The 144,179-nt window shown below is 37.8% G+C and overlaps 8 protein-coding genes across 10 annotated transcripts in view; 4 read left to right on the top strand and 4 right to left on the bottom strand.

Moving 5' to 3' along the window:
- The window catches only part of hpca (hippocalcin), a 42,532-nt gene extending 22,087 nt beyond the window's left edge, over nucleotides 1–20,445 (bottom strand). Inside the window, exon 1 of the mRNA XM_036566294.1 lies at nucleotides 20,334–20,445. The gene's annotated coding sequence lies outside the window, so the exon portion shown is untranslated. The remainder of the gene's footprint in view (nucleotides 1–20,333) is intronic.
- A 49,266-nt stretch (nucleotides 20,446–69,711) lies between these two features.
- On the bottom strand, nucleotides 69,712–93,415 carry nt5c1aa (5'-nucleotidase, cytosolic IAa). The gene is made up of 7 exons (XM_036566293.1): nucleotides 92,933–93,415; nucleotides 87,870–87,914; nucleotides 80,283–80,450; nucleotides 78,283–78,412; nucleotides 74,501–74,623; nucleotides 72,080–72,264; nucleotides 69,712–70,843 (listed from the first exon to the last, which is right to left on the bottom strand). Exons 1-7 carry the CDS (start codon nucleotides 93,074–93,076, stop codon nucleotides 70,487–70,489), a joined length of 1,152 nt encoding a protein of 383 aa, XP_036422186.1. The 5' UTR covers nucleotides 93,077–93,415; the 3' UTR covers nucleotides 69,712–70,486.
- Nucleotides 93,416–95,183: 1,768 nt separating this feature from the next.
- On the top strand, nucleotides 95,184–102,337 carry stk3 (serine/threonine kinase 3 (STE20 homolog, yeast)). Its single transcript, XM_036566291.1, has 11 exons — nucleotides 95,184–95,396; nucleotides 95,750–95,830; nucleotides 96,171–96,299; nucleotides 96,431–96,545; nucleotides 96,636–96,800; nucleotides 96,894–97,061; nucleotides 97,151–97,288; nucleotides 97,570–97,695; nucleotides 97,905–98,106; nucleotides 98,210–98,382; nucleotides 100,394–102,337. The coding sequence occupies exons 1-11, from the start codon at nucleotides 95,374–95,376 to the stop codon at nucleotides 100,550–100,552; spliced, it is 1,479 nt and encodes a 492-aa protein (XP_036422184.1). The 5' UTR covers nucleotides 95,184–95,373; the 3' UTR covers nucleotides 100,553–102,337.
- Nucleotides 102,338–104,486: 2,149 nt separating this feature from the next.
- rida (reactive intermediate imine deaminase A homolog) lies at nucleotides 104,487–109,452 on the top strand. Of its 2 annotated transcripts, none has more exons than XM_036566288.1 (6): nucleotides 104,487–104,629; nucleotides 105,733–105,838; nucleotides 105,992–106,046; nucleotides 106,138–106,206; nucleotides 108,510–108,565; nucleotides 108,977–109,452. In XM_036566288.1, the coding sequence occupies exons 1-6, from the start codon at nucleotides 104,565–104,567 to the stop codon at nucleotides 109,034–109,036; spliced, it is 411 nt and encodes a 136-aa protein (XP_036422181.1). In that variant the 5' UTR covers nucleotides 104,487–104,564; the 3' UTR covers nucleotides 109,037–109,452. The 2 variants fall into 2 exon arrangements, with proteins under 2 accessions (XP_036422181.1, XP_036422180.1); XM_036566287.1 differs by lacking the exon at nucleotides 104,487–104,629 and adding an exon at nucleotides 104,717–104,932.
- Nucleotides 109,453–109,523: 71 nt separating this feature from the next.
- On the bottom strand, nucleotides 109,524–115,228 carry si:dkey-284p5.3 (uncharacterized protein LOC557830 homolog). 2 transcript variants are annotated; one of them, XM_036566289.1, is made up of 4 exons: nucleotides 114,929–115,228; nucleotides 112,787–112,978; nucleotides 110,190–110,249; nucleotides 109,524–110,104 (listed from the first exon to the last, which is right to left on the bottom strand). In XM_036566289.1, the coding sequence occupies exons 1-4, from the start codon at nucleotides 115,017–115,019 to the stop codon at nucleotides 110,085–110,087; spliced, it is 363 nt and encodes a 120-aa protein (XP_036422182.1). In that variant the 5' UTR covers nucleotides 115,020–115,228; the 3' UTR covers nucleotides 109,524–110,084. The 2 variants fall into 2 exon arrangements, with proteins under 2 accessions (XP_036422182.1, XP_036422183.1); XM_036566290.1 differs by having other exon boundaries at nucleotides 112,787–112,972.
- Nucleotides 115,229–119,043: 3,815 nt separating this feature from the next.
- LOC118805047 (sterile alpha motif domain-containing protein 9-like) lies at nucleotides 119,044–123,333 on the top strand. The gene is given in 5 exon segments (XM_036565651.1): nucleotides 119,044–119,171; nucleotides 119,364–119,619; nucleotides 119,779–120,348; nucleotides 120,351–120,758; nucleotides 120,761–123,333. Coding segments are annotated over 5 exon segments (3,909 nt in total). The 5' UTR covers nucleotides 119,044–119,069.
- Nucleotides 123,334–125,379: 2,046 nt separating this feature from the next.
- On the top strand, nucleotides 125,380–128,195 carry rpl30 (ribosomal protein L30). Its single transcript, XM_036566286.1, has 5 exons — nucleotides 125,380–125,462; nucleotides 125,579–125,627; nucleotides 126,667–126,812; nucleotides 127,559–127,689; nucleotides 128,094–128,195. Exons 2-5 carry the CDS (start codon nucleotides 125,607–125,609, stop codon nucleotides 128,144–128,146), a joined length of 351 nt encoding a protein of 116 aa, XP_036422179.1. The 5' UTR covers nucleotides 125,380–125,462; nucleotides 125,579–125,606; the 3' UTR covers nucleotides 128,147–128,195.
- Nucleotides 128,196–131,240: 3,045 nt separating this feature from the next.
- On the bottom strand, nucleotides 131,241–143,670 carry laptm4b (lysosomal protein transmembrane 4 beta). Its single transcript, XM_036566285.1, has 7 exons — nucleotides 143,385–143,670; nucleotides 141,211–141,328; nucleotides 138,341–138,414; nucleotides 137,671–137,793; nucleotides 137,455–137,553; nucleotides 136,979–137,074; nucleotides 131,241–134,035 (listed from the first exon to the last, which is right to left on the bottom strand). Exons 1-7 carry the CDS (start codon nucleotides 143,475–143,477, stop codon nucleotides 133,961–133,963), a joined length of 678 nt encoding a protein of 225 aa, XP_036422178.1. The 5' UTR covers nucleotides 143,478–143,670; the 3' UTR covers nucleotides 131,241–133,960.
- Between the last annotated feature and the right edge of the window lie 509 nt (nucleotides 143,671–144,179).

The following is a 144,179-nucleotide window of genomic DNA, read 5'->3' as shown; positions in this document are numbered from 1 at the left end:
TAACACCACTGACTAAATTACTAAAATATGAGTTTTTATAAAAGTAAATGTACTGTGACTTTACTTGAAAGGTCACATTGTATTTACAAATTTACAAATAATACATTCCTGATGTATTTTATTTTAAATTTAAAAGAACTGAATGTTTAATGAGTGGCACCACTGACACTTTTTATCTTTTAATAGAAATATATAAAACATTTCCCTAACCGTGTACTTCTCAGAATTAGTCTTGAGATGTCCATCCATACAAAGTCAATTCAAAAATACCTTCCTTTTTTTCTTTTTCCTTTTTTTAAGGAAAAAACACCACTGACAAAAAATCTTGGGACAAGATTTATTATCAACATAAAATGGTTTTTATATATTTAAATAGTTTTAACATAGGACAAACAATCGTTTTAACACATCAAAATTGTTTCACATAAAAATAGCACTTCAGCACCTGTGAAGTCACTGCTGTGACATCTTGTTTTTCATGCACAACATGGATAAAAATCAAAGAAGAACTGTTATAGTTTTTGTGTTGGTTAATTTAGGAATAGAACAAAGAGTACTAAGACATGCTTTTATTCTTATTCTGAACTCAATTTCATGGCTTCAAAGTTGTGGGACACCACTAGCCATCACAATGGTAGAATGACCTGTCTAATATTTATCATTGTTGTTGCAAGAACATATAAGATTATTCAGCTCATTTCTAGGTGTCTACTTATTTTATTGGCACTGGCACATCATTGCGCTTGTTTCAAAACATAATGCAGATAATTTTGCTTGCTCCAAGAAATAATGCCTGAAACAAGCGAAATCATCTGCCAACAGAATAAGACAACTTCACAGCTGAGGTGGAGCATTTGAGGAAGGCAGTACAATGAGGTCAACCGTGAGCATGCTTCCTTTGAGGAACTCACGCTTTTTAAAGGTACTTTCTATTTCTAAATGGGTCACACAAAGAGGGAATGGTGACCTCCATTTACACTGGCATTGCACCAAACCAGAGACAAAGACAAGCACCGGTGTGCCAAACTGAAACAAGCCAGCTTTCATCTTCAGAACAGACCACTGGCTACTGATTATTTGCCATTATGTGGAAATGTAAATGAGATCTGTTGTCATGTAAGAACCTCACTTTATACAGCATTCCATCCAAAAGAAGTAAGTGAAGAAGAATCTACTGATAGAATAGAAAAGCTGCCTGCAATAAACTGTATTTATTATGTATGGAGTCAAAATAACAATGGCAGGTGTTGATTGTTACGTAACAGAGCAAGTCATTTAAAACTGAGTTTTATATCACTCACCATTCAATATTACATGAAAGTCTTTGTGAGTGAAGTAATTCCCAGATCCAATATATTTCCTTTCTGTATATCTGCTATTGCAGAGGTAAACAAAAAAGATAGGAGAATTGAGTTTTCAATGGAATATATAATGCATCGAATTTCAAAGAATTCAGGGACACAAAGGAGATCCGCTAAATCGCAGCCATGAAAAATTCATTCTTCGGGACAAAGTAGCCTCCTTAGAGTTGGCAGTAAGACTTCAGACAATGACAACAGTGCTCCTTTGGAACTCAGTTTGAAAGGCAATCTATTGTTTTCCTGCTTGTCTAAGTTTACTTTTTATCTACTTTTGAACACTTTTCTCATTGCTGTGTTAATATTCTTGAACATTCTCCTGCTTCTCACTTGCACCAGGCCTTAACACATCTGACAAAGTCAAGCACAAAGCACCGATTCCCTGTGGACCTCATTAAGAACAGTAGTAGTTCGTAGTAGATGATTATCATATCCGAGCTTATACAAAATAGATGAATGAACGTGTGATCTTTAAAGCCACAATGAGACATTTTAAAAGCCTTTTGTTTACATCAGCTTTAAGAAACACATTCTCAGAAACAGCTCCGATGAGCCTAAAGAGCTCAAACAGCAACTTTATTACCCCATCAGGAATCAGTACACGGGGGAATCAATTCTGTTCAATCTGTTTCGAAACAAAGCAATTACTGCTTAAAAGGTACTTCAGCTTACTGTTCAATCATGGAGAGCTCTGATTTGAACAAATCAAATGTCAGAGTCACCACTTTGAGTATTTGACACACAGTGACCAGTTAAGCCCAAAGCGACAGCCAGAGATGCTAATGTGCAGCATCTAGCTCAGTGATACAGTCATGTTAATGGGCACAAATGATATCTGAGCCTGCAAAAATATCTGGAATAAAGGCAGTATATCTAATATTTCATGTTATAGGGCTTCTGCAAGGTTATTTAAACTTGCTTCAACCTACTTCTAGATATTTTACTTATTTTACGATATCTTACCAAGTGTGATTTTCTTTGCACTGGCAACCATTACTTCTTGAAAGAAGAAAATTTGTGTATTAAGATGATTTTACTTCATATGATTACTTAAAAAATAAGAAAATGTCAAGAAATTAGTTGAATAATGATATAATAAGATCATTAATATTATCCCCAATCTTAATATGAGTACTATCAGATTTCCGCTCTTCAAGATATCAAGAATGATATGCAAATAAAATCATTTTTAGCCATTTTACAGTGTTTAATGACCTGATTGATTCCATTCACTGTTAAAATTTGCATTTTGGACAACATAAAAAATTAATAATGCAATAGCTACCAAAACCTTTGTCGCAGTTTATGTTAAGTTATTACCATTTAGAGCTTAAAAATGCTGCGCATACTACACAAACATGAATGTAATGTTTCTGCATGTCATTTATTAATGACAATACCATAGCGGTGATTATATATTATGAGTATTACTGTCTTCCTTTCTGAGACTTTGCATAATGGCGCAATAGTCTTCATTCATTTATCGAATCCTGGTCTTAATGGCCATCATGTCATTAGTGAACCTACAACATGTTTGCCAAAAACACAGTGATTTAAAGTGTCTACGATAAAACTACTGCGTCTGTTGAATATTGCGATATGCCTTATTATTAAATACTGGCACATGTGTTTTGGACAAACTTTTTTTTTATATGTCTGCTGAGAAAAAAGGTCATTATTCCCTGGTGGGAGTCCGCCTCCAGGGTGAACACACCAATGCACAGGCACATCAATAAGGTCTTACAGACTCTACAGGGGTCCACATGTGGAGGCCTGACGGTCCTCAGCCATGAATACAGACCTAATGCCACCCAGGATTCCATCACACAATGGAGAGCAAGCAAATAAGTGCTATGGAAAGAGGATAAGTAGCAAAATAATATCATCTCGTTATTCAATTGCCATAAGCTCCCTTAGGCAGAAGCTCAAGTACTGAGTACAGCACATGCATTTGATTTACATCCATTGTCTCCCTCCCCAAAGGATGTGGAAAGAGCTCGTCTCTACCAGAGTGCTGGAGAGAGAGAGACATATGATAAAGGCAGTGTCGTCAGCGAAACCACCAAAACTACATCACAGATTCATAACAGAACTGACCTTTACACCATGGAGACAGTAAAGAGTAATAGCATGCTAAGAAGAGACTGTGGGTGTGGAAGGAAGAAAACGAGGGCAGGAAAGGGAAAAAAGCATGTACGCAGTGTGTACTACAGTGGATGACACCAGCTTAGGTTTCACTTGAGCTTTGCAGTCCAGTTTCAAAACAAAAATATAAAAGTATTATTAACATATGAATGTCAGTTTTCTGTAACTCTAATTTCCATATGTTATCTGAGCTTGTCTGAGTGTGACGAGTTTATTTAATTTAAACCATACAGCCAAAAAAGTGATTATTTATCCCTTAATTTATTGCATTAAGGGGCATGTTTATGCCCCTTTGTGCCAGTGCTGGTGGCCAGTTTAGCAAGTTATCTACTTCCATGTAAATGAACATATGCATAAACAATATAAACCCCTGGTTAGCTTACATGCTTTTGTATTTCTGATTCTGGTTCAAATAGTGACTTTTAAAGACAAAATTAGGGCTGCAAAATCAAATAATTACATTGTCAAATATTCTGTCAAATATTATCTTGAGTATTCAAATATTCTATAAGAATCTAAAAGACTCGAGATGTGTTTATTTTAATGATTAAATAAAAACCTTGATATTTATTTATTTATTGATTTATTGTTATTCTTTCTGATCCGGATAGACGGCTCACTAGCCTGCATGCTGTCAATTATTCTTTTAAATAAATGCAGTAGAAAACAGCTGCCTAGCAATCCACAGCAGTAGAATAAGTGTTTGAACTGAGGCGGACAGATAAAATTGGGATTATCGGCTCACATTAGAGCTCTAATACAGACAAACAGGAGTCAAGATATCACTGTGGCATTGACATGTATCAAGTCTCAAAAAAGAGAAAAGGAAAAAATGTAAAATATGAAGGAATGTTTTGGTTTTAATTTTTTTATGTAACTGATTAAAACCCCAAATCATTGACATCCAATCATCAGCAATAACAAATTAGCCATTTCTAAAAAATATGTATATATAAATGTTTATATTAGCTTCTAATTTTATAGTACATCAGCTTGCAACCTAACTGGTTTGGTAACGTTATGTAAACAAAATTAGGATACCTAATTCCTAAAATTAGGATAGGAATGTTTATTTGAGATTAGATTGGTTGGATTCAGATTAAACTATCTGGATTACATCTGGCCTGGTGCTTATACACACAATAATTCAGTGAATGTTTTGCATATTAAACAAACTGGACTCAAAATAAATAAACATGCCATAGCAATATTTAATCAAATACACAGCTAAGCCATGGATAGGACGCTTGTGATCCAACACACTCGAGTCAACAAAAACTAATGTGCCACATTAGCCAATTACCTAGATTAGCGCATTTCAGCAATATCACAGAAGATTATTTTTAATTGATTGAGGAAACCAAAAGATGCAATAACAATTACAGTACAATTAGTTGTTTAGCCCTAACAGGAGCGCACCAAACAGTTTACTAAAACTGATCATTCTAAATCATAGCCTGAGGACTGAGGACTGTCCAAAATTATCCTCCGCATTTATTTTAAACCGTTTACAAGCTGCAGGTCTGTGAGAGTGCTGAGGCAGATGGAGAGCCCCCCAAAAAATCCTGCTTAAGGCCCCTGAAGTACTAGAGCTGTCCTTGATTTTGCGTTTTGAGAGGGAAACTCTTATTAATACATATGCAATGAGGCAAAAGAGGGGCAACTGCCCCTTTGATCCACTTATGGGCACTAAATGGCCGTTGATTATGAATAATAGTATGGAAATTTCATGCGATAAAAAATTCAAATGGATAATGTTAAACGTCCATCCAAGATATAACTGCACAAAATTCCACAACTGCAGACCATCACAAGGAGTTCTGTGGCTTTTTACCTTATCATACTAAATTGAATTGTTTGGCATGAATAGGTCAATTTAAAGTAATGTATCCATGAACATAAACAGTTGTATATACAGAGATGTTCAGCAGGTCTGTGCTTTTGCCAGAATAATTTAAAAAACAGCATCGTGATTCATTTCAAGTTCTTGGTAAACTATAAAACAGGATGAAAGAACATCGAGAAATGTACAATGCAGACAGAAGTAAAGGTTAAGCCTCACAGGTACAAAGCAAGTTCAGATTCTCTGTAATACATCTCACTGCAAGACCTCTTCACGCACCTGACCCTGCACAGCCACATGCACCTAGTGAGACGAGAGTCTCTAAAACAGGGGTTCAGCAGCCAAGAAGACTTCATAAGAAATCATGAATAACTATGAACACTTTTTGTTATTACTCATATGGTAATTCCATAGCCAAGGTCAGCTGTTTAAAAGAGGGCTTTTGTGCTTTAACTTGCGGTCATCCAGATTATGCTGATGTAATGGCCTTTATTGCTTTTTCTGAAATGTAAAATGCGCAGCACACAACCTCAGTAACCTCAAGATTTCTTTCATAATATCATAATATGCACAGTGAGGTATGGCACCCGGATTATCTACCAGTTGTACAAGCTGAGATTAAATTTAGAGAAGACTATTTTTCACTATACACATGATAACATTCTCTCTATCACTCACTTGAACACAGATATGCACACAGAGCCTTTAATCTATTATGTCACAGCACAGAATTGAGAGTGGCGTCACCTTTTCATTTAGCAGCCAACAAATGCAACTAGTAACTTGTGTAAAATCAAAGTCAACTCACTTCCTCTGTCCTTCTGCTCTGAAAACAATGGATGTATTGAATTTAAATGTGTATGTAATTTCCACACAAATAAAATATATGACATAAACACAATTTTGTCTTTCATTTTACTTACTTTAGGCAATAAATGGGTTTATGTACTTTATTTACAACAATTAGGTCTACAAACTGGTTTGAAGAATCATTTGGTATTTTGCTAAAAACAAAAATACTACCATAAACATAATCATCCTTAACAGTTGAAGAACAGTTACCAGTTAATAACAGTATTGTCTTCGTCTGTGTAGCTTATTACATCTTACCTCCAAACTACCAGATGGTTTAGATCGGTATCATGTGATTTCATTTAATGTATCATTTTATAATATTTCTATGGTGTGGATATAGTAATTTTCTGGTTAGGCTAACAATTCATTTGGTAATTATGACCTACGCACTTAAAATAGATGGTTCTTTAAGGGTTCTTTAGTAAAGGCAATGGTTCTTTTTGAACCATGAGTTCTATTTCATGGTCAAATGGTTCTTTGCATGGTGAAATCATTCTTCAGATCGATGGAGACTGTGTTGTACACTGTTCTATATAGAACTTTTTTGAAAATGGTTCTATATAGCACCAAAAAGCGTTTTATTGTTACGAGCTTGACAATTTTTGTTAAGAAATTTTACCATGCAAAGAACCATTTAAACATGAAATGGTTCTATATAGAACTTATGGTTCTAAACAGAACCAATGCCTTCACTAAAGAACCCTTCAAGTGTATATAAATAGAAAAGCCACCTGTTCCAATACCATTTTTAACAAGCTCTTGTCAACATTGCCTCACTATTTCCCCTCGGGGGATTCCCCCCCACGCCATCTTAAGGGCTGATAGCTCAAGTGACATGTGGATGAGCCCTTGGAGGGGCATGAGATCGCAGGAACACAAGGGTCGATTTTGACAGCAGAAGTTGCCCAGAAACCACTGCAGTCTGATGTATTTCTGTTCTCAAACCCATGGCAGAAAAAGCTGTTTATAAGCCAAAGTAATAAAATACTTTAAAATTCTTAATATTTATTTGATTCATTATGTTCAGAATGGGATATGGGTAGTAAACTGCTCCATTTGCTATACATGACTGCTAAAACAAATTCATTCAAAGGCTACACAGCTAGCAATAACAAAAAAAGATAGGAAATAGCCTTTAACCAGATAAAGCAATTATTCAGAAAATGTATGTACATTATGTTCAGACATCTCAAAAAACATTCTGCCTTACAAAGTTTGAATGGCTAGCCGATTGAAGCTAACCTAGCCGAGGGCAAGTGTGTTCTGCTTTTTCCCAGCTATACATTACGGTTGTTTATTGATCCACAAACCAAAAATTCCAAAGCCTGTTTGTGAACGTGTCATCAATACAAACACAACTTCCGGTTCTAACAGCTTTTTAAACATATTGATTTACTATATTAGGCCTACATACAGCTTATGTAAACAGAACAGAATTAAACCGGTTTAGGAACCTTATGTTGGGATTGGAAAGGAATAACGGTAACGTTAAAATATTGGTCCTGCTCAGAATGAAGTGATTTTTTACTCCGTTTCCAAGGTCTGGAATTAAACTAAACTCGAGGGCAAAATTTTGTTACTGTAATACATTTTATTCATGTGGAAATGATGCATACGTTTGAATAAAAAAAGATCCAATGCAAATTCAATACTTCAATGCATTGCTCTTTTCAGTGTGACCCCTTTGTCAGTATTTCAACAGTGACTGACCACGAGCAAGCCTCATGCTAATGCCGTTATCAAACCCCCTCCTGCTTCACAGCTCACAGGGTATCAGTTTCTGAGCTCCATTTGCCAACCAGAGTGCCAGCCTCTTTCCAGCCACGCTGCCACTGCCCCGCTGCTCCACCAGCGGAAGACATAAACACATCCATCATCACCTCACGACCTTGTGGAGCTTCCTGCTGTTTCCTACAGCTGAGACAGACTGCATATCTTCGTGAGTCATGAGTGGGTAGGAAAGTAACGTAGTTACTCAGAAGGACAATAACAGAGTTTTGTATGCAAACATTGAACTGTTGCCAAAGACCTGGGTCAGTACATCTACTGCATGCCGGATATAGGAAAGTTGGTGGAAGACAAAATAGTATTGGTAGAGATGTACCTAGGATCTTACGGGCCCAAGTACAACAAATAAATCATGAAATAATGGGCACCCCCCTACATAAACAAATGACCTCTAAATAAAATATATCAGTGTGATTTGTGTATTTCTAGCTATTGCTATGTTTTAAACAAGTTAGTCCTGTAATGTGTGCTAATGCTCATGAAGTATATTTTTATAAGTATAATAAATAGGGATGTATATTCTGACTAACTTTGATAATCAAGTGTCTGTAAGAATTCATGAATGGATATCTGGTTAACCACAGGAAAGAAAAAACAAAAAACAAAACAAAAACAAAAAAATAAATAAAAAAAAGAATCCAGTGCTGTAAGCTAACTTTTTAAGGTGACAGCACTGGTACTGCACAAAAATATAGTAGCATGCATACAAAGGAAGACAAAAACAGGGACATTTGTCTTCTGAGTTTTTATATGTAATGTTAATGGCAGCGAAATAAGGGTAAATCACAAAAACGATTTTGTCTTACAACACCCTAATTACTAATCTTACTATTCATAACTAAATAATAAGCCTGCAGTTTAAGAAGCTAATCCAGGTTGTACTTCACAGAATGTAATGCATAGTGCCACACCCATTCATGCTGTGAATCTTTTTGCAGGTGTAAATCCCAATGACTAGGATTTGGGAGGCAGCTCTAAGTGTACCAGCTTGAAGAACACAAATAGCATTCTCCAGCGATGCTGATCTTATTAGTGAAGTAGCTGACCAAGGTTTTGAGCAGTCAGCATGCAAAGCCATCAGCCAGTCTACGAGAGAAAGTGATATCTTTTTCTTTGGTGATTACATGAGCTACGTGTACAATCGTGTTGTAAGCACAAAAACAAATTCTTAGTTGCAAAATGTTACAGGGAGTTGCAAACTTCCCCCATTTAGCCTGATTGGCACAAAGTAATCATGCAAGATCATCGCTTTGTCTGCTAAAGTACCTTAATTTACTCTTTCACAGGGAATAGATGATGCAACACATCTCTGACAGCAATGTGACATGTTGTCAATGAGCTTTTTTCTGTTCGCTAATTTGGTCTGACCAGAATTTTACAGGTAAGCTCTCAGGGGACAGGACGGATTGTCCATGACTCACTAGTTCTATCAGCAGAAATCATCAATAAAAAGCAGCCCAATTGATTTTTCAAGGTTCAATGCTCTGTGACTCAGCTTGGGATGACGTGTCTAAACCCAGACGTTAAGTTCTATCAACTAATTGCCACGTCACTGGGCCGTTTTTAGGATTATACAGCTTATTGCACATTTTACGGTAATTCCATCCAGTTCTCACCATTCAACATAGCAATTCCAGAGCAAATGTGCCTTATCTTGGAAAGAAACATTAAAGGTGCTCCTAATGATAGTAAACGGGAGTTTAAATTCCATTTTTATTTACTCAGTGTGAGGTTCGGAGACTGTGGAATCCAATCCACAATCACCCAATCTAATCTCAGCCGCAGCATCTAGCTCAGCTTATTCCTTTCCGTTTTTAATTTTCCACACAAGATTGTGGCAGACTCAGAGGACACACCCACAGTCCACACAGAAATTACTCTCTCAGTACCTTGTTTGCTGAGGGCTATGCAGTATTGAGGTCAAGGAGAAGAGATCTCTCACTTTCCTGAGCCGTGATGGAGAGAAGCAGACTCTCGCTGAGACTGGAGCTGGTGCCAAGGCTCCAAAGCGCTGACTCGCATGGCTGTCCCGCCATCGGGCTGACATGCCAACTTCCGCTTGGCCCATGACAGCATGGCACGCCGACAGCTACTTTCCTCTCACACCTGCGATAGCACATCTGACTGAGTACACCCATGACAGAGAGCGGGAAAGAGAGTTGTCGGCAGATTTGTTTTGAGGAGTACATGTAGATTCAAAGCTGCCCAGCTTGGCTGCGGTCAGTATCAAGCCATTTGTCTCTGTGCCAATTATGAGGGAAACCTGGCTGGGATTCACATAACAGCATTAATAGAAATGAATGCATATATCCAGAGATTAGTATTGAGTTTGGAGCATGCAAAGTTGAACAGCTTTTGTTTACCCTTGTTCTGTTTGTTAACCCTACATTTGTCTGGACAGTGACCTATGACCTCGCACTAGTTTAACATCATTTGTCTTTTCAGATGCTATGACAAACAAAATATTAAATTATAAAAAAATATACTGCACTTATCATCAATAAACATAAATGTTTTGATAGTTTAAATTACTTTGGTAGCCTGTAGATCAACTTGTGCTAGGTCATTAGTGACAAGGTGTGTATGAATGGTTTGGTAACCCATCCATGCATTTAAAGGGGCATTCCAGCCAAAATGAAGAATGTAACCATTGCTACGTGTTATAAACATGACTACTCACCTTCTACAGTGGTGCTACAATGGTCTCAAAAGTGGGATTTTCTGGTTTAAAGACTAGGAAAACACCCTTTAGATGATGTATTTTGAAGATAGGAATACCTCTTAAAAACGTCAAATGCTTTCAGGCAGATACTTGAGGCAGGCTGGATGTTTTTTTGTTTGTTTTTTTCTGCTAGCTGGCTAATGCAGAAGGAAGTCAGATAGTTATTGATACTGCTAGAAAGGCGAATGTCATATCTGTATATATTAACCTTGAGTCTCTGGCGTGCAAGTCCGAGTTGAGTCTTCAGTAGAGAATTTTAGAGAAGGTTAATCTCAGTATTACCTACAGCCAGTGTATTTTACCAGTGTAAACCCTACAAAATCCTGTCAGGTTCAACATGGCTTCAAAGAATAAGCCTTTCATTATAGGAAAAGTCTGAAGGACTGAACCGAAACGCTACATGCAGCAAAACATCTTGACATTTTTGGTTAGTCTGTTGTTTATATATCACAGTAACTCATCTGGCTGACACTTTAGTATGTTTTGAAGGAGTGTGATCTGTAGCTAACTTGCTAAAACTTCAGTTAGAATAGTTAGTGCACAAGTTAGCATACTTGCCTCTTTCATTTACACACTGTATTTCCTGCATGTAGCACTTTGTTCTGTCCGCAGACAGAATTTTTAAAAAAAGAATTTTATTTTCTAAAATAAAAAGTTCGTTATTTGAAGCCGTATTGAACCTGACACCTCTTCGAGCTGCAGGAGAACGGCATTAACATAATGGCTGCTCATGGCTGTAGCACAACTGACAGTTGTCATGAATAGATATCTGTGTCAGAGTCACACACGCAAGCTTGGAATGAAAATTTTATTCGCTTACCGCATTAATTGGGTCCTAATTTAATCAGTTTAGTTTGTGCTTTTTCTCTGGTCTCAGTTTTCAAAAGTTGTAGGTCTCAAATTTCACAAGTTGTAGGTCTCAAGTTTAAGTCAAGTCGAGTCAGCCAATATGCGACTTGAAAGCAAAATGGGTCCAAGTCACCGTCTTGAGTCCCCATCTGTGGTTGTTTGATGTATTTATGCAATAGATGCTGGGTATTGTAGTGAAAGAACACTAATAGGTGCATATGAAAATTATAAATCCTGTCACGCTGATGAGGCTGAGGGATGCACAACAGAAAGCAGCATAACAAATTCTATAATAACTGCTAGTTTTAGGCCAGAACGTCCCTTTAAGGAAGACAAATATTTGAATAAGAGCCTTTATTGAGTAAGTATTTTACTGGAGCGTAAATGTGAAGTCTATAAAAATCATTACAGACCATGTAACCCACTGCAGCACAAATGTTCTGAAGCAATAGACATTTTTCACCCACCAGTATGCATAAGTTTTAGCCACTCTGCAACACTATATTTGTAAATAGGCGTTCTTCAACTACAGGACATTTCAGCATTTCAGCCATTCTGGGAAACTGATATTTTTATCAGGTTTCCAAAAAATACACACACACACACACACACACACACATTTTCTAAGCCGCTTATCCATCTGGGTCACAGGGTGTGCTGGAGCCTATCCCGGTGGTCATAGGGTGGAAGGCAGGACACACCCTGGACAAGTCACCAGTCTATCGCAGGGCAAGTTTCCAAAAATAGCAAACTTAATATTTAAACGCTAAAATCTGTATAGTCTTTGTGGCATTCAGTTTGGAATTCTTCTGCAAGGCGAGACGGCCAAGAAAAGGAGGCAGCTGAGTGATTCCGAACCACAACTGAACTGGTCCCATCTGGGCAATACGTCCCAAACTATTTTTTACATTAGAAGGCGGAAAATAAAATCCTTGTAGAATCCATATTGACCACATTAGCCACAGATATGGCAACTTACTAATAAAGTTGCAAAAGGATGTGATTATCTTGGTCTTTGTGTTCTTTGACAGAGAATTGTATCTATTACCATGCCGTTATATGAGGCATGACCAAGCATTTCTGCATATTTTGATTGAGAGCGCTGATTATTCTGGATGGAGATTACGAGGTTTGCTGAACTGAAACATTCACAAAAACACCACAAGAGAAAACATACACTCTGTTCATACCGAGTGTACAGCACTCCCAAATAAGTGTGAACTATCCGAGCTATTTCTCAGCACAAGGGCTTGGGAAACAGCACAAAACACGGGGGAAAGGAAAATATTTTAGAAACTATGTTACTTGATACATTATGGACTCCAGTAGCCCATTTCCTGTCATGATGAGAACCATGCTAAAAATACACATCCTCCTTCATCAGAATACAAATTGCCCTCTCAGCAAAATTTTCCCCTTTCACCAGCTATCATGTGGCACAGTAGACGGCCTCTGTGCAGGAAGCCTCCCCCACAATCCCCAGGCCATGCGATCAAATGCACTCACCGCAAGTTCACTTTGATCCACTTGTAGTGCATACAGTGCTGTGACCTTTCATCCTCTATCCATGTGTTCCTTGTGTGTAGTAGCCGTCTATCTGTCCCCCTTTCCCTTCTGTTAACCCAGTACATCAATACCTGACTGACAACATTGCCAACCTTCTTGCCGATAAAGTATGGATGTAAACGTAAAACTGCAATCACATTTCAACTTACCATCACTAACTCAGCATCTATCCACATTAGAGACACTAGTCCCATTCCACTCTCACTAAGACTGCCTCAAATACTTGCAGTTGTAATAAGGCCTTCCATCTCCGAAAGGCAAGCTTTATGGGAGAAGGAAAAGCCATTCTGAACATCATTGTGCAGTAATGCAACAAGATCTTATTCCAAGTCATTTGGCCCAGTTCTATTGGTCCATTAATCATGAAATGTTCACACAATGTAAAGAGCAGCAGATGTTTTCGAATGGTGTAAACAAAGGCTTTCATATAATACTGGGCAAAAGTCAGAGACCACCCTTCTTTTATTTAATTTCCAATAAATCAGGCATTAAGTACAAGCTCATTTTTCATTGTCATGAAAAAAGCCGAAAGCATATATTTAACAGGAAATTACACAGACTAAATGACTATACGACTAAATATATTAGCTGATTTTTCTATATTTAATGTGTTCATCTTTTGTCTTTATTGCAGCTTCTGTTCTTTTCCGAGGACTTGCTTTCAGTTTTTCAAAGAAATCAGTCTTAGAAGTTGATTGCATTTGATGATTCTCGTGATCCAAGTAATCACAAACACCTCAGTAATGTTGACATCTGGACTCTGGGGTGATCAGTCGATTGCTCTGAGTACACCAGCATCTTTTTAAATTGTTTTACCATTTATTAGAATTGGTTTCTGAAATATTTTTCCAGTGAGAGCTTCTTGACAGACATCCTTTCAGACCCATGTCGTTGAGTTGTCTTCTCACAGTGGAAGGATGAACAGAAACACCTGTGGATTTTTTCAGATCTGAATCAAGAGTGGAGCTTGATATTTTCCTCTCTCTCAAAGATGAAAGCTTTAAGTGCTGTTTTTCTGATGATGATAGTTTTGGTGGTCTACCAGGTCTTGCATGACTGTTAGGAGTCCCATTTTCTCTGAATCTTTTATTCATTCATTCACACCAGTTTTCATTATTTTCCTTTGACTTTCTCCCTCTTTATTTTGATTATTTTAAATCTCTTCAGAAATATCTCCTGAGAATTGTATGCCAGTATGTACATTATATTGCCAATAACAATTAGGCCTCCTTCAAAGGTTTTAAAGCCATTTCAGTTTCTTTGGCTTTTTCTAATGCACTGCAAATAAGCATGGTCAGACCTGGGAAATCAATATTTGTTTTTTCCCATTTGACTCTATCAGTCTGGAAGAGCTACAGTAGATATAGGAGCCTTGGGGACAAATTGTGTTGCTAATTGATGCCATTTCCACTTGGAAAATGGCTCAGCATACCAGTAAATTGATTTTGCTTCTGTAAATTTGAACAAAGTACTTTTGCGGGATCTCACTTTGTATCTTCGGAACATTGTAGATGGCTAACATAAATCCAGAGAGGATGAGAAAACTTTAACAAAGAGCTCTATCATAAAATTTCCATGAGTTTGTTCTTCTGCTCATCTCTCCCCTGCTTTGTTATTCCTTCCAGCTGTCAAATCATCCCTGAAATCCCCAGTATCCTTCCTCTGGTCAAGCACAAGAGGCCCTATTAATTCCCCAGTGCCAGCAAAAGGTCACGCGAGGAGGCCAGCCGACTCAACAGAGCAAGCTTACACATAACTAATGCCTGAACATCACCGTGTGAATGATCTGCACCTAATGCACCCAGTACAGTGGAAACTAGAGATGCCGCGTTACCATGTTTTCTTTTCCGAGAATCAGCTGATGCCAATACCAAGCCAATTTCTCCCCTTAAAAAACTGATAAGCTCGAAAATGAGCTGTTTATAGTTGAAGCACTACCCTTAACCCCTTAAATGGCCAGGGCCCACTGGCCATTTTATTAAACACTTCTATAACCTAAGAATAGCTCAGGCAGTTTGCATTGAAATCCATGTAGTTACTGAATAATAAGCCTTAGTGTGTAAGCCTGGAATTTTAAGGACTTAAAGTCGAATTCCACACATTTTTTCAGAGCGGTTTAATGTGAAATACGACTTTCCAGAGAAACTTACAGCGAATTATTGGTGACAGAAACCAGACATCTGCTTTAATTAGAGACATCTTCAATTACACAAATAGTTATAAAAACACTGCCTGAAGCCTGAGACATTGTTTTAGGATAGAGAATATTTCGGCCTATACTGGTCCTGCTGGATAGCTATAACTGTACTGTAGACACCGTGACCCCTGGTTTCAATCACCACTGCTGTGAGGAAGTAAGTTTCTTTACAATAAACTATTTAACATCAAACCCCCTAAATGACTTTGTTTACAACTCAACGATTTTATTATGCAGAATTTTTGAAAAAAGCATTTGATTTCCTTCTGAAGATAGCCCTGAATTATGTCCATTTACTGCTAAAATAAATAATAGGCATCAGGAACAAAAAATACATAGCTAAGGAACCATTTGTAAGTGCACTGAAGTTATTTGCATGGCTAAAAGGTTCTATATATGACTAAAAAGGCTTCCTCTATTGTCAAGTAAGTCATAGAACTTTTTTTGGTACTATTTTGCTAAGTGTTGTGTAACACTAATACATGACAAAATACAAAAAAATAAAAAAATCAGTCCTAGATTTGTTACATAATTGGATCGGGTTCATTTGTTTTGAACTCTGATATACAATCCAGCATTTTCTGCCGGTATCGGACCGGTGTCATCTCTAGTGGAAGTAAGGAAGGAGTATGAGAGCCAGTGAAGACAGGCTGAACTGCCAGAGCGCTGTGGCTCAGCCTGACCCCACAGAAACAGAGAAGAAGCAGAAGAGCTGGAGGCATTTTTCTGCATTTCTTCTCTCCTCCTGTGGAACATCTCCTTGGGTGCCGCAGCCCGTCGAGCTGAGGAGGGGGAGGAGGACGGAATATTTCTTGTAAAGCAGGGCACTCGCATGTTCTCAGCTTGAAAAAGCAGCCATTATTACTGCAAACAATCATGGCACAGCAGTGCAGCGTAGTACATCAGTGCTGATTGGGTGCATGCAACATCAGACTGAATACTCTTAAGTGTCTTTGCAGACTGGACACATAAATAACGGCCCTGCTTTTAGTTCCACTTGAACATAAACATGCAAAATCTCTCTCTTTCTCTCCCTCTCTCTCTCTCTCTCTCTCTCTCTCTCACACACACACACATACACACACACACATAACCACATACAAACAATCTGAAACACACACAAAACACTTATACAGTAGAAAAACACATTTGCTCTGAGAGAGATCATTAGAATCAGCCACAGTGCGGGCGCTGGGCGTAATTGCTGCCCTGTCAGCATTCTCTAATGGAGGGCTGAGACCACTGCTACGGCGCCTTTGGAGAGGGGAAGTGAGAGGCTCTCTGTGGGTGGTACAGCCCACATCCACCTCAGAGACAGAGCCCAAATACAGTACACAATCACATCCCATAATACATCTGCAATCATGGCTGAGGGGGCACGACAGTCAGGCAAGAGGCAAACAAGAGGCTGATTGCTCAGAGGGGTTTAAATGCACAGAAAGGTATCAAGGCCAGAGGTCTGCATCATTGTATAGCAAATAAGAGTATGCGCTGATGTTTATTAGGCCTCTGCAATATACTGTTTGTAAACTGTTAGCGTAATATTGGGCTTGCAATTCTGATGTAACAGAGGGCTGCAATATGCAAGTGATTCTCTAATCAATCACAGTGTTTATGAGCGCTGAGAGCATCAAGACCAATCACAGTTCCGGATCAGTGTTTCCTGGGGTGTTTTGATTAATCAAGACATTAGATAATCCAACGATCTTGAATCACATCACATTATAGATTCCTTAATGCTTTTTTAATATGTCGCAAGGCAGCAATCGCAATACATCAGCTACGGATGCACTGAGATGGGAATTCTAAGCCGCTGCCAAAATCTGATGTAACTACAAAGAAAATGGCACTCCTACTAACCGCGCAAGACTTGGTAAACCACTAAAACTGTCACCATCAGATAAACAGTACTTAAAGCTTTCATCTTTGAGAGGGAGGAGATGATCAAGCTCTAGTTATGCTTCAGATGTGTAGCTGTCAGGAAGTCATTACTGAGAGAAGAAAATTGACCAAAAAAAAAGTGAAAATCAAACAAAGAAGCTGCTGGTCTTCTCAGAACAATGGACTGACCACCCCAGAGTCCAGACCTCAACATCATTGAATGTGTTGGAGATTAACTGCATTGTGAGAAGCAAAAAACTCAACTTCTTTCTTTGAAAAACTGAAACAAGTGTGCTCAAAAGAGTGGAAGCTGTAATAAAGAAAAATGATGGACAGATTAACTACTGAAATATCTAATATTGTATGTAGCTGGGGAGACTTTCTGTTAAATGTTTTTTTTTTAGCTGAAAAATGAATAGCTGTTTTGTCTGTATTTATTTTTACTGTATTTAAGGTTACAAATGAGTTAAACTGGAGACATTTTAGTACAGAAGCCCAGCGTCGCCTAAACATTCTGCTCTTCTGGAGTAAAATAAATATGTCATCAAAAATCAGGATCAAATCAAATAATTTGTCCAAAAATATAGTTTTAAGAATTATCTGCTAATACTGAAAAATACTGATTTTATGGTGCATCCCCAACAATCATACTGTTGGTACTAGGTCCATATCATGCAGCGTTTACATACATCCCATGGGTTGCACTCCTCTAAAAATGAATAGATCTAGAGCCACACTTGGCCAAACAAAACATAACCAATCAGGTGTACAGTATTTCATATCACAACATCAGGCTGCTGGAGAAGTGTGATAATGCGTGGTAGTCCAACTTCATCTCACCAGTCTTAAACGAACTTTCAGCATGAACCTTTATAACGTGCATCTTTCACCAGCACTTAAAGCCATCACATGCTTTGACCCAACAGCACAGTGAGAATTAATGAGACAGACAATGAGCCCGAGAGACTCCTAAAGGAAGTCTAAGAAAGAACCCCACAGGGAGAATCATGCCACATGAAGGAAACGCCTCATGCGTCTACTGCATGAATCCAATAATGTAAAATGGTGCTGTTAATGGAACGCACTTCCATACAGCGCCCTTGAGTTACTGTCATCTTCAATTTGCTTTTCCTTCACTCAAATGGAGACTGACTTTCAAAGGAATATAAGCCATCACAGTACCTATATGAGCCGCATCACATTCACTGCAATTCAGGAGGCCATCCTTAATGTTCGGGCTAAGATATATAACACATGCACCCATACACATACAAAAGCATCCCATATACAACACTCTATATCCTGTATATGTTCAATACAGGAAAATGCAAAATCTCGCCATCACTCTTTACCTGTTGTCCCACCAAACACCCTCTTCTGCTCTTCTATGTGTCCTGTAATTAAATGTGGCCTGAAGGGATTCAGAGTAACCCACAACAAGCTTAAACAGACTGGCACTGATGGGTCCTCCACTCTTCCCTTCTCTTTATCTTCTTACATAACAGCCACGCTTTATCAACGTACACAGCACTTCAGGGAGACACAGCTGACAGAAGCACAGAGGCATTGCTCAGCGTATGGCTCTACACCCATCTGCCATTCACATGACACCATATGATCCATAATACCAGTTTATACTAAACAAATTATTGGACACGAACACTGATTTTGTCACCATGTTAACGTGTGTCATCATGTTAATGGTACTGTCAGATGGTTAGCATGATGAAAGTGTGAACTTGACATGATTACGGGCAGGAATATTATGCATTTTTCCTGAGGTGCCTACTCAGCTAAACACAATGAATGAATAGTCTACCAGATACTAAACGTTCATTGTCTCTGTCCTGGTGATATTTGTGTCTGTGCACATACATCCCAAACATAACGTACTTACAATCACATAGTGTTAAATGTACGATTAAAACATTAACTTGTTAACCATTATATATGGCCATATAATTGTGTCTGAACAAGCATCTTCATCATCATAGCCAAGTCACAATTAAGATGCTTCTTCAGGGGTTATTTAGTAAAAGCAATAGTTATACACAACGGAAAACCTCTTGTATATAGTTCTTAAGAGAACCGCCTTCTAATACATGCTTTCTGTTACTGCATCTCCTGTATAGGCGACTCCATATGTTCTGTAGTGAAGACCACCTAATGTCCCACGAATCAATAGTAATTCAGTAAGTTCATGTGCGTCATAAAATGACTGTGGTTTACTGGACTTTCTTGAAATGTACAAAAACAACAGCCCACGTGTCAAATGCAATAAACCTCCATGGACTACACAATGCTACTGGGTTTGGTTTGTAAACTTAAACGAACTGATACTGGCTGCCCATCATCTCTCCCTTCCATAGCTTATTCTATTTCAACAGTGGGTTGTTTTCGTGTGATATTGTACTAAGTTAACATACAGAGGCAGTGCAACGTGAAAATGAACGCATGTGAAGGGCATATTATATAATTTAACACCTCTATAGGTACGAAGCACTAAAACACTGCACTTGCTCCACAGCTACCAACCTAAGGGGTATTTCAGTTTTTCCCGCCCGTATTCCGACACGCTCCGCCTCCCTCGCTTGGATTGGCTAGTCTTATCTCGCGTCCTGACCCACGATTGGCTAGCACCTCACACTCTCAACCAGCGTAAAAGGCAAGAGTCTGTCAGCCAATCGTAGCTCAGGACTAGGATATTGCCAGCCAATCCGATCGTAGGGGGCGGGGTTTTCCGGAATATGGGTGGGGGGAAAAACAACGCCTGTCCCACGAAACGTTCTGAGCAGGTTATTCTTCACGAAACGATGAATTCCGTTAGAGGGGTTTCATTCACAAAAGTACTGCCCAGGTCGTCTAAACGCAAAATAAGCTGCAGGCGATGCAGCAGCTGAACTTGTTCTAACTCACACTGTCTAAAGCTCAGTAACGGTGCATTTATTTGATTGTGTCCACATATGAAATGCACGCAGCCCTCGTGGTGTGCACTGCACGGGGCTAATGTTACTCGCAGCCCCAGCAGCACCCAGCAAAAGCACGTCGATGGCGTTCCAGTCCTTATTAAGAATTTAAAGACTGTTATCAATATTTCAGATGAGGAAAAAAGCGTCGCGTCGCCCTTACCGTGTCCGAAATGCCTCGATTCTCCCTCGGCTGTGCTGATAAGCGTGGTGGAGAGAAGACGCTATCCGTGCTGCTCCTCACTGCATCAGAGCATGCTAACTGCCCGGACGGACGGACTGATGGAGGGAGGGAGGGAGGGATGGAGGGAGGGAACGAGCGGTTGGTGCTCTCGGGTCCTTCGAGCTGCGCCGGGGCGAGAGGATTTTAAAGCAGGGGAGGGGTGCAGGGGAGGATTACGTGGTGCTGCTTTAATAAGATGTCACAATGCCGATTGGTGTCAGGACCTCCCCTCACCCAACCATCACAACCGCGACCACCTCCAGCCCCAAGTTCACCTGAGTGTAATGAAACTGTGCGCTCTTTTTTGAATGGAGCTGCGCGCTTTTGGAATGTAAAAGACAGTCCTGACCACTCCTGCACTTCCACTGATGGATCAGCTGAGCAGTGAGGGGGATCCTGGAAAAGTCACCCAGAATGGTCTGATGTGAAATTCTCCATTCTAAAGTCAGAACTGCTCACAATGGTGGTGGCAGGAACCAGACGCCTGGACAGTTTTAAGACCCCCCCCCAAAACTCCCTCACAGGAAGATATATACATAAAAAAGATGGTTCTATATACATAGCACCAGAAAGGTTCTTCTATTGTGACGCTTTTAACTATAGAAGAACCATTTTTGTACTATACAGAACCCTATATAGAACCAAATACAACACATTCTCCATCAAGCTGAAGAACCCTTTCATGATGCAAAAAAAAACAAACACCTTGCAAAGGGTTTTTTGAGTGTTCATGGTTCTTTATAGAATCATTTTCTTTAACTAAAAACCCTTGAAGAACCATCTTTTTAAGTGTGTATTTATAGCACCAAAAAGGTTCTTTTATTGTTACGAGCTTGACATTGTAACAATAGCAGAATCCTTTTGGTGCTATATAGAACCCTTTTCAAAAAGGTTCTATATATAACCATGTACAATACATTCTCCATCAGTCTAAAGAACCATTTCACCATGCAAAGAGCCACTGAAGCATGAAATGGTTCTAGATAGAACTCATGGTTCTAAATAGAACGATTGCCTTTACTAAAGAACCTTTGAAGAACCACCTTTTTTAAGTGTGTAAAATTCTTACAAATACGCTGCCTGACTCAGACATTTATAGTTTTAATTAAATATTTATATATTACAAATTTATATTCAAAGCCTATTAATGACAAAGAGAGTCATAAAGGATATTGTAAAGCAAAATAGCTTCAGAAGAAACAGAAAGATTTGCCCCAGTTTACCATTAACATTAAATATAAACACTCAGACACGTGTGGGTTCACTGGTCATTCTGGATAGTAAAAAAATGGCTATATTTGTGTTGTGGATATTGTGACACCTGGTTCCTATCACCACCACTGTAAAGAAATCAGAGTCTTTAAGTTTCTCTACAATGAACCACTTCACATCAAACCACTTTGAATGACTTTACACTCAGAGATTGATTTTTGCAGAAATGTTGAAAAATCTGTGGAATTCCTCTTGCAAAGAACAGCTGATGCATGAATAGCTGAAAGCAAGTGTAGTTATGCACTTGAGGCAGTTCCAGCTATACTGGAATTCAGCTAGCATTGATAGATTAGATTAGATTCAACTTTATTGTCATTGCGCAGAGTACAAGTACAGAGGCAATGAAATACAGTAGATGAGCTATGACTTGAAGAAGGTATGAATAAGTTCATGGTTGATCCATCAGTGCTCATTAAATGCAAGTCTAAGAGCACCTGGGGCAGTTCAATGATTATGGATGGATGAATTCTTTCATTCATAGCTGATCCATCAGTGCCACCTGAATGCCATTATAGGGGCAATTGGGTCAATCTCAACATCTCTACCCAATGAGCTTAACCATATTCAGAAATTAACAAGATTCAGCCAAAATTTGAGTTAGACGTAAAGCTATTAACTTTAAAGGTCATGTAGTGAGTCACATCACTGAGAAGCAGAGAGGAATGCTAATAATAGCCTTTGTTAAATTAAATGAGAATAAAGTGAGCTGTTCCCTAATCAGAAACGTGGAATCAGCAGAGCATTATATCGGGACATGTAGGTTGCTCAATGGGCCTCAGAAGCAGTACTCTGATGAGCCTTAAATGTCATAGCCAAGAATTCGAATAATGTGTCTTAGGTCTTCTGTGAATGGACTGATCTCTTCAACGCTAGTTCTTAATCACATTGTTTCAGTATGTGTCCTCTGGGAATTCAGCGTTCTGAATGTAATCAGTTACATAGTAGCAGCACACCTTACAATAAACGTAACAACCTAATTTCAGTCATGATGAAAGCTACACAAAAGAGCAACAAAGTTCACATGCTTTGATAACAAGCTGAGAGTGAGGAATGATGCCGAAGAACTGTTATACAGTCAACATTTACTGATTAAAAACATGTGGCAGGCTGAGCTTATTGTAATGCAATGTGAACTGAAAATTGAGAGGAATGAAAATATGGTCCACTATTTAGACCAAAGTATTTTTTAACCAGTAATAACAATAAATTATTTTTATTTAAACATTATTCAACAATGAGTAGGTGTGGTAGGGATGGGTAATATGATGACATTTTATCACTATTGTGATAAATTATGTGACAATATGCATTTCTGAGCATATCATGGAAATCGTTAGCTCTTAAAGAACATTGAACAAATACATGTTTCATTACAAAGAGAGCATAATTATCCCTATTTTAGATTTCCTGGAGCACAGTATGTCAAATGATGAATTAAAATTGTATTCACAGGCACATTTAGACCCTGGTGCAGATAATAGACTGACACACAGTCAGAAGGAAAGTTCTTTTATTCTTTCTGCCATCTTGATTTTAAACTCCAAACACAAGCTTCTGTAAGACTGAGGCAACTCGTGAAGCAGTGGGGATTTTGCAGGGCCAGGTGCAAAAGCTGCTAGAATAGGCTTGCAGCCAAATTTGGCCCTTATTGTCTTTTTATATTACTTTCCAGACAATATCTACCTACTCTGACAGTGGCCTCTTTCAGCAGAGTTTGTCCACTATCCAAAAGCTCCTTTTAAACAATATCTGACTTCCAGCATTGTGCAAAGATGCACTGGCAAGATCACTAGTAACTTAAAATTTCAGATACATAGGCTTGATTTTATTTGATAGTTCATACAATGTTTTGGTAATTTCTTTAATCAAACATACACTATATGGCCAAAAGTATATTGACACCCCTCTTAATTATTGAGTTCAGGTGTTTCAGCAACGCACATTGCTAATAGTTATATAAAATCAAGTACATAGCCATGCAATCTCCATACACAAACATCGGCAGTAGAATGAGCCATACCGAAGAGCTCAGTGGCTTTAAACATGAGGTAGGATGCCACCTTTGCTACAGGTCAGTTTGTGAAATTTCTGCCCTGCTAGCCAACTGTAAGTGCTATTATTGTGAAATGGAAGTATCTAGAGACAGCAACAGTTCAGCCACAAAGTGGTAGACCACGCTTCGGTAGACCCCCAGTGTGGTACGTCTAAGTGCTGAAGTGTGTAGTGTATATAAATCACTTATGCTCTGTTGCTTCACTCACTACAGTTCCAAACTGCCTCTGGAAGCAACATCAGCATAATAACTGTGCATCAGGAGCTTCATGAAATGGGTTTCCATGGCTGAGCAGTTGCACACAAGCCAAAGGTCACTATGTGCAATACTAGGTGTCAGCTGGAGTGTTGTAAAGCACGCTGCCACTGGACTCTGATGCAGTGGAAATGTATTGCCTGGATTCATGAATTACACTTCACTATCTGGCAGTCTGAAAGATGAATCTGGGTTTGGTGAATGCCAGGAGAATGTGACATCCCAGAATGCATAGTGCCAACCGTAAGGTTTGGTAGAGGAGGGATAATGGTCTGGGGTTGTTTTCAGGCTTTGGGCTTCTTAGTTCCAGTGAAGGCTAATGTTAATGCCACAGCATACAAAGACATGTTAGACAGTTATATGCTTCCAACTGTGTGGCAGCAGTTTGGGGAAGGCCTTTTCCTGCTTCTGTACCCCTGTATTCAAAACAGGGTCCATAAAGATATGGATTGATGAATTTGGAAGCCTGGTGTGGAGGAACTCCAGTGGCCTGCATGGAATCCTGACTTCAACCCTACTGAACACCTTTGGGCTCAATTGGAACATCAGTGGTGAGCCAGGCCTTTTCATGTAACATCAGTGCCGGACTGCACAAATGCTGTTTTGAGCAAATGGGCACAAGTTCCCGCAGACACACTCCAAAATCTTGTGGAAAGCCTTCCCAGAAGAGTGGAGGCTGTTACAGCCACAAAGGAGGGGGGTGACTCTACATTAATGCCCATGGTTTTGGAACGGGATGTCCAACAAACTCATATAGGTATAATAAAGCACATACTTTTGGCCATATAGTGTATTGTCATTCAAATGCAAGCATACAGAGCAGCTCCAATATGCATCATTGAAGCTCCCTCTTGGGCGAGACATTGAGCCAAGCATCTTCATTACCAACAACACACACAGGCGTAACATATAACAGATATGTTTAAGATGCTTTATGATAGTGAATTCAGCACTTGTCCTGTGAAGGCCATCTTACTGTTTTATGAATAAAAAAAACCTGATATAGGCCTTCAAAAGGCTAGGAATCACCCAAATCACTCTGGGCTGACAATGCTCACTATTCTATGGGTAAGCTATCTCAGACTTTTATAACTTTACAAAAACTTTTTTAAAGCTGTTTTTTTTATAAGTTTTATAAGAATATATTGCTAATCTGTTATTGTTTGCTATCTGGTGTCAACCAGAGGAGGAGAACTTTGACTTGACTTTGACTTGAATATGGAAAACTTTAGGTACAATACAGAAAAATACCATTCATCCTCTAAAATAACAGGGTTAAAATATAAATGGAAAGAAAACCTCCCATCTGCTGGTAATAAGCAGTATTCAAGAGAAATTTTGTTTGCTATTCTGTATTACTCACAAAGCCTATATGAGACAATCATGTGTAGAATGGAAACTTTATTTATTACCACAGTGTCACAATATTTAAAAATCAAATTGGATAAATTGATAATTTATTGTTAGATTTTACAGATGACAACTAATACATTCACACAAATCTGTTTTTGGATAAGCGATGCTAACAGTGCTAATATTGCTTGCATGCTGCTCGTTCAAATGTTCCTGAGGTTTCATTGGCTAAATCACATGGCAGCACAGTTACCAGTAAACTAATATCACATACAGTCATTAACAATCAACAGATACTTACTGATAATTTGCCATAATATACAGTGAAATAACAGAAATAACAGTCAATATCACTAAAACAACTGCTCCCAATGAGATCATCCATGGTCCAAGTGGTATAAAGGTTAACAATTGGGAGATTGTGGCCATGAGTAAACCGGGGGAAAATTTGGATAAAAATAAAATAAAAAAAAATCTATTTTTTTTTAATGTAATTACATTTTAAAATTATAGTTTTCCACTGGTAACTTTGCTGCCAGATTTGTTTTTTTTTACAGATTATTGCAGAATTTCTAAACACTGCATAACCAAAAGCAATGAACACTGGGTGAACATATAGCTCTATAACTCTATGTAAATGGTTTAATTATAGAAACTTCAATGGAAAATTCTGACCAAACTGAGCATAAATGATCACAGTTGTCATCTGCCGCCCAAGTGCATTTGTTACAAGATAGAGCAGAAGTGATAGCCACTAGAAGATGGATATTGAATTTGTGCAGATGATGTGCAGTGCAATGCAAGGCCAGACTGATTCAGCTGCTACTGATTCCATTAGTCATGCTGGAACTCAGTCTGTCTCTCCCTCTGCCTCTGTCCTGTACTCCATGACTAGCTCTCTCTTGCTCTACAGTAGCCTATGAACGAGAGGCTGATGTGATTCAATTACTTCTTTTGCTCTTCCTCGGCTGATTCCATTCCTCCACCCTTCCGCAACGGCAGGCTTCTTTCTGTCTCCCAGCAATGTTCAAAGCTGGAGCTGCACTTTCTTGCTCCTTACGTAACATGAGTATCTCCGTTTCCTTCTCATTTCTCTTGGTATTTTTGTCACTTTGATTTCACAGCAAACTGTACTGAAGGACCTAAGATCTGCCCGCTGTTGTCGTACTCACATGAAAACACTCTCTCATCACAGAGTCTTTTTGGGGAGCTTTTGAGGCGTGCTGTAAGAGACCGCTGACTTTTATAAGTCTAACAGTATCAAGGGTTGATATGCTGTATATATACTCACCAGCTTCTTTAATAGAATCTTCTACCTTGTAACTCCACCTTACTGATGTACAGGTAGAGACTGTAATCTACCTTTTGCCATGCACAACTTGTGTTAGCCATTCTCTATTCCAGGGATCTCCAATTCTGGACCTTGAACTTAGATTCCAGTCCTGGATCTTACAATCACTGGCAGTTAATTGAACTGCTGATGTTACTGAGTGGCCATCTAGTGTGATACCTACTAAGGAAATCCACAAAATCCAGGACCAGAAACTGGATTCCAGGCCTAGATTTGAAGATCTCTGCTCCCTGCTCCTTAATCAGAAATCAATTCTTTGTCACAGAGCTGCTCTCGGTTGGATGTTTTTGGGTTGGGCACCACTGTCAACCTAAAAGTGACACGTAAACATGTAAAACAATGCTTTACCTAATATATATAGACTAAAAGTTTTGCATCAGGAAAAAAACAGACAACATATATTTGACAGAACTCTGTAAGCTCAGAATTTTTAGGTGATGCTGGGCCTCTGAGCTAAAATATCTTTAATTTATTCTAAAAATCTACATATCTTAACATCGACATGAACAGATGTGTACAATACTGTGCAAATCTCAGAGACCACCTTTCTTTTATTTGAATACAGTACAGTACAAGTTGCTCATTTTCACTATCAGTAAAAAAAAAAAAAGCAAGGAACATATCGTCGCTGTCCAAAGAAACACATGTATCTCCATTTTTGTCGATTTTTAGTTTTCTGCATCATTTGAACACAGTCACTGTCCTTTACATTATGTAAAAATTTCACAATGAATGGACCAAAATAAACGCTCCAAAATTGCTTATAATTTTACTCATCATACTTTATAATTTTATAATAACAAAATATCTTCACATTGACTTACATTTAAAGAAAAGAACATTTTTGCCCTCTCCTGTAAAGTTACCATTTTGGAGATACTTGTTTTTTTTTGGACAGCGACAATATATTTAACAGAAAATTACAAAGAAGCCTCAACAACTAAATATATATTTTCTTCAGTATTTAGTGTGTCCTTCTTTTAGCTTTATTACAGCTTCCATTTTTTTTCAGGAAACTAGCTTTCAGTTCACAATAAACTCTGCAGGGATTCTCACAATCCATGTAATCCCAAACACATTCAGTGATGTTGAGGTCTGGGGTGGTCAGTCCATTGTTCTTATTCTTATTATTCTCCAGCATCTTCTTTGTTTGATATAAAAATTATCCTCTTTTCTGTCTGTTTCCTTTTCGCAGTAACTTCTTGACAGCTACATATGCTTTCAGACTCATAGTGTTGAGTTGTCTTCTCACAGTGGAAGGATGGACAGAAATGCCTGTGAATTTTTTCAAATCTGAATCAAGAATGGAGGTTGATTTTCTCTTCACTCTCAAAGATGAAAGCTTTAATTGCTGTTTATCTGATGGGGTCAGTTTTAATGGTCTGTCAGGTCTTGCATGGTTGTTAGGAGTTCCATCATCAATGTCAGACCAAACTCTTGCATCTCTTTTTTTTCCATTTTTAATTTATTTGCACCATTTGAAAATATCACCTGCCTTTTTATTTATTTAATAATTTATCTGATGGTCCTGAACATAATCTTTAGCAAAAAACCGAACAAATAAAAAAGAACAGCTTTTCCTCCCTGCAGTCTTCCGGATTAAGTGAACCGTGGCTGGGGTTGGCAGTATATTGTTTCTGGCCCGCGTTGCGGGACCTGTGAACTAAGTGACACTTTCACCTGGTCACAGCCTCCCACAGCGCCAGCTAATCCTTACACAGCTGATTTGACCTGTGCTAGGAGATTAGCAAGGTGAGCTATTTCTGGGGAAACAGGACAGGCTGCCCTGTAATCCCACTAGGAGGCTGACCAATACTAACATGGCGGCTACTGAGGACAAACACACAGGTCTCAGCTTATTGCCTCTTTGAGCTAACGGGGAGATTGGTTTAATGTGCTTTTCACGGCTGAAATACTTAGACTTGGCACTAGAAGACCCTTGAATAATCGCTTTTAAACTTAAAGAGCAGGGCGGGTACATTCTTAATCCCACAAGCACAACAGATGATGAATGAGTGAGAGAAAGGCTGAATGAATGAGCACACTTGAATGGGAACCAGGGTGGTTTTCCACATTCCACAATGCTGTAAATGTACATTATCAGATCATTTCAAATTTAGGCAGTGTTGTGGATCTTTAGGGCTTTAGCAGGAATTATTAAGGAATGTTTTTTTGAATTTCATTTGTATGTATCAGCTTAATATCTGTCTTAAATATATACTGACATTTGAAGTTATACAACAGTTGGTTCCGGTGGAACAATCTGATTGGATGAAAAGCATTGCGGCCAATAAAGCACTTTTTTTTTCCCACAATAAGGTTATAATTTTGCTGAGAACTGGTTGCTAAGCAACAACTCACATTTTTACAGCTAACTGTTACTAAGTTTCTGCATTAGCACATACAAAAACAGAAAAGGGATGTAACAGATAATTACTATAAGATAATATTTGACCTGCAGCTCGCTTGGTTAGCTTCTGAAGAAGAGGTTACGACAGGCCCACATCAACCTGTCATTGCTCCTAAGCGAGGTTTTTGGTCAGCAGCTGTGAAAAACTAAACAAACTGGATTTAGCCAGAAACACAGCATGATTCAGCAAACCTGAAACACATTATAGACTGACTGAATCAAAAGCAAAATTACCTTCAGGTTAACACTTACTGAAAAAGCTGAACCTGATATTGTAACAGTTTTCTGGCTCTATATGTAAAGATAAAGAGTATTACTTTTAGCAGAAGAAATTATTCATGTAAAAGCACATTTGATACAATATTTTGGGCTTTTTTTTGCTGATACAACATTCAAGGTTGTCTGTTTTCATGAATAACTTCACAGCTGTGATTAAAACAGCACTCATCCCATGATGTTATTTGCAATAACACAATCTTAAACTGACTGCTTAAACTGACAATAAAAGTGGTCAAGAAGACTAGATGTTTACTTAACCTTTTAAACTCACTCATTCAACTCATTAAAACAATCATTGATGGACTCATTTTTAGGTTTACTATAGTTACTGAGTGATCTATAATAGTTGCTGGATAATAAGCCTTAAGATTAATACCCGAATAACGGGTTAAGATTTACACTGGGGTTAAACTGTTTATTTGCCATTACAAATAATGGTTGAATTATATCCTAAAAAAGCCTATTTTGTGTGTGGCACTCTAGTTCTATACATCTCTTGCAAATGTTCTCAATTTCCTTTTGAAAAGACTTCATTCCATAAATGCTGTTGATTTATTCTAATTCAAAATTTGAAATCAGTCCTAAATTGTGATTGTTTAACCCCAAGGGCCTGTTTGTGGGCCCACACTTTCATTTCTCACTCTCACAACTGCATAACTAACATATTACTTTCATATTTGTTAGTAAACAAGTCTTGTGATTAAAGGGCCCATATCATGAAGATTCATTTTTCTTCATTTTTTTTAATGGGTCTAATGTTTTATGTAAACATGATTCAAAATGTATCATTCACTCCCAAGTCAATACAGTCCATGAATAGAAATTAAGCTGCAAAAACAGTCCAGCTGGAATTCAAATTTTTTTGTGATGTTACAAAAACTAACACTTTACAGACATCCTATTCAACCAGCAGCAGTTTAGCTCTGACCGTTCACATCGAAATGGTGTTTCTGTTCAGACGTCTTTTTGAATAAGGCACAATGCAGGGCAGCCAATAAAAATACAGCACATTTGCATTTTACTTAGTAACTTATTTGCATATTTCAGTCTTAAAGGCACAGTAACAAAAACAGCCTATTCAGTTCCAAGGGATAAAGACAGGTTAGAAATGGTCAAGGAAAAAAGAGTTATGATTGTTTTTAAAACATATAACAGAATATAGGCCCCACAATAACTGGACAATAAGCCTAAGATTCAAGAGATTAACACAATCCTGCTTTTTGATGGTAAAGAAAACACAAACCCTGATCTAACAGATGTCACAGGGAGTCTATTTCTCCTTGGGTTCACAAGGGACTCTAGAGCTTAAAGACTTAAAAACACCTGCCCTGGATTTAAAGTGAATAAAATACAACACAGCTTTAATGTTGCTTCTTCTCTATCTATCTGAAAAAGTAAATAAATAAAAAAATTTAAAAATCTTTGAAATACTTCAAACTACCACAGATTAGCTGTACCCAGCTATTTCTGGATACTGAAGTGGTGGCATGGTGTTGTTTGTCCCAGGCACCCATTTGATGATCAAATTAAAACATCCAACATGATTAGGTACAAGCTGGGTCCTTTGAGAAATTAGAATGTTATAACTGACCTCAATGAATTCCGACTGTAGACTGTGGTTCCGGAGAAGAAGCAAGAGAAGTGGCTTTTGCTGTTTCCACTCTTTCCATATTTAGCTTACAAGATCTCGCTGTGGCTGCAGCTATCTGCATCCTGACGTTCGGAAATGATATTTGTTCATTGGCCACATGGGTCACCACTGACCTTAAAATGATACATAATGTGATTAGTTTGCCACTTTGTGAAGCCATGCAGCATGAAAATGTTGTTGCCCCATCCTTCATCCTCTCACTTACAAATTCATTCTGTTTTCTTCCACCACAGTCCAGAAATGTGAAGGACACTATCAGCCAACACCTGCATAAGTCCAAGAGCCCAGCACAAAGAAGAGATGCTGCTTCTCACTAATCAACAAGGCTTTAGTTGCACTCTTGAAAATAAAGCCTCCTAAAAAATGTTATTTAAACTTGTACTGTTCATTTACAGCACTGTGCAAAATTCAGAGAACATGTATTTATTCATTTCATGTATTTAATTTCCAGTCAAAATGGCCATTGAGTTATTTATTTCTCAGGAGGTATTTATGTAGATAGAAGATTATCCACTTGCACAAGGAAGGGGAAGGTCAGCAGAAAACAAAACAAAAAAAAAAAGATTTAAAAAAAAAGATTCACATATGTAAAGGAAATAGACAAAAAAGAAAATGTACAAATCAAGGAAAGAAGCTCTTGGTGTTCTCAAAACAATGGACTGACCACCCCAGAGTCCAGACCTAAATATTATTGAATGTGTTGGGGATTATTTGGATCTTGAGAAGCAGAAAATGCAACCAACTTCTAAGACTGAACTTTGGAGATGTGGAAAAAAAAATCCCTGCAGACTTCTTTCAAAAACTGAAAGCAAGTCTCCTGAAAAGAATGCTAACTGTAATAAAGACAAAGCATGGACAAACTAATCACTGAAAAAGAAATATTATATTTAATTGTTGAAGCCCCTGTGTAATTTTCTATTAAATATATGGTTTCTGCTTTTTTTTCTGACACTGAAACATTAATAAATTATACCTAATGACCATTTTCACTGGAAATGAAATAAATTAAATAAATTAAATAAGTGAAGCAAATGACTACCACCAATTCACAGCCTGAATAAGCCAGATGCAAACTCTCTCTGGTAGTGCTCATCTGTAGTGTTGATCAGTAGAACCTCTGTTGGTCATACATTATATCCACTTGACTCCCATCAAAATGTGTATATTATATATCTATATACATATATATATATATATATATAGCACTATGTGGTTAAAATGTTTATTTGTAATGTTTAATGACATTAATCTATATAAAAATACAATTGGCCACATATGTTAAAAAAGCAAGATCTCAAAAAATAAAAAACACTCCTGTCAGGATGTCTCCTCCTCTAGGGAGACTACACATGGACTCTCCCTTTTGAGATTGGCCCACACCAGCTCTGGCTCCACTCTAGCTCCACCTACTCATAATCAAACTAACCTGGCACTAGTTTAGGGCTCAGGCATATATACTTCATTGTTTGGCTTTGTCCATTGCAAAGTCTTGCTGTTGCTTGTGTGCATTACTGAGCTTTCTCCTTGTTTTTGTTATTCATTCCATCTGGAGTCTGGCCCCCTGACCTGTCTTTTCTGGTTTCCGGTCAAGAATTAACCTTGTGTGTTGACCCCTGTCTGTTATGATGGCTGAGTTTTGGAAGCCCTCAAATAAAGCTATTCAGTGTGTATTTCCTTCTAACCCCTAAATGTGTGAATCCGTATTCAGCATCTAGGAAAGTTGCAAAAGTTTGACCACCTTCGGTCAAATTACACACTTTGTTGACTTCTAAATGAAAATATGTTAATCTGTTATCAAACTTAAATATGTCATTTCTGCCATATCTAGCACATATTTTTTTATTTTTTGGCTCAGTTTTAAAAATAAAACATGACATAGCTTTTGCACATTTTGTATTTAATTATTTAATTTTTTTTAGAGAATGTATGAACATATTTTTATCAACAAAACGTCATTTGACCAGGGGTGCCCAAACGTTTGCAAGACAGTACAGTTCCTCAGTTCACAGGTGAGATACTTAGCGATGCATAATGGATGATTTCTTTATATTCAGGAAAATGAAAAGTCAACAACATATCCAATGTAAACCTAACTGCCACCACAGGTTGCACTAATAGGATAGTACACAAATATTTGGACCATAATTCTTGACGTCTTTACCATTGACCACAACGAGAAGTCATGTCAAAGTGCTGGGATGTTTGAACGCATGGTCCTGACTCTGGACTCTGAACTGGAGTGAGGCTGGTGTTTGAAACAAGAGCAGCTGAACAGCAAGAGATGGAAAAATGAAAAAAAGAAAACAAAGCTAAATTAGTAATGACAGCGGAGCCCACCAGCAGGAGGAGAGCGGCACTGCAATATTGATGAGAGCTGTACAAGAGCAGTCAGAATTCTAGGTTTGTCCATGCAGTGGCTCAGAGGCATAGTGAACACCTCATTATCTGGCATAATATGTTTCATTTCCTGCTTCCTAAACTCAGATTAAGGCTTTGGTTTTCTGTCAGACACAGGATTCCCATGTCTTAACCTATCTTACCAAAAAGCAGAGTTCATTTAAACGGTAAAGGGCATCTTACAATAGGTAGAAGCAGTGTTTCTTTTTCTGTCTGTGTGTTTCTAAATATCATTAGGTGAAGTGATAAAAATCCATCATGAGTAACAACATTTGTACACAAGAACATGATTTCATTGTGTCGTGTCTGAGAAGCTCCGAGCATCTGAAATCAATAACAGTATCCACGCAGTCCTTGCACTGACAGATTCGCATGCAGTACAAATTCACTTTCTTATAGAAATGTGCAGCAACCTGTAGAGCATAACCTGCTATACATTCATAATGTTTAAAATATCGATCCTCATAAGGATGGCATTAAAAATAGATTTTGAGTCATCTTTGTGAAACAACACATTGCAGGCTGGACCAATGGGACGATTAATATTGTTATGCAATTGTTATGCAAACTCTATAGAACTCAGTGAGACATCATAGAGACTTCCGGTCCATGAAGTCCTTTTCAAACACTTCTGTGTCAGACACTTGGGATGCTCATTTCCAGATCCCCCTGTTCTATACAGATTCATGATTTTTCTCCTTCAAATTTATGGAGTAAATTTAAAATTTCATTTACAAATACTTGAAGAATAAAGTGTATAGTTAATCATGAAACTGTGCAGTGAAGTGATTAGAAAAATTAGGGGAAAATTATTCAGGTGCTTCTCAGATTTCATTGTAAAGGGTTATATGTTTCTGTGAGCTGTGTTAGGTAGCAAATTAACTTCAGTTATAGGTATACTGTAAATGTTCTATTAAATAAAAAACTCACAGTCTGTAAAGACAGCATGTATTTCACATTTTTAGATACTTGATATTTTTACAGGTAATTGCTCAGAAGCTTCAACAACTAAATATAAATATAAATTTATCATTTTTTTCACTATTTTCTTCAGTACAGCTCTATTCTTTTCAGGTTTTAAGAAATCTGCAGGGATATTTTTCACACCTCCAAAGTTCAGTCTTAGAAGCTGGTTGCATTTTCTGCTTCACAATCCCAGTAATCCCAAACACAATCGGTAATGTTGAGGTCCATTGTTCTGAGAACACTGGCAGCTTCTTTGTTTGATTTACAAATTTTCTTTGGTTTTCTCCTTTTTTCAGTAAGGTCTCATTCTTATTCAGTAAGTTTTCAGTATGTGACACATCCTTTCAGACCCATAGCATAGAATTGACAGTGGAAAGATGGTCAGAAGCTCCCGTTAATTTTTTCAGATCTGTAGCAAGAGTGGAGCTTGATTTTCTCCTATGTTTTAAAGATGAAAGTTTTAAGTGCTGTTTAGCTGTTGGGGATAGATTTGGTGGTCTCCCATTTTCTCTCAGTCTTTTAATTATTTTTGGAAGTGCAGTTTTGGAAATTTTACTTTGCAAACTGATTGTTTAATATCTAATAACTCAACTCGAAATGCAGTTTCAACCAAAACAAACAAATCTGAGAGAAAATCTTCACATCCCTCTAAAAACACCTCCTAAACCTCTAAATAGTATTTAATAATTTAATTTTATTTAAGGTATTAAAGCAGGAAATTTCACTGATTTCCTATTAGTCTAAGTTAGTGAACAGGCTCAGTCTTGATAGGAACCTATGAGTATTTTTGTTATTAAATGTGTACCTAAGCAAGCAGCACACACTGGATATAGCCTAGAAATTCACAATTTACCATCTGGCTTTTATTAGATTTGGATGTGTGTCCTCTTGTACTCACGCCTTTGTTTTCTTCATGCTGCTCTGGGTTTCAGCAGTACAATCCACCTTTATCATTAAGGTAGCCAAGGCACTGCTGATAGCATCAGCCTCACTAGTTATGAGTGGGTCTGTCCACTTATTACCCCAAGCTGGACCACTGTGGGCTGGTTCATCCTTCATTTGTTTCAATTTACAAAGCAGGCTTTTAGACAGTGAAATTCCCCACATTGATGCAACAGACAAAATAGCTCACAGAAAACTCACCCATAACACTCGCATTGCTCAAGTTTTCTGCTTTTTAATACCTGCATTGTGTAATTGGAAAGAGATGAATGAGATGAAACCGCAGGGTGCTGTTTTTATAAATCGATCAGGCTTCTTTTTGATGTCACTTTCATGTTCATTAGACCTGCTTCTAATGTTGTTTATGCTAGCAGTCATAGCTTCTCAGCTTGGTGGCCTAATTAGAATCAGTCAATGGAGGAACAATGTCACCATTATCAGGAAAAAACATAACAAGCCAGGCCTGAAGAAGGATTAGGTTAATTAGGAGCGTTAAGAGTTAATTAATTAAATCAACCAAAACTAAAAATCAAAAGATGAATGTGGGTTCAATAGACATTTGAGTTCTTTGAGTCCCTGCCATGTCACCTTGTCTTTTTGTAGTTGTGTTTAATGTGGCTTTCTTGTCCACACACACTGTCTGTTGGATCTTTACAGCAAGACAAAAGGCACAGAGCGGTGCAACAGCCAGAGGTTCAAGCTCCACTGAGAATTTCTCAGGACTAGCTCATTAACGCGGACATGATGCCTTGCTCTATTGCCTCAGCCATAAGCAGCACCGCAGAGTCTACAGCACTACGAAGTGGAGCAAAATTCAATACAATGCCCTGCAGTTCACTGTCCAAGTCTTCTGTATCTACAAAGGTCACTTGATAAGCAAGTAGTTTTCCAGAATGCACAGACTCCCTGAGTGGTAAAGCATCTTCAGACGTTCCAGGAACAACAATCAATGCTGCAAAGTCCAATAAAACATCCAACAGTTCACTACTCTGGTGTTCAGTTTCTGCAGAACGACTTGATATCCAAGCAGTATTTCAAAACTCGAGGTACACGGGGTCTTTAGAGATTCCAGAAGAAAGAATCAATAGGTAGAGTCTGCCTACTCAGGTGTCCAGATGGTGTATCTCCTCAGCTTCTTGGGGTACAGGCTAATGCTCAGCCTCGGGCTCGTACCAGCCTTGACTTCAAGTGCAATGATTTAGAATCCAGAGGTTGAAGTTGAACCAGTAAGTTTGATGTTGACATGTGCAGTTTAGCAGTAGGTGCTATGTAATACACTGCACAATTGCACAAATGCACACCTGTTTAGACTGCGCAATGTATTGCATTGTACATGATAGGACTGTATATTTTCTGTACTGCGTATGTATGTTTGACAATATATGTCTGTTTTTTATTATTATAATATATCCTTATTTTTAAGGACACTTGAGTCTCCCTTTTGCTGCTATTGAATAGTATTTTAGTTTGCACACTTTCTGCACATATATACAATGGCACATATATGTGTGTGTGTGTGTGTGTGTGTGTGTGTGTGTGTGTGTGTGTATATATATATATATATATATATATATATACACAATTGCATATATATACATATAGAAGAAGAGCAGTTAAATTGTATATAAATTCAGTAAAAAACTATATATATATATATATATATATATATATATATATATATATATATATACATACATCAATTTGACATCAGAGCTGGCAAATGCAACTTCATGACAAAGGGCTTATATAGGTGCAATGTAGCCTTATGAACACTGCCCTACTGTAAATGTTAACAAAAAATACTAACACTTAAACTATGTGAACCACATTTGCAGTATTTTTAACTTCAGTGACTGTGGCAAAAATAAGTGTATGTTGCAAGACAGAGAGCTGCAGTAAGGAGTCATGATTTAAAGGACAGAAGGTGGGTAAGGCCCACTACCACTACCAGCGTAACAGATAGTATTTTTGCTTGACCAAATGCTAGAGATATCTGTCCATTGCCAAAATATATGCAGCACAACGGCAGTGTTTCTGTGAAAGTGGCTGTATAGTTCATCCGTGTCTTTCCCTGGGAAACAGTGCAGGGTGGCAGTGTAGGCCCCGTGAATAAACTTTAAATGAAATGGCTGGTGGACTTGATTCCTTAATGAATAGGCTCCATCCCTTGCAGGCTTGTTATTCAGCGGCTGCTCTCTCTCCCACACCACAGATGCTGGGATCTTCTCCAGCAGTTGAGAAATACTGTAAGTCTCTTATACAGACATGACACCACACCCTATGCATCAATAAATATTTAATCAAAGGATAGTTAACTAAGAAAGCATCCAAAGGGAGCTTGCATGGAATACAGAGTGAATCTTTAAATAAAAAGAAGTCTTGTGTGAGTAAGAAAAGCTGATTTTATGTTTAGGAAGGAGAATAAAGCAATTTTGTTTCAAAAAATCCCAAATATATTCATATCCTTAGACTATTCAGCCTGCAGCACCATGAGAGAGTGAATGATAATAAAGTGAAATTCAACAGAAAGAGTGCAGCATTTCTTAGTAGATAAAGGGAGGTCTCGCAAACATTAACCTAAAAAGCTTCAGTGGTCCTCCAGGGTATCAGAGAGTCCTCCCAAAGCCATCTCTGAATGGCCTAATCAATAATAAAGATTACCATTTGGAAATACCAGGGTACCAAGCTCTTGGATAGCATAGAATATTCTATCTAGTCTATCTATACACTAATGGTGGCCCAAAAAGATTCAAAGAACACACATAGTAGTGTCCAAAAGTCAGACCACCCTTCATTTAATTAATTTACTTAAAGTCTAAGTTATTGTTTTTCAGGAGCTAGTTCTTAGGAGATTTAAGATGCATAAAGAAAATAAGAAAATAAGCTTTTTAAAAAAATTGTGTATATATATATATATATATATATATATATATATATATATATATATATATATATATATATATATAGATTAATATATATTAAACAAAAAAGATACAAATATTATTATTATATTAATCTCATAATAATCAAAGAAGCTGCTGGTGTTCTCAGAACCATGGACTGACCACCTCAGAGTCCAGACCTTAACATTACTGAATGTGTTTGGGATTCCTTGGATCGTGAGAAGCAAAACATGCAACCAACTTCTAAGACTGAACTTTGGAGATTTAGAAAAATGCCACTGTAGATTTCTTTAAAAAACTGAAAGCAACTCTCCTGAAAAAATGGAAGCGGTAATAAAGTTAAAGAGAGGACAGACCAAATAATGAAAATAGAAAGTAATTTTATTTTGTTGTTGAAACTTCCATGTAATTTCATGTTTAACAAGAACGTGTGTTCTGGCTTTTAAACAGTACTGTATGTGTTGAAGAGTAATCGTTTTTATAATGGATAATCTACTCCGGAAAGAGGTGCAAAAGCTTCTCTCTCTCCCTAAATCATCCCTAATTGTTTTGAGATAAACAATTATGAAAAATTGCTCTTTCATTTTTTGGAGTTACTCTCTGATTTTAATCTCAGGATATGCAAATCAATCATTGGTGATGGCTAAAGGAAATTAATAAAGCGAATGGGGTGTGTGGAGGGCACTATCCTGGAGGAGAAATAAAATTGATTTATTTCAATTAACCTTGCAGCCAGAGAACTGACTTTTATAGGAAAATAGTATCATGACAGTAAGTTTGCTATATCAGAAAGAAAAAAGAGAATGTCAATCACAAACAAAGCAATGGAATGAGGTCCTGTTCATGTTTGCTGATTTTATATTCTGAGACTGGTTTTATATTCTGAGCAGCTGAGGTCAGGATCTCTACAGCTAAAATAAATAGCAGAGGGCTCAAAGGGCAGCTTTGGCCAGAGCCACATCACAGGGGGAATGTGAGTGTTATAAGGAGCAGAAACTAAATTAATAAGTGATGCCCCAAAACCAGTTATGCAAGAGACCAACCATATAGACTCCCATTCTAGCTGGTTGAATACCTTTTTTTGTCTGCAACTATCAAGACAGCACTTTTTGTCAGCTATTTGAGTGATATTAAAAATCTATCTATCTATCTATTAATAAGCTCTCTAGTATTTTCTGCTGCAATCCGACCGTTCAAAAAACAGTGTAACATATGAGTGAGCCAAAATATGATGTTCTGTGCAAAAGGTGAATTGCTAGCTCTCAGCCCAAAATTAGCAGGCCTAGATTGCTAGTTAGTTACTTGTGTCACCCATCTCAACACTTTTTCATTGTTTCTGTTTTGTGTCATAGTTTTCTGATATAAAAAAGAGTGTGTAATGATTCTCAAAATCTATAGTTCGGTTCAGACCTCAATTTTTGAGGTTTTTTTTTTTCTTTATTCTGCATTTTTTGGGGGGTTGGAGGTTAGGGGTAAACAAGAAAAAAATGGGAAAAATACTAGGTTTTTATTAAATCACCAATTTGACAATTTGGAGCACTAAAGAACATGGTTGATTAATCAAAATTGTCAGTCAAAAAAAAATATCAATAAAAGTTAACATAATGAGAAGTCACAAAGTGGCACCTTGTAGGGGTGGGACAGGGTGGGAGGGGAGTATTGTGGTTCCATCTTTTTGTTTCATGGTTTGTTTCATGCACATTTGTACTGCGGTTTTGGCCTTGGCTTCAGAATCGTAACGCCCCTAATGTTAAAAGTAACACAAAACGAACATACTAGGCTATTAGGCTACTGCTTGTATTGACAGTTATAGATGTATCTCTGCGTTCCATAAGGCCTACAGAAGGCTTAGAGGCCTTCTTCTCTTCCATTGGTCCAATTCATTGTAAGAATAAAACATGACTGGTTGACTCCCTTGTCCTTCATTAATCATGACGATAGTTAATTAGATGCATTAGGCTGTCTGACCAGCTCCTGAAGTCCTAACCAATTGAAGACTGGCTTTAAGATTTGAATTAAAATTACTTTATTACTTTCAGAACTTAAATCCACAAAAGATGATTGTTTTATTAAACAAACATGAACTGAAAATTATGAACCTGTATTCTATAAGCCTCTATAGAAGCATATGTAGTCTTGAGGGTTTCTTAAAAACTACCAGCGTGGCTTGACTGTATCATTAAAAAGGTTTGTAAAACTATTTGTCAGTCTCTAGACCCGTACAATGGTAAATTGTATAACAGAAAGCTTAGCTATGTCTGAACTGCTGGAGAATAAAGTGTACTGAAACAGTGTAACAGGCCCCACTGCCTAATGACTGTCTGATTCTCATGAAATTTAATACAGATAATAATTTGCAAAATTGTGTGGGAGACAATTCCTAAGCATGGCTCAGAACTCGCATATCCTACATATTTATTCCAGTTTAATCAAATCTGTGCAAGTAATACAATAGGTTCTCTGTTAAATTGAACATATTGCTTTCAGCACCACTATCAACAATGTATGTATGGATTCTGTCCAATTTCACTGAGAAACTGAGTAGGTCTGATCGGTTGCATGCACTGCATGCTAAGGAGGAAAACAGTCAATCCTGCCTTACCGCATCTGCATGATTGTTGTCTAGGCTGTGATAGCGGTTATGGCTGGCTTGTGTTAGAAACCTGCCCTGCATTGCACAGATTCAGCACAGTGTCACTGTTAGATGTTTTTGCACAGGTCCCAAAATCTCAGCACATGTTTTTGTACATAATAAATGCTGTTTAAATTCAGTGGTGAACTGTGACTATTAGAGTTAGGCCTTCAGTTTGGGATATAAATTGCAAAACTGTCAAAAACACTGAAAATAACATCTCTGTCATTGCTAATTCTGCTAGCATCCCTATGGCATCCTACTAGTATGTTACTGTTAAGCTAATGGCAAATGCATGTAGCAGTTTTACAATGACTCTTTCAGTAAAAAGCTCTGGCATAGATCTGCTATTGTTTTACATTTCTAACAACTGACTGAAACCTGGTTAGACTACAACTTATATTCAGAGTCAGTATTTTATCTAGAATTTCCAGAAAGCCTTTATTGACATTTTTCCTGCAAAATTGGTGCCACCTATTGAAAATCAGAACATGATTGGTTGCTTTTTAATGTGGTGGTAGTTCATCTGATGCATTAGGCCATCAGTCAATCTTCTGAAGTCTTAATCAATGGGAGAATTTAGCTGCATCTATCTAGATACCGTTTCAAGGTTTTAACCTCTTTGTTTCCAATCAAAACTTCAATATTCACAGAATAGTCAGTATTCCTGTAATCAGTTTAATGTGAAAAATGATTTTGCTGTTTATTTTGTTGATACTTTTATTTTGGTGATAAAGGAATGCTTCACTGATGCTTCAAATGAACACAATATTCCTTTTATCTCATAAGTAGTTGATCAGCAAAGACATGTGTGGTGTCTGAACTTTGCTTCTTTAGTTTGCACTGGAATAACAAGGATTATACGATATATTTGGGGTAATAAAGACTTCCGATACATTTTAGCTACAGTAGCCTTCTAGTGCCTGTACAAAATTAAAAAAGCATACTGTTAACAACTGCTAAAAAACTACTTTATTTATTCTCCTTTATGTGGTGGTTTGTGGTTGTGTATGGCTGCATTCGGCATTATACTGCTACCATATTATTGAATTTAATCAAAGAATCAAATTGGAATTCTTCTCAAAATCCACAATTTTACATAAAATCAGGGAAATTGTGGAATATACTGATGATAACTGAAGAAGTAGCCTTGCCAAGTACAAATGGGTAGTGCTTCATGCCTTGTTTATAAGTTTTTGAAGTTCAGTGTTAATTATGAAGATTTAATGGTCTTCATTTTTTACTATTCACATAATTTTCTCAAAGTTACTTTGAGCATGTTTACCTGAAGTTTATTTGATTCAGTAGTCCAGTTATACAGTGTCTAAGCGGTCACCCTCCTCAGTTGGTAGCATTGTGTAGTAGAGAAAGTCATAGGTAGCAGGAGAGAATTGGCAGCAGCTAAAAAGGGAGAAAATCAAATGCTATCCAATGTTTCACTTCTGCAAATGGTGCACTATTGTGAACTAGATCTCCCAGCTTCTTCCAATTTTAAATCCAACTCTTTAGGCTTTAAACGCTTTTCTGTAACTTTTTAAAATGAGAAACAGTGTCTAGAAATTGGCTTGACTATAACATTAAACAAACACCAGTGTTAAGGCAGAGAATGAGTGGCTTTTAAACAATTATGTGTATTTGATGTTGCAGTCAAGCACTCCCCAACGTGTTCTCAGGAAACATTTAAACCTTTAAAAAGTAATTAAAACCTAAACTTTTGCATTTATCCTGTTCTGTTCTGGTTATAAGAAAGGCTGTTCTCCTGGGTGATTTGTATGGTTCATTTTACCTTCATTAGCATGCATGTGTGCGGAAACAATTTAGTCCAAGTTTGTGAAGTGTTTGTCAAAGGACCAAAACAATGCAACAGTTTAAAGTTGACATTTATGACAATAGCACTTGATGAGAATGATTAAAGTGGTTCTGCTGCGGTGATTTGTTTATACTCCTTTCATTTCTCTCACACAGACACACACACATCCATCAATTCCATTTATCCTCCACACTATTTACTCCCACACACACACACCCTCCACAAACAATCAAATTAGTACAGTCAGAGAAAGTGAGGATAAAGTAATTACGCTCAGTGGACTGGCACCAGAACATATGCTCTTTGGCATGGAGGAGTACAGTTAAGCAAGTCAAAGCAGTGATCATCCACCATACTGACTCAGGGGTGATGAATTCACCATCATGACTTATGCAATTTTTTTGGAAACTTGGATTCTTTCATGCTGTTATAGTATCTAATAATTAAGACATACACAGTCATATGCAAAAGTTTGAACACCCCTGTTTATTTTGATTTTGTAAGTGAAAGTTAACACATCCTCTACAGAGAACACACTTAAATATGACATTTGCATGCGAGTTTGAAATATTGGAAAATATTTCCAATATGTTAAATTCAGCAAATAAACAGTAACTGTGCATTAAAAATGTAGAAGTGCATTCTCTGTAGAGGATGTGTTAAATCAACAAAACATGATAATCAGAAACATTTAATTTGACCAGGGGTGCCCAAACTTTTGCATATAACTGTATACTGATGTGTAGACATCAGTGCTGTGTTGCAGAGTAAACAACATACTGGACCACCTGCACAGAGAACCACCCAGAAAAATCAATATCACCCTTTCCTTCACAAACTGAGTTTAAGCGTTGGCAAATATCTCCTGAAGTACCATGTGACCAGTTTCTATTTTTTCTTCCAAAAATACAGCAGAAATGTTTGAGTGTTGAAACAAAACAAGAGGCTTCACAAGCATCCAAGATACTGGACTGTGACACATTAAATGCAATACATTTTTTGACAAACAATCAAGAATACTCTTCAAAAGTGTAACTGTAAACATTAGTTGAAGATACTTAAATGAGCGTCCCAACTTTTTTGGAAACAGGGTTATAATCGGCTGCTCTGTCTTGTGCTGTTTCAAAAAGCATTTAGTGTGAATGGGCAAGGCTAAAATATTATAGGTGGAATAAACACCGATCAGGTATAACATTATGACCACCTCCTTGTTTTTATGCTCATTGTCCATTTTATTAGCTCCACTTACTATATAGGTGCACTTTGTAGATCTACAATTACAGACTGTAGTCCATCTGTTTCTCTGAATACTTTGTTAGCCCCCTTTTACCTTGTTCTTCAGTGGTCAGGACCCCCACTGGACCCACACAGAGCAGGTACTTTTTGTGTGGTGGATCATTCTCAGCACTGCAGTAACACTGACGTGGTGGTGGTGTGTTAGTGTGTGTCGCGCTGGTCTGAGTGGATCAGACACATCAGTGCTGCTGGAGTTTTTAAACACTTCAGTGTCACTGCTGGACTGAGAATAGTCCACCAACCAAAAATATCCAGCCGACAGCGTCCTGTGGGCAGCGTTCTGTGACCACTGATGAAGGACCAGAGGATGACCAATACAAACTGTGCAGCAGCAGATGAGCTATCGTCTCTGACTTTACAACTACAAGGTGGACTGACAAGGTAGGAGTGGAGTGGAGAGTGGAGAGTGGAGAGTGGAGAGTGGAAAGTGGAGAGTGGAGAGTGAGTGGACACAGTGTTTAAAAACTCCAGCAGCACTGCTGTGTCTGATCCACTCAGACCAGTGAGGTGTATTTAGAAGAATAGTTTTATAAAATAAGGTGAAAACACTCTTAACTTCTATAAGTGTAAGTTGAGGTCTGAAGTCCTCTGTATTATCTGTCCTGCAGGATTTGGAATGATTACGTTAAGGGGCCCCCTGGTCCAAAGGTCTCTCTAGAGAGAACTTCCACATAGATGAGATCAATTTAAAAAGGGCCATATGTTCAGTTTGCTTTTTCAACAACAAGTACCCTATATAAGCAGCTGGTTTATTCTGTTCTGGAGGGGACACAATTGGCACAGATCCTCTCTCAGGTACTTTATAGTGCTTGATATGATACCATTTTACCATGTAATAAACATCTTATGCAAGTAATGCATGTCAGCGGAGACTTCTTCAGCATCTTCACATCATCGCTACTTAATAAACAACACCAGCACAACACACACTAACACACCACCACCACATCAGTGTTACTGCAGTGCTAAGAATGATCCACCACCAAAATAGTACCTGCTCTGTGAGGGTCCATGGGGGTCCTGACCACTGAAGAACAGGGTAAAAGGGGGCTAACAAAGTATGCAGAGAACCAGATGGACTACAGTCTGTAATTGTAGATCTACAAAGTGCACCTATATAGTAAGTGGAGCTGATAAAATGGACAATGAGCATAGAAACAAGGAGGTGGTCATAATGCTATACCTGATCGGTGTACATACACACAGTGTTTTTTTGTGACATCACAAAATTCAAACTCATTCATGTTTTTAGCTTAATTTTCATGTATTGACTGTACACTCTGAGAAATAAATGGTACATTTTGAGACTTTAACAGTGTTTACATATTACATCAAACTTTTTTATTGAAAACATTTTATTTTTCCATTATATGAGCCTTTATAAGTAGTATTGACTTGTACTTTACTAGAATATTAATGAAATTGAATAATTGTACTTTTACTCAAGTACATTTCCAAGAGAAAAAAACTACTTTTTTCTCCTTACACTTTCATTTAGAACTTCAAAGTACAATTTTCAAAGGCTATGACATTCTTCTGTTTCCCACTTGTAAATCAGTTGAGCTCCTGTGCATCTGAATTCATTGTTTTTATTAAAACATTCCATCAGATTCATATAATTATAAAATAACACTGCCCACAACTATGCTAATTTGCTTTTGTTCAAGGATCAGCACCACCAATTAGTCACCACACCACACACACACCAAACAAAGAGCACTTCAAATCTGTTAAAACATTCACTTTTACCCCTTAAATCTCAGGCTCATTACATACTAAGGCTTATTATTTAGTAACTGCAGGTACATCAATGCAAACTAGCTGAGCTGTCTTAGGCTTAGCCCTGGCCATTTGAAGGGTCATAATACCAGAGTATGTTTAAATGTTGATACTTTTTAAATTCACTCAAGTATATTTTCAGCTTCTTCTACCTCCGGCTGTAAATTATTAATACACGTTGAGTTCAGTTTATTGCTACATTTATAACAAAACCTTACATATCTAAAATGGTAACTTTAGAGGAAAAGAGAAACAATGTTCTTCATACTAATGTCCATTAGTGTAACATGATTTTATTCCATTTCTGTTTCTCCATTCATCATGAAATGCTCAACAGTGACATGACAAAAGTTTTGACATGACAGTGATAATATGCTGATATCATTTAGGTATACAGAGGTCTTTCTCTGTGATGATGGGTCTTTGTAGAGGCTCAAAATTGTGCACGTATCACTTTACACACTCCTCTCAGCCAGTCACTGAGCAGAACATGACCCGTCAATTATTCATGAAAAGTAATGCACACTTTGCCCATGCTGCACAGAGTGGCACAATTAAAAATTAAACCACTTTCGGAGATTCTCTTAAACATGAATTAATTACTTCATGTTTCCAGAGTGCTAAGGTTCAGTCTGGGCTGGACATTTATTTTTCTGTGATTTTAGGTATAAGAAAAAGCTTCAGAATGTCTGAAGCCATTCAACAGCATCACTGTCAGTGCTTATGTAGGACCACAGCTCATTAAGGGAAGCCCCTGCTGCCTTCATCAGCACGATGGCTCTCTCACTTTCACAGAAAAGCAACTGCTCAAATGATTGGGCATTAACTTTGAACAAGTAGTCTTGACTGTGACAGCTACTTTTCAAAACTCTTTCTTCCTCTTTCCAGAGGGGAATCCTCAGGGCCTTCTAGGCCTTCAGAGTAGGCCTAATGATTTCTGGGAACTAAGAAGAAATATCTGTAATTTTATATTCACATTTATCTAATAGAATCAGGCTTGTTTTTAAAATATGCTAGTAGTGCAATACTATTTCATTATTAAGCTTTGGTTTAAAACAAAAGAGTTAAATTCTTGAAACAGCAATGGAAAATTATCCAGTCTGGACTTTTTTCTTGCTGGTATCTAGGTAGATACAACCAAGTAGGATGTCCCATTGGTTAGGCCTTCAGAAGCTGGATTGAAAACCTAAGTCATCAGATTAACTACTAATATAATCACATTTTGATTTCCAGTGGGTGGGATCTTACTAGGTTTCAGTCAGTTGTTAGAAATGGAAAACAGCAGCTCTATGCCAGAGTTCTTTACTGAAAGAGTCACTGTAAAACAGCTACATTCAAAGTAAATATGTCACTACTGTCGGAAGAAAACTTTGCATTCCATTTTTGTCAATTTCCAGTTTTTGACATAACTTGAAAATGCCTCTTTATATTGTATGGAAATTTCATGATGAATAGACCAAAAGAAATGGCCCAAAATTACTTGGAAAAAAGTCTAGTTCCATTGACTTACATTAAAAGTAAAGTAGGTTTTTTCCTTTTCCTGTAAAGGTGTCATTTTGGAGATACAAGGTTTTCTTCCACCACAGCGATGTGTTAATACCCATTACAAGCTTCAAATGTCATCACTTAATCCAAAATGGCCAAAAAATGTTCATGTGCATCACCATTAGCTTTGCGCTAACACACAACTAGAATCCCATAAGGGTGCTAGCAGAACTTAGCATTATAGTAGAGGGGTTTTTAGCATGGCCTGAACTGACGGCCTAGTTCTAATAGTCATGGTTCTCTGCTGCCCATTCCATACATAAATGTCACCTATTTTGGAGTTTTTGTTTTTTGCAGATTTTCTATGTTCATGACGGCATCTTCAACAAGAAGGCACTTGCCATATCTTAATGTTGCCCTGATCATCATGCTTCCCTGCCGCTAGACAACTGTAAACAACCAGTTATCACTGAACTACGAGAAATCCTTGGAAGAGGTCTACACCCTGTAGTGTAATTAAAAAGCAAAATAAGACATTTAGCCCAAGGATCAATACAAGTGGAGGACCATATTGGATCTCTCTATGCAAACACGAATCACATTTGCCGCAATCTTTCGATTAAAGTGCAATTTGAGACCAGCTTCACATGGGAGTGATTTAATTAATCTGGATTGCTCCAATTAGCCTCTTTGTTACTGTCTTAATTACCAGGACAAAAACCGGGACACCCCAGTCTGAATTAGCGTCATGCTAGAGGATTCTGGGCCTTATTTTTATGCAGAGAGGTCAAATGTTTCCGTTCTGCTCTCGCTGCATTAATGAGAAAGAATTTGCATGTGCATTGAATTAGATCTGACAGATTATTGTTCCTTGGCTAATCTCTGATGCCAGTCTCTGAAGCTTTTTTTTTTAATACAATAGAGACTACCCATTAGCATACTATCACATAGTGTGACCATTTTGGAGAAAGTTTCTTTTATTATGAAAGAAATGTGTTTTTAACATGAGCATGATAGCATGACATTGTGCTAACTAAAGCATATGAACTGCATCAGTTCATAGGACTGTGGTAAATGTATTTACACTGCATTCCTTTGAACTTAACTGAATTTTACTTCTTCTTTGAGCTAGGAACAGTGTTCGAACACTTTGAACCCAATGAACCAAATACTCTCTGTTATCTGTGGCTTTGCAGAGCCACAGAAGCCACCAAGGCAAACAGCATAAGAGCAAGAGATACTGCAGTCTGACTTAAAACAAGTATGACTCGACAGAGGTGGTGCACACAAAGTCTTTCGCTGAACAGCCTTTGGTAGCTCAAGCACTTTAATTAAAAGAAATTGAAGAATAAGAGTCTCCATGGCAACAAAGTTGGGATGGCCTATTTTGTGATGTGGGGTCTTAGGCTTTTTTCTGTTGTTGTTTTTTTCATGTCAGCTTCTTGGGAAGTTTTCTTAAAGGCCTTTTATGAATAATGACGTCATTGCTTTCAGTGGCAGGTTCTGCCACCCATAGCTACTCACTGGTTATTGCCATGGTCTATATATATATAACTATTGACATTGTGACAAATGTGAACAGGAAGTCTGAGAGTGATGTTGTGAAATAGATGTGTCCTTTAGTATTCAGTTCCATCTTGAGGTGATAAAATAGCATTCAGAACTCACAATATCAAATGAAAGGAAAATAAAAAAATACAATACAAAGGAAATGCAATCACTTATTTTATTTCTGAAAATTGCCAATAGCTAACATAGTAGAGAAACAATGTGTTCAAATTAAGTTGGCTAACTACGTTTTCTTAAGTCTGGTTGTTTTCATGTTCTTCATTGCCTATTATTATTATTATTATTATTATTATTATATAATTGTTAAATTGATAGGCTAGTCTTCACAGGCTTTTAAGACTCATTAGCTAATCTATTCAAATACAACCTGAAATCAAACTGTTTTCTTTTTTCACTTGGTGAGTTCATGTCTGTGGTCACATTAAGCAGGATTCATCACATCATATCATTTTAAAAGATTCTTGTTTTTTGTAAATCTTATCAAAATATAATGATTTTTGCCTGCATTGAATACGTCTTCTGATTTTTGACTATATCACTGTGCACTACTAGGGGTCAAAAATCAATATTAACTAATAATATCATGTTTCACCTCCCTCCTTCTACCAACCCCCCTATCATCAAGTAAGAACACTGAGCTGGCTCAAAGATCCTCCATGATGCAGTGTTTCACTCGAGCATTCATCACAGTACTGAAGGAAAGTGTGTTATAATTTCCATTTCACGTTGACTTTAACTTGGCAATTTGGAACTAAATCACTAGAATTACTACAAATATAGACTTGGTTGTGATATTTACAGTTTTGTTCTTTTTGTTGTTCAATTTTTGTTCTTGTGTACATGTGTGGGCTTATATATTGCCACTGTCCAAAGAAAAACATCTCCATTTTCATTGTTTTTTTATTTTTCTACATTATTTTAACATTTTCTTTACATTGTGTGAAAATTTCATGATGACTGAGCCAATAGAAATGATCCAAAATCACTCGGAATTAAACCTCTTTACATTCTCTTCACTCTTTACATGTAAAGCTACACTTTTGGAGATACTTGTTTTTCTTTGGACAGTGACAATGTTGTTATTTCACAAAAACCAGCCCAAAACTTTACCAGCCCAGCAGGAATTCTTTACAGGCTCACTGCCAGGTACCTAGTCTGGCATTGGTTTTACTGCGTTGCAGTGTATGCGGTCATAATCTTTACCAGTCAGTTTATGTTCATGTTTGCATATAGCAATTTCAGTAAGTGAAAGTAGCATGTGTATATAACTGAATTATAATGAGCCACAGTGAAAAGTGGCTGTGTTGCTCTTAGGGGATGCCTAAGGCATTTATGCCCAATAGCCTTGTATTATGAGCATGCAAAATAAATAAATGACAAAGACGTTCAACCTTTATTATTCCCTCGCATGATATGCTGTAGCCCTTGGTCTCTCTCTATTTGGGCTGGCCATAAAAATCATGACAAATATAATACTGTTTGTGTTTTTCATCAAAAACACTACAAACTTGTGGTAATGGTACCTAATGCACATGCATGTCTGCCAAACAGTATCAGCTCCTGCAGAACATCTTGGCACATGGAATAACCATTATGCAATTCTTCACATTTCCACACTGAAATTTCTCACAGCGTGTATAAAGCATTGTCAGCTGGCATTTTCCAGAAGGGTCTTCAGCACTGTTTCTGTGAATGAAACCCACACTGCATGAGCTGGAAACTGCCCAAGACCAAGCAGGTTTCCATGGTGAGTGGTAAAAAGGGTTCACTCCCATGGTGACTGACTCAGAGGAATTAGAAGGGGGATGAAATCTGTTAACATCTGAGTGGTTTCGAGTCCGAGGGTTATTATTTTTGTTGTTTTTTTACAGGAAAAGACCTATAACAGCATGATGTCCAGACACAAGTGCTATTGACAGCAATAGCTTGGAAAAAGGAAACATGCTTGCGCACTTTCCAATTTCACCATTCATTGGAGAGCCCAGAGCAGATGATTCTGCCATGCAGTTCGCTACTTTTCCAGCCATAAGAATAAAGGAGTGGAAACCACTGTGGGACAAAAGTAATATTTATCATTTTTCCAAAGAGAAAATTTTTCCACTGTCTGTTCTTTAATACCATATCCTTATCAGAGATACCATACTGTGTCCTTAACTGTGGCCAAAGTGCTATAATCTAGTGGTACTGATGCATTACTGTGTAAGAGAGCTATAACTTTTAAGTGTTTATACTTAAGGAGGTTGCTAATCCTGAAATTAGGGTACTTTTTATGAAGTCTTGTAAGTGCCTTATTTATCTAGTATCAGATCAATGGCATTACACGAACAAAACAGCCCCACTGCCCATGGACGGAGGATGCAGTTTAAAAATAGAGAAGGCTGTGACTCTGAGACTCTAAGATAAAATTTCCTTGACCCCAGAAAGAGGACATGACGTGTTCCTATGACGGTGGATGTGGACGGCTGCTGTGTCTGTAAACTCACTGTCTAAAAGCACTCCATGCGGGACTGCATGGTGCCAAATTAGTCTGGCAGTGCCAGCCACAGGGGGATCAGTGATGAATCAACATTGTTCGTGGCAGATGACTGTAGCTTGGGCTAAATTGACAGGGGCATCAAAAGTGTCTCATTACAGGAGTAAACACTTATCTAAAATGTATGCAAGCTGAATTTCACCAGGAAGACCCGGCAATCAGTGTGGAAATAAACATATGGTAGCAGTCTTTCTTACTGAATAAGCCCTTCGAGACCTATTGGCTTTGACTTGTTTAGCTTTAAGCAGAGTTTGGTGACTCATCAGATAAAAAAGGGATTCTTTATTTATTTACGCATTGATCTCTCACCTTTGCATTATAGTCATATTGCATCATGTCCAGATGCCAGCTCAAAATAACTTGTCATTATCATGTTTCACATCAAATTATGTATGTACATGCAGTGTTCTTAGCATACAATGATTTGTTCTGCCCTATTATTGTTATTAGTAGTAGTAGTAGTAGGTATAATAATAATAATCATCATCATCATCATCATCATCATCATCATTTATTTTTAATGATGAAGTAGAGTTCCACAACTCATCTCTACTAATGAAAATACACTCAAAAGCTGACCAAGAATTTTGCTTCATAAACAAGAGATGGAATTACAAGGCATCATAAACTAGATTTTGATGAGATATGCTGATATACATTCACTAGTCACTTTATTAGGTACATCTTCATCTTGTATCTTCAGTCACTGTTCACTTCATCAGGTCCACTTAACACTTCACACAGACGCCCTTTGTAGTTCTACAATCGCAAATTGTAAGTCTATCAGTTTCACGGCATGATTTGTTAGCCCCCATTCTTCAGTTGTCAGGACCACCATAGGGCAGGTATTATTTGGTTGGTGAATCATTCTCAGCACTGCAGTGACACTGACGTGGTGGTATTGGTGTGTTAGTGTGTGTTGCACTGGTACAAGTGGATCAGCTGGAGTTTTTACACACCTCAGTGTCACTGCTGGACTGAGAATAGTCCACCAACCAAAATAATCAGCCGACAGTGTCCTGCAGACAGAAACTAACCACTGATGAAGGAATAAAGGATGACTAACACAAACTGTGCAGCAACAGATGAATCATTGTCTCCAACTAACTTTGCATCTACAAGATGGACCAACAAGGTAGGTGTATCCAATACAGTGAATAAGGACCATTAGAAACCATTAGGATTAAAATTTAATGATTTGGCTTTCTAATGGGAATTGGCTTAATGGTTTCCAAAAGAGATCACTAGTTTCCTGTGGAACACCTTTAGATCCCTTTATGAAACCATCAAGTGCATTTAGAATCAGCCATTGGTCACCTATTAAACCATTAGGATTTTTTATATTGTGATACCAACCCATTAAAAAAAGCCAAAACACATTACGAAACCATCAAGAACCAACAGAAACACTTACTGTTTACTATTGTTTTTTCCAGCAGGGATGCCTGAACAAAAAGCTGCCGACATGGTATGGTGTGTAGGTTAGGACATCCTCAGATCTCAGCATCAGGTCTCAGACATTACACAAAACAGCTTCAGGTCTCTGGATGTCACAGTTAAATCTGATGTCAATAAAAACTTGCACTTGCATCCAGCCTCATCGCCTCCATCATTACACTTGAATAACGTGTGTAGAGAATTCTCTCATTACCATGTGCCATTTTACTCAGGCACCAGTAGGTGGCACCCTCAGGCATGTACTGGGCAGCTCTGGGGTCCTTAGCACCCAGTGTGTTGCTGTAGCAGATAGCCAGCTGTTATTTTCCACACGGTTCCCCAAATAAGAGATGTTACTGGTACAGGCCTAATAAGCCATGTTTAAAAAGTCCAGTAACACTGCTGTGTCTGATCCAACACTCACTAACATACTACTACCATGTCGGAATCCCTGCAGAGCTGTGAGTGATCCACCACCCAATGAAACCTGCTCAGTGGTGGTTCTATGGTTGGTCCTATCACTGGTGAATAAGGTAAAGAACAAATGAATCTGTAATTCTAAAAAGTTGCAAAATGCCAAATTAAATGTTTTGTTGTTTTGTTTTTTAAGCAAAAATAAGTTAACTGTCGCTGTCCCAAGAAAAATGAATATCTCCAAAATAGTAACTTTACAGGAGAAGGCAAAAACACTGTTACCTTTCACTGCAAGTTGATGTAAAGAGATTTCATTTCAAGTGATTTTAGAGTCTTTCTGTTGGTCCATTCATCATGTAAATTTTCACATAATGTAAAGGACAGCTTTTGTACTGAAATGATGTAGGAAAATAAAAATTGACAAAAATGCAATGGTTACATGGTTTTCTTTGGACAGCAATGTAACACATCCTCTACAGAGAACAAATGTAAATATGGCATTTACCTGCAAATTTTAGTGCACAATTTCTATTTATTAACATACTGAAAAAAAAATAAAACAAAATCTAAAATGTGCCATCTCTTTATAGACAGGCCATATTTATGTTTTATTTTTCTTATGTTAAATTCAACAAATAAACTTTAAAATCGAATTAAAATGTGCAGAAGTGTGTTCACTGTAAAGAATGTGGACTTATTTTCAGTTAGAAAATCAGCAAAACAAGTAATTTGACAATGGGTGTCCAAATTTTGCCTAAGACTGTATATGTGGACCTGAAAAAAATAGACGTTGAGTGTAGATACATGGTAAAAGGTACTTAATAAAGTGTCCAGTGAGTGTGTATATCAATGTCATCCAGTCAGCACAAAGAAAAGATTATGCTGGCAACAGTGGTTGTATGTGACTGTTAGACATATAGAATTGTGAAGTGCTGCATTGTCCAAATACTGTAGTTTATTGTCATGGCTGTGAGATTACATGAAGAGATCCTCCTCATGAAAGTGCTACTAATATGAAGGGAAGTAAATGGAGCAGGCCTCTAGTGCAGCGCTGAGGCTCTGTTTCACCTCTTTTCTTTGGAAGAGTCCAGAGCTGATGCACCTTGAGGACTTAAAACAACTAGCCAGCACTGCCCTGTACAAAGTCATAAATGGTTTGCACTGAAGACGCTACATGGGTTCTGGTTACTATGGAGACAGTGATAAGGTGTTCCTAATCTAAAACATACTGTAAAGATTAAGCATAGATTACCCACCCGACTCCCTACCTCCAGGGACAACTTCAGCTGGTTGCCATGGATACTTTCCACAGACCCCTCACATCTTCACCAAAAGAAAGAAAACGCTAAAGCTATGGCTGTCTGGAAGGGTTTAAGATCACATGCTGTTAACTGAGTGTCTCTAAGCTGCATTGTCTTTGTGAAAGATCCATTACATCCTTTTTAGACACAGGTCAGTGAGTGGTTCTCACTGTTGCATACAGCCAAACTGAAAATCAATGAAGCCTATGCACCAGTTGACCAGGTCTGCATGCTTACTTAAGCAGACATTTAAATCGCACCACCACTGAGGAAGAAGGTCTCTGCACACTGGTAAGAAGCCGATACTGTGTTCTTTCCGCCTCATTGTGTCCGACTGAGGTGACCCTTTCAACCAGAACTGATGCCTCGGTGCATTACAATGACGCTTGATGGATCTATCAAAAGCCATTCCATTTCCAATGAAGACTGCCTCAATTTTTGAACTAATAGGCTGCTGATAAGTAGCTTTAAGATATCACTGGAGGACAGCAGACAATATGATGAAGACTACGGCCGTGTTGAAGAAAACTTCTTTCCGTCAGAATTCCTTACCATTGTTTTCAAAGAGAACAATCCAAAGGACAACTGGCATCATCAAATGTATGACAATAACACTCCAGTGTCTTTTGAAAAATGTTCACCAGAGTTGAGCTTTTGCCAGAACTTATTCTTAGTACTGTATAGCAGTGGCATTTTCTGCTTTGTTTTCTTTGCCACAGTCAACTTTATAACTTTATTACTTACCGAGGAACTAGCACAGCTCAGCTCCCACAGTTCTAACAGTCTACAGTACACACGTCTGGCTCCAGTCCTCATGGACCAAAACACTGCAGACTTCAGCACACTGCCTCATTAAACACACCTGATTCACCTCATCAGCTAATTAGCAAGGCCTTCATGAACTGAATTCAGAGCGTTAGATGAGGGTAAACACTAATCTCCGCAGCACTTCGGCTCAGAAGTTCCCAAGTTTGACATTCATCGTCTACAGAAACATTTGCTGCTGTAAAAAGACACCTTTTTAGCATTTATAGAGCTTTTTTTTGGTGGGGGGGGGGTGGTCTTTGGGGGGGTCCTTGAGGTCTTTTCATGACTAACCTCAAAAATGTTGGAGTCAAGAAACAGTGAATGGTATTAATGCAGCTTAAGAAAAAGCTGCATTACATCATTACTAACTCCACCCATATGTTCCAGGTCAACATGATTGGTACCAAAGTGCCAAGGGTAACCAAATTCAGCACAGGCACTTGAGTACAGTATGGTTCCCTTGTCAGTGAAAATGATGACAAATGATTGATCACAGATTAGTAAATGCACTGTACTGTACGACACTGTCCAGTGGAAAGCTGCCATAAAGGTACTGTAGATATCACTCAGGTGGTACCCTCAAAGGTATAAGTGTTTGTACCCTGGGATGTACAAATGAATACCTTTGTTTAAGATTGTGATGTGGCATCTGGGGGATTTCTGAATTTCAGCAAGATAGAGAAGAAACTAATCACTGTTTCACATTCAGAGCTGTACACCCCAATTCTAAACATCTAAACATCCATAAGTATAGCTAGCAGAAAGTGTTTGCTTCCATCTGTAACAAGGAACGGTAACCGATTGTAGTTTACAAGCATTCATGATTGTACTGAGTTTCTTGCTCAGTACAATCTCCACACACAAACATGCTTGCAATCCAGCAAGATGTAGCAATGCATATTTTTGGCTTTGTGAACGCAGCCTAAATGGCCACACATTGTCACTTTGAAACTTGAGGCTTCACGCTTAATGCTGTACTCTTGCCTTTTACTGGTCTATGATGATTCACTCCCCAGGGGCATACATGCACTGTCCACTCTCCACATTATTTCTTAATGAACGCCCATAGCCGTTGATATAGAATAATTGACATTATTAGTTGAAAGCCTTGCAATTACATCACTATTACCTCATTTCCAGCCACAACAGCCAATTCAGTGCCCATCACGGAGGGGCACAAGGCTATCAATTCCAGACAGGATATTAAACATTAGGGGTGCAGAGCTTAGAACATCACATTTGGAAGAGGGAATATATCTGCAAAACCACCGATCTGAATACATATCGGCTCATTTGAGGGGTGGACTACTTATTAAATGCCCCAGTGTCCTGCTGAGGGTGGCAGTGACCTTTGCTGATGCAGGATGATAGTGTGAATTCTCAGTGCTTCTCACCATCTGTCTGTACTGGGCTGGACTGAAGCTGAAGCTTTCTGTCTCATCAGCTATAATCCTCTATGCAGTTTTCTCTCTCCATCTCTCCAACTCCCATTTCTCCATCACATTGGATTTGGTAGAGCTTCACAGCCAGACACCTGTGCACAGGACTTCACACTGCTCAATTGCAGCTGCACAGAGTTCTGCTAGGACTATAATCGGGTATAATTTGGGTCTGACATAATTTTACGGAGCAAAGTGAAAAGTTACACATGGCATCTACCAACTTCTGGAACAAGCAGGGTACAGTAGTTTAAACTCAAACTCAAGAAAAAGCATTGTTACTTTGGTCAAAAAGCACGTCAAAACCTACGAACATACTGAGGAACTTACAGCAAATGACATTGTGCGGCTATTGGTGTTAATGTAAATGGCTCCACCCACTCTCCCCCATGGACCCTCACAGAGCAGGTACTATTTGGGTGGTGGATCATTCTCAGCACTGCAATAACACTGATGTGATGGTGGTGTGTTAGTGTGTGTTGCGCTGGTCTGAGTGGATCAGACACAGCAGTGCTGCTGGAGTTTTTAAACACCTCGGTGTCACTGCTGGACTGAGAATAGTCAGCGTCCTGTGGGCAGCATCCTGTGTCCACTGATGAAGGACTAGAGGATGACCAACACAAACTGTGCAGCAGCAGATGAGCTATCGTCTCTGACTTTACATCTACAAGATGGACTGACAAGGTAGGAGTGTCTAATAGAGCGGACAGTGAGTGGACACAGTGTTTAAAAAACTCCAGCAGCACTGCTGTGTCTGATCCACTCAGACTGTCACACTAACACACCATCACCACATCAGTGTTACTGCAGTGCTGAGAATGATCCACCACCCAAATAGTACACCTGCTCTGTGTGGGTCCATGGAGGTCCTGACCACTGAAGAACAGAGTGAAAGGGGGCTAACAAAGTATGCAGAGAAACAGATGGACTACACTAGAACTACAAAGTGCACCTATACAGCAAGTGGAGCTGATTAAATGAACAATGAGCATAGAAACAAGGAGGTGATCATAATATTATATTATATATATATATATATATATATATATATATATATATATATATATATATATATATATAAACACACACACACAAAACCCCAATTGCGACGCTATGCAGAATGTGTAGAAAAATAGGATGCAATGATATGCAAATCATTATGTAAACCATATTTTTAATGGGAAATACTACAAAGACAACATATCAAATGTTGAAACTGAGAAATTGTATTGTTTTTGGAAAAATATATGCCCATTTTGAATTTGATGCCAACAACACACTCCAAAAAAGTTGAGGGACAGGGTCATGTTTACCACTGTTCACCTCCTTTTTAAAAAAACACTGCAAGCATTTGGGAATTAAGGAGACCAACTGCTGTAGTTTTGAAAGTGAAATGTTTTCCCATTCTTGTTTGATACAGGATTTCAGCTGCTCAACAGTTCGGGGTCTCCTTTGTCGTATTTTTCATTTCATAATGTGACAAATGTTATGAGTGGGTGACAGGTTTGGACTGCAGGCAGGCCAGTCTAGCACCCGGACTCTTTTAATACAGAGCAATGCTGTTGTAATACATGCAGAATGTGGTTTGGCATTGTCTTGCTGAAATAATCAAAAAGACGTCTTCTGAATGGCAGCATATGTTGACAAAACCTGTATACATCGTTCAGCATTAATGGTGCCTTCACAGATGCGCACCCCTATACCATCATGAATACTGGCTTTTGAACTGTGTGCTGATAACAAGCCTGATGGTCTTTAGTCCGGAGGACACAGTCTCCATGATTTCCAAAAAGAATTTCTAATGTTGATTCATCAGACCACAGGACACTTTTCCACTTTTTTAGAGTTTAACTTGCATTTGTGGATGCAGCAACAAACTGTTTTCATAGACAGTGTTTTTCTGAAGTTTTTCTGAGCCCATGCAGTGATTTCCTATACAGAATCATGTCTGTTTTTAATGCAGTGCAGCCTGAGGGCCCAAAGATCACGGCCAGCAAATACTGGTTTTTGGCCTTGTCACTGGCATACAGAGATTTCTCCAGATTATTATGTACTGTAGATGATGAAAAGCATGTTTATGTTAAGAAACATTATTCTTGAATTGTTGCACTATTTGCTCATGCAGTCTTTCACAGAGTGGTGAACCCCTCCCCATCTTTACTTCTGAAAGGCTCAGCCTCTCTGAGATGCTTTTTTTACACCCAATCATGTTACTGACCTGTTCTCACTCATAGACATCACTTAACAAATACATGTAACTGAGTGATAGTTGTTGTTTCAACAAAATGACTTGTCAGGTTTTTTTTATGTGTTCAACCTTGTTGAGTCTCATCTTTCAAATAAATAAATTTAAATATTGTGTTATTCACCCTCTGTGCATTGTCCACATATATATATATATATATATATATATATATATATATATATATATATATATATATATATATACACACACCACACACAATAGGAATGAAGAAATATATATATATATATATATATATATATTTCTTCGTTCCTAGATATTCCTTAATCAACTGTGAGTGGTATTATTGAAAAGTGGAAGCATTTAGGAACCACAGCAACTCGGCCATGAAGTGGCAGACCACTTAAAGTTACAGAGCGGGGTCACCGAGTGCTGATGCGCATAGTGTTTGTGTCAAACATGCTGCCACTGGACTCAGTAGAAACGTATTCTGTGGAGTGACGAATCATGCCTCTCTATCTGGCAGTCTGATGGACGAGTCTGGGTTTGGCAAATGTCAGGAGAATGTTACCTGCCTGACTGTATTTTATCAACTGTAAAGTTTGGTGGAGGAGGGATAATGCTATGATATTGTTTTTCAGGGGCTGGCAGAGGCCCCTTAGTTCCATTGAAGAGAAATATTAATGCATTAGCAGACTAAGACATTTTGGAGAATTGTATTTTGGAGTCCAACTTTGTGGGAACAATTTGGGGAAGGCCCTTTTCTATTCTGGCACGACTGAGCCCGAGTGCACAAAGCAAGGTCCATAAAGGCATGGCTGGGTGAGTTTGGTGTGGAAGAACTTGACTGGCCCACACAGAGCCCTGAACTCAACCCATCGAACACCTTTGTGATGAGCTAGAACAGAGATTGAGAGCCAGACCCTCTCGTCCAACATCAGTGTCTGACCTCACAAATGCTTCTTTGGATGAAGGGGCAAAAATTTTCACAGACACACTCCAAAATCTTGTAGAAAGCTTCCCAGAAGAGTGGAAGCTGTTATAGCTGCAAAGGGGGGACCAACTTCATATCAATGTCTATGAATTTGGAATGGGAATGTCATAAAAACTCCAGCTTGCAGACATGTGAAACAACAAATAAGTCAACAGATGCACCACATACAAACTGGAATAAACTGAAACTGGTACAAAGCATGTAGAAGATGGTTCTATATATGTAGATAAAAATCCACAGGTGGACAACAAATTAAAAAAAAAGCAATAAAAAGAGTACCAGTAAGATGTTGGGCCACCACGAGACAGCTTCATTGCACCTTTGCTGGAACTGTCCTGAAGGTATGAAAGGATGGACCACAATTCTCTCAAAAGATATTCCCTCAGTTGGCGTTTTGCTGATGGTGGTGGAGAGCGCTGTCTACTACAGGTCCAATTTTCAGTGTTCAATATAGTAGAGATCTGGTGACTGTGAGGACCACTGCATATGATTTACATTATTTTCAGACCCCCTCACTATAGGGGGTAGGTAGGTCAGCCATTCAGGCCTGGACTGTGGTCTTGGTGTACACTGCACATGAACTCTTCCACTTAGAGAAAACATGGCGAAGGACAACTCCTCTCACCATATCACTTTGTTCCACATCTCTGTAGGCCAATTCCTGTGCTTTCTGCACCACTGAACACTCAAATGTGCATCCATCTGTGTAATGAGGTGTTTATGCACTGAAACCCTACTGTAACATCCTTCTCTCCTGTCTCAGTAGTTGTGGATGGACTGTTCTTGCTGACAGTCTGATCACATCCTGCATTGACATTAACAGTCACCTGAGGAACAATTACTCTTATGTTTTCCTTACATATCGCACTAATGCGCAAGCATTTAATGTGCACAGTTGACCACAATTTTCAACTCTGTTTATTGACATCTTTCCCACAGATCTAAATACAGATGTCATTTAAGTCACTGTTTCTATTGAAACAGTAGCCAATTGAGCAGTCTTTGTGACTGAAGCTCCTGCCATCAATGCCCCAATAATTAACCTTTATTCAAATTCACTTAGATCTTTTCCTCTACGCCATCCTCATTCAAAATCAAGGTCAACTGGGCCTGCTCAGCATTTTTATACATGAGCACGGTAGGATGTTAATTTGCTTAATTGTATAATGCAGTAAACCTGTCTACAAGCATGTTATGTTTCTCTGCTCATTTATTCAGGTTTTCCTTACCTATCTGTGTACTTGATAGGTCTCTTTGTCTGAGGCATGTGGCTTCAAAATACTGAGAGGTAAAGTCCAGTCCTTATTATATGTCATAGGATACTACTAAGATGAGCAGTGGTTTTAATGGGTTTGTTTAATGTGGTCTTTTTGCACTATAGTGATAAGGCTGAGCCAGCTGGCGGTGGTCCCCCATCAGCCCTTCATCTTCAACATCTCAGCAGTTATAAAATGGAAACGAGTTCTGATCAATCACCGAGTGTAGTGGTGGCTTCATTACAGTTTGGCGCCAGCCAGGCCCAGTTGGTTTAGTTTATCACCAAAACTGTCTGCCTAGCAGGCCCGCATTCATTGTACTGTTGGCACTGACAGCAGGTATCAGCAGAAAGGACATTACCGATGCTTCTTTTCACCACACAAACACAGTGACCCCTCAGCAGAGATGCAGCCAGCAGTGATTACTAGCATAGCAGCACAAAAACACTGCTCTGTAATGAGGGCTAGAGGTCACCTGAATGTAGTTCATACTGCACATTCTCGTCTGGGCACAAGAACGGGTTTTGTCCTGATGCATTCACAGTGTGACTGAAAATGTTTTGATATCTTTACTTAGATACTGATTCCTGGACAATATTATTTCTGACACCTTTTAAATTAAAACCAGAAGTAGTAGTGGCTTAAACCGGAAGTCTGAGGTGCTGGAAGTTGGTATATACAGTACTATGTGGCCAAAAATATGTGAACCTTCCTCCTAATACTTGAGTTCAGGTGTTTCAGCCACACTCTTTGCTAACATCTGTATAAATTCAAGCACATTGTTATTCAGTATCCATACATAAACATCTGCAGTACAGTGGGTCATACTGAAGAGCTCAGTGACTTTAAACATGGCACAGTCAAAGGATACCACCCTGGCCACAAATCAGTTCATGAAATTTCTGACTTGCTAAATCTGCCCCAGTCAACTGTAAGTGCTATTATTGCGAGATGGTTGCATATAGGAGCAACAACAGCTCATCCATGAAGCAGTAAACCATGCAAACTCACAGAGAGAAGCCACTAGTGCTGAAGCGCATAGCATGTAAAAGTCACCCATCACTCACTACAGAGTTCCAAACCACCTCTAAAAGCAAAATTGCCAACAAGTTTGGTGCAGGAGGGATAATGGGGCCCCCTCAGTTTCAGTGAAGGGTAATGTTAATGCCACAGCATACAAAGACATTTTAGATAATTACATGCTTCTAATTTTGTAGCAACAGTCTGGGGGAGGCCCTTTCCTGTTCCAGCGTGACTGTGCCCCACTGTACTAAGTGATTTCCATAAACATATAGTTTGACAAATTTGGTGCGGAGGAATTCCAGTGGTATGCACGGAGTCCTGACCTCAACCCCTTTGAACACCTTTGGAGATAATTAGACCATCGATTGCAAGCCAGGCCTTCTAGTCCAGCATCGGTGCATTATCCCACAAATGCTTATTGACTGAATGAGGGCAAATTCTCACAGAAACACTCCAAAACCTTATGGAAAGCCTTACCTTAAGAGTGAAGGCTGTTATAGCCACAAAGGGGAGGGGGTGCAACTCTATATTACTATATTAATGCCAATAGGTTTGGAATGGGATATCCAATAGGCTCATATATAGGTGTGCAGGGCAGGTGTCCATATACTTTTGCCTATATAGTGTATTTATGGACTTCATGAATAGCAGACTCAAAAAGAAGACCTGGCTTTAATAGAATCACAGAATGTGATTTAGACAACTAATCAGCAGTTAGATTTTCAAATGGGCATGATTATTGGCTCACAATAGCTGATAACACTGACTGACTGATTACTTTGGAATTGAACATGGAATATTTCAATACTGTTGATGAAGTGATTCAGCTAGTATTTTGTTTTGATACCCAACTGAAAGTATGACAGTCTGATTTTAAAGGGCCCCTATTGTGGAAAACTGAACTTTTCTCACTTTATCTGTATAAGACAATATAATGTAAACATTGCTAAAACTTAAAAATGTATCATCTATTCTTCAGTCCATACAGTCTATGTATAGTAACCAAGCTTTAAAAACAGCTCATTTTGAATGGGTAATTTCTGTGATGTCACAAAAACCACAGCAGTTTATCTTCACCTATTCACACTAAAGTTATAAGGAGTGTTTAATCCTGGACTGCTTTTTGAATAAAGCACAACGCAAGAGAACCAATCAGAACAGAGATCATTTACATAAGTCTTAAAGGCTTATTAACAAAAACAGCCCATTGAATGGATAAAGAGAGGTTGAAAAATGGTCATGTAAAAATGAATTAGGGTTGTTTTGGGGATTTCATCACACAAATATCATAAGTGGGCCTCAGAGGGAAAAAAGTACAAGAAAATTGTAGGATATGGGACCTTTAAGTAATTCTAAAACAACAGGTATAAAACAGATAGTTCCAAAGTCTGATTAGCTGAAACAGTTTAAAGCCATTGTAAAATGTTAGATGAACACACACATAGTGGATGACCACACATTAATGGATTAATCAGAAAAAATAGAACACCGCCTAAATCCTTGAACCCTAAGAGAACCATATGTGAGCCTACGCTTCTATTCCCAAATCTAATAGCTGCATGACTAATATATTAGTACAAAACACAGCTGGAAAGTAATATATTATGCAATTTTTTAGACTGCCATGAAGTGTGGTGTGGTTTTTTAGTAAATGCATCCAATAAACTCATCTGTATAAATGTCACTGCTGCCACCTAATGCGATACTCAGGAGGTGCAGAAGGAGATCAGCACTGCAGGAAACATCTTAAAAAGAAAACTCTTCAAGAGAGAGCACTGCATCATCCTTTCCTCACTCTTTGCAGGCTCTTCGTGCCCTGAACTGAAAACAGCTGAAGGGCACTCATACATCAAGTTCTGCTCTGTGCAGCTTTTGTAGAAGAATTTATGCTGATGCTGGAACTGATCATGCTTTTTTGTGCCAAGCTGCAACTATACACATAAGGTCTGAAGCCTGCATGAATTTGCACATTCCTTGAAATTCTATCCTCTCTTCGAACTGAACCTACACGTTAGGATGCAGCTGAAGTGGTAAAGACGGAGCAAATGAATCTTCCCACAGATAATCTCTCCTAATCCCGAATGGAGACAGACAAACCTCTGCAGCTTCACATAACCAAAAGACCTGAGTGCCTGCATTCATACACTATGCGTTCAAACATATCCAGACTTCTGATTAGTAAATTTAGTTAAAAAGCATTGCTAATAGAATAGGACACTCTGAAATAGAGTCTGGCAACAGCAAAATAGTGGTAGCAGTATATAATTTAACTCAAGGCCTTGTAAGAGCATAACAGCACAAGAAATTTTCTCAGGTAACCAAGCTGTTGTTGATGCTGACGCTGCTTCATTATGTGCACTGGGTCAATGTCTGGCCTCTCACTGCTACTGTATTAATCTACCGTCCACTTCTCACGACGTGCAGGTGCTAAGGACTGAAATATCCTCTCATGCTGGCTGTTGGCCTAATTTTATTTACTAAATTGTGAAGTGTTGCTTTCTGTGTTTAAATAAAGCTACTTTTTAAGCTCATTTGCTTTTAAACAGAATAAATTCTATTCTTGAGTAGATTTACCACAAGTTTCACTGCAATGTTCAGCCAAATGTCACTGCTGCCACCTAAAGTGATGCAGAGGAGGTGCAGGACAGAAAAAAAATCAAAATTTTATATAAATAAAAAAAATGTAATAAATAAAAATTCCAAAATGTAAGAAATGAAGAGTGATTTTATGATTTCATTAGCTCTATGATGTAAACTCTTTAACAGGCATGACATGATGCACATATATATATGTATATATACACTAAATTAAATTGTTCAATATACTACAATTGTCTACTGATTCAATGTGATCCAGTTGAGATCTGATACGATTCAGTTCAGTATGTGGCTACATTTCTCATGCCTCATGCAAGATAATCTTTCCTAAATGTGCCTGATTTGATTAAAATCTGTAAAACACTGGCTTTCACATAAATTCATAAAATAAAATACTACGCTGTGACATACTAGGATCAGCCTCTTTTCTCTCCGTAGCCTGTAGCTTTCCCTTTCTGTTATGCGTTTGTGCTGTGAGCATGACAGTCCACACAGGGGCTCCCAAAGACAGGAGTTTACAAAGACCCTGAGACACTGAACTGAGTGTAGCCTAACTGTACCAACAAGCATATTCCAGTCGTTTCATTAATTTTTAATTTTGTTTACACTGAGAACTAGATACAGTCATAAAATCATGAGTACTGTCTAGCCACACATGCTATTACATAGCAATGTTTAATGCAGAAATCTTTTCATTGGCAAGTAGCTTTTGTTCCTTACTACAATAATGCTAATTTCTGTTATCATCCATAAGGGATTTACAATATGTTAGCACCAAGCTAACTATGGTGGTTACTATTTTATGGCAGCTCAAGCTTGAACATGGACATTTGAGCCTTGTAGCTGATATTCAGGTGATTATTTTGTACTCTGTAAAGATATAAACTGAAAGGTTGTCTATACAATAGTGGTAGTTTGCTTGTAAGCAGACTTAGTTGTTTAACAGAATCACAGTATCATGTTCTGATATATTGTACAGTTACTATATGTCTACACCGTCTTGTTTTTTGCCTGATGCATAGTCCTTCTGTAATGTTGGGAGAGACGAAGAGGCAGGATGCATGTGTAAGTCCTTGTATCTATTGACAACTATAGAAGAAAATAAATCTACAAAAGCAATAAAACAAGGAAAGAACACTAATGACAAAAGCACTTAAACAGAAAGAAAACAAAAGACAAAAGGACATGAAGAAAAGTGCTAAACTGAGAGGAGATAACAAAACAGGGCCTAACAAACCAAAACACCAAGCAACCACAAAGCACGCAACCAAGGGTATAAGAATACAGGGAACAAACAAGAAACACCTGGGGCTAATGAGAGAGAAGGGCTACAGACTACACACAGGTGAGACAGATGACAAGGAGGCCAAAACAAAAGCACATGGCAAGACAAAAGAGGGAAAGTAAACAAAGGCAGATGTGGACAGAAAACTTAAAAAAACAACTTAACCCTCAAACAGACAATGTGCACTAGGAGTTACAAAATCTTTAACATCCTGTGGGGGGTGTGATTGAAGGTTTTCAGCCAGTTTAGTTATCCTTTATCAAAAGTCTTGTTTGGTATTAGTATGTAGGTCACATGTCTTGATTTAATTTATATGTCATCATTTAGTCAGCCTGAGAAATCATTATACCCACAACTGGTGCAGGACTAACTGATCAGGTTGTAAGTAATTATATATGAATCATAGTTATTTTCAATAAAACAATAACAAAAATTCATAAAACTAATAATAACTCTTGTCTTAATATGCTGATGAAGAAAAAATGGTCTAACAGTGTTCCTGTTGTTATTTGGCAACTTTTGAAAAGTATGTATCCCCTGAGATACGTTGCCAGATTAGGGGTAGAAAGTTGGTCAATGTGTAGTATTCAAAATTTAGTTTCAAACAGGACAACATATTAATATTCACTGCAAAAACAGATATTGTCATGCACAGTGTGCACAATGTATGTACATTATGACAGTATAACCATATACACTCACCAAGCACCTTATGGAACTATACTAATACTTGAGGAACACTATACTAATGCTGGCTAAAAGCCTCACTTTGCATTCAAAACTGCCTCAATTCTTCATGACATGAATTCCACAAGATGTTGGACACATTCCTTTGAGATTCTAGTCCATGTTAACATGATTGGATCATAAAATTCCTGCAGATTTTTTGGGAAAACTTTCATGCAGCAAATCTTCTATTCTACCACATCCCAAATGTGTTCTACTGGATTCAGATCCAGTAACTGGAAAGGCCACTGAAGAACACTGAACTTATTGTCACGTTCATGAAACCAGTTTGAGATAACTTTGGCTTTGTGACATGGTGCATTAACATGCTGGAAATAGCCGTTAGAAAATGGGCAACTTGTGGCCATGAACAGATGTACATGGTCAGCAGCAGTACTCAAATAGGCTGTGGCATAAATTTCAGGCTTATTGCATACTTGGGCTATTTGGTACCTACAGGGACTTCAATGCAAATTGACTGAGCTATTCTTAGGTTTTAGAAGTGTGTAATAATAATAATAAAACTCTGGGGCCCACCAGTGGGCACTGGCCTTTTAACAGGCCGAAACTGTGCCAAGAACACATTCCCTAAATAATTGTTTGGCTGCTATTCACTTGGTAAAACAGGACTGATAGAACTAGAGGTTGTGGTAGGCCTATACTTCAAAAGAAATGATCAAATCAACTTAAAAACTGATGTGTGATGTAAATGACCTGGACAAACAAGAATGTATCCTCATCAAATAAAACATTAAAATGTTTACCATTTTGACTTTAATTTAATTAATTACCAGTTGAGAACTAAGAAAACCAGAACTGGAACAAGAGCACATCAGTCCTCAAAAAAATCTGTTGTGTGGAGCAAACATACTGCTTGACATACAGTCAATCAGTTTAGCTGCTGATTTATGCCTGTAGTTACTGAAATATTGAAGCAATAACATCAGTCTGGATCTAATATAGTTTTACTATGAAACTGAGCAAAAGTGAGCAAAAACATGTTAGATTATGAAAGTACTACAATAAACAAACTCTTTTTATAAGCTTCTAATACTCACTCTTTGTTCCCAAATTTCACTGCCTGTCCAGATACATAGAGACTCCTTGAAATCCAGAGTACAATTAATACAGAAGGCAATTTTATCATTGGCCATTGATAGTTTAATAGATTGACAAAATCTCTATAGCTTTTTTAAAAATGATGTGTCTTTTTGAGATGTGTTTTTGAATGAGGCTAATTTACAGATCTATCCAGAAGAGGGCAGTATCTGTAAATATTGTCAACTGATCAAATATTTTGTTTTCAGTCAGAAGTATACAGTATATTACTGTTGTAGATATTGAGGAGGATATTTGTAAAATATTTTAAAAATAGAGAAACGTAATGATAAAAATGAATTAACAGAGGAATCTACTGCTTAATCCATGCCTATCTGATCTTTTTTACTAAATGTAAACCACAATTAGGAAAATTATTGGCAATTAAAGGACACAGATGGCCACACATGCTGTGACAAATTCACACCCATTTGCCCCCATTTAAGATAAAAGGAGAGTAAAAAGGGAAGTACAGTGTCCTAATATAGCATCCTAATGCACTGTAAAAAAAATTACATGGTGTAGTGACAAGCAATTGAACTAGTTTTATTCAACTGAAAAACTTACACTGATTGAAAAAAATCATTCATTTAAAGTATTTTTTTAGTTTGAATAAAACTAATTAATTTACTTGTTACTACATAAAGTCATTTTTTGGTGTTGAACTGATGAGCCCTTTTTTACAGTGTGTGTTGGTTCAGAAATATACAGACTGATCCATTATTCAGGTTCTGTTATACACCTTCCAAGCCCCAAAAATGGGATCTGGACCTATTACCGGTAACCGGAAAGGACTTTTGGGACTTATTAGCAAAACACCTTTTTCTATACTAAGTATTAAAAGTCTAAAAATAAAAAAAAATAAATCTAAAAAAAATTTAATATAAAATGAATCATAGGATACATGCCTCACATAATAAAATTTCATTTGGGTCTTACAGATTCCAGTGCATGTATAGTGCATTGCCCTCCTAACACTATTGATGATCTATTACATTCATTCCGGCATTTCTCACCCATACAATCTTTCTGGCAAGAAATAATCAACAAACTTTCTCACTTCTTACGGTTGTATGTAAAGGTTTGGGCACCCCTGCTCAAATGACAAGTTCTGTCATGAAGATAAGTTACACATCCTCTACAGGGAACACACTTCTGCTCATTTCAATGCACAATTACTGTTTATATGCTGAATTTAACATACTGGAGAAAGATAAAACACAAAATGTGGCCTGTGCAAAAGTTATGGTACATGTTTTTTTCCCAATATGTTAAATCTTGATGAAAACACATTCTTTTCATATTTTGTTTATTTGCAGACCTCATCTAATATTACATGTTTTTGTTTTGCTTGCAATGTTTTGTGTTTCAGTTAACTAACCATAATCAATCCATGATTTTATCGTTAAAAGATATTGTAGTGTTACTGGCACAAGCACATATAACTGCTGTAATGGGATGTTCAGTTCATGGTGTGACAAACAGTACCATGCTGTTGTGAAAAAGTAGCATGATTGTTCTCTTAACTTCATAACAGTAAGTATGAACTTTCAAATATTTCCTACCAGAAGCTGTTTGCCTGGTTACAAAGCTGTTTGATGCTTGCCTGTTTCTTTACATGTTCTACCACATACATGTGGGTCCACTTTAGAGCACATAAAAGCTGCAAATCATAAATGCAGGGTGGGGGAAAAAACTGTACAAATATAATAATCAGCTGTATTAAACTGCTGGATACAGTGTCTCACCTACATGCCTATCTTGTAACTGTCCGTGCTATATTATACACTGCACAAGAAAATAAATTTAGAAAATATATTTCTCAGTTTATTATGATGTGATGAGAAACTGAATACTGCTTTCATGAATAGATAGCCACCTTCACTCTCAGAGGTCATTCCAATTGTCTTTGTTGGTACAAGAATATACAACAAGCAATAATAATGGCCACTTCAGGCTGTTATTTATGGCTTATTATGTCTTCTCAGGACATTATGGCTTACTTTGTTGCTGCAGTGGTTCATTCAAAAGATCACATGAATGTACAAGACAGAACAACTTGATATCACATTATAAACGAACATAGAAAGTTACAGTATATTTCTGTCCCATAAAGCAAAGCAAGTCACTTTACACATGAATGTACAATGTTCTTTTATACACAGTTTTAACAGTTTAAACACTCAGTTCACTTCATGTGTTTCATGTATAAAGAAACTGAGGATGATGATGGAAAGAATTTTCACCTCAGCAGATGAATATTCTTCTAATTGCACTGAGGTATTTAACCACAATGAAGCATGAAATGAGGTTGAATAACAGTGAAGACAGGACAAATCAGTCTTTTGTCAGGCAGAGGCAGCACATTGTTGTGTAAAATTCATTTTGAAAATGAAAATAATTCAGCAATCAGTGAGTTCAGTTCAGTTTTTAATCAAAGTGTTTTATGACAAATCAGCTTGTCAAAAAAATATATATATCCACAACACGAGTCTCTCTGCAGGGCCCACTCAGGCATGCAGGGCAGTGCATTCATTTGAATCTTTGCTGTCTTTTCCTGCTCTGTTCTGTCTCTGCTACTTGGCAGCATTGGTGCCCTTCTTATGAGGGTATTTCTGTGCTATGCCGTAGGGTACGTGTGCAGCAATAGCGCCCATCTCCACTGCTCCTTCTATATGGAACATCTGATCATCAAAGTAGATGTGGGGTCGTATTTTCTCCAGCATAGGGCCTTTGGGGGCACCAGCCAGGAACAGCGCTTCATCTATCTCCAGTCCCCAGGCACGGAGAGTCTTTAGAGCACGGATGCCTGAGCTGGCTGCGCTGCGGGCGGTTACCAGGTAAGTGCGAATGGGGCAGTTTAACCGATGGCCTTTAGCATAGAACTTCTTCTGGAGCTTTCCCAGGACCTCAAGAAATCCCTTCAATGGGCCCTAAGAGTTGAACAGACACAGAATAAATGAGGAAAACATATTTTATTAGGAACATACTAGAATCTGTATTCTTTCATTTGATTATTATGTTATGAGATGATTATTCCATTGATTTTTCAAAATTCAGAATTTGGGTATTGAGATTTAAACAAAGTCACTCAGTGTATTTTGATATCTAATGGTACATTGTAGAGAAACCGATTTCTTTACAGTTGTGGTGACAGAAACCATGGGTCATAATGTCTATAATGCAAATTGTCACTGTCCAAACAAAACCTGTATCTCCATTTTTTTTTAAATTTGGACACTTTACATTGTGTGAACATTTTATAGAATACCAATAGAAATAGTCCAAAATTGCTTGGAACAAAATCTCTTTACATTACCTTACATCGAAAGAAAGGAACAATTTTACATTCTCCTATACAGTTGCCATTTTGGAGATACTTGTTTTTCTTTGGACAGCGACAAAATAAAGCCAGTATTACCAGTGAACCTAAACCCCTAAAGGTAAAATAGTAGTAAATGTGAAAAATACATTTTCTTTGGGGATTTTTTTGCCTCAGAATCCCCTGCACGTACCTCTCCCCCATAAATGTTCTTTAAAAGAAGATGTTTTAGGCCAAAGCTTTATCACAAAAGTGTCTTAAAACAATGACTCCAGTATCAAGAAGTGTGTTTTATGCAGTAACTTTTTGTGAGGAAGTTTTCAGAGCCATAAAACACAGATGTCTGGTTCCTATCACCACCACTGTGAGCAATTCTCACTCGGCAAGACTCGGTAAGTTTCTTTAGAACAGAGCATTTCATATCAAAGCACTCTGTATGACTTCTTAACAATAAAATTATGCTGAAATTTGTATCCAGACATGAATTTGTCCAAGTATCACCATGCATTTGAAAGTATCCAGACATGAATTTGTCAATGTTACAACTTGCTAATAACTCAACATTTAATTGCCAAAATTGTTTTGTTGTTGTTGTAGTTGTTGTTGTTGCTGTTGTTGTTGTTTTGTTGCCTTTTTTAGCATTTGGAATACATTTTGGAATTTAAAAAAAGTAAATGAACATAAAAGAGAAAAGAAAATAAAAAGATGCAAAGCATTAAAACATTACAAACATCACATTAGCAAATGAGAGATCAACACAGGCTTGCGCTTCGCTCATGCCCTGCATCCAAAGCATGCATTGACCATAATCACTATTATTGACAAGCAACTGAATTTCAGTACATACATGATCCAGCAGCGTGTTCTCATTTTCCTTCTCATGCTCAAAGAACTTGTCCAGACCATGAGCTTTGAATATACGCTCTGACTCATCAGAGAAGAGAACAGCATCGCCATCAAACGCCACTCTCAGCTGGGTCTCTGATACTTCTATCTGCTTCTCTGGCATAAACATGGTGGCTGCTGCAATGCCTGAGAGAAAACCAAACAAAAACAAGCCAATAAGTAGCTCTGGCTACACTTCAATATGAAGGTCAAACAAGTAGGATCCATGACTCTTAAAAGCCAGTAATGAATGGTACCCATTAGTGGTTTGCATTACAAATAGGTCATTGGATTGTCACATGTACACATAGACACAGTACTTAGGAGAGGGTAACATTTACCTTGTTAAATTAATACTTTTATTTTGTCCTTGTACAATTGTAAAAAAATAATTCTCATTATAAGGCTGTTAATGAATACCATTAATGTATCAGTTGGGGGAAGCTGAGATGTATATTTGTGTGTTCCCTTTGCGTAGCTACAAAAAAGGAATTCCTCATAGGGAGGAAACAGGGCTGGACCCAAAACTGAACCTTGATGGACACCACATAAAGCAGAGCATTTATAGATGAAAATTTGCCAAATGACACTAAGTACTGTCTACCAGTAAAGTGGCTCATAAACAAGGATAAGACTGAGCTGGAAAGGCCAACCTATTAGTGCAGAGCATCAGGGTGAATGTTGTGATCACCTATGTTAAATGTAGTATTAGAATGAAAGGCTTCTTCATATCCATATTCAGTCTCAAATCATTAATAACCTTCAGTGCCATGGTGGACATTAAAACTCAACTGGAACTATTCAAAATTGTTGGTCTTTCAAGGTGACATGTCAGTTGAATTAGAAGTAATTTCATCATGAACAGCTTGATAAAAGTCCATTGTGTTCACAATAAACAATCACAACAAGCACTGGGATCTGATTATTACATGTAATTGATATATTTTAAAATGTTACCCAGATTGCCTTTAAAATATCTGAACAACCTCTCTTGCACATTGCAAAAAATATAGTTACTGTACTTATAGTTGTATAGTTGTCTGCAGAGAACTCTATGATGACAACAGATTCAGTGATGCAGTTACAGTGTTCAACCAACTTTCAGTTCAAAACTTACATTTAAACTTCAGTCAAGAATGAAGACTAAGAAGGTAATACTTATAATTCTGAACTGAAAGACCAAACACTTGAAAAAGTTCACGTACATATTCAAAGCACTTCTAGTTCTGATATCACACTGGGAAAATCTTGACCAGCAAATTCAGCACAAAGAGTGTAAAAATTGCCTATCCTTTTCTGGAGCAATGAATCATGCTTCATTATCTGGCAGTCTGAGGGACAAATCTGGATTTGACGGATGCCTAGAGAATGCTACCCACCATAATGCATAGGGCCAACAGTAATGTTTGGTGGAGGAGTGATAATGGTCTGGGGCTGTTTTTCAGGCTTTGGGTTCAGCCCTTTAGTTCCAGTGATATTTAATATTTAATATTCCAGTTAATGCTACAGCATGCAAAGACATTTTAGACAATTATATACTGCCAACATTGTGGCAACAGTTTGGAGAAGGCCCTTTACTGTTCCAGCATGACTGTGCCCCCATGCACACATATTTTTTACATATTTTTGCCCATTTAGTATACATTAAGGGGAAAATTCGTGCTTACAAGTCATTACCGCTATGAGCAGAGGTGGGAAACTGGAGTCCAGCACAGATTGGTGTCTCCTCTGCCTTTACACACTTGTTAAACCTGGCATTTAATTGATGAGTTGAATCAGGTATGGTTAAGCAGTAAAATCATCTTACTACATTTTGAGGGAAAGGGAAAATGAGGATGGGAAAAGAGGCTGATCATAAATTAAACCTGATTTACACTTATTATGTTCTAAGTGCAGTTTATTTTCCCAAAGCAACCAACTATATTTGCTTTACTGCTCTGTGGTGATCCATAAAGGTCGGAGTTGCGGGTAGTCAGTACTGAACCAGAGAAGCGAGCCAGAGCGATTAAGCTTATGGAACCCAATCTGATCCTGAAGTTCTATTCCCGGGGTGAGGCTGAGCCTCACTGAAACACATCTTGAAGAATGGCCATTTGAAACACTATTATTATTCATACCAATCAAGACAGCACTTATACAACCTGAGAGCAATGGGCAGGGGCTCAAGCCCCCCTTGGGGACCTTCTGTGCATGTGCCTGCCTAACTGTATAGGAGTCCAGGACTCTGAAGTTCCCCACCCCTTGTTTAGAGATTCTCTGAATCTTTGCTCGATAATGGATATTTTTATGACCAACAAAAAATCAGTATCTAACAACAACTCGCAAAGCACTACACATATTCACTGGTTCCTTCAAAGTCCAGTGCTCTCCTTGGCCTACTCACCTTCAGCCAGTGCCTCCTGGACCTTTTGTGTGTCTGCAGATAGGTACAGGTTTGTGTGCCATGCTTTCAGGTAGCCAATGGGGCTGCTACCTCCTGTCATGCAGAATCGCTCAATAAACAGATCTGGGAGGGGAAAAGGAAAAGAGAAGATATAGTTAGCATTTACTATACATAGTAGAGTAATACATAATATTCTATACATAGAACAGCAGAGAGGAAAGTTAGCTGAAGAATGTGTTTGCGAATAATGTGCTGAAAAAGAAAGCACAGCAACACTAAGCTCCTGAATCAATAAACAGTAAAGCATTATGACACAAACAAGAATAAGCTGATAAAGCTGTACGGGGTTTCATTTTTAGATTCATGAAACAACAAAGCAATGAGCAGCAGCTCCCTTTTACCATCAGGATTTTTCTATTTAATGCACTTCGACTGACTTAATCTTTTAGAGTCAAATGTCACCCAGACATTTAATTAGGAGGCTTTGTCACTGCAGCATTATCCCAGAATGGTGAGATTACTGTGTGAATATTCACGATGGTGGGAAACAGACACTGGTGGGAAAGTCTGATGTATGCTCCTTCTTTAGCTAATGACACATGGTGCCCTAGGAAAACATACAGAAGGAGAAGTCATCAGTAGGTATCACTGGGAGGTTGGTGGTCTGGTTTATGTTTCAGCTTAGACTAAGGCTGGCAGGTGGAATCTTTAACATCACTGTGAGCCAGGCTGCTCATGGCAAGAAAGAGCATGATGTCCTACAGAATAACTGGAAACTGACATGAATCTTAAAGTGTTTCCCAGACACAGATTAAGCATATAACAGTGGTGAATCAAAATTGGAAATTCTGTTTAGTCTAGGTTTAGGCTTAGTTTTTGGGAAACTGGCCCATAGTGTATTAATCCATATAGAAAAAAAGAAGAAATAAACAATATTTTGAGAATACAGCAGAACACCGAGGATCACTGACCAGGCATATACTTTAAAAAGTGATAAAAGGAGAAATGAGAGGCTTTGGATTAAAAAGTGTGAAAGTTTATAAGTGATTGAGTCAGTAGCTGGCTGGTTTATTTTAAGAGAGTGGGGGGTACAGGAAGAACCCTAACGCACACATTTCCCCATGAGATGAACAGCAGAGCGTGGGAGACTTTCCAACCTTCTCCTTGATGTTTTAGTTCAAATATTCATTCATTACACTTGGGCAGCTCATCTGAGGACTGGTTCCGGCACACTAGCATAACAGCAGCATGACAGCAATCCAAGTTTATGCTTGCAATATCAAAACTTCATAACTCATTTATTTTTTCTTTTTTGTTTTTGTTTCTTTGTTTTTAAGTGGAAAACCACCAATTTTTTACATTTCTGCATAATTCAATCACTGAGATATAAAAAATTGTTAAGAAATTACACTTAAAATGTCAATTTCTTTGCTTATTTGCTGTTCAAAATGACAGATGAACATGCATGTATCTTAGTTTGTATATGTAATGTTGATAATGGCGCAACAGTGGTACATTTTTGCCTAACAATGCCCAACCATTAAAAAAACAAAAAAAGGTTTAAGACCAAAAGCTTATTTCAAAACTGTTGTAAAACAATGTCTCAGGCATCACACAGCATCAGTGTTGGCAATATGGCAAAAATGTAATATCATGAAACTTTAAGAAGTTTTCACAGTACACTATGTGATATGTATATTTTCTGGCATCTGATAAGTTGGAACAGACAAAGTAAATTCACATTTGAAAATACTATTAAAAACTATGAATACAATTTGTATTTCAACATTTCACATACTGTGCTGCATTAAATCCAATTAAACATTACGAATTATGCTGTCTTTGTAGTCAAACATGCAGTTTTTAAGCACTGATGATATTGTGTCATACTGTGACATAATTTGTCACAATAACAATAAACATTGTCATTGATGTCATTGATTAAATGTTTCAGATGTCTGGTTCCTATCGTTGCCACTGTGAACAATTCTGGCTCAGTAAGAATACAGAATGGCACAATTTACATCAAACTACTCTGAATTAACTTTCTTTTACCATGATTTAATAAGGAATTTAGAAAAATTGGTGGAATCCCCTTTCACACCATTTGAGAACACCAGCTTCTGTTTACATTGTGCAAAGATTTCATGACAAACTGACCTATTGAAATGATCCAATTTTTGTTTTTTGTTTTTCTTTTTGTAGTGGGAATAAAATCACATTACATTAACTTACATTAAAGTCAAGAATATTTCTTTCCTTCTCGTGTAAAATTAGGTCTGCCATTTCAGAGATACAAGGTTTTGTTACAACAGTGATGATTTTTTTTTAGTTTTGTGTCAAGCTACTTTTGCGTCAAATAGCTTTTGCTGCCCTATTAATCATGCAGACATATTGTGAAATATAAAAAAAATGATTTTAAAATGTCAGTCAATATCTCCTTATTTGTTATCTTTGCTGAGAGAGAGGCCAGAGCATGGGCTACTGCTTGTTGGTTTTGTGAATTTGCCACCGGGATGATCAAAGCACACCCAGATGGGTCACAGCAGGGAATGGAGCAGGAAGTGGCTGTCTTATGACATGAAGGTTAGAAGTTGCAGTACATCTCTGTGGGAAGATATGATTGGCCAGCTGGATGTATGACCTCAAGCAGAACATATGTCAAAAAATGACAGGACCTGGTGAGATCTGACCTATACATCCTCATCTCAGGTCTACTGATGCATATGATTTCATCAGTGGACATTGGATACATGACCTTGACACAGATGTGTGTGCGGAGTGTTTTTATATCACTTGTTTGAAAAACATATAGTAGCCCAAATGTCAACTGACACTGAGACAGTTAAATTAGCATTAGTCTTATCCACTCAGGACAAGAAGTAGCCTAGTTTGTACTAAAAGGTTACAAGTACAGTCAAATGCAGTTTTTAGACATTTAACTGTTTTATACAAATTACCTTCCAACAATGTAATATAGTGCAATATGCTGTTAATATATTTACAGCATAAAGCATTTTTGAATGGGCAGGTTCATCATTTCTCTAAACATCTTTTTAGGGAACACAACACATTCCCTTTAGCACTGTTTTGACGTTATACCTATGTTATACTGTTTTGACATTATTTTCTTTGCACAGTAATGTAGGCAGTAATGCACAGCCACCACAGACTTCCACTGACAAGCAAATGCCTTTGAACATCTCTGCTAAACTCTGTCTTGGTTCCCAAGCTGAGTGGTCAAAATTGGGTATGCTGAGTACTTTGAGTCCTGCTGTTACACAAACTATTCAAATGCAGTGCCGAAGACAAATGGTCATTTGGTGATATTCCCAGTGGACGGTATCCTATCGGTCTATCTGAGACTCAGCTGAGGTCAGCGGAGATGACGCCACTGGGAGGTCTGGGAGGTTGGTTGTGTTTTGTTTACAAACGTGAAAAGAACCCAGCTTTTCATCGTTTTTTTTGAGAAAGAACAACAGCAGGGCAGATTTCAGACAGTACATGACAGGCTTCCCTCAGGATGAGGACAGTCAAGGGCTCCATTAAAAAGCATAACACTCTGATGTTTCATAAGTACATACTGCATAACTGGATGGAAACCAGTTGATTGTATCACCCCTACAATAATATACAACAGTATACAACAATATACTCGACTACTTGGCCAATTTAAGTGTTGCTGTTTCTGTTTTGACTCTAATAATATTTGTTTTTATGACGATGTTTGTTTTTTGTCTTTTTGTTAAAGGGCAGGGAAGGGGAGGTCAAAGGTCACTCACTGTGGTGGTTGATGGTGTTGATAAGCCTCACTCCTACATGCGCATGGTTGTAGGTCACCAGTACAATATCAAAGAGCTCCTCACTGTCAGGATACAGCTCCCGTAACCCTGCGTTAACCGTCTCCAGGGCCTGAAAGAGCACAAACAGAGGTCCTGTTAATGTGAAAGCTGCTCAGTACGATGTTGTTCTGTGCCCTCAGATGAAAAAGGCTGACGCACCATACAATTTATTATGTTTCTTTAAATATACACTACTAGAAATAAGGGTTCTGTGCAGGTACATTTTTCATTCATCAAGGTACAAACAGTGTAAATGTGTCCTCAAAGGTACAACAGTGGTTTTAAGATCCAATTGTGTACCTTAAATTTTTTTTAGGTGAAAAGTACCTTTTGTATCTTTTTATAACCTAATGTTTTAAAACAGAACAATAAAATAAGAAGCCTGGAGATGAGAGGGGTGTGTGCAGTCAAAACAACTTAGAAAATATCATTTCAGTGGATTATGGTACAATTATGTTCCCTGACTAAAGGTACTGAGATGTACCCTTGAGGGTACCACCCCATGACAAGAGGGGTACTGCCCCTGTGACAGCTTCATACCTTTATTTTTGAGAGTGTGTAATGGAAACTTATTGTCCACACCAAATTTTATTTATCATTTTGTGTTTGTATAAATATTGATAGCTAATTTAGTTAATAAAATGGTCTTCCTAGAAGTTATTAGCTAAATCAACTCAGAATGTATTGTAGGCCGTTGCTTCTAATCTAATCTAATCATTTAACTAAACATCCATTTAATTCATTTAACTTTGCTTTCAATAAATCATTTCAATGAACATTTACAGCTGTATGCAAAAGTTTGAACACCACTGGTCAAATTACACGTTGTATTGATTTTCTAAGTGAAAAGAAGCTAACACATCCTCTACAGAGAACATCAATATGGCATTTTTCTGCACAATTTCTATTAATTCGCTGTGTGTAACATGCTGGGAAAAAACACACATTATAAAATGTACTATGTTACTTTCGCACAGGCCACATTTTATGTTTTCTTTTTCACCGGTATGTTAAATTCAGCAAATAGACAGTAATTGTGCTATAAAATGTACAGAAGTGTGTTCTTTGTAAAGAGAGTGTTAACTTATATTTACTTACATACTCAACATGTGATTTGATCAGGGTGCCCACACTTTTGCATAAGACTGTATTTATTTCATTAAACTTTGCTTTCAATATTTCATTATAACAAGCTTTTATTCACAAAAAAAGTGAGACAAATTTATGTTTTTCACATCAGAAACTCATTTCGTTACATGGTCTTCTTGTGAATTGAGCATTGATTTTACAGTAGGGCTGGGCAATATGATGATATTTTTTATTACTGTGATAAATTACATCACATTATGTCACATTATGTATTTCTGAGGATAGTGGATATCAACAATACTGAAAGAACACTGCTTATGGCTTTTGTGTTAGCCTGGCACGATTGTGTTAGCCTATGGCTATGGCTAGTGTGTTAGTTTGGGGCTAAGATATTAGTTTGTGGGTGGAGCGTTACACTGGAGCTCTACAGAGCAACTTGTGTTTCAAATATTGTACTTTTACAATGTTGAATGCTCTAAAAATGAATATGGAAACATTAACAAGGCACATTTTCAGCCACTCCTTATTTTTGCTATATTGAAAAATGTATCAAATTAAGAAACTATTGTATCATATGGAATGAAATTCAAAATTTTGTGAATTGTTGTGAGCTGTCTGTGAAACATTGAATACAAGTCATTGTATTAATAGTTTTTGATAGTATTTTTAAATGTGGCTCTACTGATTGTTTTCTCTCTGTTACATATGTTACACCTAAATTAAATCAGAAAAACTAGATAAGATGGTGCATATTATGTATTGAGAAAATGTCTCAAAGTGTTGTGATATGACCCACTCTTACTCTACAGCCTACAGTCCAGTTAACATGGCTTTCTCTGTGTTTGTGTTACCTTAACAAAAGGAAATGCTGGTCCTGGAGAAAAAGGCTCATTCTCGTGCTCCATCTGGTACTTGATGTATTCCTCCACACCTTTCTCTTCAAACACCTTCTGCTCTTTCTCTGTGCGGAACAGCACGCGAGATGAAACCGCTATCGTGACTGCGTTCTCTGGCTTTGGCTGAATGGAGAATGACAAGTGTGATTAGAGACATGGCCTACATACCAAAAACAAGTAAAGACATAAAGAATGAAAATCAAATGCAAAGTCACATTGTAGGTACAGGGGGCCTACAATGTGTCTGGAGGGCACACTTTGGTGATTTTCTTGCTCTAACACTCTGACTAAACCTGGCAATGAACAGATGAGTTGAAGTTCAAGTGTCTGAGCAGGGAAATCACCATCTCCAGGACCAGAATTGAACATCTCTGTTGTAGACTTCTGTAAGTCTTGAAGCTGGACTACTTTCCCCTGTATTAAAAACATGAGGTTCTTCAGTTGAAATCATAGGTTTCAGATACTATTACGGTGAGATTAGATGCCTAAAAAGTGAATCTATCCATACTGTAAACCAAAAGAGTCATTCTGTCATTTAGTAGGATGTTTTCAAGCACAGTTGGGTTATAGTTCAAGATTAGGTGAAAAGGAATGGTACACTGGCAGTTAAAAAAGAAGTGTTCAGATAATGTCATTAAAACGTTTTAGTGGTCTTTGAAGGAATACATCCCTTCTAGTCACTTAAAAAGCGAAAATCTCAAAATAAGAAAATTCCCTCCACTTGTTTGATGTGTGTGTCTAACAGTAGTGTGGTTACTATGAATTTTGTATGGGGTCCGTAGCTCATTAGCCACAGCTTCCAAGCTGTAAATTCCAACCAAGCCAGAGCAGAAACTGATAAAATTCATCAATTATTTTAAGACCACTCTAGCTTAATCTTTCAAAGACTCATAATTTTTGAAAGATGCGAATTTGGTCTGAGGGCAATGTCAGGAGGCAATAGCCAGCATGCAATAAGGTAAACATAAAACTAGCTGTACGAAATATGCCTCCAGTTAGAGCTACAATATTGTTATGATGTCTAAAATTTTATGTGTCAAAATGTAAACAATAAAAACAAACAATATTAGTAACAGAAATAATAATGTTATCTATTTTCTGACACATATTCTGTATAATAATTAAAATGTATTGCATCTATTACAAAGTGTTTTTTGTCTTATCTGCACTTTGATATAATATTTTTGCAAAAAAACACAATATTAACAGATGTGATGATGATAATTAAGCAGAAATGAGAAGGTCAATTAAGAACTGTTACAGCGAAGTCATCAAATGATCATAGTACACTGAATATATGTTGAAATGATTTGCAACATTCAGGCAGCTTAGTGCTTTTTTCTTTTTTGTCATTAGTAACTATAACTAAACAAAACAATAAACTAGAAGAATTTTAAAATGAGTTTGGGAACAATTGCAAAACTGGTAGAAATACATTTTTGCAGGAATTAACTGAATGGTCTGCCTTGGGCAAAAGGCTTTTGTTAAGAAGCTAACGCTCCGTATGAAGACACTGGAAACACATTTAATGTTAATACTCATGAAAGGAAGTGAAAATAGCTGCTAGGCTAGCTGTTTATCTACACACAGACAGAGATGTTTATGTGCATGTTTACTCCAGTTTGTTTTAGTTTGCAACGATAACGAGATATCCCATATCTCTGGCATGGGAAATTTTATGGAAGTCTCATTATCAAACAATGTTAATTAGTAATGTAAACAATGTATATTTTTCAACAACAATCCTGCAACTGGCCAAAATGATCTTGCAACATTTCAAAAAGCAGGCAGGACATGTCCACCCAAGGCCTTTGTATTCTCTTGCTTGTGTTACTATATGTCAACTTTAGTTGAATGTAATTGCCAGTTAGTGTGCTAGTCACATCAACATAAGTTCTCATGCTGTCTAAATGGTTTCCTAGGTTGGCTGTAGATACTGACACCAGCACATACTGTCTTGCACACAGCCATGCATGCAGTCAGTCACATCTCTGCTGACTGCTGAGTGCTGAGTGTGCTATGGGCAGCAGAAAGGGAAGATGGACAGGAAGAGGATTCTACTGAATGATGACTCAGCCACAGCAGTGTGTGCAGCACAGCACGACCCGCAGCTCTTCCCCTAATCTGTGTGTTATGTTCTCAGGAGTGACGTTAACACGACAGGCCATATAGGTCAAAAGTTTCTGTGTATTACAGAGGAAACTGATCAATAAACATTAAAACATCTGAATTGGCAATTTGGCCATAATATTTTTTATTTTTGTGCATATCATGTACACATTTTCATCAAGAGAATTTAGTGCTGTACTTTTGTCAGTCTAGAAATTACATTGCTTTACACTGTAAATATTTTTAGTGCTAAGAAAGTGTGTAAGTAAGGTATTTTTGTTCAGTAATTATTCAGTAGCCATTCATTCTGATTTTGCCAAGACATTTACTGTTTACGTTTTAAAACATATAAATGTATTTTTTTATGTGCACATAAAAGAGAACAAGTATTATTGTCTACATTTACAGCATTTAGCAGATGTCCTTATCCAGGTGAACATGTTTTCTTCAAGTAAGACACGTTCCTGGTTCAATATTCCTTTTCCAGGAACAATATTCCTTTAAAGCAAACACCTCAGCTACTTGAAAATCCTTCAGTTAATAAAATTAATTAATAAAATTAATCCAACTTGTTCATTTGTGGAACCAAATAAAACATTGATTTTCTGTTGCTGCAGTCAACCATGTAAGCCCAGAGGAGCAGTCTCATAGTTTGTACTTGTAGCTGACATTAGCTGAGCTACTTTCAAAGCTTAAAAACATCTAATTTAGCAGAGGTCAAGCATTTTGTAGTGCATGTCAATTTCTTAAACTGACTCTTTGATTCAGTGAATATGTTAAAGCTCTCTTAGTAGTCTTATCTAAGGTTAGCCAGGTAGCATGCTGTAATGAGTCAGCTTGCTAATAGGTAGACTGCTGAAGTTGTGCATCATTCTGTAGTCAGCATCATGCTCATTTTAGAAGCTTCAGGTTTAAGCTGGTTTTCTCTATGACAAGAACGATGCTATGGTAAACAAAGAAACTTCCAAACCTGCTCTGTTTCTGAGTATTTCTCTTCTGAATGTTACCGGAACGTCTGAATGATCAAAATGCAAACAGAGCTACACATTGTGTCACTGTTCAACAAAAAACAAGCATCTCTAAAGTTTAACTTTGCAGGTGAGGGAAAAACATTCTTTACTTTCAATGTAAGTAAATGTAAAGAGATTTTATTAGAAGCAATCTTGGAGCATTTCTATTTGTCCGAACATCATAAATTTTTCACACAATGTAAAGATTAGCTGCTGAGCTCAAATTATGTAGAAAACTAAAAACTAAAAATCACAAAAAATAGAAATACTTCTTTTTTTTGGACAGCGATGATATGCTGTGATATGCTAATAAGTTGTACACACTGAAATGACATTGCATGAAAGCAAGCCTACTATTCAACTTCAACACTGTTATATACCAAAACCTACTACTCAACCTGTAGCTGCTGCTGCCAAAGCAACTTAACTACCACATTTGACAAATCTTATTGGTTTATGTGAGGTATTTTAGTGAAGTTGCCTATTAAAAATGTCTATTCAGTGTGCAGCAGTGTTAGCTTTCATGTGGGTAACAGACATATTTCGGCTCCTTAATGACTTAACGAAATTCTCTGTTGGCAAAAAATATCAGCTTTGGAACATTTTAGTCCCAAACTAAAATGCAAGCTAGCACTGCACACTGAATCAACACTCAGCGGGGAAATAAACACAGGACAGAACATATCAGAACACTTTTGTTTACCACATAAATCAACATAAATCAACTTTTTGTAATTGAGAAACAGGCCTAGATCCAGAGATCCTAATATGGGCTAGACACCGACTACAGAATGACTCTGAGGTCTCTAATTAGTAGAAAATTCCAGTGATTCTGTGATTGGAACAGCAAGAAGGGGATTTTGCTTTGTGACGAAACAGCCACAGCCACAGCAAAACATGTGTGTGTGTGCAGCAAAGCACGACCCTCAGAGCAGCCACCGTCCACCCCCCATCAGTGTGTTCTCAGGGGGCTGACATGTGAAAAGAACAGGCCACGTAAGCTGAGAGCATCTGTGACAGAGTGAAAAACTGCAGCTCCTCCCCCAGGAACACATCGGCATTCCATATGAGGCACCATGCGTCACTTTCACTGAGGAGGGGGATTACTGCGAGAGGGTTTTGGGAGGTCCTGACCGGGGTTTGGGCTGTTGGGGTGAGGCAATGGGAAAGGGGATTCTGCAGGTTAGATCAGGACGGGCAGAACATTTGAAAGAACTCCAGCTGCTGTAGTCATGAAGATTTAACTCCAAGGCCTTGACAGCTTGTAGTTTGGAAGGTGCTGTGGACATGATAGCACCATCTAACACTGCCAGAGCGGTGGCAATTACTCTAAAAGCTGAGCGCAGCCACACTGACCTGTGAAGCCTCAGGATCTGTCTTTAACTAAAGCAGGAATGTTTGGACAGATGCCCTCAGTGTGGCCCATTTATCCGCAGGGTGACTTTTCACCTATTTACCAACAAAAACATACATGAACAGGACATCAGTGCAAATGGAGGAGCTGGACTGTGCTTAAAAAATAGGAATGTCTCTTTCAACATGTATCCATCTTGAGAAAAGTGAACTATTTCTACATTGCTACTCCCAGAGAATGCTTTGTGGAGGAAACTGGAGTGTACTAAAGGAATACTCCAGCCTTTTTGATCTAATCTCTGTCAGCCACATCTGCAGCATATGATCGATTACCATAGACAGTTATTTCAGTGCAGTACAGAAAAGATCACAAACCTTCAAAACTTTATATTATAAAAGAGGGATCATTCTACCATTGTGTTGGCAAAAGTATATATATATATATATATATATATATAGTATATATATATATATAATTTTTCGTTTGTTTGTTTTTCTTAACAACATAACACCACTAACCAAATTGCTAAAAACTGAGTTTTTCCAAAATATAGTCCACTACCACTTTAGTTTCAAAGTCACACCATATGCAGAAGATTGTAAATATTGCATTTATGTTGTTATTTTAATTTAATTTTCAAATCAAGGAACATTTCATACGTGACACTGCTGAGATAATCTTTGAAGAAGAATCGATGAAGCTGTCAGTAATTTAGTAAATCATCAATAATATTAAAAGTATTTTAAAAAACTGTGTATTTCTCAGAGTTACTCATTCTTCATTTAAGAAGTCCACACACTGTTAGAAATAAAGGTTCTGTGCAGGTACATTTTTTTTGTTCGTCAAGGTACAATTAATGCAAATGTACCCTCAAAGGTACACACTTAGAAAAGATCGTTCTTCAAGGGTTCTTTAGCAAACAAATTGGTTCTATACAGAACCTGGAACACTCAAAAAGCACCTTTTGCATGATTAGAGGGTGCTTTGCTTGATGAAAGGGTTCTTCAGCATGATGGAGAATGTGTTAATGTGTTGTGCACTGTTCTATATAAAACCTTTTTGAAAATAGTTCTACAGAGCACCGAAGTGTTCTGCTATTGCTTCAAGCTTGACATCATAACAATAAAAGAACCCTTTTTGGTGCTTATATAGAACCCTTTTCAAAAAGATATAGACAGATACAACACATTCTCCATCAGCCTGAAGAACTCTTTCACGATGCAAAGACCCTCATGATGGAAAGAACCCTCTAATCACATATTTCTTGAGTGTTCATAGTTCTGTATAAAACCATTTTCTTTACTAAGGAACCTTTAAAGAACCATCTTTTTTAAGAGTGTACAACAGTGGTTTTAAAATCTAACTGTGTACCTTAAATATGTTTTTCCCAGCTTAAAATATATAATCGCAATAGACTACTGTACATTTATGCACTCTAACTGAAGGTACTGAAGATGTACCTCTGAGAATACGACTCCAGTGACAGTTTAGTTTCTTTTTTTTCTGTAAGTGTACAGGAAGTAATTCATAATTTTTTATTTTATGTTTCTGTATCACCACTGACAAAAATCTTGAGATAAGATTTGTTCATCACAATAAAATGATATTTATATATTTCAAATCATTTTAAGCTAGAACAAACAACGATTTATTGCAGTTTTATAAATGTAACTGAAAAACAAGCATCACAATCATTGTTTCATCTGAAAATAAAAATTTAGAATCTGTGAAGTCACTGGTGTGACGTGCTGTTTTTTTGTGCACAACATCACCAAAATAAAAAATTCAAAAAGAACAATTGGCCTAGTTTTTTACAGATTATGTCCAGTAATATAACAGTGTAATATCACCCATTACGAGTAACTGTCATGACAGACGATATAATGTTTGATGTCATGGCAACTAATGTAACAAAAATGAGCATGTGGCATAAGCCATCATGACATCAAACATTATGACATCAGTCATGACAATTGCAGTAAAGGTAGCATAGCACTGTTATGAACTGAACAAACTCTGTCATGACAGTGTCTGACATCTGCCATGACATTTTTATGGCATGGTTATGTCAATGTTATGCAGCAACACTCAAGTGAAGTGTTTTTTTTCATAAAGTAATTTTTTGGTTAATTCTGGAATAGAACAAGGAATACACAGATCTCAACTTGTTGTTTTTTATTTGTATTTTGAGATTCATGGCTTAAAAGTTGTGGGACACCATTTACCACCACAATGGTAGAGTGATGGAGAAGTACTAACTGAACTGTTCTATTATATTATATTATTCTATCATATGTGAGTTTTAAGTCGGTGGGCTTTCCTGTTCTTCTATTGAGTTTAGAAACACATAGAAATTATTATCTGTGATAACTGACCATATGCCACAGATGACTGATGAAAAACACTGAAGTACTTCTTTAAGTATATTACAGAGGCAACTGAGCATTAGACTGTGGAAGATGTTCAGTGCTAAGTAACTATAAGTAATAATGTTTTTTTTTAACAATCACAAATCATTGTGAGTTTCCAGGGAGTCCATTCACAGTGACTCAGTAATCATTATATGTTCCAAATGGAAAACGAATATAATGTTGTATTCATTTGCAAATTGCACATGCGTCACTGAAAGAGGAAAGCTTGATTGTTAATCTACAGAAATAGCAAATGAGCCATTATTGTTATTCTTGGCTTAGAGCAGATATCAAGCTCTAATGACACCTGCTCCAGAAAGGAATAAAAATGCAGCGGAGGACGCTGACGTCTTTGTGGATGCAAAAATCATTTTTGCCTATGACCTCCCCAGCAAAGACTGTGTCTGTTTAAATAACACACATTTCATATTTGGTGACTTTCAAGGACTTCTGTAAAGGTCAGTGTTCATGTGAAGAGTGTCTGCAATGAATATGCACCCACTGTAACATTAGCTGCATGTTAAAGTCAGTGTTTCTGAAAAGACATTAACATGTTTATTGTTAGTATGAACCAACAATACACCATGCGTTTAGTACAGAGCCATCCTGGGACAGGATGTTAATGTGAGGGCAGAGCCTCAAATTTTAGAATACTTACAAAGAAAATGCCTCCCTCCACCTTCCTGGCCCGTCTTGCTGGTCCCTTTACAAAAGCACATTTCATGTCAGTCTCTAGGAAATAAGTGTAGAGAAACTGTATATTTAGACACTAAGAGTGATGGAAAAGGTTTGCATCTAAGTTAAATGACAGTGTGATAGACTGGCATCAGATGAAGAACATTTGTAAAAACAATTTAATCAAGGTAAAGTATATGGTTGTTTCTGTGTATTACAATACTGGATAATAAAACTCTATAGCACTGATGTAAACAGTGTTATTCCAGTCAATGTTCTATCATGTCGCTTTCTGTTTAAATTGATGTCTATAGGATTGGAGCATTAGTGGAAAGGCAGTGTAAAGGCAGTGATGGAGAGCTGCAGCGAGAATATGATACTGAAAGCACAGATCTGTCCTGTAGCAGTGTTTTATATAGGCCTATTGCTTGGAAATGCCCCCCTATTCCTGGCTCTGTTGTGGTGATATTCATAGTGCAATCTCTCTGCCCTTTCAGTACAGACCTGTTAATTACACTCTGCTGATAAAGCTGTATTTACAGATACCCACAACCAATTAGAAAACATCTTTAACATTTAACTAAAGGGATAAATTTATCTTAGCTAAGGGGTGTACTTAAGTGGATTCAATTAAACGTATTAACTGCTCTTCTTAATTAAGGATTACACTTAAGCAGTTTACAGCACTGTGTTTTCCAAATGTCAAAAACCTAGTCTTGGACTAAATTGCAGTGTCAAGGGTGAATCACCACTGGAAATTCTGTTTAGTCTAAGCTTTAGTGAGGACTTAAACTCTTAAGATTTTTTCCACTGAAGCATTTTCCTGAAATGACTTTAAACAGCTCAGATAGGATAAAGGAATGTGTCAGTGAGAAATCAAGGCAGAAATTTAAAGGAAAACCTAATGGGCCATACATTTTTATTGTATTTCATAAAGTTTTTGGTTTTCCATGAAATAAGCCCTTTAAAGGGCCACCAAGTTTTTTTTTTTTTTTTAACTCGTGCATAATTAAATGACATTTAAGTTATTCAGAGTGGTGTGATGTGATTTGCTCTGCAAAAAACATAATTGCACTAACTTCTTTTTTTTTTTGGTTTACTTATTTGTTGAAAGTACTAATATGAATCCAGTAACAAGTGCTATTTCTTGTATAATCCTTAGTTACTTAAGTAAATCTTTTTAAAATAAATTAAGTTGGATAGGTCCTACATACCGAAGAGTCTTATGCCCAAGCCTTCTTAATGGTTTAGTTGGTTTCTGTTAATTAACTCTTATTTTTCTAATTGAGAAATTTAATTCTCTTTGTAGCATTCATTTTACCATGAATGCTAACAGAATGGTAAATATGCATTAAGCTATTAGCATCCTCAGAAATGAGTGATTGTCTAAGATGTATTTATTACTGTATAAAGCAGTCTATTTAATATAATGAAGTGATCTTAATTGATACTAATACACTACAGATGGTAAGATATTTGATTTAAGGTAAACTAACTAATACAAAAGTAAGTAGAACTTGTAAAAGTAGAGCACTGGCAGCTCAGTGGAAACCACTAATAATTATTGGATGGTTTGAGTTAATCTTACTTCCTGCAGAAGTGTGGATCACTGAAAATTTGTGACTTGTAATAGTAATAACTAACGGTTATTTAAGCTTGATCCTGTTAATTATTTTAATTTTTTGAGACAATAAGTTTGTGTGATTTACTTAAGTATAGTCAACTAATTTAACATTTATTTTTTACACTGAAGTCAGAGTTGTTCACAGATAGGAACCAGATGTCTAAAGAGGTTAATGTCAGAAAGTTATTATACAAAGCTGTTTGGAATACGCTGCCTGATGCCTGAGACATTGTCTTATGATAGTTTTGAGATTAGATTTTGGCCTAAAACAATTTTTTTAAAGGCGAAGAGGTACATATAGGCCGTTCTAAGGCTAAGTAGTCCCCAAAAGATTTACCACTATTTTACCATCACCAACATTACATATAAAAGCATATGAACATATGAAGACATGTGCAGGTTCACTGGTCATTTTGAATGGTAAATAAAATGGCTGTATTTGTGTTGTAGACATCATGACCCCCGGTTCCTGTCATCACCATTATAAAGAAATGGGTAGTCAGTATGTTTCTCTACAGTGAACCATTCCACATCAAACCTCTCTGAATGGTTTTGTTTATATCTCAAACACTGAATCGTGCAGAAAGGAACAAAAAATATCAGCCTTGTGGGATGAAGAATGGAATGGTTATAGTGCATTATGTTTCCTGCACCCCACTTCTTCAGCTATAATTGGTCTAATCCTCCATAATATAACCACACTAAACGGTCTCTAGGGCTATGAGTCACTCTGACAGCTCTGGTGTTTCCCTCTGCTAATGGGGTGCAGTTGGTGGAAGGCAGGCCAGGTACTGAGCAAATATGAGGAGAGGGGAAGATAGCGAAGGGTAAAGAGGGAAACAAGTTTATTAATAGAGTGGGGAAAGGCCAGCAGCTCCTGGAGCCAGAAGAGAATTAAAGGCTGTGTAAGAGAAGGGCATGGATGGTGGAGTGCTGACAAACTGGCTGTTCACTTCAAACAGCTACACACAGCTTCAGCATAAACAGCACAGAGACAGCATGTCTCATTCACAAAGCTGCTCAAGGAAAAGCATCCATTCAAATACTCTCCCCCTCTCTCTCTCTCTCTCTCTCTCTCTCTCTCTCTCTCTCTATATATATATATATATATATATATATATATATATATATATATATCTCCCTGTATAACTCTCTCTCTTTCCCTCTAACTCTCTCTGATGATGTTGTCATAAGAAAACCTTGTATCTCCAAAATGGTAACATTACAGGAGAAGGAAAAACTCTACTTTTAATGTAAGTCAATGGACTGAGAGATTTTTTGGTCCATTGATCATAAATTGATAAATTATGTAAAAAATTGAAAAACGTGTGTGTGAATACTGTAAGATTTGTATAATGCAAGGCATGTATATATATATATATATATATATATATATATATATATATATATAGAGAGAGAGAGAGAGAGAGAGAGAGAGAGAGAGATTATATTAAAAAAAGAATAGAAACCCAGTAACTTAAAACTAGTGCATAATATCAGCATCTGCCCACTGACTTCTGCTGTAAGTGAGATTTGTATCAAAGTTTTCTGTTCTTTTCAATAAGTAAGTAAGTAAGTACTTCATAAAGTACAAACACATTGAAATTATTTTCTGTGGCCACAGATACAGCAGAAACAAATTAAGTTGAAAAATACTGGACTCCTTTAACACCATGAACACTACAGTATTTACATATAGAGTGTATACAGCAAGTCACACTGTAATTCAGCCCTGTCCTCATCAGCAGTCTCACATTTTTATTGCTGTCCCATCTGACAGACGACATAGCGATATCCTGACCGCAGAGCTAGTGCACTCGAAATAAGCGGTGGCCCGTTTGACATGATCCACACCTGCTGCAGCTCAAATGGAATTATCTCTCCACTTTTAGCTCCGTTACTTAACGGCCTGGTCTCACTCGCTCACTCTCTCTTTAACCCCCGCCCCTCTCCTGCCCCTCTGCCTGTCCTGGAACTGTAGCTGTGTTCTGTTTCTCTTTTATCAAGCCTGACACAAATATCATTACACAGCCAGACAGCAGAAACATTAAAGGCTGAACTGTCCTCTTCCTGATTAAAACTCACTGAAGAAATTAATCTTCATCATACAAAGACAGATCACGTTTAAAGGAAACAGGGTCACCTGCATCAGGAGGATCAGCAAACCTGTAAGACTGTACATTCGTCTATTCTTTTATAAAATTAGGTACTGAGAGAGTGAGAGAGAGAGAGAGAGAAAGAGAGAGAGAGAGAGCAGCGAAAAAGCAGCTGCACAGATGACCTGAGAAACACGTGTGCAATGTAAACATCTGACATGCTGCACTGTATAGAACTGTCCTGCAGCCTTGCGTGTTCTAGCCAACAGAGGAAAATCTACACTCTACATACCTTTTAGTTCCCTGAACAACCTAAAGAACCATTTCTGTAAACAATATGTGCTTTTAAAGTTTAACCCTTTAAAATCTATAGGGTTCAATTCCACAGTCTTAAAACATACACATTAGCTTCAATCTGCATTATGTGCACGTTACTCTTAAAAAAGTTACTGAAAAATAAGACTGAATGCTAAAAAAGTTGTCATTACATAGTAGTTACCACATGATATGCAGTTATTACTAAATAAGACATATGATTAATAAGCTTGTAGTTACATAGTATATATATTATGTATATATATATATATATATATATATATATATATATATTATATGTATAATTTTACATTTTCAGTTTCTGAATGATATAGCTTAAAATGAGCACCTGAATAAGTCTGTAGTTTAAGGGATTGTGGTTACATGGTAGTTACTATATAATTTCTAATAGTCTTTGAAAATAAGGCTTGGGGTGAATACTTGAGTAATAAGCCTACAGTTTGAGGGGTTGCAGCTATATAGTAATTACTATATAATTTCATATAGTTACTGAATACTAAAACTTGACGTTTATTTCTTGATGACAAGCCTGCAGGGTGTTGTAGTTACATACTAGTAACTATATACTTTCTAATAGTTTCTGAACAATAAGACTTCGATAACTTACTAATATATATGCTGTTTAAGGAGCTGAAATTACACAGTGATTTGTATGTAATTTTGACTATTTTCTGAATAATAATATTTGAAGTTAATGACAATAATAGGTCTGCAGTTTAAGAAGCTGTAGTTACAAAGTAGTTACTGTGCAATCTATAAAGGTTTTTGAATAATCAGACTTAAGAATAGTAACCAAATGATGAGTCTGTGATCTAAGAGGTTTAAGAACCTCCACATAATGTAAACATTCTATGCTAGTTAGTCGTTTTTCAGAAACAGTACATCCAAACAAAGAACCATTGAGAAACCTATATTTTTAAGAGTGTAGTTATTATGGTCATAAACTGATGAAGGAGAAAAGAAAAAAATATAGAGCGTGTCTGAACTTACTGATTTTGGCTTTTTGGGACCCAGGCTGTCACAGAAGCCCTCACTCTCTTCCCAGGATGCTTTGCTGTCTCCGTTAGATGCTAGAGGAGAGCTAAGGGCCATGGGGTCCTGGCCCTTCATGACCTGTACAGGGTCAAGACTCATTCTTCTGGACTCCACTCATTAACCGCTGTTCTTAGGGTACTTCACTCACACAACAGTGCTCACACACACTCATACACACTCATTCACTGACTCAGTTCCCCTCTGTGTGACCTCAGTGTTGTAAGTGTCCGTTAGTGCTGCTGATGGTGCAGACCAGCTCCTGGAGTGCAAGGTTTAGCGGAGGTGCTTGTTTTGCTGCTGCTGCTGTTATGGCTGCTCCGGCTGTGGTATTATGAACCGTGTCGTGTTGTGTGTCCTCTCGTCTCTGACGCGGTGCATGCAGTCCACTGCCTGTGAGCCGGGTTGATATCCGCCCCCCTGGTGGCTCTCCCTCCCTCTCACACTCTCACACACACATCCCCCCTCTTCCCCGTCCATACCCCACTATTACAAACTGCTGCTCTATGCTACGTGCCCACTCTGACTCCATCTGCTCGGGCTACAGTGATGTGACCAGCACACATAACTCTGCTCTGTCCAGCTGCTGGAATAGTACAGATGTGTTCAGAAGCTTTCAGCTAATCACAAAAGAAGTTTTTAAATAGATTTTTTTAAGCATTGTCATTATTAGTATTAATATTGTTGTTTCTGTTGTTAATGATGATTATTGTTGTGTTATGTTGATTGTGATAATGATGATATGATGGTTATTATTATTACTAATGTTATTATTGTGATTTTTATTATTGCTATTATGATTGGTGGTGTTTGTGGTGTTGTTATTATTATTAGTATTATTAGTAGTAGTAGTAGTATATTGATTAACAACAACAATAATAATACGTTTTATTAATATTTAGTTAATATTATTTATATAAATAATGACATGATTCACCTTGAAATATAATACACATAATTTATGAAAAATTACTTGAAATGTTCATTTTGCTAGAATAAATCATATCACACTTTTCCATGTAGGACCTGTTCATTTATTTCAGCTTTCTAGTCCAATGAAAGCATTACTGTGCCATTCATGCCAAACATCCATTTCCCCTCCTCTTTCTCACAATCCCTGCTATCTTTTTTAAAGACAGCTTTAATGGTGACAGTGATGCGGTGCTGCTCAGTGATCAGTTGCTAAGCAGCATCCCGCCTCCTGTTTTCTCCTTATCACTGATTGGCTGCTCTGAATCTGCCCTAACAGTGACCATGGGCCATGACTGACAAGTCACTTTGCTGTAATGTGCTGTGTGATGTGTATATGCTGACGGCGCACTGTTCTCTGACAGCGTGCACTTTGACATCTGCTAGAGGCAGAATACAGACAGCTACTTCAGGTGCGTTATTCTGAAACAGTCACTAGTGCACAATTAATGTCATCTCGCTGCAGCAGTTACGGCCTGGTGCTGTCCAACTCGTGATCAGTGTATGACTTGCCAAACTAGTAATGTGGATGTTCTGACTATTTGTTTTTTTCCATAGGGTAAATAATAAAAAAAGTACATAGATTTTAGATCCCTAAATGTACGTTTACAAATGTTTAGTGGTAAAGAAACAGCTCAATAAAAAATCACCTCAAACATGGTCAGGACAAGTTTGGGGCCTAAAGTTTGCTTCTTTACTTTTGCGCTAAAGCTACATGGCTAATGTAACTAGACTTCTGTTATGTTCACCTAGCTGACAGACTATTTGGGGTAAGGGAAAATAGCACTTATTTGATTTTTTGGTGAACAATTTACATTTAAAATGGCTATATAAATAAGGATTGACATATTATTATTATTGTTTTCTATTAGTATTATTAGTAATAGTTGTAGTAAGAGTAGTAGTATTTCCCCATTAGAACCTTTTCTGATATGTATTACTGAGCCTGTACATAATATTCTACTGTTAATTAATTATTTTATATTTACATTTAACTACATTTAACTGACAGACTGATTAAATTACACTAAGCAAGAAAGAATGGAAACATAAATACACTGACAGTCTAGTTGCCTATTTTGATTTTCTGTAGGCTTATTTTCCTATATTTTGTGACTGTATGTGCACAGCGAAAGTATGTACTGCTCATTCTAGCTCTAAAATGTAAAATGTTAATTAAATGTTTTTGACACAGTCCCATGTAAGAAGTACGGACTTTTATTTTGATGGTCAGTTTGATTTTGCCGTGTGTCAGTGGTTGCGGTTCTTCATACGGCTGTGAGAAAACGGCGATGAAAATAGGGCTCAGGTGTTCTTTGAAAGACGCAAGAAGTCATGATTTGTCGTTGTTTTCATTGAGTTTGTAACTTTAGTGGTCGTTGAAGGACAGTGTACGGTAGTAATTTATTTAGTTTTTGTTTTTAAGCGCAATGGAGCAGCCGGTGCCTAAAAAGTAAGTAACGTTAGCGCCCAGCTAACAAACATGGCTGTTTACAGGCCTTCATACCATCCGAAACTGCGGAGCTGAGTACAGACATTCATTCATATCGCCGAAATGAGCTGGCTGTGGTCTGCTGTATGTTCAGAAATGATCATTTAGATGCCCGTGTTTGTAGCTTGATAGCGATGCGAACCGAGTACTAGATAATGAACGTTTTTTCTTTTTTCTTGGTTGCTAGCTAATTTAGCTAACCACTGTTTACAGTAGCAACGGAAGCTCTCAGCTGAGGGGTCGCGTTAGAAATGTCGGTGACAGTTTTATTTTCTTTATTTAGTGATTTAATGTATTCTTGTATGTTTTGACAGTAAGCTGAAGAAGCTCAGCGAAGACAGTCTGACCAAGCAACCCGAGGAAGTCTTCGATGTACTTGAAAAACTTGGAGAAGGGTAATGAGCACTAAAGTGAAACGAAAACAAGTTTTTTTTTTCCCGTATCTCAAACGTAGGCGAAAAATTTCCTTGTCTCAAACGTTGATCGTCCATCAAAAAAGTTTTCAAGTGACATAGTTTCCCCTTATTTGTCACTACAATAGCCTTACTGCTCCATTGCAAAATTAAGGAGCAAATTTCACACCAAACAAGTCTTATCGTCTACATTTAAGATATGAGGAAAATGTGTTTCACTGATTTTTCTGCATACCATTTTTTTTTTACCTTTAAACTGGATGTCAGTGATGCATTTTAAGTTAACCTACATATCTATGTTTGCTGATGTATATTTGTCCAGCTCATATGGCAGCGTATTTAAAGCCATCCACAAAGAATCTGGACAGGTCGTGGCCATTAAGCAGGTTCCTGTGGAGTCCGACCTGCAGGAAATCATCAAGGAAATTTCTATCATGCAGCAATGTGACAGGTAAATACTTCTGCTTGATTTTTTAGGACTCAACACTCATTACTAGAACGTTTCTTTGATTCTGGTTTCTGATTAATATGTATTGCTATTAGCTGTAGATGCTGACAGTGATATTTGTGTGTTCTGTCTAGTCCCTATGTGGTGAAGTACTATGGCAGTTATTTTAAAAACACAGACTTGTGGATCGTGATGGAGTACTGCGGTGCTGGCTCTGTGTCTGATATCATCAGATTACGTAACAAAACAGTAAGTAGATTACGTTGTTCTTGGAAAGAGGAAATAATGCTTTAATTTTGGTCTCGAGGGTAATGATTCTGGTTTTCCTGTTTTGTCCAGCTCACAGAGGATGAGATTGCTACCATCCTGAAGTCCACATTGAAGGGTCTTGAATATTTGCACTTCATGAGAAAAATCCACAGGGACATCAAAGCTGGGAACATTCTCCTTAATACTGAAGGACATGCTAAACTTGCTGACTTTGGAGTGGCTGGGCAGCTTACTGTAAGTGTTTGGGGTTTTGATGTGACGTGCCTACTTTAATACAGTCGCAAAATATGAGCACTGATTTGTGATTTGTTTGCTTGTCTACCAAAGGACACAATGGCAAAGAGAAACACTGTAATTGGTACACCATTCTGGATGGCTCCCGAGGTGATTCAGGAGATTGGGTACAATTGTGTGGCAGATATCTGGTCCCTTGGCATCACCTCAATAGAGATGGCAGAGGGCAAGCCTCCCTATGCAGACATTCATCCAATGAGGGTGAGTATAAAATTTTTATGATTTACACTGAATAGTGAAAAGATGCCTTTTTCATATATTCATGATTTTCTTTTTTCCTTCTTCGATAGGCTATTTTCATGATTCCAACAAATCCCCCACCAACATTTAGGAAGCCAGAGCTGTGGAGTGATGATTTCACAGATTTTGTAAAGAAGTGTCTTGTGAAAAACCCTGAACAGAGAGCCACGGCCACACAACTGTTACAGGTTTGTGAAGCAAAATTTTAGGATAAACTACAGAAAGCAAGACACTTGTTTGTTTACTAAATTTTCAGTGTTGTGGAAAACAGCTAAACTAGTTATAGTTTACTAAAGGAAACAACTACGTTACTTTAATAACAAAAACAGTTGATCTTGATCTTTCCACAAAAGCTGTTCAAGATTGCATTCATGTATAAAATGTATATAGTTTTTGATGGTCAATTAACTATAAATGTTAACTCTTGAGACAGTTTCAGTTTTAGTTTTCATTCTGTTTTATTTGGCAGCATCCTTTCATTACCAATGCTAAACCAGTGACCATACTGAGGGACCTAATCACAGAAGCCATGGACATGAAAGCAAAGAGACAACAAGAGCAGCAGAGAGAACTGGAAGAGGAGGAAGATAACTCGGTAGAACTAGTGCTTTATTAATGTTTCCAAAGTACTTTTGACTGTTTGGGGATTATCTTAACTGATAGAGTGTTCAGTGTGATGCTTGCTTCACCATTTAAGAATCATCTTTGTGCCAAGATAATTTTGGAAAACCCAGTCTAAGTTATTTATTTCTTAAAACTACCTGTGCTCTATGTTTTAGACAAATCTTTCTGTATGTTCTGTAGGAGGAAGAAGTGGAGGTGGACTCTCATACCATGGTGAAATCTGGCTCAGAAAGTGCTGGCACCATGCGAGCAACAGGCACAATGAGTGACGGGGCACAGACCATGATCGAGCATGGCAGCACCATGCTGGAGTCGGACCTAGGCACCATGGTGATAAACAGTGATGAAGAAGATGAGGATGAAGATGTGGGCTCAATGAGGAGTGAGTGTTCATCTTTCACAGAAAGTGGACAGATTTACTCAGGATCTTATCTGTTATAATACATACCTTAATGTTCGTCATTTTTCTTGAATTCCACTTGTAGGAAACCCTACAGTACCACAGGCCCAACGGCCATCTTTCATGGACTATTTTGACAAGCAGGATTCAAACAAAGCACAGGAGAGTTACAATCACAACCAGCAGGACGCTTTCCTCATACCCAAGACTGCTTTCCCCGACAACTGGAAAGTACCACAAGATGGAGACTTTGATTTCGTAAGTATATTTGTATCTTTTCATTTGGCTTGTCTGTTAAAGCCTCATAGGATTTGAAATGTTAAATGTTGTTAGGTTAGCTTTCGCTCTTTAGGTTGCTCAGATTCAAAGAAAGGAAGATCATTCAAGTGAGATTGCATTATTTTGATACAAGTCAAATGGGTGGAACAGACATCAGCCTTGCGATCAGTGAAGGTGAAGCATAGTCAAGATTTACATTGAAAAGGGAGACATTCTGGCAACATACATACAAACACTAGGAAGAAAAGTTGGAGAGTTGGAAAGTTTATGTTGGAGGACCTGATTTTCAACAATCAAGATTTAGGACTCATAAGAATCATATAACCTTCCCAGCCAATCTTACTTAATGTATCTACACATAAGAAGTGCTTTATGGTCCTACAGTGTTTCATGGGACCTTAAGATCAACAAACATCCTTTAATGGATTGTCTGTCTGTTAATTCAGAGTAAATGTTTTCTTCCATCCAAAGTAGCTTACTAGCTCATTTATCCCTTAGGTTTCCAAGTACTAACATTTGGGAGAAAGAATTGTCTGTAAGTCAGTTAACTTGGGAGTGGATTTGGTAAAATATTCCTACTATCAGTAAAATTTTAACTCATCACTTAATCCACTAGAAAGTTATCCATAAAGTAAAAGCCACCCCTATACATTATTCAGAATGAAGCAACTCTGTCAGGATTGCAGTGCGAGAGGTGTAGGTACCTTTATACATATGTTTCACGACTGTGAACCTGTTGCTAAATTATGGGATTTTGTTCTGTGTGTGGTGTCGACTTTATGTAACAAAACCTTTGTTAAGCAACCCAACCTCTGCCTGTTGAACGATGACTGTCTTCTCAGTCTCACTCTGTCAGTGGAGAGTTTTACATACAGCTTCAACAGCAGCCAAAAAACATCTTTAAATCATGGTTTGAGCCAGGAAGTCATCTTAAACGGATGTGGTTTGCAGAGTGTAAATACAATGTATTATTAGAGCAGCCAGGGTCAATAAAGTCAGTCCTAGAACGATTAGTGACTGGGCAGATATTTTTGATAGGTTTTCAGCTTTAAACTTTTGATAAAGTTCATGGTGTAATTTAAGGTATAGGGTGTGGTGTATGTTTGGAGGCTTGTGGGTGTGGGGATACTTGAGAATGCTGCGCTCCAATGTCTGTAGGCTGTTGGCTGTGTTAAGAAAGGATGGATCATCCATCCTGTACTTTCTCTACTCATCTAACATAGACCAAATCTGATGTGAGGTTTTTTTTGTTTGTTTGTTTGTTTTGGGCAAGCCCTGAATATGTACATACTTTTGACCTGAAATGTCTTGATGGGAAAGATAAAGAACACACAAAAACTTTTGATCACAAAAGTTGGAGGACCTACATTGTAATGTGCCTGTTAAAATTTTAGTCAATGATTAATTGCATTATAAATAATTGTGATTCAAATGTAATATTCTTTTTTTAAAAACAAGTTATATTAAAATTCATGCCTAACATGACCAGATAGGCTGATTAGCTATCCTACCTTCTAGAGGTGGGTGATATGGCAAAAATATAATATTGCGATACTTCAGGAATTTTTCATGATGATTTGTCACAATATTTATTTTTTCAGACATCTGATCAGTTGGAACAGAGAAAAAAGAACTAGTAGTGCTACATTTGTTTAAAATACTGTCAAGAACTGATTACAATGATTTTTATTCAATATTTGGCATATCAGTCATATGTTTGAAGAAATGTGTTTCTTGCTTTCTTTTATTTGCATGACTATGCCTCGGCCCAACGGATGAAAATGCACTCAGTTAAATTGTTTGTTGGGACATAAATTTAGGATTGCAAAAGTTAACAACTGTGAAAAATATTTGCGGTCAAGTGATTGTGCAGTAATTATGACACGCCCACATTGTACATGCATCTGTATGTTAAACTAATTAGAAAACAGTCATGGGGATTTCATTATGCTAATTGGACTTATTTACATACTTTTGTGTCTATGTTTAGCTGAAAAACCTAGACTTTGAGGAGCTACAGATGCGCCTCAGCGCTCTGGACCCCATGATGGAGCGAGAAATTGAGGAGTTGCGGCAGCGCTACACAGCTAAAAGGCAGCCCATCCTCGATGCCATGGATGCCAAGAAGCGTCGGCAGCAGAACTTCTAAGTCTGCATGAAGGAAGAAATACCCACGGAGTGAATTCAGAAACTGGCAAGCCAGATAATACGTTCCCTTTGAAGTCTTACATCCAGTTTTAGTACTGACGTCTAGCGTCTTATCGTAAGCCTCCTACTGTTTGTTGGACATGGGAGCATCTGGCTAAGTGCATTTTTTTCCTCTCTCCTTTATTTCTAGAAGACTTACCTGAGACCTGAGCCTCATATTCAGTGTTCCCCTGTGTGCAAAATTATAGACACAAACACATTGAACTTAAAACTATAAGGGAAAAAGCTACCGCATGCATCAAATCTACATAGCAGTAGTTTATATGAAGCCCTGAGTCAGTGAACAGTGCAAGGAAGAACTTGACCACAACTGGAAGGGGGGGCTTAGGAAAAATGGGTTAGTCCGTATGTCCACTTTTTCTTCTTACAAATTTCCTTTTCCACATGTATTTCTCTAGCTGTAACATCATATAATACCACTCTGGTTTCATAAATGCGGCTACAGTGAAGAGCATGATTAGAATGTCTGAAATTGTGAGGGGAGACTACACAAGAAATTGTTGGTTGGACTCCTAAGCATTATTTTAAAAAGGAAAAAACCAAAGACAATCATACAAGGGCCTTAGAGAGCTTTCAGTGGTCAGCCCAAGCTTATAATCTTAGACTTCTCTCTTTTTTTTTTATCTAAAATTAAACTGAGGACCATGATTTATTAGACTGAGATTGACTGACAAAAAAGGTTTGAATGATGTTGTATGTACTGTTTTTGCAGCAGTGATTGGAAGAAATAGAGCAATTTGTATGACAGTACTCCCCACTGTTAAGACCATTCTTAAGGGTACAATCTTGCTCTGTAAATATGCATGGACTATTTAAGTTTCATGTACTTGGTTTTTATTCCGAATGCCATTCACTTTCCTCATTTTTGAATGTTTTTGAAAGTTAGGTCTCTCTTCATGTTGCTCTATTTATTCTTTCTCTGCTAGTGCCTGAATCATGTTCTGTATGGTAAGCACTCCTGTGAGGAAGTGCAAATCACATGTCATCATCCTTCACTTTATCTCAGGGGTTGCTTAACAATAGCTTCTCTTTCTCCTTTTTGTCCTTTGTCAAGGATTCAAGACTTTTATATTGTAACCTCTGTGTCTACCAGCATTATTATTGGTTTGTCTGTTACTGGTACCTAAGCAATACCACACAATCGAACATAATCTGAAAAAAATCTCTGTAACTAAGATATCATAAATGAGGCAACTTAAAACATTATGTCCAAGAGTACAATACTGAATGATGTCATATGTGGACCTTTATGTGGATGTTTTGTTAATACTGAGTTTAAGAGTGTGTGAAGTATGGTTTATCAATGGTTGCAATGGTTTTGCAAGAACTTGCTCATGAAGTTAGTTTAAGATTGTGCTTAAAATGCCTTACATTTTCCTTTTGTGAGTTACATCAATATATTTCATTCTTTCTAACATGTATTATAGACACATTTCCACTCAGTACCCTAATTTATTATTATTCATATCGATTATTGCTGCTGTTGCATGAAAACCTTTTTTGAAATTGAAACAAAAAGCAGGCTCCTCTCACTTCTCTCTGACACTTTACAGCTCCACAAGCTCAAACAACTCTAACTACAACGTGATGTTTTATAAGGACAGTAGTGGAATTGTAGGAGGTTTTCATGTCTGCTGAAAAGTTGCTGTTTTAGAGGAAGGTTTTCTTGCAATAGTTTGTCGCTCTCCCCTGAGAGTGATCTTTAATAAAGTTCAGTTTCTTGGATCATGAGTCTTTCATCTTGGCTTATGTCGACTTGTACAACGCTCAGTCTCTGACACTGTAAATGTATTCTTAATTTTTACAGTTATGGTTTAGGATCCCTTTCTACAGATGTGTAAAACAGTGATGTTTTTGCTTTACATGCAGTAAATCACCTTACAAGAAGGAAAACATAAAACTAAGACTGATAAACAAAATGACCAGTTGCAGTGTTGCATGTTTTGTTTATTAGGCACAACCGGTCAAGTACAGTCATAAAAGTGTAAAAGTTTGAACACACCTGGTGAAATGACTTTTTGTTTGACTTTATTGTTTCATTTTTTTGTTTGATTTTCTAAGCTCAACTTATATAACAGGGGTGTCAAACTCCATCAAACAAAAGTGTATATTATAAAATCTCAACAAATCTGAGGCCTAGAAAACACCTATGTTTTTATTTCATTTTTAAATAATATTTTGCTACAACCTGAACTGGCCATTTATTACTCAAAATACCCCAAAATGTCAACCTTGCAATATTACATAGATACTTGAAATGTTTAATAGTAATATAAACCTGTAACAGTGGCCTGCCTCTTTAAATGTCCCCAGGAAAAATCTTTTTAAACCAACCAATTTGCTCCTATAGAGCGTTGTTGGGGGGAGGGTGGGAGCACATGTTAAGTTGCAGTGCATGCTGGGGATTGTAGTGCAGCACTTTTTTTCCCCCTAATAGGTTAAATTCAGCAAATAGTTATTTTGCATTAAAATGTGTAGGAATTTGTACTCTGTAGAAGACGAGTTAACTTATTTTCACTTCAATGTGATTTGACAGGACAGCCAAACTTTTGCACACAACAATAGCTTTCCTGTTAAGTTTAAATATTGTTTTAGAAATACAAAAAGAATTTGTGTTAGGGTATTTTTGTTTATTCATATCGCTGTTGTCGGAACAAAACCTTGTATCTCCAAAGTGGTAACTTTACAGGAGAAGGAAAAAACATGCTTTACTTTTAATGTAAGTCAATGGAACCAAACTTTTTTCCAAGTCATTTTGGGCCTGTTTTTTTTTTTTGTCTGTTAATCATGGAATTTACAAACAATGTAACATTTTTCAAATTGTCAAAAACTGAAAAATGGAGACAAAAATGGAGATACGTGGTTATTCCTACAGCAACGATATGAATATTGTCATGAAAATCAATCCCATAAATACGTACACTACTGTTAGAACGTTTTAAATTAATGTTTTTAAACCTGTTTGTTGCTGACAAGTGTGTAAAATGATTATAATATTTGAATCCTGTGTGACTAAACAGGTTACAAATAATTAGCAGGAGGTTGTAATAAAAATGAGGAAATGTTAGATGTGTCCAGAATGATGAACAGAGCTGTAGATGATTCTGAAATGACTGAGAAACCTGTACAGCATCGACAGTTACAATTTAATAATATTAACATCCAGAATTCATCACATTTCAAAGGTTAAATATCAAAGCAGACAACTTAAAAAATAATATAAATAGATAATTACTGTATATTATTGTCTGCCCTGTGATGGACTGGCGACCTGTCCAGGGTGTTTCCTGCCTTCCGCCCAATGACTGCTGGGATAGGCTCCAGCTCACCGCCGCAACCCAGAAGGATAAGCGGCTTAGAAAATGTGTGTGTGTGTGTGTGTGTGTATTATTGAATCCTTTAATAACTTCCCTCTACTCAGTTACGCTGAAATATTGAGTAAAACGTTTAAAAATATATATTGGCGAATAGTTCGATTCACATTTTCTACGTTATTATTGTGTAATAATTAACCAAAAGTGTTAATCAAAAGTAATGGTGTAAATAATGGTATAAACAACCCCCCAAGAAAGAACACGCGCATACAGTTCCATCATTACGGCCTTTCCAAGCTAATTAATGCGTTTATAGCTTGAGTGTTACGGTACACCTAGGTCACGTCGTGTCAAGCGCATGCGCTGTGCCCTGCGTTATTGTTCACACCCGTTTTTCGACAAACCCTGCCTGCTGTGCGTGGTTGGTTAATATAACCCCGCCCCCTTTCTGCGTTGCAATTGGCTGGAGAGCTCTCCTGCGCGTTTGGATTGGCTAGTATTTCATACCTACAATCAGTCCGCCGGGCGCAGGAGGCGTGTCTGGTCGGAATACAGGTGGGAAACAAAAACAAGGCTTTATCTCACTCGCTACGGACACCAGTGGGATTTTCACTCATTCGTAGAAGCGATTCGTCTGTCATGTCTGCGCTCATAAGAAGAATTATCAACACTGCTGCTGCTCCAGCTGCAATCGGGCCTTACAGGTACAACATACAGCATTTCTAGTATAACACTGGTTGAAACAGTATTTCTGAGTCTTCGTGCATGAGGCCGCCAGTCTGTCTGAACTTTCTGCACTGACAAAGCTGTCAGGAGTCAAATTCATACCATAAGTGAAGTGAAGTTAATGATCAGTGTAATGTTTGTTCGGAGGCGTGTCGACAGAGGCTATAGGTGAACACAGACACTTTGAAAGATATTAGTCTGCTCATGTTGGAAGAGATGGCTGCTATTCGAAGGCAAATACCATACACATCTAAAGCCCCAGTTAGACAGGGCATATATAGGTAGGTGGCACTTCTCTGACATTATCACAGATATATAAGCCTTTAAGTGCATTTAATAGATTTTGGTTACTTGTATGTTGTTTACTGCTGTTGCTTTTTCTCAGATTAACAATAACGGGTGCAAAGTCTCTGTTAGTCTAACAGACCAACAGTTTTACTCTGCAGAGAAATCCCATAGACATTAACACCCTGCTGCACAGCTGTCCATCACTTAGACTTTTTCAAATTAAGTATGCAATTATTTTAAAATTAAGTATGTAATTATATTTTATTCTGGGCACTGGCGTGTTGGGGGAGGGACCCTCTCAGCCAATGGCCTGCAGAAGAGTGGCAAAGCTAACCTGAATTATAGGGAGTTTGTTCTACTTGGCAGCTTCTAATGCTTTGTATGTTTTCCAAGTGGATTAGTATGAAGTTGAATCAGAATTGCCAGAACACCCACACCTGAATTTAGGATACTTGAAAGAAAACCATGTGTAAGTTACTGTTATTGAAAATACTTTTCAATGCACTTTTTCAGATATTTGAATATGTTGGCTCTGAATTCACCTCTTTCAGATATTAAAGATACAGTTTAAAAAACTAACATCAAACAGCAGAAATATCTGTGTTCTTCCACAGTGGAAGAGGTAAATTTAATGTGGGTCAGTTGCTAACTGGTGTATGACCAATATTACAGCAGGGGGCTGGAAAGTACAAAGTCCAAACTGTCTCTGTAAGCTGCTGCCTCCTCATTACATATTAAGAAATCTTTCTCATGTCTGTTAAAATAAATCTATGGTTATTACTCATGAATTCAGCCAGGCGGTGCTGGTAGATCGCACTGTGTATGTCTCTGGGCAGCTGGGGATGGACGTAGCATCGGGGCAGTTAGTGGCTGGAGGGGTGCAGGCTCAAGCCAAACAGGTAAGAATGGATATAAATGCAGCCCTTTGGCCTTTTTCAAGCTTTACCCATCTTAGCTTAGTGCATCCCACTGAGCTCAGGACAGCTCAGTTTTAATTTCTGTGAAAATATGAAATATAAAAAAATGTCCATGTCTTTTTCTATCCATTCAAGGCTCTCATAAACATGGGTGAGATTCTGAAAGCAGCAGGATGTGGATATGAAAATGGTAGGTCACCTGCTAATCGGCTGAATATTCTGCATTAAGTGTATGTATTAGTTCATAAATCATATATTTAGTCTTTTTTTTTTTTTTGCAGTTGTCAAAACAACTGTGCTCCTGGCAGACATTAATGACTTCAACAATGTCAATGAAGTTTACAAGCAATGTAAGTATGGTCTGTTAGCAACATGGTTGCATAGTTTGGCCAGAGGTGCAACTACATTTAAAAACTGCCACATGGTGTCACTGTTTTTCCATTGTGTGCTTGAACCATCACTGTTTCTCCAACAGTGTGTAGACACCTAATTTTCCAGTGTCTCCTCTGAAATTGAGGGTATTAATAGGGAGTTTGTCCCTACTTGCTGCAGTAACAGCCTCTGCTCATCTGGCAAGACTTTGCACTAGATGATGGAACATTGCTGTGAGGGTTTGATTGCATTCAGCCACAATAGCATTACTGAGGTTAACTACTGATGTTGGATGATTAGTTGTGGAAAACAAACACCACTCCAACTCATCTCAGAGGTATTGGATGGAGCTTCATCACACCAGAGAACACAGTTCCACTGCTCCTCAACCCCATGCTGGGGGGGCTGTATACCCCTCTAGCTGATGCATGGCATTGAGCATGCTGACTTTAGGCTCATTTGCAGCTGCTTCAGAGTCTCATCCTATTAGAAGTGCTTTTTATGGAGATTATACAAGCTGTCTGTACAGTTTACAGTAGCTGAATTTACTAATTAGTAGGGGTCTCTGGATATGTTTGGACATATAGTGTAACACCACTGCACCTACAGCTGTGGGTGTCTTTTGAATACAGCATGTGATACATAGAGTTGTCCACAAGAATGTTTCGGCTGTTTCAGTGTTTTTAATATTATCATGATCTACTCCTAAATATCTCACCTGGCCAACCAGCAGGTTGATGTTTTTGCAGTATGCTGCATTAGGCTCTTACAGTGTATTGGTCAAAGGGCAAACAATGGCATCTTTGGCTAGTGTTGGGTATTGCCTCTTTGATATCATGCAGAGGGGTAATTCAATCGTAGTATCTGTGTGTAAGGGGATACAGTGCAGTGAGGTGAAAAGAAAGCTTCCTCTGTTCCAGACAGCCTGTCTACACTGACTCCCAGCATGCCGAACTTTCCTTCCCCCACCATGTAAACATGGACAAAACACATCATGCCTTTTTTAATATTATAAATGTTCACATAAGGATATGAGGGCTCTTCATCATAGACAAAGAACAAGAGAAACAGTTATTTCTGTTGTATCAGGGAGAAACTCTACACTCTTAGTATTCAAGTTTCGCCAGCCTTTTAAGGTCAAGGTGACTGATCTCTGGATATGAAACGTACAGGGTGCATGTGCTATGTGGCTCACAGGTTCACTATATTAGAGTGGGAACTGAGGGAAGCGTTGTGAATTATAGTGTTCGGGATTGTCAGTAATTCATAATGTGAATATGAGTAAAAAAATACAAAGAACTGTACAAAACCCAGAGACCACCCTTCCGTTAATTTTATTTCCCATAAACAGCCATTAAGTGCAAGTTATTCGTCTTTCAGCATAAGGAAAAAAAAAGCAGGAAACATACATTTACAGAAAATTATGCAAAAACCTCCAACACTAAGTAAAATATCATTGTGCATCCAAACTCTTCCATCCTTTCTGTCCTCCCCACAAAAGCTCTCCCCAAATGAGGCACTGACATTATGCTCCCCTTCAAAGAGACACAAGCAACTACCCAGACACACCTTAGCTGCCTCACAAATGTATTTCTAAAGTGCATTTAAAAATAACTAAAGGACATATTTGTGCAATTGGATATAATTCACCTCCATAAGGAAGAGGAGAGTCAAATAGAAAATAGCAGTTTCCAAAACTAGAGTTCAAAAATTTCTGGCGTACTAAAATGTCTTAAAAGATTAAGAGAAAATGTGACTCCTAACAACTGTGGAAAAAAAAATCCACAGATGTTTCTGTCCAGCCGTCCACTGTGAGAAGACAACTCAATACTATTGAGTTTAGCTGTCAAGAAGCTGCTGCTGAGAACAGAAAAGACAAAAAAGAAAAAGGTAGAATACCAGTGTGGAGTAAGGTTTTATGTAATTGTGATTAATTAGAACATAAGAAGCAGAAAAATCCACTTGTAAGACTAAACTTTGGAGGCGTGGAAAATATCCCTGCAAATTTCTTTGAGAAACTGAAAACAAGTCTCTCAACACAAAAACAAGTCTCTCTTCAAAAAATAGATATTAAAATAAAAAAAAAAAGAATTTCCTCGTGCTGAAAAAGAATCTGTTGTACTAAATGGTTGTTTTGACTTGTAATTAAATAAATGAAAGAGTGGTGACTTTTGCACAGTGCTGTTCTTTAACTGTGTAGTGTTTTATTGATAGTGAGTTTTCCAGAGTTTATTTAATGTAGTTGTCTCCTTGATCATTAATTCTCTTTTTCTCTTTGTAGTCTTCACCAGAAACTTTCCAGCCAGGGCTGCTTACCAAGTCGCTGCTCTACCCAGAGTGAGTATGCTGGTGTAAGAGAGTGGTAGATGTAAAACTGAAGCCCATTAAATGTCTTTTTCGAATCTTCAGTTCCCAGATTTATCAAAACCTCGTGTGACTGCACATGATCAATAACTGGAGCATTTTTAGTTCTTCAACCAATCACAAGTTCTACTTTGTTCCAGTTCTACTGGTATTTAAACTTGTGCCATATAGGTTTAGTACTTGATTTATTCACTTCACCTTTTTCAAAAACTATCAAAAAAGGTAGGATGAAACATATCCTCCTTCATGGGATGAAATGAAGTGCCCCTAAATTTTACTTGAAATGAAAGAGTGGGGCCCCTCTTTTATCCCCTTGACAAATGATAAGTTTGTCTGGCCACACTTTGTTTTTTCCTCATCATGTTTTTATTGTCCTCTCTAAAGGGTGGTCTTGTTGAGATCGAAGCAGTTGCTGTATTGGGACCCATTACGGACGCCTCCTGACTGACCGCCGCAAGCATGAATAAATTGTAACCTTAAATGAGTAGCCTAAAATTGGATCACTAACAGCCTTCATCCTGAGATATACCTTTAGATGTTGTAAACACAGAAGAAAATACATTCCTTTGCACTGACAACTGGTTGTAATATTCCATCTAACCTATTACATGTCAATTCAACCTATGACATGGTAGTATTGCTGATGGAGTTTTGATTTGTACTTTCCATGAGCTGACTTTATAGGAAGCGGATGTAGTGATATAGTCTACAATGCAGAGTAATTCAAGACTACACTTCAATTAACAGTATTATTGTTAATGTTTAACCTTTTATCAACTCCTATGATTTGTATTTCTCATTGCATTTGTAACACTAAAACAGGAAAGCAAATTAAATGAAAGCAAGTCCTGATTTTTAAACAATGTTGATTTTTTTCAATATTTCAAAGGTTCATATCTGCATTTTCACTGTTACAAAACAAAGATAAATCTTGGTTTGTATGCTCACAGTAACTGATTTATTAGTCAAAATTATTTTGTGGTATAATAGCCTAGGTACATTTACAGAGATTCCCATACTCTTTGGCTTTGTACATTGTGTTATATGTACAAGTTGAAGACATATGAATGCCATAGGAATAAACATTACATTATCCGGATCTTGAAGAGTGCATGTCAGAGTCTAAACAATTTTATCTGGGAAGAGGCAGCAATAAGAAATCTGTAAGTATTCCAACATTACATTATGTCACAAACATAGGCCATTATCAGTTCTATAGAGATGATAGGTCTAATCTGAAGTTCATTAACAGATAAAAGTATATACAAAAGTAGAAGTTCCCAACACCACTGACAAAGAGAAAGGCACTGTGATGTCTGCAAGACTCCAATCTGAAAGATCAGTCAGTCTGCATCTTGGCAACAGGCTAACAATAAGTTATCTCAGATTTCAAGCATCTCTCCTGAAAGTTTCCTGTTTTGTTTTAAAATGTGTGAAGTTTTTTTAGTTTTCCCATGATGATGCTGCTGTGTCATTGCTTGTGAATGTAGCCTTAACTTCCTTCACTGGGCGCTGAATGAGAGAGAGAAAGAGGTGTTTTATGGGAGAGATAATCAGAAATTATACCTGTAGTTGGTTCTTCACAATGTTTACTCACCTGGTGTTTCCTCTGGTGGGGTTGACTCTGCCTGGCTTTCCGCTGAAGCTGAAGCTGAAGCTTTCGAAGGAGGAACAAAAAATACACTCATTATGCTTGGCTTAGATTATACCCTTTCAGTAATGCTATGAACCTTCTGTGTCTGAATGAACAGGATCGAAAAGAATAAAAACCAAAACTTCTAGTTTTAGGTTTTGTTCAACAAAACCATCAATGTCTATATGATCACTGCTGGAAGATAGAGGGCCAGTTTAGACCCAGATCATCTATAAACTTAAACAGGGTTTGCTATAGTATAATTAAAACTATAACACTAGTTTAGTTTAAGACTAGAATTAATCTATGTCCATGAACCTAGATTAGGGTGTTCAGTTTAGCTTTTGGTAAACGGGTTGTGTGAGGTTGCAAGCAATTCCAAAGCTTCCATTATATCTCTAGATTTATCAAGGCCTTACATTATGAAAATATTTTACTTTACTATGCCAAATTTTGGCTAATTGCATTACATTTGCATATGTAATTTTAATAGCTTTCAAATAAATTTGTCAGAGTAAAGTACACTATATGTCCAAAAGTATCCATTTTGCATTTGTCTGGTTAACCTCTTTTTTTTTCTAGGTTCCTCAGTTGAACGATGCATATTTGCCTTCAAAAAGCCAACTGGATTTTTGTTGTCATATGTAAGCAAGCAGGTCAACATTTATAAAAATGTTTTATTGTGTTCAAATGCTACTTTTAATATGGAAGTTAAATTATTTTTATATCAAGAAAGCTGCAGTTTTGCAGTGGTGGATTGCTTTCACAGCAGAGGGTTCTCATCCCCCCTGTTTTACCCTCATTGCTCGCTAGCAGCTTAACACAGAGTTGAAACATTTCACAAATAATGTCCTAGTTAATCTGATAATGGAGTTATGAGGGGAAAAAATATTCGATTATATAAAATAAAAAATATCAACTTTCACACCAGCAAAATGGGCACTACATAGCCTGCAGAACTACGCTATGGCACACCTATTGCAGACAAAGTTGTTCAGTTGTGCTTGTACACCTGTATAATCTCCAGAAAAGAAGATGCACTACCACAAGTGTTGACCAGAGTGCTGTAACGTGTCACAGCACTGGGCTGTGGTGCAGTGGAACTGTGCTCTCTAGAGTGATAAAGCACAAGACAACACCTTTGGGATGAGCTGGACTGATGAAGCTCCACTGAACACCTTTGGGTTTAGTTAGAGTGTCATTTGTGATTCAAACCTAATTGGTCAACATCAATGCTGACTTCACTAATGCTCTCGTGGCTTAATGGAATCAAATCCCAGCAGCAATGAACCAACATTTAGTGGAAATCCTGACCAGGAGAGCAGAGGCTATTAGTGCAGCTAAAGGGGGGGCAAATTCCCTATTAATATTATTTATTTCTGAAGAAATGTTGGACTATTGGGTGTTACTCTTGGATATTTTGGACACACAGTGTAGCAAATATTATATGTCTATCAAAGTTTATCTTCGTATTCTTTTATTATTCATCATATCTGATTGAGTTCTACTTTGTGGTTTGCCATTTTGCATGTTATACAGTTAGAGTGTCTTGTTCATATGTTCACACAGACATTTGCATTAGTCGACTCATTTGTATTTACATTTGTAATCTCCATCATGACAGTGAGACATGGTTTCATACGCAGGGTTATATAAACCTGCAATTAGGTCATTGACTTAGACAGGAACCTTGCAGATGAACCCAATCCCGGATGGTAGGGCAGCAACATTTCACTATTATGAGGGTTATTTGATATATATAGATATTGATCAAATAACACCTTATAATATTGGAATGTTGCTGCTATATATATACACGGTGTTCAAAAGACCATCTGATGTGTTTCATTTGAGTTCTGTCGGGCCATGTGAGTTCAGTTAGTTCATTAGGTGACAGAAAATTCTTGTGTAATAGAAACCCTTGGAAATAGAGCCTGTGGGGAGGCCTGTAGAAAGGAAAGGGAAACTTAACCAGGGTAGATATGGACTTTGTCAATCATCAAACAGCGAATAAAGGAGCCATTTGGATCACTGTTCATTGATTTACCAGTTTATGAAAATATCGTCACTGCCATTTCAATTCCGTTTTATTCAAAAACGGCAGCTGCCCTGTTCATTACGTGAATAATCCACGGCAAGTGGACCAGTAGAATGAGGGGTCAATTACTTGGAATAAAATCTCATTAAATTCACATTCAATAAAGTTAAGGACTTTTCCTTCTCCTATTAAATTCACCATTTCTGAAATATGAGGTTTTGCTACAACAGTGATGACGTACTCCTTGAAGTATGAAATTTAAAAATATTTCTCCTGCTTTGCTTTCATCCAAAGTATTTTGTGAGGCAGTAACACATGATCTGTTTTAGTGTTTAATCCAGTTCATCACTGACCTGTTTGAAATAAGTAGAAGCAGTTTCTCAAGACAGTTCGGACATTTCTTTTGCATGACCACTAAAAGGGAGCGTGTTGCTTGTTTTGCATGTAGAGATAAGCTTGTTTGAACTGACCAGCCTATTTGCATGGCCAAAAGCAGGAGATGAGTGCGTGTTATATTATGTACCTTCATCTTGAGTCACGGGTGCTGGCTCTGGCGCAGCCTCTGGTGTGGTGGAGTCGGCCGCAGGAGCCTCAGACTCAGGCTGGCTTTCAGCTGCAGCAGCTTCGGAGCTCTGCGGGGCCTCCGATTTCTCATCGGCCGCTTCTGAGGCAGACTCATTTGCTGCCTTGTTTTCTACATTTTCTGTAGCTGTTCCTTGTGAGATTGGGACATTCGCATATTTATTAGTTAATTAGTTATGTTTTGTATTAGTTAATTCTTATGTTTATTTTGTCAAGGACTATGTATATAAACATTGATCCTGAGTGAGAAAAACTTTCCTTCAAATTCTGGTTCCTCACTGCATGTCTATATTATATTCACATATACAGATAGATAAACTATGTTATATATTCACATAAACAGATAGATAAGCTATGTTATATATTCACACAAACAGATAGATAAACTGTAATATATTCACATAAACAGATAGATAAACTGTTATATATTCACACAAACAGATAGATAAACTGTTATATATTCACAAAAACAGATTGATAAACTATGTTATATATTTACATAAACAGATAGATAAGCTGTAATATATTCACATAAACAGATAGATAAGCTATTTTATATATTCACATAAACAGATAGATAAAGAAACTGATTCCAGTTCAAGGCTGAATAGTTAACATTTGTTTAAGTAACAGATAATGGTGGCTGAAGTCAAACACAAACAAACAGGTGAGTGAATTGCCAGCGAATGAACCAGGAAACTTCATTATTTAACTGAGTGATCTTAGATTACACTCTACACTTGCAACTGGAAGAGGTGAATTGTGAGGGCAATCTCTTTGCACTCTTGGCAGGATGGGATGACATTTCGGTCAAGCTGCAATTTCCTCGTACTTTTTATCCATCTTTTCTTTTTGGCAATATTAACTGCACCAAGAAATGATCAGTCATTTTCTGTATGACGTAAAGAGGGGCCTCACCGCATTATCAACTCTTTTTCATCCACCAAAATGCCTCATAACACAAGTTATCTAATGCTGCCGGTCTATATATTGTATTGGACTTGATTGTGATTGTACTGATACATTAACTGCTAGGCCTGATCATGAAGTCAGACAATGAAAGTTTACTTAAATAAAAGGTACAAATCTTTAATGTAACATAATAAAGGTACAGTATCTGACATACTTGGGCCAAGAAAGCTCATGGTTTCATGGCTGACCCTCTGGAAAATGTTGATGTCAATACGTCTGTTTAATTTCTTTCCCATAATGATTTTTTTCTCCTTTAGGTAGTTTTAACAATAGAACTACTCAGATAAGAAAAGCTCTATGGCCCTTCAAATTATTAGCCATACTGTACAGCATGCCAGCTGTATCAGTATAGTCTGTAACATGCTGATGTGGTAACATGGCACTTTCTATTATTTGTGCTTCCATCCACAATATTTGCATGAAATGCTGTCCAGAAGCCACTTTCCAGCTTCATAGAGTTGAAAACACTGGCTCTTGTAACAAGATGGCATATATATAAATGTGAATACTTCTGCTGAGAGAGCGAGTAAGGAGCTAAGGGGGGTCTTTCTGGGAACAGTTTAATCCCTCTAGTTTTCCTCTACTTTAGAGACTTCTTTGCATTGTCCATCGTCCAAAATACATTCTTCTATTTCTATTTCTGCATACACTGCTTAGTACAGTAAATGGTTCAGTAAAACATCAAACATCTTTCCAGCTTTCATTCACTGGGGGTAAATTACCATGGGGAGTTGTGAGTGTACAGCTGTAATGAGGTTTTCCCAGCAGAAATCAAAAGATAATGTTATTTTCCAATGGAACAGCTTCTCTTGAGAATTCAGAGGAAGAAAGCCTTGAGCTCAAGACTGAAATAAAGCTATTTTTAACCTAATAAGCCAAAGCATTGCTAACACTTCATAAGTCTAGTGCACATTTTGCAATAACTTGACTGACTAGATAAAGAATGACTGACAGTTGTAGCACCACCAGCAGAGCCCAACAATATGCCTGCCAGTCCAGGATCATGTATAGGAAATTACTATAATAAATATAAATTGAGAATTGAGAATCAGCTCAACCTGAAACTACACTTGAGTAACCCGTGAATATGGGAGACTGAAAACACTCTTACCTGTAGTACTCGCCCCGTTGCATTCCTCTGGTTTTGAGTTTGGTCGAGTTGTGTCTTGAGCTGTTGTGTGAGTGCTAGCAGTACACCCCATTCTGTCCTGCTAACATAGAAATACAAGGGGACGTCTGTGGAAGTTAAAGTCCTGAGATAGATGCTCCTGTGCCAGAGCTCTGCATAGACAGACAGAGGAGCAGTGCTGACCACACAGTCCAGAGAGATCTGCTGAACTCAGACACAAAACCAACCGCTTTTGCGCATGGCTACAAGCGTTTGTTTCAGCCTGTTACCGCGTTATTTTTTCCCACCCGTATTCCGTCAAGCCACGCCCCCTGCGTATAAAATAACTGGTTTGTGAATTGTGAATATACTGAAATGCATATTTATTGAAATATGGAATTAATTATTACTTTTTAGTTTTATTTACAATTACTTTAATACATTTCCCTGGGCACACTTTTGGTCACAGACATTTGTTTGAGTATTAGAGTCTCTTTAGCTCCAGCAAATTTTACCTCTGTGTTTTAAACTGCGATACGAAAAAAAAGGAGAATATGTCAAATGATCCCCAAGTCCCCAAACTGTCGAGTCATATCTCCATCTTTTGACGCTATGAACTGTTTAAACTGAACATGGGGCGATCATCCTCTTGTGTTTCCTAAAAGTGCCTCCAGATGCCGCTGTTTCCACACATACAGTCTGTGTAACTGTAAAGGCCCAGCTCAGTATTTTTCCTTCTCATTCAAAACTGTATGTGATCTGCACAGTTTTGTTTGAGCACAAAATGTGTGCACATAGAAATTATCATTTTTAAAATATGCTCATTTTTAGAATTACACTTTAATTGGGTTTATGGCCAGAGGTGGTAAGTGACGAAGTACTTTGTTACTGTACTTAAGTATTTTTTTAGGTATCTGTAGGTATCTTTACTTGAGTATTTCTGACACTTAATGCTTTTTACTTTTACTCATTACGTTTCAACAAAAAAATCTTTACCTCTAAGCCTCAATAAAAATATATCCTGTTTAAAAATTTAATCAGAAATGATTTTCTAATTTAAAAAGTGATCAGAGGTGGAAATGGGCCAGAACACATCAGAGACCTATGTAAGGTAATATCAATCTTCATAAAAAAAAAAAAAAATCAATTTAAGTCAAAAGTTTGAACCTTTGGACACCTAACTGAAAAACTCATCACTCACTCACTCACTCACTCACTCGCTTACTCATAATCTAACCCATTTATCCTCATGGGTTACAGGGGGTGCTGGAGCCTGTCCCAGCGCTCACTGGGAGGAAGACAGGAAACACCCTGGACAGGTCACCAGTCCATCACAGGACCTATCTGAAAAAGCATCTTTGGAACATTTTGATTTAACTATTTTTTTATGCAAATGATTTGTTTCTAAGACCAACATAAATAGTGAAGTTGATGCCTATGTATTTAATTGTGTCCAAAACAATGTTTTAAAATGTACATTTTTAATCAATTAATCAATTAAAACATTACAGATTTTTTAAATGTCAAAAATATGTAACAACAAATGGTTTTCAGCAACAGCAGGGGCTCCATGTATGTGTATTTTCTTAAGTCCTGTTGGGGAAGCATCTCAGGTGGCTCTTCATGAAGCTACTTGAGAGAATGGTAAAATGGTCGCTGCATAATTCTGTATGTGTTGTTTCATAGTTTTAATTACTTCATTATTATTCAGTATTTTTAATAGTTAAAATGCACCAGAAACAAGCAGTTAGGATGACATCTTGAAAAAAGTGAGGTTACCCAGTAAAACCTCACTATTTCCTCCCCCAAAAGTGAGAGCACACCAGTAAACTAACAAAGCTCGCCTCTAGTCTTTAGTCCTTGCCAGAGCGCACCTCCTACTCATGGTCCTAGTCCTGTTTCAGGGCTAAAGTCTCTTTAACGCCAGTATAGTTGGTAACGATGGTAATATAATAGATGTCTGTGGCTAACAAGTAATCTTTCTGGCTTACACAGACTTCCCTTAAAACTTCAAACATCAAATGTGTGTTGGCTGATTTGACCTCTTTTGAGGTAAACAGAAATGGCATGAGGAAAATTTTCCAGTCTTTTCTACATATATTTTTCCATATATATTCTATGTATATTTGTGTGTACAAAATATATCAGATTAAGAAAGCATTCATTCTCTCATTATTGCTGACTCTGCTACATCCTTCCAGTACAGCACATTGTGGTTTCTGCATGCTCCGGAGCTGTAGTATCAAAGGTAATGCCAGTATGTGGAAGGAAACTGTTTAACCGCATATGGGCAGAAATGTGTCAGACTGAGACAGATAGAGTGTTTCAATAACATTTGTTTGCTTATCAACTGGACTTTCTGAAACAAACACCTCAATCAAGGAAGCACATGTACTTCAAATGTGCATCTTAACAAAGTTGGGTTGTCTGAATAAATAAGACTGTTGAGCACTGCAGAATAGGTAATACTGCATTTCTAACACATCCTCATTTGTCAGTATTGGCTAATGTGGACGTTTTGTCTTTTTGTATCTTGTAATCTTGTATTTTCTGAAGGTCCTTACAATCTACAAAAACTAGAACAGATAATGTCACTGACAGCTGCCTTAACCTAAACATGCAATCGAGATTTGGTGGTCAGGGTTTAAGTGACTTCATTAAAGATGTATTTGCATTGAAGGGACATCCCTTAACACACTATCATAGTACCCCATAGAGCTGCCTGTATTTTCAAACAATATCCCCTCCCCCCAAAACCCACACATGTGCAAAAAGCTTACGAGAAGGAACAACCCACTTCTGACATTTGTGGAGATACTGCTTCCTCAAACTGACAGAATTTTTGTAATATTCTGACTAAATTAAATCAAGAAATTTTACAGACCTAGTTTATAAACCTTTCTTGCATTTGTAGATCTGTATGCAATACTTTACTGATGGACGAGTTGAGGACTGAGCTTGAGTGGGTGCACTGAATAGCCTACACTGAATGGCAGGTAAGGTAATGATGTAACATTTGTAAATTATAACAATAACCGTACATTATGCTGTAAGCTTCTATGTGCACACAGCTGGTTCTGCACAACCTGTACAGTTTCAGTGAGTAGTTCTTATGCACATAAAGGATCTGATATGCAGCAAAGAGATTTTAAATATGCAACCAAAGCTCAGTGTCTTATCATTTTATCTTATAATACTTATCAAGTATTATTTTATCGCTTCGAATGTACAGATCTCATTCATCTGACATCATTTTGTAGTTATTTTACAAAATTGAAATGAGACTGATGCAAATCAAGCCTGTAAAACAACAGAAAAAGAGCTAACGTAGACCACTATTACGCTCTTGTAAATAAAGTGAATCACTTACAGTAGGATCCAGCAACACAAGTAGTCAGTGGTGTCTAGCTACGCATTTTTGATACACCCTGCACTGCTCGGCATCCGACACCCAATGAGACCCCCCCCCTTTTTTTCTCATCATATCTTCTATCAGTCTACAACATTAATTAGCTGATACACATACAGACAGTACTAGTCTAGCACCTTGGCTTTAATATCAAGGTTCAGCTTCTCACTTGACTTTAAACAGTGGACAGTGGTTGACTGACAACCTGCAACATTAGCTTGCTAGATAAAAACCATCAGATAGCTAACAATAACAACATCAAGAGTGATCTGTGATTCAGTCCAGCAAAAATTAGGACTGCTGCTAATGACTGTAATGTGTTGGTGCTGAATGTTAAAGTAAAGAAATCCTCGTCTGCCGCTACTGGAGCCACCATACCACACAGTCACACTGTAACTGTGCGTGTATTACTTTTCAGTCTCCAGGTTACTGCTGATTGACCAATTCCTCTCTGTCTCTTTGTAGAAAGAATCTGCCATGGCTGACTACAAACATCATCTGATTGAAAAATGGACAAAAGAGCATGTTTATACATGGCTTTGCGAAGAGGTTAAAATTAACCAGAAATATGCAGACAAGTTTATTAAAGAAGAAGTGTCAGGAGAAGATCTAGTGTGCTTTGAAAAGCAAGATCTACTGGACATGGGTATAGAGCACGGTCCAGCTGTTAGGATCATGTCCCGATTGAAGAAACACATAACGCTGTCTGACACTACAGCCTCCTGCAAACAAGAGATGCACAAGCACAGACAAACAAACATTAAAACTAAAGCAGATGCCTCTGCAAAGACAGAGAGTCAAAGACACTGTACTGGGAGAACAGAAAAGGACAATCAGGTATGTCATAATGGTGCCCATCATGCAATATACAAGATGCAACATAACAAGAGCCTCCTATTAGACATTTTTGATTTTACAATAGTATTTTAAACCAGAATAAATGCTACTATTTGTACTTATTAAGAATAAAACACGTTCAAGCTGAATACATCGGGTTAAAAATACCAACATTTTCTTCTTTTTATACAGACTTTTACAATGCTTATTAACTGTCTGGAGGAACTTACAGAAGAAAACTTCAAAAAGTTCAAAAGTTACTTAAACAAACCTGTGCTGAATGAATGCAAAGCCATTCCTGCGTGTCAGTTGGAGAAGAATGAAAGAACATACATTGCAGACTTGATTATCAGATTTTATGGGGATGAAAATGCCCTGAAAATCACTTCCTGTATATTAGAGAAGATTCCACGGAATGACCTTGTGGAAAGCCTGACAAAGGATATCGGTAAGAAACTCAAGAAAAGCGTTTGATGTTGTTGTAAATTTAGCTGTGGTCCTAAAGCTCATTGTGGTATGTTAGATGATGTGGCTGTTTGGTATAATCAGTGCAATACTCATTACTTCAGTAGCTTGCTGTACATTTTGTGTGGTTTTGTGTTCATAGGCCACTTCCACATTTCATCAATGGACTCAAAGACAGAGGTAAAAAGGGAAACAAATCATGGTGAGAAGCTCAGGAACCTGCTGACTTGTGGAGGATCAACACTGGATCACTACAACTATTATATCATCGTAATGAACAAAAGCGATACTGACCAAATCGAACACCTCCAGTTTCTTTGCAAACTTAATTTGTTTTGTGTTTTGGACTTTGATCCTAATTCAGCCATTAATGGTGCATGCAAGCTGTACAGAGAATCCCGAATCGCAAATCTGCACTTCCCAATCCACTTTCAGGGGGAACCAAGTGCAGTGATTAAAAACCTGAATCTCTACAAACAAACGAGCTGGGTGTTCTGCAATGGAAGGTTTGACTTTGACTCTGAATCTAGTAGACATCTAGACTACCAAAGCTGGTTGAGAAGAACGCACAGGGAAATAGAGCAAATGGTTTCATTTCTCTTCAAACCAGAGGTCCTTCCTGGTAGAAGATGCCTGGTCATATTTCTGTTGCTTTCTTCTGTAGAGTCGGAGAAAGACCCCATTTTTGACACATTCATGACGTTCCACAGGCACATATCTGTGAAAGCAAGAGATCATTTGAAAAATGGCAAAGTCTCATTCAAAAGAAATATGAGTTTGACATCACCAGGCAGTCCATCTATGAGCTGGACATCAGCCAAGTGAATGGAACTGTAATGAAACTGGGACCGCACCTTCAATCCTATGGAAAGTTGCTGCCATCAGCTGGCTCTAGTTCTGTCATCCTGCGACAGAAAGATGCAGATGTAATGACGGCTTTAGACATATTGTGTGAAAATGAGTGCGAGAATGTTCATGATGAAAACAGCGCTGAATTTCAAGACTTAAAACTCAAGACTGAGGAAGAATTTTACAGAGGAGGAAAAGTCAAATGGTGGAACTTCTATTTCTCAGAGAAACGGAAAGCAAAGCCGTTCATCAAACGAGACAAATATGAAGCCGTCCTAAAAGCACATGCGTCTTGGTGAACCTCTTTCACCATCCTGGATGTGGAGGTACAACTTTAGCAATGCACGTAATGTGGGACCTTCGAAATCAGCTAAGATGCGCAGTTCTAAAGGACAGCTCCTCAGAAGAGCAGGTGGCATCACAAATAAAGTACTTGATGAAGTATGGAAAAAGTGATGAATCTCCTCAAACACCGGTTCTTCTGTTGGTTGATGATTCCAAAGATATAGAAGGTGTGGAAAATCTGAGGAACTGCATTCGTAGGACATTAGATGAAGATTGCCTAAGCAAAAAAGAAAAGAGTGCAAACTCACTGGTCATCATTCTGAACTGCATTCGGACTCATTTCCCGAAAGATCAGCACAAATGCTGTGAGACGGTAAGTCAGTACATAACAACAGAGCTAACAAAGAAAGAGCAAGACGACTTTGAAGAGAAACTGCAAGAACTTAAGGAAAATCATAAAAGGCCTGAAAACTTCTACAGTTTTATGATCATGAAGTCAAACTTTGACAAGAAATATGTTAAAAACGTAGTTTGTAATACGCTGAAGGATCTTGACAGGGGCACCAAGCAAGCCCAACTCCTCTCAATCATGGCACTGCTGAACTCATATGTGACTGATTCATATATTTCTCAGTCAGTTTGTGAAGACTTTCTTGGGATGAAATCATTCCTATGGGGAAAAGAAACTGTTCTTGAGAGGATGGAACCTTACTCAAATTTGCTTATCGGATTTAAGGTTGACCAGTGTGGGGAGTACTCTGCCATCCGTATCCTACACCATGACATAGCCTGGGCATGCCTTGAGGAGCTGGATTTGACGTACAGCATAAAGAGAAGTGACATTACCACGGATCTGCTTCACTGTGATTTGTTTTTCAAAACCGGACTGGGGAAAGATGCTTTAATACACTCCATTCAGCGCATGCTGATTGAGAGGCAGCGCAATGTGGAAAATGAGAGAGACACTCAGTTTTCTCTGTTGATTGAAAAAATCCACACAGATGAAGGGAGACAAAAAGTTCAAGACATCTTTATGAAAGCATCATCAAGATATGAGACAAGTGCTTCCATTCCCCAAGCCTTGGCACGGTACCTTTACCTTTATGGCAGAGATTTCTCTCAGGCCCTTGATTGGGCAGAAAGTGCGATAAACATCACAGAAAACCCGTTCACTGTTGATACAATAGGCCAGATCCACAAAAACCACCTGAAGTACAGAATTCAAAGAGAGAAGGAGCAGGAGATGCCTCGTATCCCAGAAAATCTCGACGCCTACCTCGAGCTTGCAAAAAAGGCAACCAGTGCTTTCCAAAAGGCACAGAAACTGTCAAAGACTGAATATGAGCCTTATGAAGATAACCATCTTATTAAAGGCTACAACCAGTATGTGGACATGGGGCTAATAGAAACAGCACTCATGGTCTTTGATTTGGTCAGCAGCCTCCCATTTTTCAATGGAAAAGATCCACTCACAAGAAGATACATGCAGAGTTTCCTCAAAGGCAGCATTCCTATTGAGAGCATTCATTTTGAGGACAATGACATGAATCAGAAATACGTAGCTGTTCTGAAGAAACACAAACCATTCCTCCGTGAGTTAAAGAAGCAGGCAAAGACTAGTTTTGAATTCTTTGACAGCTACTTTACTTACTTGAAAAGCAGGAAATTTGAGGAGGAGTTAGACCACAGGTGTAGACGGAAGATATCAGAATACTTCAAGAAGTATATTTCATTCTTCTGTTCAGAGGCCGAATGGTCACAAGAGCATGCAGGCAAAAAATTTCTACGCGAGAACATGGACATTGAGGCATGCGAAATGTTTCTGGAAGAGAAGAAAGCTGACACTTTTGCAGGGCTGCTTCAACACTTGGAGAACAGAAGTGGAGAAACAATGGAAAAAATAAAAGAATGCTATCAGTTTTTACATGAGCGTGTGAAATTCAGAAGTCCAAATTTCAAAACAAACCTCATACTAGCCAACATAATCCTGCATCTCATCAAACCCAAGTCGAAGTGTGCAATGAGCGAGAGGGACCTCATTCATCTTTTGAAGGAAACACTGCAAGAAATCGGAGTCCAGTACTCGTCTCCGGAGCCCTACTACTTGGCGTTACTGCTACTTTGGCCCTGTTCATCTGCATCAGTTCCTGACAAAAACATCAGAATCTATGTCAACTCCATACGCAGTTCTTCTCGTCGTCAGCTGCCCAATTCGTTACGCAAGAGAGGCGCTATTTCTCATTTTTTGCTGGGCAAAAAGTCAGGACTGGAAAGGCTTGTACCTAAAGCAAAACTGTACTACTCAAAAGACCCAAAAGAAAGCAACAGGCTTTGGCAGAGTGGAGACATCTTTGCTCAGAAAGATATTAAAGACCGCCTGCTCAGAGTATACGGAACTGTAGAGCAAGGGGAAGTTTACATTGAGTATGGTAAACTGAAAATCCCAGTTCATCCAGCCTTCCTTAATGCTGTGAGATCTGGATTCAGTACAGAAAGGGTGTCCTTCTACTTAGGTTTTGCCATGACTGGTCCACTTGCATATGACATTCGCTATGAAGATTGAATAGAGTTAATCAAAGCCAAAAGAAAGAGCATGAGAATTTATTTAATTTATTAAAGAGTTCAGAACATTATACATTATACAGCATATCACACAATGCGTTTCAACATGAAGGCTTGAGAACAGCGATGTAAATAAAAGGAGAACACAGGCACAAAGAAAATCTTGGGAAAAGGTACTAGTAATCAGTAGTCATTATCCTAGAAACAAAAACAACCAGAAAGAAATGTGTAAACATCTAAATGAACAAAAAGAGAAACAGCACAGAGAGAAAAGTTATAACGACACAAAAATAAGCTAAACCAACACTGGTGCTTGGACCCCTAATAGTAATGACTTTTTATGTTCCTGTTTTATATCCTCAAAAATAAAAGACACCTCTTCTGATTTTTCTTCCCTGTATTTCTTTACAAAGAAAAAGTCACTGGGCCTCATTCACCAATAGTTTCTTTCTTAAATGTGTTCTTGAGAAAGGTCCTAAGAAAAAGTCTACATCAGATTTATGACGTGTTCTTAAACCGCAGAATTGTTTGCACTTTGTGCTCTTGAGTGTGTGTAGATTCTGTTCTTACCCAAGAACAAATCCCAAATAAGAAAACATCTGTGAATCTCAGAATCTTCGTGGCATAGGTGGTGGGTGGTCAGCCTCAAAATGTACCCCCCTTGCAGCTTTCATTTTGTTTACTGAAGAATAAAATTCTCTTAGTATTATATAATTTGGACCACCTGTGCAAGTTTCACAGATGTAACACCAACACAACCAGATTGAAGGGAGGGTGCATTTTCCAGCAGACAGCCTGTCACAAAATGTGCCCCTTTATCTCTGTTCACTCACTGTGTGCACTTTTAGTAACACACATTTTGACCAATATGTACAGCCAGTGGAAGCTCCATGTAATAACAATGTAGCCAGATTTACCTGCTTTTCAACAGATGCGAAAAATACATATTGCACTACCCGGTAATGAAAAGTCAATCAATAAACATATTTACTGAATCATAAAAGCATTCATCTTTAGCAATGCAAGAATTTGCAAATGGCTATCTTTGGATGCACACATCTATGACGAGTGGAATAGACAGAAACGATAGACAGAAATAGACAGAAATGAAATTATGTAAATTAGGTTGGTAAAAATGCATGCATTAGAAACAAGTCAATAAAAATCTATATGAATTGATTTCCTGAGTGAGAAACAGTGATAAAATCAACTGTTATTTCATTAAAACAGTGTTTTAAAATATGATCCATGTTTCATCATCACTGAGGTGATTTTTGTATGAGGGTGACAAACAACAACAAACAAATATTCTTGGATCAAAAGAAAGTGGATAAAATGCATGTAAATTGAAAACTAAAGTATTTTATGAAAGGACGATAAAAATTTTACTACCCTTAGAGTAAATTTTGGTGTCTTTCAACATTAATCATGTATCATGTATGATAATGTCTACTTTTTCGTGCCCCTCACAGCTAAATGTCAGTCAGAAAGTTAATTGTTCATCACAACTTTCAATTCGTATACACTTTTACTGACTATCTGTAATTCACATCCATTTCACCCACCCCTTTTTCATATTAGACGTTTAGTTTAAAACTGGACTTTTCAGTCAGTGACTTTACAGTGAAGCTGTCTGATGTGGCATTAGCAATAACTTGCTGGTTGCAAACCAGAAGATTGCTGGTTGAATTTGAGCTGGTCACTTTCACTGAAATCCACATGCATTTTATAAACCATATTTTAAACATTTATTTTTTTCTTCATTGCATCATTCATAGGAAACCACATGATTTACATGTCATTCTTGTTTGAAGTACATCTGATTTTGTCCACTGTGTAAAACAGCAGTTTTCTCCACTGCTGACCGAAATATACGGCTCTTTTCGTGCTCTTTTGGCCTGTGTAGCTACAGTTTAAGCGGACTGCCTACAGTACTTACATCAGAAAAATGCGCCCCCGAGATGAGAATACAGGTCATGACAGGGAGCTGAATTCGGCACAACACCAACACAGTGCTCCTCCGACTGAACACCCAGCCCGTGATCTCGCGATGACAGCGCGTGTTGCTACGAGAGCAATGCACACTGGGAAGTCCTTTCTCTACGAGGCCATCTTGGGGTTCGCCAGGCGGTGAGTGTGGCTCTGCGGCAAATTGAGAAAATAATCTGTTTTAATGCGCGTTTCGAAGCGCTTTTCTGCTCCGTTTTGAAAGAGAAAGGACTCATCTGTCGTGTTGTTGTGTTCAGGTTGGCCGAAACGGACTAAAGCGCTACAATGGTTGCCGCGAAGAAAACGGTGAGTGATTTCACGTGGAGCCGCAGGCCTCGAGTCCGGGGAGGACTCAGCCTGGCTGTTTTATTAGTGTTATAACTGCTGGAGTTAGATATGATGAACAGCAGAGCACAGTGACTCTCCGGCCCGGCTTACAGTGTTAAAACGCACTGTGTGCTGCGGTAACGCTATTGAGCTAGCCGGCTAAGCGGGCGGTAATAGGCGTCACGGTGGTGCTTTCGGGCTGTGTGGTCATTTAGACAAGTTACAGCGAGCTGGGTCTGAAGCTGAAGTCAGTTTTTTTTTCTAATTATCCCGTTCCACCTTAAATGGTGCAGCAGCTCTGGCGCCTTGCGTTGAATGTATCCGCTGTGCCATTTAAGGTGGAACGGGAAAATTCGAACAAGAAACCGGCGAATAGGAAACTTAACTTCAGCCTCGTGAGGTGGACAGAGTAGCCTAAAGCTGTGCTCAAGTTAGTGTTGTTGCTGCAGTGAAGTAAGAACTGTAATAAAAGTGAAATTGTCTTTCCAGGTAGACGACTTGGAAGTAGTACTGAATTCGCAGGCGAAAAAAGGCTACTTGGTACTTGGGTTAAGCAACTTAAACACAGCATCTGTCAGTCTGGGGCCATAAGTTTATGTTCTGCTCTCTGTCTTTTGTGATGTGTCCTTGGTTTAAAATGATGAACAGTGCAAAGCAGTGAATTACAGATGTCATCAGCATGACAATGGAATTAATCCCTAAAAAGAAATAGCCAGTGATGTATAGTTAAAGGAGTAAAAAGTTTTTCATTACAGATCTATCATTTTTTTGCTGTACATGCAGCTGAGTAAATGTAACTGTTTTCTACCCACTTCTGGATGTGTGATGTACATGTTGGCCAGTAGTGCACTGACGCTTGTGTTGATTGCTGTCTTAAGTCAACGTGTCTGTCTTTAACTGTAATTTCAGTTGTGTGGCTGGTCAGTTTGAATTTCATTTGTGTGTATGTCCTTCACAACTTTGTTACTGATTTGTGTTTTCAGTCTCATTGAATAACTCCATGTTTTTACCACTATAGAAAAAGTCCTTGGAGTCCATCAACTCCAGACTCCAGCTGGTGATGAAGAGTGGCAAATATGTTCTGGGATACAAACAGTCACAGAAGATGATTCGCCAAGGCAAAGCCAAGCTGGTTATCCTGGCCAACAACTGCCCTGCCCTGAGGTAAGCACAGTTTACTTAGTGTGTAATGGGATTATGTGAACTAATTTTATATAATATTGAACATGTGAAAAACCAAACAGCTCCCCGGTTTAGGGAACTGTACTCACTCTGTAATGCATGTTTTCTTCCTTCAGCATCCGATTCAAGCTGTTTACTAAAGATGGTTTGGTTTCATAAAAGAGAGAACCAGGTCCAAGAGTCATGGCATTAGACCATGAGTGTTTAATCCAAGAAGGGCTGCAGTGTGTACAAATATTAGTTCCATCACCAGATTTCAGATCTAGCTTTTTCTTATAAAAGCATGTTCTTGTAAATGAAGTTAAATAAACTTCTGACCCTGAATGCAGTCGATTTGGAAGGACTAATGAGCTGATCCAGCTTTTTACTCTTTAGTTCAAGATATACTTGAAAAATAATTTTAAATATTAGATATACCCATTTGAGTGTTAATTGTCTTAGGCATGTGAGCCCTTCCTCATTTATTCAGAGTAAAGTGAACTACCGACCAAGTGGATATTGATTGCTGACTAATTTTCCCCCAAACTGACTACATGAAATCTTTATTAAAAAAACTTTATGAATTTTGGCCCGGAATGGATTAAATGAAAGCACTGGATTTGTATTTGGAAAAGTATTGAAGTAGTGGCCCTGGGTGGATTCTAGATCTACCATACACTGGTTGCCAAAGAGTATTTTTTGGATTTTTTTTTTTTCTCAAGTTACTAATTAACTTTTTTTATTTCCAGGAAATCAGAAATTGAGTACTACGCCATGTTGGCTAAAACCGGTGTTCACCACTACAGTGGTAACAACATTGAGCTCGGCACAGCCTGTGGTAAATACTACAGGGTGTGCACACTGGCCATCATTGATCCTGGTACGTAACAATGCAAAATATCTTTTATGAATTATTCTCAAGCAGTTGATAATGGACATATTGTTTGAATACTGGACTTTAAAATCAGTAACTTTAAAGTGAAGCTGCCTGATGTGGCATTAGCATTAACTTGCTGGTTGTATACCAGAAAGTTGCTGGTTGACTTTTAGCTGAACACTAGTTTGGTGTGGAGTTGACTGAAGTGCTGCTAATTTTAGTGTCTGTAGTTTTGATTGGATGTTTGAGCAGCTTAATTGCAGTTTTGCTCAGATTACCCTGATACCTCTTTCTGATCACAACGACTTCTTAAAAAACAATAATAAAGTGATCTTTGTTTATATTGGAAATACACATGATTATTGTTAATTCAGGTGATGTTGATCAGTGTCCTCTTGTCTCCACAGGCGATTCTGACATCATCAGAAGCATGCCAGACCAGCAGCAGGGCGAGAAGTAGAGCCATTTTTCCTGGAAGTTGTTATAAATAAAACTGGTTTAAATGGTCATAATGGTTTGGTGTTTTATTCTTTAATCACAACCTTTGTCCCGCCTTGGTTGATGGAGAGGGGCTTTAAGTCTCAAGCTATTTGTCTCTTAGTCAAAAAGTAATAGTAACTTTGTCTAAACACAGTACGGTAACACACCTTCCCTTTACAGCAAGTACAGTAAACTGGCATCAGTTTGCAACAGATTTCAAACCAGAAGTTAAGAAAATATATTGCTGTATGAAATATTATAACTGTTATTTCTTAGTTTCTTGCATATAGTGTAGTTGTAAAGGATAGGCATATTTCTGTTGTCTCTCCATGGCAGGAACTGGTGGTCTTTTCAGTATTGAATAGCAGTACCAGTCTCATTACATGCACACATTATTATAAATATGCAGCTTTTTTGAAATGTGATTTCGAGGGCATGAATTTCACTTTTATGAACAACAAAAAAACTCCATGTATATGACCACCCATCCCCTACCCCTGCCCCCCCCCCACATTGTTTTTGAGTTTGATTAGAGACCTATATTTATTTGAGAACATGTTACTAGGTGATACCCTGCTGTATTTAATGATGCAGTTAACAAGTGGCATGTGTTCTTTAGGCACACATGAAATTGAGCCTTCCTTCATCCTTTAAAATGTGAGGGGTCAGACCAAAACATTAGAGATAACTGAATTAAGACTTATTAAAATTACGCAACTACCAATGAGGAATATCTGTTTCGTAACCTGTTTTTAAAGCTGTCATAATGGTGGCTATCATGGGTATCTTCGGGCTGTGATGGTAACTGGGTAAGGACACTGTTAACCTTACACCAGGCGCATTAAGGGATTTACAGCTTTAAGTTTGTTCCTGCATCACAGTGTGCTAAGAGCTGAAATCAGCTCTGTGAGAGCAAAGCCATATTTTCCATTGCTTGATACTGGTTGATCATGTACAGCAAATATCCCAGTTTGGTTTGGAAAAAAAAACTGGATTAAAATCTGCAATGTCTAAAATGTGTCCATAAGTACACATCTTAAATTATTTTATGGCACATCCTTCTCATTTTAAAGATAGCCATATCTACATGTTCAAATGTAGACGCCTCTTCGAATTAGTCAACTTAGCTGCTTTATGGTGCACACAGTACTAACACCAGCATTCAATTGCACACAGCTTGCATAATACCCAGAGAAAAGCACTGCCAATAGAATGGGATGTTCTGGAGTAGCTGCACATGAGCCTAAGGTCACCATGCCCAGTGCCAAGTTTCAGAGCGATGTAAAGCCCCCCAGTATTGGGACTTCACTAATGTACTTGTGACTGAATGCAATAAAATCCTCACAGCAATTTTCCAACATCTAACCTTCCCAGAATAGTAGCTGCTATTACTGCAGCAAAGGGGGCCAAACTCAGTATTAACACCCCTAATTTCAGAAAAAAAAACATTGGCCATATTGTGTTTAGCAATGCACAAGCAACATCAGTAAACACTGCTGGTTCCCACAGGCTCTGCTGACCAATGTGAAATCTGAAGAGAGCCAGGGCAGCTGGCACAAGCACAGCACCCTCAGGAACCCACTCTTCCTGTGCCCTCTTCTGAATGAAGAGGAGCTACTGGCAAGTACATGTTACAAAACTTGTGCTTACAATGCGTTTTATTATTTTTGAGAATGCAATAATACTGCGCAGAGAGCCAGGGCTTGTTGAGGTGTGAAAAAGAGGTATTAAGGGTTCAAAGTAATCCCTCTAAATATGATTGTTTCCTACTGTCTACACATTGGATAAGCACTGATGCATAACTACTCTGCACACATGAAAAATCTCTGTCATTGTACCTGAGTATATCATGGCATTAATAACATTAATGGCTCTTTACAGGCAGTTACTTAAAGGGCCCCATATTAAAGGAAACTGAATTTACTTTTAATGTACTTTAATTTCTAAAAGGTTTCAAGATGTACCATTCATTTTCCTGTCCATACAGTCTATATGTGGGGGATAAGAAGCAAAAATGCCTCGTTTGGAGTTCAGTTTTTGTGATATTGAAAAAAAAACTAAGTAATTACATATATTCATCTATTCAGCCTACAGCAGTTTAGCCCAGTGAAGTTGTATGAAGTTTTCAGCCTGGACTGCTTTTTAAAAAGGACACAATACAGGGCACTCAGTTTATTTGTGAGGGCTAAAGAGAGATTGGAAAGTGATGTAAAATTGAAATACTTTTTTTGGATAAAAGTAGAATAATGGCCTTTTAAGCATGGTTATCAGAATCTGGAGCTACTGAATGTAGTATATATGCTTGTTCTGCAGGACCATTATTACATTTCATTAATATGATTTGTCTGTTTAAGTCAGCAGCATTGGAAAATGGAAAATGGAGCCAAAGTTTTGAAAGTGCAGAAACTCCATCTTGATGTGATCTAATTTCAGTAGGATTTACCCCTGAAATCTCTCATGTCTTAAGCGATTGCCCCACTTTTCTCAGCCAAAACTGCACGTTTACTAAGTCTTAATTCTTAAATACTCACAGGGGCCAAATGATCTACGTCAGCCGTGCACGTGCCTTGGGCTTGCAGTAAAATGAGGGTGAACATGTAATGAAGAAACAGTAACAGCCATCAAAAGTAGCCTGTTTATGTGAAGTTGCATGTTTACTAATAACCTCAGAGTGCTGAGCCATCAAATAGGTCACCGGATGGACCACAAAGTGTCTTGCCGTATTCGTTTCACATCTTCTTAACACAACAGAATGACTGCTCTGACCCGTGCCTGACAAAAGCTGACCCAGTTGTGCAGATGCAGGCGGGGAAAGTAGGTGAGCATGTCTGTTCTGGTAAGACAACGGTAATGCAATCCCTCGTTTGCGGAGCCATCTCTATAAATCCACTCTGATCTCCCTTTCTGGACACTGGGCAAGAGATGGGAGGGGCTGGCAGACAAGCATCTAACTTTGTTTAGGGCAGAGACAGATTTACAGTACTCCACTTAGTCATTCCAGACAGAGCCTGATGGGATGGGATTTTAGCTAGTCACAATCTAGATCTTTCACATGAACAGTAAAGACACTGTGATGATTATACAGCATCAGAATACTTTATGGTTTAAAAATGAGACAAACAAGTGCAGACCCAACAACAGAATACATAACGGGACAAAACACGCACTCATTCTCTCTACTCATAAGTACTGCCCTAGCTTACATGTGCATTCACGCTACAGTAAACACATTACAGTATGTCGATCTGTTACCTTTGATACATGTTCAGTACAAACATTATTACAGCCAATGGAATATCACAAGTCTGACTGAATAACCTTTGTTACAGACTACATACAATATCAACAGTAAAAATCAGTAATAAATTGTACGTTTTAGAAGTTGCACTGTGTGTGACAGGATAAACCATAGTTCAGCTTTTTCCAAGTCAACTTATTATTAGACCCTAACAGATTTAAGATGATTTGTTGGATCAGGCTATGATGTCGGATTTGAAGAGTAGCTACAAAGCTAACAAAAAATGTTTAAATCTACCCATCTATCTGTTTCATAGGAACAAACAGCAAGTATCTGGCTACTGTAGGTTGTTGATGCATGGTACACGAAGCAGTATTTTACTATATTTCAACCCCAAGATCTTTTGTACCTTTTCCTTAACTGGAGTGAACAGACATTCTTTCACTGCTTTACTTGATTTGTGAGTTTCAAACATGTCAAAAAACAATGGGCATAGATTTGTTGCTGTCCAAAAACTATTCATCATTTGAGCACAGCAGCTGTCCTTCATATTTTATCAAAATGTCATGATGAATGGATCAATAGAAATGGTCTAAAATTACTTTAATTTGGATTAATTTACTTTATATGAACCTATACTGAAAGTTCTCCTATGAAGTTGCCATTCTGGAGATACTTTGTTTTTTTGGGGGTTTTTTTTGGACAGTGACAATTTGTTTCTTAGTTTAGTAATATCTTTATCCATCTTTTTTGTTATGTAGGTTGTGTTTTAGGGTTTCAGCAGACCATTAGCTATGTCTCAGTTGACCTCCTAAAAAAAATCATGTGTAAAAATGATTGTGAATTTTAATGCCCATCAAACAGACTTTTAGCGATAAAAATCCTGGTGCAATGATGTAATTTCTTGCCTACGTTTTGGTTTATTGATAAAAAAGACTTACGTTTGAAATGTTCAACATGACTTTACTGACTTTCTTTATAACCTACTGATGAGGAAATCTATTTTAATATATTGTTTGCCATTGCAGGTGCAACAGAAAAGAGTTTTGTGGACACTCATAAAATCTTATCAATTCCTGTTTCCATAGTCTTCACTGACAAACATTTTGAAGCTTTAAGATATTTTTCGTAAAAAAAAATCCTTTGGATGGAAATGCAGCTAACGCCGATTTATAGAACTGTCCTCTGAAAAATTCTTACAGGAATCAAGATCAGTTACACCAGGTTCTTTAAAGCAGGCCTGGAAAAATTGCAACCCTGGGAAAATGGCAGCCAGCAGTGAAAGACAGTCTGCAGTCTCAGTTTAAGGCATTAATACCAGAGAGCTTAGCATTGAAACACAGTACAGTGGTTCCTTTAACATAGTTTTGCATAGCTCTTTATATAAAACACTGCAAATGTTTGAATAAGTTAAGCAGAATGAAGCTGGGGAAGACTTCAGAAGACTTCATGTCACTCATAGTCAGACTACCAGAGCACACTACAAGGCTATGTCATAGCTATACTATGGTACTGTGCTACAGTCTACTTTTCAATTGTTACAATGACTGACCTAACACAGAATGTACAACATGAATTAACAAGAACTGTGTGCAAAAAGAATGTGGCACGCTGCCACTTGATGAACGGTAAAAAATCTGAAATAAACAGGATTAACAGCAAGCTTTAGCTTTCATACAATTTTATGTATCGTTTATGTATCTAATCTGCAGACTATAGGAATTTTATTCTTATAGTCTTAATTCAGATTAAATCAAAAGAAAGAGAGAAATGTATAAAAGCATAATCAACATAATCTTGTGAAAATGGCCAGAATCCTTCATCAGTTACACTGCACTGATATATCCTGTAGTGCATAATCTTTCGATCCAAATCATTGTAGTATTTGGAATTCTTGTATTGTCTGAATCCACCAAAAGGTCATTATTTTAAATATGGTATCAAAAGATTTCAATGCTGCATTAAATATGGGATACTATTGGTATAAAAGACCTGATTTTCTCAGAGGACATGATTTAGGATTGCTCTGGGTTAAGTTCATAGGTTTAGGTACATGTTTTAACCACAAATTGGGTTTCTTGAAAGTCTTCTCACAGTTTAGTGTTAATACAAATACAATGTTAGATGAAAATACCCTGGTCTCTACATTCAGTGGGTTCCTGGGTAATAGCCATTTGAAAGGTGCTCTTAAATAACCCTCATATTTATTGCACTCTGTGCCTTTGCATTTTGCAGGTACTTCTGTAGACGACAACAACAGTACTGAGAAGTTCACAGTATTAAAAAGGGAGGTCAGTGCTGTGCATAATCACTGGAAGTGCAAATCAAATTGGAGCTGACACACAGCACTTGGGCTGCCAGGACAGCTGTGCCTTGCAGAGGAAAGGACATGTCAAAGTCACACTACTGCCTTCAGGGAGTAAAGAAGGAAAAAAAAACATCACAGAGTAAGAAGTAGAGGGCAATGGGCAATAGTGATAGAGAAATCCTTTCTTTCTTTCTTTGGAGGGGATTAGGGATGAGAGCAGGGGACTCTGACAGAGGAAAATGTCTGTCTCATGCTGAAACATACTGAGGAGGCGGCTCCTTCGGTGGAATGGCAACAACTTCTTCATAGGGCGGAAGCAGCACCTGAAAACAATGCACAAGACAACACATTAGTAACCAGCCTCTGAGAAGAAATGCAGGGTGATGTGGTTTTATATATATATGTATATTTTATATATATTTATGTATATATGTGTGTGTGTGTGTGTGTGTGTGTGTGTGTGTGTGTGTGTGTGTGTGTGTGTGTGTGTTTTTTCCAAGTATGTCATGCTACCGGATGATATTTACCCATGCTTCTTGTGTACTTTGTTAAAAAAAAATCTTTAATATTTGCTTGGAATAAAACACTACACATTTCCATATTATGCTCACGAGTCCCAACCAATGGTCCTGTATCTCACAACCTTGCAAAATTTCTTGTGACTTCAGATCAAAACATGCAAGCAGACCTACAGCAAGGCACTGACTGCTGTGCTAGTTAGCTGTGCATTTTGCAGAGAAAAAGCAAGAAAAAGCAGTTTGGTTTGTACAATGCTCATAAGGGAAAAATATATTTTATTCCAATTTTTAATGAGTAGTACTAAACCCAGAGCGGGAAAGTAAATGCACACCATAGCATCCCTAACCCCATAGATGCACTAGCATTAATTAGCATTATTATAGTAGAGCCATTCAGATCATTTAAATTTTATCCTTCAGTTTATGAAAGCACACGCAGAATCCCCACTAAAGTGATGCTTACACATACAATATGCAAGTTATATGTTTTGTTGATTTTCTAAATGAAAATAAGTTAATACATCCTCTACAGAGAAAACACTTCTGCACATTTTAATGTACAATTTCTGTTTATTTGCAGAATTTGACATATAGGAAAAGAAAATAAAGCATAAATGTGGCTTCTTTGTGTTTTCTTTTTTTAAATATGTTAATCTCAGTGAATAAATAGAAACTGTGCACTAAAACTTACAAACAATGCCATATTTTAGTTTGTTCTCTGTAGTTTGACCAGTGGTGCATATCAGCGAAGGTTTGGGACAACGAGTGCACGCACATTAATTTCCACTGCGTACGACAATCAACAGCAATGATCACAATGAATTTGAGAAAAGTCATATTTACTTAACTTAATTTTATTTATTTTCAAAAATTATTGCATCCATTAAAGTAATAATGCTATGCTTTGAAACGTGCTTTCAACTTGACTATCTGCCTTTCATAAAGAACAATGTCTACATTGAACTGTAAATACTGACCATGATTAATATACGATTCAGAGTGGGGGAGACCATGACTGGACTGTGCTTAAAACAAAAGTGAAGACTGAATTATACATATCCCATATCGCAGGATAATATGGGACCATACTCATTTAAGACCACTCCGAATTGAAGACATCTTTTGTGACTATCTGGAAGGGAAGAATCAGCCTTAAAATCACTCAGTTATCCTATGGTGTGGGCCAGTCATTACACAGCATTCTAAACATATACCAGACATAAACCAGATTTCCAGAAAGCAAATTTTAGTTTGAATGAATTTTAAACTGTTCTAATCTAAATACCCAGCAAATGACACACTAAGTTTTCCTCTATCATTACCACTAACGCTGGAAATCAATGCTGTTACTTGATGGAATTAATACCAGTGTAGTGGAATAAACAATATATCGCTCAGCACCACACAGAAGGGATTTTCCTTCCTCCCTTTAGCTTCATCACAGAGCTCAGTGGTTGTAACCGCAGGGCATCATGTGGCTACCCTTTGACCTTGAACCAAAACTAACAGAATCAGAAAGATAAGCCTTAACCGAGTTAAAAAACGAGAGTTAATTTGAATGCACCCAGAATATGCTCCAAGGGGATGCTATTCTAACCTTGGAAGGGGGGTCCGACCGCATCAGTGAGAGGATTTCAAATGAACCGGACAAGCATGGCCAGTTATGTAATGGGCTGGAACTGAAGCGCGAGAAAGCCCTGTTTTTCATTGGATTTTAAGCAGCTGAACACTTAACAGGGTCCAAAGCTCTACTGCAATCTATTTAACCAATGCTGACAATCCAGTTACTTCAGAGAGCTAATGTAAAAATAAATAAATATAAAATGAAACTGTCCAAGGGCTATGATGAGGCAGCAGCAGTGAGACAGGAGCTGGGATTACTTGTGGCAGACACTGTAGGGGATTAGTCCGAGCAGACACAGCACAATGCCCTCTTTATTACTCTCAGTATACACCCTGAATAAACTCCAGTCGGGACTGTCATAATAAAGCACGTCAGAAAATCCATCTGTGCCATAAGACGTTTGTACGAAGGGACAAAACTCTAAGGGTCAGTTTCCTAGACAGGGATCAGGCCTAGTCCAACTCAACATTCTGAATGGAGATTCTCCAATGAAAAGAAAATGTACTCCAGGACTAGGTACCCCATCTGGGAAACCTACCATAAACGCATAACATGTGCTAGTTTCATGCAACCATTACATCTTATATTTAATCACTTATGAAATTTCATTACAAAAAAAATTTGTAGACTATGAACCTGAGGATGTGTCACCATCAAGCTTCACTATGAACTGTGGTGGTCAGATCAAATGGGAATAAAATTTGCCTGGCAAAAAAGCCACATGAATGAGGAAAGATCACTTTGCGGTGAGATACTGTAAGTAAACATTGACTGGGCAAATTTGGAAAAAGACATTTCCTCACAAATGCTCTTCAGTCAATATAACTTGTCACCAGTACTAGGTTGCTAAGGCGTCAGGCCAGTGTCATCTCATGTTTGTTTACATGCACTTCCTGTTTGAAATGATTTATAAAAATTAAAGGAATTTAGAACTTACATAAAATCCTGCTGTAGCTTTCAAATGGAGCTAATAACATATATACCCACAATTCATTCATAGTTTATGAAACCTTTTGTCTTGTTATTTGACTGTGGGATTTGAATGTGTGATAAAGCAGTGTAGGACTGAAGATGCAGAACATGACACTGTAATGTCCTTTAAATAAAAGATGTCCTTAACTTACTGTTGTGTCATTTGTGGTGACATAAACCAAGACCTCTGTGGTGCCTCTTCCACTAACGTATCTGTAGCAGTTCCACACGCAGGCAATCAGGTAAGCCTATAAAAAAAGATTAAACGTGCTTATTTATCAATCAAAAGTAGAGAGGGCAGCCATTTTAGATGCAGCACTACTTCGCCTCAGCACACTTCTCATCATTACAATGGCTACTCATTTTTTTTTTACTCAAAAACATTCGTCTGAATTTGTATGACAATATATTTTATGACAATATATTTTATCTTTATCGTAATATGTTTCATTATTGTGATAAATTTTGTTGTCATGATAAACAATGCTTTTCTGAGCGTATCTTGAATATCGTCAGTACTTCAACACTGAAAAAGTGTGTTTCATTACAAAGAGAGCACAGTTAGTCCTGTTTAACTGTCCTTTATTATTAAGGACACTTTCATTGATGTAAACGTGTTAAGCCTTACCTTAAAGGCCAAGATGCAGCCGATGAATAGCAGAACTGCAAATACTAGGCACATGTTGCTTGTGGACATTAAGTCCTCTTTGTATGGAAAGGTCCCAGGCTGTTACACAACACAAAGACAGAAACATTCAGTCAGTCACTGAATGCAGTAATATCTCTTAAACAGAAGAAATCCTCTCTGACAAATGAAACACTAAATAAGCATGATCTCTCTCACCAGCTGCTGAAGGTAGTCCTGGATGGTGTTCGGGTAAACCACGACACTTATTGCTACCAGGGTGTTAAGAGCAAAGTCAAAGATTTGGTAGCAGAAAAATGGAATGATCCAAGCAGCATGTTGCTGGAAAGAAATATTACAATGATTACAAAGTACAAACTTAATATGTTCTAGTTTTCAATACCAAGCTGGACTAAAATCTCTAGCAAAAATAGACATTCTAATAAAGTCAGCAATTTCAATGCAGTCATATCATACAATAAATACAACAAAAATACTTATACGACTTATGAGACAAGGGATAAAGATCACTTATGATAATGGCCACGTACTAGTCAGTGTATACTACAGAATCAGATGGGCAACAACAAGCTGAGCAAATAAATTATGCAAGAATCTAAAAATTAAAGTTAATGACAAAATAAAAATTCAAAATAAGGCAAAAAAATCATGCTTTAGTCAACCAGACTAAAACTACAGAACACAAACCACCAGCTCAGGAGTTTCAGTATGTTTATCTATTTACTCTTCATTTTGTCTGCTTGTGCGAATTTAAAAAGAATTGTTTTGCTCCCATCTACATTTAGTGTCTCTTATTCCACAAGAGGTTATTTCCTTTTTCTCCATCTTAACACGCTTAAAGAGCAGATAATGTTTATTTCAGCAATACCTTATAAGCACCATAGGTCGCCATCCCACAGATCAGAATCATCAGTAGGGAAATTGCAGCAGCGATGCACATGTCTGTGGAAGAACATGGGGTTGACATCAGAATCAAATACAGCCAGCAAAACCCCTTCAGACAGACAGCTGGTTCTGTTTCACATAGCATTTTTGTTACGTTAGTTTCATTTCATGTTTTAAGTGTGTACATTTCTTGTTAAAAGAATTCAGACGACTTATTCCCAATTCATTTTTATGAAATCGAAAATAAGGTGTAACAATAATGAAGATTTAAAAAGGGTTAAAAATTAAATTTTCTCATGATATGTGTACCAAAATTTAAATGAACAAAAGTTACAGTATCCATGTTGCTTCTCCTCTTACTAACGAAATTACAGGTCAGTTCAAAAAATACATAAGCAACTAACATTGATTAGTTGGTATATAGGCCAATCTCAACCTGTCCTATGCTGCTATTTTTTTAAAGCAAATATAAGCAAATATCTGCCAATATCCTTATGATACTGATATCATACTGTCCATAATGCAAGGTCACATCTCCACATGGAGATGAGTTTTCACTTAAAGTGCTGTATATCTCCTAATCTACACAATTTTCACATGTGAAACCACTGCCTGACAGCCAGGGATTACAAGGATTACTAAAATAGCATTCATTTTGGATTATGTGCAAGCATCACGAAGCCTGACGCCATCAGGTAAATCTTGGTACAAGATTGCAGCACTATCTGGCTCTAGGAGACGTGTGATGAAGCTGTGCAAAATGTGTTCACAGATTTTTTTAATAATTCGGCTGAGTGATCAATTCTTCCTAAGCATCCAATCTGCCCTTTGCACTTTGGCCAATCGGACCTCAAGCCTATCATTACACAAAACAGTTATGGCTCAAGAACTGCTGAAGAACTTTTGGTCTTTAACACTGTATAAGAACCACAGATAAGGGAAAAAAGGCTTGCAAATGACAAAAGCCTTAATGTCAGGAAGAGGAGATGAATTAGACAATAAGAAACAAAAAGTTACACTGCTCACAGGCTAATGCTAATTTTCTTATGTTATGTATAGGTTTCTGATATTCTACACATACAGTGAAAAAAGCAATGCACTGAATTTACCTGATGCAAATGTACATCATTTACACATGAATAAAATCTATTACATTAACAAAATTTTGTTAATGTAAACCCCCTTTCTCCCTGTTCTTCAATGGTCAGGCAGGGTCCAAAGAGCAGGTATTATCTGGGTGGTGGATCATTCTCAGCACTAGAGTGACAGTGACGGTTAGTGTGGTAGTCAGCATATGTTGCGCTGGTATTAATGGATCAGACACAGCAGTGCTGCAGGAGATTTTAAACGCTGTGTCCACTTAGTGTCTACTCTATTAGATACACCTAACTAGTTGGTCCACCTTGTTGATGTAAAGTCAGACACGATAGCTGATTTGCTCCTTCATAGTTTGTATTAGTTGTCCTCTAATCCTTCATTAGTGGTCACATGACGCTGCCCACAGGACGCTGTTGGCTGGATATCTTTGGTTGGTGGACTATTCTCAGTCCAGCAGAGACACTGAGGTGTTTAAAAACTCCAGCAGCACTGCTGTGTCTGATCCACTCAGACCAGCACAACACACACTAACACACCACCACCACGTCAGTGTTACTGCAGTACTGAGAATGATTCAACACCCAAATAGTACCTGCTCTGTGTGGGTCCAGTGGGGGTCCTGAACATTGAAGAACAGGGTGAAAGGGGGCTAACAAAGTATGCAAAGAAACAGATGAACTACAGTCTGTAATTGTTGTACAAACTGCATCTATACTGTAAATGGAGCTGATAAAATGGACAATAGGCGTAGAAACAAGGAGGTGATTTTAATGCTATGGTTAATCAGCGTATCTGTCAAACATTTTTGGAAATATATTACAAACGACACATTTTTAAAAGTATATATATGGAAATATATTTCCTTTGCATATGGGATTTACCACAGCGTAACCTTATGACAGCGCTTATCAACTTTTAAGTCTGTTTAAAGGTATACTACATGCTTTTATATAGCCATTAGTTTATAAAGCAGAGGTGCTTAGGTTCCCAGCAATTTGGTACCTAAATAAAAGGCAAGTCTAACATTGTCCAATCATTTAGTGATGTCCGCTTTAGCATCAGATAAAAATCAAAAGAACTCTTTACTTAATCCTTATGTGGTGCATAAGTTGTCCATATGTTCAGCAGTATAGACTACTAGGCTACTTGTGCCAATTTGGCAAAAAGCACTCAATGAAAAAAATCCCAACACAGGAAAGGCTGAGCCAACAGCAAGAAAACAGAACTTTAATCCTCATTAATTAGGGCAATCAGATTTAATTAAAGTCACTCATGCCAGAGCTTGCGGCTATAGATGCAGCTATACTGGCCCTTCCTATAGGAACCTTTCAACTATATGTAACACTGTGTGGTACACTGTGTGCTGAATATTTTGATTATTTGTAACCATAGGTACTGGACATAAAACACTGATTTATTTTTGTAAGTATGGTAAATCTGTTTTATTACTAAGTAACAAATGAAACTGTATCATGAATTTAAGCAAAATCTCTCTTCATCTTGTTTGGAACTTTACATATACTCACGTAAGTCAACAGTGTACTCAGTCCTAACTTGATAATATGAATCTGCATTGAACTTTCATCATCTGACAGCCCTACCTTTGTACTTTTGTTAATATTTCTGCCCCTAATGTGTCCCTTGTTGCTGATCAATCAGGATAAGTGAGAAAGCAGCACTGGTTCATTGTTTAAACTCTTACGCATCTGGTGAACACTTGCATTGTCTAGAATAATTAGGTAAAAGCTAACTTACTTGCATCGTCCATGACGTCCAAATCTGTGCCAAGCTCAGCACTAGTGAGGTGGTAGTGGTACTGGACCGGGTCATTTAAAGCAGACAGCAGGATTAACAGAACTACTGCATTGATGAGCTGCACAGGAAAGAGGGAATCAGGGAACTCTGGTTAATCTGCAAGTGGGTGTACAGTAATAAAACAATAAATAATTACAAAAATGAAGGTGACCCAGATAGGAATAAAAAGTAACCGGTGTCCCAGAGTCTGATACTGATAGCAACACAAGCTAAACCTTCCCTATGTGAATGCTTCTATCATAAATCATCATTTACCCCACTGTCTGCTTTCTGCCCTCACTGACTTCAATTTGGAGCCACGGCACAAATGATTTGATCCTAAAATAAATTGTCTTTTAGGATGTTCGTGTTTCAATGTGTGACTCAATATCACATTTCAGAACACAGCAAAAGCAGTGTATCAGTTAGACTAGAGGCTAGAGTTAAAGATCACTGACCAGTCACGTAGACAAAATAATTTGTACATGAATTAAACTGAATGAGTCCTAATGGTAATTGTAAGGATTGGCGATATGACAATGTTATCATTATTGACAAATTATGTATTAGTATTTCTAGAACACTTAACAACCGTATGCATCATATAAAAGACATTAAGTTAATAGTTTATTTTGGCAAATGCTGAATTAAGAAAAATAAAAAATCCTTGCACTAATAGGCTTTCATATAATTTTTTGAATTTTAGCACTAGTGTTATACTTTAGCATTGTGTCAGTTCTAACTAGGGACAATGTGATTTTTTTTTACATTATTGTGATAAATTACATCACATTATGTTTTTCTGAGCATATCATGGTTTATATCAGTTTTTCTAGAACACTGAACAACTGCTTGTTTCATTGCAACTAGAGCACAATTAGTCTTGTATAACTGGAAGTGCAATATGTACAATTTCAATCATTGTACTCATACATCAGATTTTAAGTATACAGTTTTTTAAATGTGGCATTGCTGGTTCTTTTTCCTCTGTTCCACCTTCTTAAATCTCAGAATAATAAAAAAATTGTGATGCGAATTGTGTAAAAGTAACTTTAAAGCATCATGATGTTTTATTTTTGCCATATCCTCCAGCCCTAGTTTCAAAGCTAGGAAAAATGAAGTATTGTGTGTGATGCACATTGTGTACCATGAAAAGCATAACCCACTCCCTTCTGAAAGAGCATGACAGCGGATGATGTGAACAAACTGGCTTAAGCTGGTCAGTGCTCTGGTTTCCACAAAAGAAGCTGAAATGTTGGACAGCTCCATCAGCTTTAGCCCAGGAAACCCGACCAGTTTAATCAGACCTTTGTTAGGCTTCTTTACGTGATGATCATTTGATTTAAAAACGCAGCTCTATCTGACATCCTTTTACTGACAAAGCTTGTTATATTTTGCGTGTGTCTGCATTCTTCAAACGGGAGGCGCTCAGCAGTTTTTAGGTCACTGTATTATTCTCATCTCTTGCCGTGCAAAAACAAGGCTGAGAGATTTTTTTGAGATTTTTGCTTAAGGTAATTTGTTCATATTATAATCAGCTCTCTTTATGTTCCCTCCGGCTCCACAGCTGAGTCACAGATTTAGGTAAGAGGTCAAGGATTTGACTCGATTATGGTGCTATTTAAATACAAATAAGCTTTCTAAGATAATCTTAGACGCGAAGGTTAAGCTGCCATTGGCAGTGACATCGTATGTTTTTAACATAAAACTATCACCTACGTACATGTAGCTGTATTAAAGAGAATCAGGTTTTGTTTAATTTACAAAGCCGGACTTCATAACAGCAGAAGCTTCTAAGCTTCTTTCTCGAATTTTCCGTTCCACCTTAAATGGCGCAGCAGTCACGTTCAAGCCGTTCAGGCTATACGGGCGCTAGAATGGAACTGCCGAGCCATTTAAGGTGGAACGGAAAATTCGATAAGAAGCCAACTCGAGCCTCGCGCTGCAGTTTGTGTGGAGCTCTAAACCGCCATTGGAGGGCAGTGAACAGAAGATCTATACAAAGCTGCCCCAAATCTGGCTTTGAATAGAAATGAATGCCCACATCGCCACCCTTAAACACGCAGACGGTGCGAAACTGCCCACTGCTTCAGCAATTAAGCGGCGAATGGTGAAAAATCCCGTTGTTTACTGACCATGTACCAGATGCCCAGGATAATGGTGCCCGTCCGGACATGGCAGCAGAGGCAGCAGCTCGTCGTGTACCATCTGTCCCACGGCGAAATCATCTTTTCGTCTCAGAGAGCGCAGCTATTGCATGTATGGGTGTTTAGGGTGAAGTGGAGTCACCGCAGGGAGCTGTTCTTCTCCTCCTTCTCCTCCTCTTCCCCCTCCTTCTCCTCCGGGCTGAGCCCCGTCTCCGCTGTACAGCACTAACAGCAATAACAGCCCTTACGGCGCAGCTCAGCCAGCTCAACTCACCACGTGACCGTAGAGGGATATACTGGGACAGGGACGGACAGCAGGAGGCAGCGGGAGCAGTTAGACAACCAATCAAAGCTCTTCTACAACCAATCAGTCAGCGTTGTTCTATAACCAATCAGTGCCGTTCTAAAAACAACCAATCAGAGCGTTTCTACAACAAACTAATCAGTGCTACTCAATGATCAACCAGCGCCCTTCTATAATCAATCAGTGCTCACGGCCGGAAATTATCGAATATACACTCACTGGCCACTTTATTAGGTACCCTGGACAGTACTGTGAAAAGTTCAGAGCTCACCCTTTATTTATTTAAATTAATTTTTCAGCATCAGAAAAAAAGCAGAAAACGTATATATAAAAGGGGAATCCCACTGATCAAAATCTCTGCACATCATTAATATGTAAACAAAGCCATTCAGAGTGGTTTGATGTGAAATACTCCATTCTAGAGGAGCTCACAGAGCCAGAATTGTTCACAGTGATGGTGATAGGAACCAGACATCCAA

Source organism: Colossoma macropomum, unplaced genomic scaffold (assembly GCF_904425465.1).
Source record: "Colossoma macropomum unplaced genomic scaffold, Colossoma_macropomum, whole genome shotgun sequence".
NCBI classification, from domain to species: domain Eukaryota; kingdom Metazoa; phylum Chordata; class Actinopteri; order Characiformes; family Serrasalmidae; genus Colossoma; species Colossoma macropomum.
This window is presented reverse-complemented; position numbering and strand designations above follow the sequence as displayed.

Coding starts and splice junctions, on each gene's coding strand:
- si:dkey-284p5.3 (XM_036566289.1), bottom strand. CDS start 115,019: ATGGGGTGTACTGCTAGCACTCACACAACAGCTCAAGACACAACTCGA. Junction 112,979..114,928: donor CAACGGGGCGAGTACTACAG/GTAAGAGTGTTT, acceptor CAATCTCACAAG/GAACAGCTACAGAAAATGTA. Junction 110,250..112,786: donor ACCCGTGACTCAAGATGAAG/GTACATAATATA, acceptor CTCCTTCGAAAG/CTTCAGCTTCAGCTTCAGCG.
- stk3 (XM_036566291.1), top strand. CDS start 95,374: ATGGAGCAGCCGGTGCCTAAAAA. Junction 96,300..96,430: donor ATCATGCAGCAATGTGACAG/GTAAATACTTCT, acceptor TGTTCTGTCTAG/TCCCTATGTGGTGAAGTACT. Junction 98,107..98,209: donor AGATGTGGGCTCAATGAGGA/GTGAGTGTTCAT, acceptor TTCCACTTGTAG/GAAACCCTACAGTACCACAG.
- rpl30 (XM_036566286.1), top strand. CDS start 125,607: ATGGTTGCCGCGAAGAAAACG. Junction 125,628..126,666: donor TGGTTGCCGCGAAGAAAACG/GTGAGTGATTTC, acceptor TTACCACTATAG/AAAAAGTCCTTGGAGTCCAT. Junction 127,690..128,093: donor ACTGGCCATCATTGATCCTG/GTACGTAACAAT, acceptor TTGTCTCCACAG/GCGATTCTGACATCATCAGA.
- nt5c1aa (XM_036566293.1), bottom strand. CDS start 93,076: ATGAGTCTTGACCCTGTACAGGTCATGAAGGGCCAGGACCCCATGGCC. Junction 80,451..87,869: donor TGGAGGGAGGCATTTTCTTT/GTAAGTATTCTA, acceptor TTCTCCATTCAG/CCAAAGCCAGAGAACGCAGT. Junction 72,265..74,500: donor CCAGGAGGCACTGGCTGAAG/GTGAGTAGGCCA, acceptor GTTTTCTCTCAG/GCATTGCAGCAGCCACCATG.
- laptm4b (XM_036566285.1), bottom strand. CDS start 143,477: ATGATTTCGCCGTGGGACAGATGGTACACGACGAGCTGCTGCCTCTGC. Junction 141,329..143,384: donor TCCTGGGCATCTGGTACATG/GTCAGTAAACAA, acceptor TTTCCTGTGCAG/CTCATCAATGCAGTAGTTCT. Junction 134,036..136,978: donor TCACCACAAATGACACAACA/GTAAGTTAAGGA, acceptor CATTGTTTTCAG/GTGCTGCTTCCGCCCTATGA.
- rida (XM_036566287.1), top strand. CDS start 104,856: ATGTTGGAAGAGATGGCTGCTATTCGAAGGCAAATACCATACACATCT. Junction 106,047..106,137: donor AGGATGTGGATATGAAAATG/GTAGGTCACCTG, acceptor TTTTTTTTGCAG/TTGTCAAAACAACTGTGCTC. Junction 108,566..108,976: donor AAGTCGCTGCTCTACCCAGA/GTGAGTATGCTG, acceptor TCCTCTCTAAAG/GGTGGTCTTGTTGAGATCGA.